This window comes from Pogona vitticeps, chromosome 1 (assembly GCF_051106095.1).
Source record: "Pogona vitticeps strain Pit_001003342236 chromosome 1, PviZW2.1, whole genome shotgun sequence".
NCBI classification, from domain to species: Eukaryota; Metazoa; Chordata; class Lepidosauria; order Squamata; family Agamidae; genus Pogona; species Pogona vitticeps.
Window position 1 is genome coordinate 2390213 of NC_135783.1, and position 117986 is coordinate 2508198.

The 117986-nt window shown below is 48.3% G+C and overlaps 3 protein-coding genes across 10 annotated transcripts in view; 2 read left to right on the forward strand and 1 right to left on the reverse strand.

Annotated features, from left to right (window-relative positions):
- Positions 1-2833, forward strand: part of CHRNA2 (cholinergic receptor nicotinic alpha 2 subunit) — an 11194-nt gene extending 8361 nt beyond the window's left edge. The window contains exon 5 of the mRNA XM_072986121.2: positions 2582-2833. Within this exon, the coding sequence (XP_072842222.2) occupies positions 2582-2707 (126 nt within the window). The 3' untranslated portion in view covers positions 2708-2833. The remainder of the gene's footprint in view (positions 1-2581) is intronic.
- Positions 2834-6688: 3855 nt separating this feature from the next.
- PTK2B (protein tyrosine kinase 2 beta) lies at positions 6689-93918 on the reverse strand. 8 transcript variants are annotated; one of them, XM_078381410.1, is made up of 31 exons: positions 93814-93918; positions 54163-54424; positions 47202-47380; positions 46057-46144; positions 43417-43496; positions 42523-42585; positions 41784-41838; positions 39003-39143; positions 38794-38868; positions 37024-37125; positions 36069-36183; positions 35411-35450; positions 35161-35207; positions 34160-34213; positions 32226-32320; positions 30759-30843; positions 29737-29837; positions 29436-29551; positions 22359-22459; positions 21321-21410; positions 20849-21053; positions 20088-20196; positions 17098-17163; positions 15944-16069; positions 13349-13495; positions 12774-12812; positions 12027-12054; positions 10944-10999; positions 10225-10371; positions 8334-8414; positions 6689-7041 (listed from the first exon to the last, which is right to left on the reverse strand). In XM_078381410.1, the coding sequence occupies exons 2-31, from the start codon at positions 54379-54381 to the stop codon at positions 6826-6828; spliced, it is 3066 nt and encodes a 1021-aa protein (XP_078237536.1). In that variant the 5' UTR covers positions 54382-54424; positions 93814-93918; the 3' UTR covers positions 6689-6825. The 8 variants fall into 8 exon arrangements, with proteins under 8 accessions (XP_078237536.1, XP_072842251.2, XP_072842231.2 ...); XM_072986150.2 differs by lacking the exon at positions 93814-93918 and adding an exon at positions 90758-90999 and having other exon boundaries at positions 10944-10990; XM_072986130.2 differs by lacking the exon at positions 93814-93918 and adding an exon at positions 90758-90999.
- A 15111-nt stretch (positions 93919-109029) lies between these two features.
- Positions 109030-114973, forward strand: LOC144586156 (E3 ubiquitin-protein ligase TRIM7-like). Its single transcript, XM_078384031.1, has 4 exons — positions 109030-109153; positions 110601-110668; positions 111007-111218; positions 111754-114973. Exons 1-4 carry the CDS (start codon positions 109030-109032, stop codon positions 112670-112672), a joined length of 1323 nt encoding a protein of 440 aa, XP_078240157.1. The 3' UTR covers positions 112673-114973.
- Positions 114974-117986: the final 3013 nt, after the last annotated feature.

Here is a 117986-nt window from a genome sequence, read left to right on the forward strand (position 1 = left end):
CAAGGCCACTTTGGGCAGTTTACAATATAATAAAACAAAATCATAAAACAATAACAGCAACATTTTTTAAAAAAAAAAGTCAGACAGAGTTATAAAAATACCCTAATCAAGATCAAAATTGCAATATACCATCATAATAACCAAACCAACAGGAACACAAACACAAAGGCAAATAAAAACCAGCAAAAAAGTTAATTTAACAGGGCAAGATGGCAGACCAAAAATAAACCACTGCGTGGTCACCCTGTCATCTCTGGGAAAGCCTAAATCAGAACCCTGCGCGTCCGAGCCCATTCAACCCCATCCCTAGGGCGCGAGGTGCCTTTCCAGCTCCCGAGGAGCCTTCCTTCATGAAGTGTCTTGGAGTTTTCCCCAAGATAGAGCAACCGTTTCTTCTGTGAGTGAAACGGTCCCTAATTTAATGTGAGAAGATGATGGTTGCTCTTTTTGAGTCCGCCTGGGAGGCTGTTCGGGAGCTAAGGGGTCAGTCAGAAAGGGGGAAAAAAACCATCACCAGTCCACCTGCCTTGCTTTCCAGTGACATGCGATGTTCGCTGGAAGCCGAGCCCGAGGCCATTATTCTAAACAGGCTTTCCAGAAAGGGCCGTGTTCAAATTCCACGAGACTCTCAGCTCCCTGTTTCGAAATAGCCCTCGCTCACGGGCTAAAAGGTGTCCAGTCGCCTTAGCATAAGCTTTTCCGCCTCTCGTGGAGTTTGAAGGTTCCCTGGACAGGGTGGTGGGCCTTTCTTCCTGGAGGAACATGGGGCGGGGTGGGAGCTGTTCCTAGAAGGTGGTCCATTCTCTGCTTCTTCCCACCTATGAGAAAGTTTTGCATCTACCCAAGGAACCCAAAGGGACTCGGCTAGCTCTCGCTCAGTCGCTCTGAAGAAAGACAGATCAGACACTCGTCCACTGAAGCTGAAGGGTAGGCGTTTTAGACAGGCAAAAAAAGAGGACGTCTCCCCCGGTTCAGTTTTGAACAAGAGAAAATGATGTCCTGTTTTTAAAAGTGTTCTTTAACCTGACTTCTGATCCACTCAGTGGTCTTCAGTGTGGAAGGGATTGTGTCCCTCTCGAATTGGCCTCCTCAGCCACACTGGACGCTGTTCCAAGTCCTCCATTCAGAGCCCGTGACCGTCGTCCCTCGAGACGGAAGGATGCTTAATCTAATCTAAGATCCACTCAGCACCTCTTTGAATATTATTTGAAGGCAGGCTGAGAAGAAATAAATCTGCTTCTGTGTGACGAGACCAGAGTAGACTTCGGTCTAGATGGGCAGGGTAGAAACCTAATCAATCAATCAATCAATCTTAGAACTGCAGAGCTGGAAGGGACCCTGTGGATCATGGGCTCCAGTCCCTGTGAAGGAGCCCCCATGGGGGAATCAAACTCCCAACCACTGTCTTTGCCACCAGAGACCTCAAACACTAATTTCATTAGTGATGGTTAATGGAGGTTAACCGCCCCTTTCTGTGCTGGTGCAGAAAGTCATGAATTTTTCTCAGCTGATCGCGCCCTCTGTCTGTCTGAAGACAAAAGCTTCGGTGTAGGGGCCACGTAGCAGATTTTATTTAAGCGATCTTTTTTAATGTCCCCGAATCAGCCGGAACAGAGAAACAAAACAGCGGAAAGATTCCGCAGCTACAAGGCGTGTGTTGAGGGAAGGGGCCTGTTAGGGACTCTGATGGATTGCGCTGCCTCTTGAAACGTGGGGGGCAGAGTGGAAAAATTCAGCCCAGCCTCGTGCTTGTACGGGGCTGTCTTGCACGGTCCTCTTCGAGACTAGCCAAAGAGCAAGGAGGTCACTCTTTCAGGGACCTGACCAGCGATGATGTGGCTTCTCTATATATCCCTTCAGGCCCATTTCTGTTGCAGCTGTAATCCACACCAAAGGGGCTGGGATAAATTCATAGGAAATGGGGCCATTTATGGCTAAGTGGTGTTGGGACGTGGTGGCGCTGCGGGTTAAACCACAGAAGCCTCTGTGCTGCAAGGTCAGAAGACCAGCCGTCGTAAGATCGAATCCACGCATCAGAGGGAGCACCCGTCACTTATCCCAGCTCCTGCCAACCTAGCCGTTTGAAAGCATGTAAAGATGCGAATAGATAAATAGGTACCATCTCAGTGGGAAGGTCATGGCGTTCTTTGTCTAGTTGCACTGGCCTCGTGACTACGGAGGATTGTCTTCGGACAAAATGCTAGCTCTACGGCTTGGAGATGGGGATGAGCCCTGCGCCCTAGAGTCGGACACGACTGGACTAAATTCAAGGAGAACCTCTAGCTTTAACTATGGCTAAGTAGTCAGGGTGGTGATAACGCCACCTCTCGTAGCAGGGTCAAGCTGTCTCCAGACCTCAGTTGCTGGGAAGACAGAGGCAGATGGTTTGGTGGCTCTTCACTGCTCAGCCCGTTTGGGTGCGTGCTGCCTCAGCCATCTGCTAAAGAGCTGTCCAAAACGGGTCTAATCAAGTTTCTTCCAAAATCCTGTTCCGTTTTTGCTTTCCAGTCCTGGAAAGATTTCAAGGAAGGGTTTCCCTCGATTCTCCAGTTCATGAATTGATTTCTCGTTACCTTTCCAGGTGAAAGAAGACTGGAAGTACGTTGCCATGGTGATCGACCGCATCTTCCTCTGGATGTTTGTCATCGTCTGCCTACTGGGGACAATTGGTCTTTTCCTCCCTCCTTTTCTGGCGGGCATGATCTAGCATTGGACCGGTGGTGCCCAGGACGGAGAGCTGCGCCTCCTTACCGAGGGCAACCCCTCGTGGGAGAGGGCACGCAAAGTCTGATTCACCCACCCAACGGCTCCAGCGAGGGAATTATCCGGTAGATCCAGGGCAAGCCAAGTTCGGAAGCCTCTCCAGGCCTTGGGACTGAAAACGTCCATCCTTTGTCCATTAATGGAACTAGATTTTACAACGGATGGGATGTAACAGGGAACTTTCCTCTGGAAGACCCTCTCCTCTCATTATTCAGAGAGGTCAAGGATGGGTGTACAAGAGGACCACCGAGGCAGAAGGCGGCGGTATGGAAACATTGGCAGACCAGCTTCTTGAGAATTTTCTTGAAAGCTGCTGGTAGCGCTCACCTCTGGTTAGCTCCGTGGAGCAAAATACCTGCCCTTAGGACAGCATGCTTTTGTGTGGGAAACAAGAGAGGAAAGGGGGAATGAGAGGGAGAATAGACAACGAGGCTTAGTCAGTTGTAAGGATCCCTGAAGGGCACATGGGGCAAAAGAATTAACTGGGATGAGTTGGCGATGCTTCTTAGGAGAGCAGCGAAACCTTCTCCTCAACCCAGTGACCGCGGCCAACAAAACTGAAGCCTGCATCTACCTGCTTCGCTCCGTCCCTTCATCCCCATCCCCTTACCAAGGCAGACAGAGTATCGGACACCGGCTTTTGCAACAGAAAGAGCTCCCCAAACGCTCATCCACGGTCCTTCTAATGTAGACAAAGGCTCCCGTTCAGGAGAACAAAACCATGCCCGTCAAACTGCAGGGTCTTGGCGTGGTGCTCTGCCAGGCAGGCTCCGATGGGCATCTGGCTCTCCACTGTTTCCTGCCGGGTTCTGGCCCCATAGTTAGCATCAAGGGGTCAAGACACAGAAGGACCAGGTTGAGATCCCCACCGAAGGCCCCAGAGGCTGCTTTTATTCTTTTTCCAGGACAGGGGAAATGATCTGGCTGCAGGCCAAAAAGGTTTTTATTTTTCCCTCCTACCTTTGAGGGTCTTAGCTCCGCCCTGACTAGCCCACCTTTGGCTTTTCTCTGTCGCCCCTTGGAACCGCCTTGCGTTTGAGGCCCTTTCTCCCTCAAAGTGGTCCATCCAGGTGTGTCGGATGACCAACAACTCCCATCACCCCCCAACCAGCATGGCCAACCAGCTGAAGTTGCTTCCCTGTGGGATCAGCTGCGCTTTAGGTAGCAGACGGCAGTGTTTCTTTATAAAACGTGTTCCCCACCATTCAAGATGGGGACAAAATAAAAATTTTAATAACCTGACTTTTCCAAATACTGGGATGGATTTATTTATTTATTTATGGTGTAAAATTTCCAGGTGTCGATTTCCACACTCTTCCAAAATTGTAATTCATCTGATCTCTAGCGGCTTCTGGATTTTGCTTCGTCTTGTCTCCCAGCTTGTGCCATGTGAAAGAGTTTCCAAGGTGCTGGCAGAACCTGGAAGCTCATGGTGTATCCAAAGAGTTATTCTCAAATCGAAAGCTGTACGCTGCTTTGGGGCTAATAGGGGATCTGGCAGGAGTGTAACTCTGAACGAACCATTCAGCAAGGAGACAAAGCCCTGATTTTTGGGGGAAGCTCTCAGACGAAGTTCAGTTGAGACCCTGGTCAATATCGTACTTGTTTTGGGTGGCTCCTTTCAGGATGGAGAATCCCAGCTCAAAGAGCATGCAGCTCTTGAAACAAGACTCTTTCCTCTATCAGATTCAAGGAATCAGGTAAAAAAAAGAAAACCAGGGCCTCCCACCCTTGTTTTATCTACCCACAGTTCCCAAAACTTCAGCCCCAATGGTTTCTAATTTGATACATGCTTTTTTAATTTTTTAGTTTTCACTTTCAGGGCTAGGGCACAAAAGTGACATGAAAGACATTTAAAAAGCAGAACGAAGGAGTGGCAGGATTAGATTAGGCATCCTTCAGTCACGAGAGACGATGTTCATGTGCTGTGAATGGAGGACTTGGAGCAGTGTCTAGTGTGGCTGAGGAGGCCAATTCGAGAGTGACAATAATCCCTTCCACACCGAAAACAAACACAATCTGTCCCCTGTCCAGCTCCCCGATTTTGCTCCTTTTGGGACTGCCTCTCTGCCTAGGCCTGCTGGACAAGGGTCTCTTCAAATTGGGAGAGGCCATTATTCCACCGCCTGCCTTCAGGCTGAACGCTCAGACGTCAAGGTTTCCCATATGAGGAGGTCCATTCCTAAAGCCTTCAGATCCCGCTTGCAGATCTCCTTGTATCACAGCTGTGGTCTACCTCTGGCGCAATTTCCCTGCACTAATTCTCCATCCAGGAGATCTTTTGGAATCCGACCATCAGCCATTCTCAATGAGTCCATAAGGAGATGCCGTCGAATCACCCACCACCCACAATGGGCAACAGATCAGCAAGCATCAGGGTGCTGCACAGAAACCTAGTGGAACAATTGAGAAGCAGTGGCCACCTCCACCCTGAAGTTTTTTCACCCAGAAACCCCAGAGAGGAAGCTTAGAGCCTCCCTTCAGAAAAATGACGGTGTTTTCCACCATTGAAGGAAACTGCCAGCCCAGATCATGGGATAAGACGCTCCTCGTGGGTTGCCACTCCTCGACGCTTGTGGAATAAAATGACAAGACAACAAGAGAACGGTGTACCTCATTTATCTCAGGCAAAAATAACAGCGTCGTTCTGAGGCATGGCAACAGCCGTAAAACCGTACAGTTTCTCCGCTCAAAAGCTGCACACCGAACAGAGAGATTTCTAATGTTGCTGCCTGATGAAACACACACACATCGTGTTACAGAGAAGCTTCGATCTGCCGTCCTAACCATGCCGGTTTATTAGGCACAAGAGAAAGAGAGAGAGACGCACACATGAAAAAGGATTTGATAACTTGGGAAGTGAGGGAAGACCTGTGTTCGAGTCACTGGGATTCAAATGGCTTCTGATCCTTCAAAACCTGGATGTTTGGCACGTTTTGTTTCGAATCCTGACAAGGAACACAAAATTTTAAATTCAAAAATAGCCGCAGAGGATCCTCTTTCATGGCCTTGATCTGATCTGTAATGGAGGAAGGATATATTCCCCCCCCTCCATCGCTCTGTCCTGAATCATTGTCACCAGAAATGGCCATTTTAATTTTTAATTTTATTTTAAAGACTGTTCAAAAAGATTTGGGGGGGCACCTTTCAGACCAACAGATTCATTACCATAAATAATTCCAGTCCACGAAAACGGATGCTTTTATGAATCTGTTCATCGTCACGGTCCCAATCAAACTCTTCCGTGTTTTTTTTGCTGCGAGAGGCAGCCCCGACTCTTGCATCCTTGAGAAACTTTTATCTCTCTCCAGCTGGGACCTCCTTTATCCACGAAGGAGACCCGTTCCCCAGACCCGAGGAACCAATCCTCAACTTGGAGAAATTCAGGCAGCGAAAGTCAGGGGAAGGAAAGATTCACCGTAGAACAGTTCCAAGCACACTGTGCGGGCACCGTCCTTAAATAAAGGGTTCTGCACAAAGTACAAAGACACACACACAGAGTCTCTTCGAAGGAGGCCGCGGCCGTTGTGATGTCCCCAATCCGAAGGACACCAAATCTGTTCCCCGGATCCCAGGCCTTGAGCATCTGTGGAGCCACGAAAGGGTCCCTTCCTCCACCATTTCCTTGAGAACAATGTGGGGAACCTCACCCGTCCTGCCACCGGCGATCTCCTTCACCAAGAAGACCGACCACACCTCAGAGGAAGCAAAATGTAGACACAGGAAGGGAGGCTGCGTTTTCTGAAGGGGCCACAGGGCGGACCAAAGTCTCCGATGGGCCTGAAATATTTCCACCGTAGGACCGCGGCGTGCACGGTCGTGCGCCTTGCCCGCGTTTGTCCGCAGAACCCGCAAAGAGAGACGTCCATTCCCTGCCCTGAGCACGGCTCCTCCTGGGAGTCTCTTCTCTCTCTTTTTTGCTTGCAGAAGACAGACGCGACGAAATCAAAGACGTGAGCATCTTGCGGCTGGGGGAGGCAGGGAAACAGACGACGGAAGCTGGAAGGGGTTTGTTCAAGACCAACGTACCGACTAACCTGTCCACCTGCCCCGCACGCTCGGTCACTCAAAAGAGACCTTGACCAGGTTGCCGCGCATCTTGGCTTGGTCGACGGCGTCCAGGAGGTTCTTGGCGTCCACGGCCAGGGTGTGCGAAGCGGTCAGCATCTGGCGCTTGCACTCTTCGCTCAGCGAGGTCATGGCGTTCTGCTGGGCCAGGCGCATCTTGTTGATCAGCTCTGCGAGGTCCTTGTTCAGCAGCTTCTGGGTGCCCTCAATCTGCCGACAGGGAAGGAACACACAGAGAGCGACAGACAGACAGGTGAGCTTCAGTCGTAGACCTCTTTTTAAGCTAAACGCGAAGGGACGTTTAAAGCGAGGCCTTTTGCATCAGGAATTGCCTTGGAATTAGTGCTTCTCAGGGGTGGGGAGGGCAATGGGGGCCATTGACATCATCCTCTTAGAACTGCACAGCTGGAAGGGACCCTATGGTCCAGCCTGTGTCAAGGAGGCCCCGTTGGGGAATTGAACTCCCAACCTCTAGCTCCATAGCCAGAGACCTCAACCCCTGGACTATCTAGCAATGCCACAAGGAAGTTCTAAATCCTTATAGATTTGCGTTTCACCGCACAACAGCAGTTGCTCCCAGATGTACGTAAGACATTGACTTATACTGAATCAGAACAATGGTCCAAAATTAGTACCTACTCTTAAGTAGTAGCCGTGTCCCAAACCTTGGGGGTTTGGGGCACCTTTCTCAACTCTTTAACCCAAGAGCCTTTCATGGAGATGTCCAGGATGGAGGGAAGGGTGTCCTGGATGTGAGGCCACCCCCTGCCTGGAGACCCTTCCTTCTCTCTAGCACTCTATGTGGATTATCACAGAGATGTGTTGTTGTTGTTTAGTCTTTAAGTCATGTCCGACTCTTCGTGACCCCATGGACCAGAGCACACCAGGCCCTCCTGTCTTCCACCGCCTCCCGGAGTTGGGTCACATTCATGCTGGTCTCTTCGATGACCCTGTCTGTCCATCTCGTCCTTGGTCGTCCCCTTCTCCTCTTGCCTTCACACTTTCCCAACATCAGGGTCTTTTCCAAGGAGTCTTCTCTTCTCATGAGATGGCCAAAGTACTGGAGCCTCAGCTTCAGGATCTGTCCTTCCAGTGAGCACTCAGGGTTGAGAAGATGTGTTACAGAATTATAAAATAGAATAATTGAGCTGAAGCCTATAAGGCTATCAAGTCCAACCCCCTACTCAGAGTGCAGAGATCCAAACCAAAGCAGATCTGACAGATGGTTCTTCTCTTGAATGCCTTTGGCGTTGAAGCCCTCACCACCTCCTGAGGTCATGGGTTCCATCATTATACTGCTCTAACAGTTAGGAAGTTTTTCCCAGATATTCAACCTGGCTTCCTGCAGCTTGAGCCCACTGTTACGCGCCCTGAACTCTGGGAGGATCCAGAACAGATCCTGCCCCTCCTCCTCTGGAGGACAGCTGTTCAAGGAGTATTTTTTTTTCCGAAGGGTGTCACCCAAGAACCAGAAAAAGGAGTGACCCCTGAGCGGAACCTACCTCGGTGCGTGAAGATGAAGGCAGAGCCGGGAGAATGTCGTCAACGCTCCCAATGAGTTTCCGAAGGGAAAGACCCACATCCTGTCAAAGGGGGGGGGGGGAGAAGCAAAGTTAATATAAACACCCCTTGGCCTGTTCTAAGCCCGAACAGGATCTGTGTCCCCTCTGGCGGTCTCAAGCACAGGAAGTGCATTCTGGGAAACAGGCGCTAATTGATCCCCTTCAAGGGATTTACCTAATCTACATAATCAGTGATTAGCAGTTTGGAACGTTAGGGGTTTTGTGTGTGTGTGTGTGTGTGTGTGTGACAATTCCCGGAACACCTCAGGCAGCAGGCCCAGTGGCCCTGTTGCCTGGAGGGATTCATAGAATCATAAGAGTCTGAAGGGCACCCCGAAGGTCATCCAGTCCAGCCTCCTTCCTGGATCCACAGAAAAAGCAGCTGAGAGGTGGCCTCCCAACCTCTGTTCGAAAAGCTTCAGGGAAAGCGAGTCCAGCCCTGTCTCGGCCACTGCTGAGCAGCCTTTCCTGCCAGAAAGTTCCTCTTCATGTTTAGTCAAAATCTCCTTTCTGGAATCTTCCATCCATTGGTTCAGGTCACCAGGACCAGCAGGGAACAAACTCAGACCATGCCTCAGATCTCCAGAGATGGCTTCTTCCACGTGGCCTCTTCATCTTTGCTTCCCCAGGCTAAACCTCAACTTTTCCTCACAGGGCTTGGCTTCCAAGACCTTATGCCAGGCGGGCTGCCCTCCCTCGGATCAGCTCCAACAGGCCCATATCTTTTTTCAATGGCCACTTCTAAAATCCCAACTGAGGACTGACCAAAGCAAAACAGAGCAATGGGATTACTTCCTGGGCTCTGTACTCCATATTTTTGTTCATGTCACCTGAAAGTGCTAAATTAGCTTTATTTTTCTCCAGAGATGTGACTCATCTTTAACTTGTGATTTCTGCCCCCAATGAGTTCCCATGTATTTTAGTCAGGAAAAAGAAAGAGGTAACTTTTTCCAAGTTCCATACTCAGCCATGTTTTGACCAATCATCAAGGAACCTTCGCTGGACATCAGTAGAGGGAGGATTTCTGTGACATGTCGTATTTCTTTCCTGCAGCCTTGTGTTTGAACCTATAGGTGGGTTTGGATATATTAATGAGTAATCTGGTGAGAAAAGCCAGATTACTCATAAACACGTTTAAACTTGCTCGTGGGTTCAAGTATTTTGTTGTTTAGTCGTTAAGTCGTGTCCGACTCTTTGTGACCTCATGGACCAGAGCACGCCAGGCCCTCCTGCCTTCCACTGCCTCCCGGAGTTGGGTCAAATTCATGTTGGTCACTTCGATGACCGTGTCCAACCATCTTGTCCTCTGTCATCCCCTTCTCCTCTAGCCTTCACACTTTTCTAACACCAGGGTTCTAGTATAGGTTGCAGAGAAAATGTGACATGTCATAGAAATCCCCCCCCCCAGATAACAATAACAGGTCAAAATATTAAAACAGTAGCATAGCGTCTCTTGCTTGGCCTTGTGGCTTCATTCCTTCTTTTCTTTTTGGCCTCTGCTTCTTTCCCCATTTCCCCCCTTCCTGTTCTGAATAGAGATGGGCAAGAACTCCTGGTTCGGCAGTTTGTTTAATAGCCAAACAGGTGTTCAGTGTTTCCAAGCCCCGCCTCCTCCAGCAGGCACCCACTCAGGGGCTGCAGCCTAGCTTCCCTGCCCCGCCTCCTGCTTCTGAGTGGGCGCCGCCAGCAGAGGTGGGGCTGGGAAGGACCAAACACCTGTCCAGCCACTATACGCATGAACACGAACTACCGAACCGGCGATTCGGGCCCATCTCTGATTCTGAACCGAACCAGCTTTTCATCTTGATGGTGCCACTAACAGCTCCAGGACCTTAACAGCCAGGATGTAGCGCTCTGGAGGGTGGTTGCTGACTTCATTCTTCAACTTCAGAACGGCTTTCACCAGGTCCATGACGTTGCTGTAGACAGCATCATCCGTCCGGTCCAGGTTCGCCGTGGGTGATGGCTGAAGAGACATCTGGGGGAAGAGGATGGAGTGATGTCAACATAGGACGGTGCTACTCAAATGTCAGATGCTAAAGAGTTTAGGGTGCAGCTCTTTGAAAGAGATGGTCTATTTTTAACCCTACAGGGCAATTCACTGAACCTCGTTCCAGCTCAGATCTCAAGGAGTAACACAGATCCTGGCTCTAACTGGGGAGGCTTGTCAAGAGCGTAAGACATGAGGGCCAGCTACACTGGTAAAGGTAAAGGTTCCCCTTGACATTTAGTCCAGTCGTGTCCAACTGTAGGGTGCGGTGCTCATCCCCATCTCCAAACCATACAGCCAGTGTTTGTCTGAAGACAGTTTCCATGGTCACATGGCCAGCACAACTAGACACAGAATGCCATGACCTTCCCACTGTGGTGGTACATATTTATCTACTTGCATTTACATGCTTTCGAACTGCTAGGTTGGCAGGAGCTGGGACAAGCGACGGGCGCTCACTCCATCGCGTCGATTCGATCTTATGACGCTGAGTCTTCTGACCTTGCAGCACAGAGGCTTCTGCAGTTTAACCCGCAGTGTCAACACATCCCTGTACATACCTGAGGTGTAAATCTGGGGGGCTTCTTTGGAGGTCCTGTAAATTCCGCTAAGCCGTCAATAAAAGGAAATATAAAACTGTCATCATCATCACCATCGTTGACAATAACTTGAAAAAAAACCCACACAGTAATTCTATAAGAGCTCTCTTTCAACTGATTGCTAAGCTCTTTTATAATAACATAAAAACAGAACAAAGATCAAACAAGTACCTGGTTATAACCAATAAGATTACTATACTGTATATAGGCTTTTATAGATTTTATTTATACACTGTGAAGGTGGATAAACATCCTCCACTTCATGTATGTCAAGCTCTACGTGGAAGGAAGGAATGACAGAGAAAGGACCAAAAGCACCTTTTGCAGGTAAAGGTGGTTCAAGATAAGACATTGGTACAACCTTGGTCAATCTCCATTCTATTACTTGGTACCAGACCTTTAGAGGGTCTGCATCCAAATCATTGTGTCCTGGACTGGAGGTGATATAGCGCTAAGGTGCAACCCAATAAGCTTTCTGCTGGGAGCTTCCACCCGCTTGGCCTGCGGCTTTCCCTCTCACCGATCCCACGCCAGCATTAGTCAGCTTTCCATATTAAAAGGCAATCAGGAATTGTATACGGTGCTTCTGACTGGACAGTTCACCACCACAAGTGTCAACCGCAAACAGGGAAGACACCATGGCGCTAAACTCTGCTCCATGGAACAAAGTGGTACAAAAAATAAACCACCGTTTTTGGGAAGGGTTCAAAAAGTTCTGGGAACCTATTTAAAACATGGTGTATAAAATGAGATGAGGGGAACGGCACCTGGACGGTGGATGGATTTCTGTTAATGGTTGTTGTGGGTTTTTAGGGCTTCTTGGCCGTGTTCTGAAGGTTGTTCTTCCTAACGTTTCGCCAGTCTCTGTGGCCGGCATCTTCAGAGGACAGCAAAAACCCACAACAACCATTAGATCCCGGCCATGAAAGCCTTCACGAATACATGATTTCTGTTAAGTTCGGTGATTAACCATGAACTTGAAGGGGTACAAAATACTGCATTTGGAAGCGCCCCAAAGTGAAGAGTCAAGAGGGAGATACTCACTGTAGCCGATCTCTTTCCCAGGGAGTTTCTGAAAAAGAAGAGACACCAGTGAATTCCAAGACTTTGGCTCATGCTGTGCCATCCCATGTATATTTACTCAGAAGCAAGACTCCCTAGTAAACATACAGACTGGGTTACAACTGTGATGCAGAAAGGAGAGAGATCAGCCGGAAGGGAAAAGCACAGGCGAGGGGGCAGAACACCATCCTCTCCAAACGAAGAAGAAACAGAAAGAGAAAAAGCCACAAAGCCTTGAACAAGATCCGCCAAAACCAGGCTGGGTGATACCTTTTTCAGACCACTAAAATATTAAAAATAGCCAAGCTCTTGAGTCCAGCAGGAGCTGGAAGCAGTGCAAGGAGAGAAGACCCCCCCATAATTACAGGGTCAAGCTCTGGGTTAAAGAAACGCCCCAAGATAAGAGACTTCAAGCAGGTTGCATTGCACCTTGCCTCCTTTTCTATGGGGTGCCGCTTGTTTGCATGGGATGCAGCCAAAAACGAGGGTTGTCTTTTCCTAGAAAGGGGGAGCGAGGGCATCGGGGGGGGGTAGAGAGGTTGGGGTTGCAGAGAGGCAATGGCAGGGCTGACGGTTCAGGAGGGATCCTCCTCAAACTTCTAATTCTGTTAATCACGACATTATTTTTGGAGTCGGAAGGCAAGAAAGAAACAAGAGCTTAGAAAGGGAACAGAGCATAGTCTTGAAGGGCCGTGAAGCACGAGAGGGGGGCCCTTTGGAGAGACTTACTGGGGGGGAGAAGTTGCTGTTCATTGACACCATGGGGTCCTGCGGTTTAAAAGAGGGTCAACATGTCAGCAGCCGTAATAAATCAGGGGTAATCGAGCCACACCCCGAACGGCAAATGAGACTTTCAATCCAGGGTTGGGCACAGCCTGGTGGGCCTCTGAATTTCTAAAATTCACTCCCTGATTCATACGAGGAGCTTAAAAATGACTCTCTTCTCTATGGAATGTTTTTTGGGGAAGTTCCTTTTTCTGGAGTACATCATACAGAATCTGCAAGTTCTTGGGCATCCTGGCTCGGTGACTGCAAAGGTGGCTTCCCCAAGTTCTGAATGCCGCGTGAACCCACTCCATCAAAATCCATTGAGGTGAAGATGCTGGCACTCGCTTAGAAGGAAACAAGACCTGAGGTTTCTCCGGACCCCAGGAAAGCGACTTCCTTGGACCGCAGCTCTCAGAATCCAGCGGCCCCACTGGTCGGAGGAGGATTCCGAGAACTGCATTCTCAACTAGTAACTGTTCTGGCCTCTGGCTTGACCCTTGGGGTGGCCCGCCCGGTTTCGCCTTTGGCTCACTCACCAGAGATTTCTCCTCCTGCCGCAGCCACTGGTAATCCTCCACCATTTGCTTCTGTTGCTTTTCCAGAAGCTGCCTCATCTTGGCCCGCTCCATTTCCCACAGCTTCTGAGCCTCTTCCCGGCTGCTCGGCCGAAGGAAGTCCTCCTCCTTGGCAGGTAAAAACAACAACAACAACAACACAGAAAGTGATAGGTGTGTGTGTGTGTGTGTTTAAACTTGAGATGTTCGCACATGTGGTTCCCCTAAGGTGAAGCTGTCTTCATCTCCTTCCCGTCGCCAATTCCTCATCAAGCTCATGAACTTGTTCAATTTCTGAAGGGACCAGAGATGTGGTTCCCAACCTGGGGTCTCCAGAGGTTCTTGGACCCCCCAGAAATCTTGGCGAGCACAACCACGTGGTGAAACCTCTGGGAGTTCTAGTCCAGGAACCTCAGGTTGGGAACCATTGGACCAGAAGGAGCGGAATCCCTCTATTTATAGACAACAACGTGCCTCTGATTCACCAATTCTGGAGACAACCGACGGAGGCTGCGCTCGTCCACCATGCTCCTCTTACAGGTCTCCAAGGGGCTATGGTTGACGTCCCACTACGTGTGCTATGGGTCTGCCCCAGTGAGACCATTCCTAGGCTCTCAAAGAAAGTGGATCACCCTTCTAAATTCCGGCTTTTCATCCCCTATAAACAACAGGGGGGAATATGAAGAGGGGTGTGTCTCTGTGTGGGCACCACCGCTACACAAGGGTCTGGGCATCATCATGCCATCATGCCTTGCACCTGCATGAATAGATGGGGTCGGACTCTTCCCGACCTGGTGAGGGCTGCAGGTGAAGGAAAGGTGAAGAGGACAGATGTCAAGTCCACACAGGGGCTGAAATCCCATCGTTTAGTGTCGCAGGTCACAACCAGAGTAGACCCCAATGGAGTCAGCGGCAACTTGGTGAATCAACTCCACAGGCCTTCCCACGGGTCTACTCTAGCTGTAACGGACCACATGAAGCAACAGGATTTCACCCCCTTGTGTTGAAACATTTCTTTTCATGCATGGTTTATTTCACCCCCACCTTTCTCCTTGAAAGGACTCAATGGCACTCACCCCCCCATCAGTCTCAACCAACGTCCGCATAAGGGGAGTTAAGTGCTGCTCTCCCTCTTTGCACAAGACATTACTGGGAAGAGCGGGGAGACAGAAATGGGGCTGGGCCATCAGCCTAACTCAGGTAAGGCAGAGGGGTCTGCCATGACTAAGGAAACCGTTGGGCAAGGCAGGGGTCTTGGGGCTTGGAGGCCTCCCCGGTATATTTCTCTTCTTCCTCTTCCTCCTCCTCCTCCTCCTCTTGGGGGGGCTAGTTGAGGTAGTGAAGGAGAAGCCCCCAGGCTGCTGAACAGTCTTGTGTAGTTGCAAAGCCCACATAACGTGGGCCAGGACTTCACAAGAGGCCCAGCGACTGCTGAAGAGGTCCAAAGAAAGAGAGGAGCTCGAAGGTAAGGCTGTTGGATGAGTTCAAATCTTGCCCAGTCCTGAATCCAGAGGGACAGTGGAGTCATATGGAGGGGAAAACACAAGAGCCGTGTCCCCCCCAGTGTTCTGTATCTCTCTTTGGCCAAACGAACAGGCCCGTCCCGTCAGCTCCATGTGCACCTTTTAATAAGTAATGAAATGTTACTTATGAAAGGGCTCAGAATGCATTTTTCATGCAGAAATGACTCCGATAGGACTTTGAGCGCTGTTCTATGACATCCTGCCCCACAACGCTCTTGCGCCACTGGAGGAAAGCCCCAACTCACTGAGTCGGGTCACACAGGGAACTTTCCAGAGGGGTTTATAACATATAAGCCTGCAGTTGGAGAGAAGGCTAAGCACCATGAAGCACAGGGCAGACGCGAGAGAAGCAGCGGGCTCAGTGGCGGTCGCGAACCACAGAAACAAATTCAGGAAGGGAGGCAGCAGAAGGCGGCTACATAAACGCATTTCAGTACATCTCTAAGGACTTATGTAAAGATCACAACTTCTTAAAGCACTCCATAAACAGACCACCCAGGTTTCCTTTAATATTGGACTGTGTTTTATTCTGACATACTCTGACCTCTGCTTGGAAACCACTTTTTGCATTCCTGCGGTAACCAAAGCTACCGAGCAGGCAACGGATCCCCTAAGCTCCGATCCGCAGTTTTAGGGAACTAGCATCCGGGGAGTCCCATTCTTGTATTGACAAGGCTTTGCAGCTTGCCTACTGCCTGTATCCTTATCTGGTCAGGATCCCACCACCGCGACCACCCTCACAGGGACATGTGTCCAATACCAAGGGCATCATATGAGCGCCCTTCTGCATCCTTTTAAATTTAAGCCATGAAAGATGACATAGAAGGAACTCGTTCAGGCTGTCAAATGGCACAATATTTTGCCCTCTGCCCCTCTGCCTGCTTCCTTGCCAAAACATAAGCACACAGGACTTCTCCCTACCTCCAATGACAAGAATCGGTCAAACCTCATCTGTGCCCCCCCCGGCCACATGGACACTGATTCCCCTCATCTGCACCCGCCCCCCCCCTTGAGCGGTGAGGTCAGTGGTCCGGCCGGCCCGCCCGGTTCTTACCCTCATGCTGTGGCGTTTGAAGACGTTGTGCCTGTTGAGCGGCGGAGTGTGGAGGGAGTTGGCCGGCGAAGGGTAATCGATGGGGCTGGTGAGCGTTGGCGAGCTGGCACACAGACCCTCGGGCACCTGGGGAGGCGGAAGCAAAAGGCAGCGGACGCCCAACGAGAGAGACACAGCGACACATTGGCAGGAGAGGCGTAAACAGGGTGGAAAGCGCACTTTGGAAGGTGAGGTTGACATGGAAGGATGGCACTTTGTTTGGGGGGGGGTTGAAATGCCCTGTCCAACTGTTACCAGAGGCATCACCTCCTGGCAAATCGAAGGGGAAGATATGGAGGCAGTGACAGATTTTACTTTCTTGGCCTCCATGATCACTGCAGAGGGTGACAGCAGCTACGAAATTAAAAAACGCCTGCTTCTTGGGAGGAAAGCAATGACAAACCTTGACAGCATCTCAAAAAGCAGAGACATCACCTTGCTGACAAAAGTACACATAGTCAAAGGTGTGGTTTTTCCTGTAGTGTTGTATGGAAGTGAGAGCTGGACCATAAAGAAAGCAGACCGCCGAAGAATTGATGTCTTTGAATTGTGGTGCTGGAGGAGGCTCTTGAGAGTCCCCTGGACTGCAAGGAGAACAAACCTATACATTCTGAAGGAAATCAACCCTGAATGCTCACTGGAAGGACAGATTCTGAAGCTGAGGCTCCAATACTTTGGCCATCTCATGAGAAGAGAAGACTCCCTGGAAAAGACCCTGATGTTGGGAAAGTGTGATGGCAAGAGGAGAAGGGGACGAGGGAGTTGTCATGGACACGGCTGTCAAGCATGATAGAATCGGCGATTCATGGAGTTGGACGGGGCCTTGAAGGCCATCCAGTCTGACACACACACACCCCCGCGCTCAGGGCAGGAACCCAAATCAAAGGATATCACAGAGCGGCTACAAACATGGCAGGAAAAACACGGATCGCTCCATAGCTCAGAGGGAACAAAACACACACATATAGGCACACAGCGGCACAACTTTGGCAGAGGTGGGAAAAAACGGCAACGGCGCACCTACGACACAGACTTTTCAAAAGGGTGTGTGGATGGAAAGAGGGAGTGGCCCAGACACTGACGTTTGGGGGTTACCGGAACCACAGAAGGCTTACCTGGAACTGCAGCTTGGGGGCCAGCAGGTTTGTCTGCGGCGGGGGCTTGTACTTCGGTCGGCTCGGCTGAAAGAGTAAGAGAGGCGGGTACGTAAGGGGACCACGGAAGAAGGAGGGGTTAAATTTTCAGAAAGGTTTCCCACCACTGACTATGTTTCACAGTTGCCAGCTGGCCTTCTCCCCCCCCCCCAAATATTTTAATTATAAAGATATAATATAATATAACATAATATACCATATTTTTCTGTATATAAAATGCCCCCATGTATAAGACACCCCCCCCACTTTTCTAACCCAAAATTAAGAAACCTAAGTGGGGCTTAGCAAGTGTAGGGGGAAAGGGATCAAAGCGCTGCAGGATCGCTTTGATCCCTGCTTTCCCCTCCACTTCTTTTTGTTCTCTCCTCAGCTTACTTCTGTGTATAAGACGACCCACAATTTTTAGTCTAAAGATTTTAGACAAAAGTATAGCCTTAAACATGGAAAAATACAGTAATCTAATCTAATCTAATCTAATCAATAGCTCAGTGGTGAAGTCATCTGGATGTGGAGCGAGAGGTTAGGAGTTCCATACCCTCCACCCCCCACCCCCCGAAGAAGGGGACGGTCAACCCCTTCTGAGGATTCTCTATCTAGAAAACCCTCGAAAGGATTAGTGTATGTCAGAATGGACTTGATGACACATGATATTAACGGAGCACCAGATAGCTCAGGGGAGTCAGAGGCTGGGAGTTCGACCAGCTTCAGGTGCTCTTGGACGAAAACAATGCTCTGGACCCATTTCAGTCGGGCTTCAGGCCGCGCTATGGTACAGGGACGGCACTGGTTGCCCTGTGTGATGACGTACTGAGGGAAGCCGACAGGGGAAAAGTGTTCCTGCTGGTCCTCCTCGACATCTCAGCGGCCTTTGATACCGTCGACCACGGTATCCTCCTGGGGAGGCTCGCCGAGCTGGGAATTGGTGGCCTGGCACTTGCCTGGCTCCGTTCCTTCTTGGGGGACCGTCCCCAGAGAGTTCAGCTTGGGGAGAGCGTCTTGGCCCCGTGAAGCCTCAATTGTGGGGTCCCACAGGGGTCGATCATCTCCCCAATGCTGTTTAACATCTTCATGAGGCCGCTGGGGGGGTCATCCAGGGATGTGGGGCTTCATGTCATCAATATGCCGATGACACCCAGCTCTACATCTCCTTTTCACCTACTTCAGTGGATGCCGTTCTGTCCCTTCAGCGCTGCCTGGAGACTGGACTGGAATGGATGCAGCTGAATGGGTTGAGGCTGAACCCGGACAAGACGGAGGTCTTGATGGTGGGCGGTCCCTCCACAGCGGTTTGGGTGACTCCCTTTCTTTTGGGGGGACGGCCCTCACCGCAAAGAGTGGGGTTTGCAGCTTGGGGATACATATGGACCCGGCGCTTACCATGGAAACCCAGGTGGCGTCCGTGGCCCGCTCTGCCTATTTTCATCTATGGCGGATTGCTCAGCTGTGACCATATCTTGATGGGGGACCCCCACGACTCTAGTCCACACGCTCGTATTCTCGAGATTAGACCACTGTAATGCACTCTACGTGGGGCTGCTTTTGAGATTGTTGTGGAAACTTCAGATGGTCCAGAATGCAGCAGCCAGGCTTCTTAGTGGGGTGAGGAAACACCAGCATATCTTCCCCACCCTGGCTGCTTTGCATTGGCTGCCCATTCGTTTCCGTGTCAACTTCAAAGTGCTAAGGATGACGTACAAAGCCCTAAACGGTTTGGGACCTCCATACTTGGCAGATCGTCTTCTCCCACCCAGGTCTACCCGAATCACTCAACAAAACCAGCAGGGACGGCTGAGGGGACTGACGCCGAGAGAGGCCCAGAAGGAAAGAACAAGAAACCGGGCCTTCTCGGCGGTGGCCCCTCGGCTGTGGAATAGCCTCCCAACTGAAATCCGCCTGGCTCTCTCGCTGGGAGTTTTTAAAAGCCATTTTAAAACCTGGCTCTTTAGGCAGGCCTTCCCTCCAGTCAATTAACCCATTTTCTGTTTCTTTGATCAGAAATAAGTTTTGTAGGATTTTATCACGTATGTTATGTTATATGCTATATTGCTGTGTTTTTATCACTCATGTAAGCCGCCCCGAGTAGACTTTGTCTGGGGGGTGTGTGTAAAAATCCAATAAAAGTAAAGTAAAAAGAATCCCACCACCACCACCACCGGGCCTCCTTGACAGGGGCTGGACTAGATGATCCTTTAGGGTCCCTTGCAGCTTGGTGCTGGTAAGATTTGTTAAATATTCATATAATAGGTTCATATACCAATGCAAGCATTTAGAAATAGGCAGCACTCAAACACACCTCTCTTGCCCTGCAAAAATGCATTCAGCATCTACAAACAACGTGTAAAACTTTCCATCAAATCTATGGATCAAATACGTGTGCTCTAAAAATTTAAGCTTTTCCCCCCCTTGGATCATTGTGGTAGGGGGGCAAAATTTTCTAATGGCACATTTTGATTAAAAAGAGCACCCCAAGAGATCAAAGAAGGGAAAAAAAGAAGAAGAAAATACATTGTACAACTCGTAGAAAGCTTCGGAGTGTAGATTATTTTCTCTGCCCTCTCTAGAAACATTCCTACGACTGCGTGCCAATGATTAACGAAAATCAATGGATCCAGTATTGGACTGGGACCTAGGAGAACTGAGTTCAAATCCCTGCTCAGCCAGGAACATTCACTGGGGTAGGTGGCGCTGATAAAACCACTCCTCAAACGTCCCACATGCCTTGAAAACTCGATCCGGGGGACCCTAAATTGGAAGCAAGTTGGAAGCAAGCAACAAATCAACGCAAATAAGCTGTAGGTTTGAGCATAAGTCATGTAGCCTGTATTGGCTCCACTCAAAGGGCCCGTCCAGAATGGGACGCCCTGCTCGCTCTCCTTTTCTGCAGCCAGAGTGGCCGGGAGGTCCCTCCGAGCACCAATCCTGAACCCGAGAGGGGTTCGAATCCCTCTCACCTTTGGAGGGGGCTCCTGCAAAGACGTTGGCTCCATGATTTTGGGGGGTCGGTGGCGATTGTTCCTCTCTTGTTCCCGCACGATGTCCTTCTCCATCTGATAAATGTCACTATTTTTTAAAAAAAGAAAAGAAGTGGGGAATTGGGAAAAAAAAGGATCCAGTCATATAACTGTCACGGCACAAAGTACATCCACGGAAGGGGTATTTTTTTTTACCCCTGTCCTTACCAAAGCCTGAAGGTCCATAAATGGATTTTAGAAGCTTTATTGGGAAGGCTTGAAACCTTGAGTCTCTCCCCCCCCCCCCAAGATGCGTCTCACACCCTCCAGATGACACTCATTTTTGGAGAGAAACTGGGAATAAAGGCCAAGATTCCCCGGCTCTTATACCATGAGATTTCTCTGTATGAGATTTCCCTTGCCCCATTTTTTAAAAAATCACAACGGATCCTCTTGCAGAATTTCTCAAACCTTCCGTCATCCCAAATCCCTAGAATAAATTATGCACCCCCATACCCGGGGTGGTGGTGTGTGCACTGTGTGTTAGATTGTATTCGTAAGTATTTTGTATTCTTGTATTTGTTTTGGCAATTTTAAAAAATAAAATAAAATAGAATAAATGATGCAAAACAGGAAGGATTCCGCAAGCCAGCCAGCGGCAGAATTGATTCAGGTTGCAGAATGCCGCCTCCTCGGTTGGTTGCAGAGCCTGGATGTGAAGGCTCGGGGCCAAGGCGGGGAAGGCCGGGCCTCCCACTTACCTGAGGCTACAGACCAGCTCCTTGAACTTGGGTCGGTCGCTGGGGTCGTAATCCCAGCAGCGGGTCATCAGGGCGTAGAGGAGGGGCGGGCAAGCGTCTGGCTTGGGCAGGCGGTCCCCTTTCTCCAGCACGGCGATCACGTCTTTGTTCTCCAGCCAGAAAAAAGGCTGCTTGCCATAGCTGAGGATCTCCCACATGCAAACCGCTGAGAGGGGAAACGGGGAGCCAGAGAGGAGGAGCATGGGTTGCGGAGTCTGGCCAAGCCTCCCCCACCCCTGCCAAAAGCTGAACACTTTTCACCCAACCTGGGTTAGCTTCTTAAGCCAGCCTCTTTAAGCTAGCCCCTGGTTTTGAACTTTTTTTTGGGGGGGGAACAGCCCTGCCGTCTCTCCAGCTGTTGGGACCTTGCGGTGCTGAAGGACACCGCTGCCAGACGAAGAGAACCGGCTGGGACGACCGCTCTCCAACTCACCAAACATCCAGACGTCGCTGGCGGAGGTGAAGCGCCGGAAGTTGATTGACTCGGGAGCCATCCACTTGATGGGCAGGCGGGTCACCGAGGCTGCACAGGTGGGGGAAGAAGAGACCCCAGTGGCACTCCCGGAGGCAAAAGGTTTCACGGGGGTGCTCTTGCTTCCACCCCATGCTCTACCACCCTGGCGTTTTTGTGGGTTGAACCCTGAAGTCTCCCATGACGCTCTAAGCAACAGGCCTGAATTGACAGATGGGTGGAAGGCGTGGGGAGATGTGGGCCGCTCAGTATTGGTGGGGGACGGTGGAGGGAGCTAAGCCCATCTGCTCTGGGGAAAAGAAGACTGGGAGGTGACTCCACAGCCATCTCCCAACATCTGAAGGCCTGTCGCGTGCAAGGCGGAGAGAGCTGGTTTTCTGCAGCTTTCAGAAGGTAGAGCCCGGAGCAAGAGATTCAAAAGAGTTTTTTGTTTTTTTACTTTAGAATCCAACCCCCTGCAGGAATCCAAACCAAAGCAGATCGGGCAGATGGTTCTCCAGCCTTCTCTGGAATGTCTCCAGCGTTGGACCACCCATCCCCTCTCAAGGTCACTGGTTCCCGTCGTTGTACTGCTCTAACAGTTGGGAAGTTTTTCCTGATCTTCAGCCTAAATCTGGCTTCCTATCACTTGAGCCCATGGTTGCGTGTCCTACACATGAGGAAGATGGAGAACAGATCCTGCCCTTCTTGTGTAGGACTACCTTTCACGTTTTTTGACGAGTGCTGTCCTATCTCCCCTCAGTCTGTAGGAGCTGTTCAAGAATGGAACGGCCTGCCTCACAGGCTAGGGGGTTCTCCAGCAACGGGGGTGTTGAAACAGAAGTTGGAGATCCACTTTTCAGGGATGCTTTAAGTAAGGGTTTCCTTCTTTAGTGACGGGTTGGACCAGATTCCCCTGGTGGTCCCTTCCAGCCTATGTCTTCTAGGACTCTATGTGTGTGTGTAACATGTAGTTCAGCCTGGAGCTATGTATGGGTCCTCCTTGGGGCCTTTCCTTACCTTTGTAGTATTCATCATCCTCAATGTACCTGGAGAGGCCAAAATCGCCCAGCTTGACACAATCGGGGGAAGCCACCAGGACATTCCGAACGGCAATATCCCTGTGGGTAACAAAGTAAGCCGGTCACCCACCTTTCAGGAAGTTGTGCCCAGCTAGACACACGGCGACAAGACTTCTCTGTGCGAATTCTCTCCTCGCTCCACGCCAAGAAATTTAGTGGAATTTCTCAGAGGTTTCATTGTCATTTTTCTTTTATGGAAGACATAGTAAATCCTGCACAGGATGGCATCTCTCCTATACAGGATCTACCCAGCATGGGCAGAAGAAGTACTAGACTGCAGGATTGTTACAACTCCTGCACAGTATGGTATCTATCCTGGGTACAAGGTACTGGAAAGGGGATCAAGCTGTGCCGGATTTCACAACTTCCTGCACAAAACAACTAGTGAAAAACTGTGGGTGGGGAGAGGAGGAAAAGTCTTGTTGTGGAGTCTCAGCATGGCAAGAGTGAAAGATGTCTGTTTCTAATAGCATGTGGCTGCTTCCTCTTGCATTTAGCATGCTTTGTCTTATGAATAGGCTCTTAGAAGGAAAACATAGGTTTTACCTTTTTGTCAGGAAGCCCTATGGTGGAGGCGAAACGGGTTAATAGGAGCAGGACTACACATGGACCTCAACAGATGGGGAACCCTGACCTCTGAGCGTTCAGCATGGAGGCAGGCGGTGCATCACGGCCTCTCCCAATTTGAAGAGACCCTTGTCCAGCAGGCCGGGACAAAGAGGCAGTCCCGAAATCAGCCAAACCAGGGAGCTGGACAGGGGACCGATTGGATTTGTCTTCAGTGTGGAAGGGATGGCCACTCTCGAATCGGCCTCCTCAGCCACACTAGACGGTGTTGCAAGACCTCCATTCTGAGCACGTGACCATCGTCTTTCCAGACTGAAGGAGGCCTAATCGAACACATTCCATTTTGCATCTATTTTTTATTTATTTTATTTTATTTATACCCCGCCCATCTGGTCTTGTGACCACTCTAGGCGGCTGAGCAGTCTAGTTTGACTGCTGCTAGTTTGGCACGTCAAAAATCATTCATCCGTCCATCTCCTGAATAGGTCCAAGTTCCCTCCAAACCCAAAAAAGCACCCTAGTGCGCACCCATTTGGCGGCAAGGATGAGGAAGAGAGACCACCAAAGAAGGATGTTTTAGCACCAGATTAAGCCTCACCTCTATTGCCTACAGTTGCCTCCCTAGGAGCCTCCTGGCGCAGTGGTTAAACTTGCTCACAACCAGGATTCAATCCCAGGTCGCCAGCTCAAGGTTCATTCAGCCTTCCATCCTTCCAAAGTTGGTAAACTGAGTACCTAACTCCCTGGGGGGGGAACAGGGGGAGGCAGTGGCACTGTGTTGCCTGCATCCTTAAACTGTAAGCTCCCCCCCCAGAGAGTGCTTCAAGTATTATGGGGTGGTACAGAAGTCACCCAGATGACTTTGCCTTTGCATCCAGGGTGGGTGGGTGTGCTTGTGGATTTCTGAGGGAGCCCTTCGGTGGGTGCTTGCTGTCACATACACCACTGATGGTACCTGTCTGTCATGGGTTTGGAGGGAAAGTTCCATCCTATGGGGAGTGGAAGGCGGGACATCAGGGGGGAGGAGCTGTACTGTATATATATTTGGAGCTTGTGTGGAGAAGTGGAGTTGGAGTCTGTGTGTCAGACTGGGTACAACTGTGTGTCAGTTAGTACATACCTGATAGGTTCAGGTTTCTATTTAGGTAGCCAGAACTGATAGGTTCAGGGTCTGTGCGTTACCTTAAAGGGTTCAGTGGGAACCAATCTGTTATATGTGTATGTTTGGGGCTATGCCACGTTACAGTATCCTATTTACCTGATCCTTTTATTTACCCTGTTTGTTGTTTGAATAAACCTTGTTCTTTTATTTATTAAAATCCATTCCTGGTCTGTGTGACTCCTTGTAGGGAATGGTTGGTGGCAGCATAATTACATGGTGGCATACTCCAGTAGGTCTGGGGTTGCCACATTGATTGGTGTCCAGCGTGTGGGATACGACTGGTCCAGTTGTCCAGTGGTCCAGCAAAGCCTTGGCAAGTGTGCCCAGAGCAAGGGGGGTCTAGTCAGGGAAAATCTGAGGGCGCGTAGGTAATCTTCTAGGCTTACCTCACGGGGAGGTAGGCTAGTGGAAGAACGTGCAAACTCAGATTGGGGGACTAGATTAGGGAGCTCTGAGGCAACCTGTTTTGGCGGGAAAGGGCTGAGGCAAAGCTGTGTGAAGTAACAGTGATCTAGCCTGTCTGCTGAGAGGCCTAGCAGAGGGGGTGGATTCTACCTGGCAACAGTTGCAAGTTGGTGCTGAAGGAACAGCAGCAGTCTATAGAAGGCTGTTTCTGAGGCAAAAGGGAAAAAGTCGTCGTTTTATTTTGAGGCGTGACTTTTGAAGGCAGCCTGTTCTGGGGGGATTATGCCCTTGACTAGAAGCCAAATGGCAGAAATGGGGGAAGTGAGAGAACCACAGGGAGACCAAGGTTCTGAGGAGGAATTTGGCTCAGTGCAGGATGAGAGCACGGGGGAACTGACCTCAGAACTCAGAAAAATGCTCCTAGCCCAACAGCATGAATTTAGGATGAAACAATTAGTAATGGAAAAAGAAGAAAGATTGGAGAGAGAGAGAATGGCGTTTGAGTTAAGAAAATTGGAACTGATGAATCAGAACAATAATAACAATAGAGACTCTGAGGTGGGCCAATTGTCTAAAACTGACCTGAAGAAATTCCCTGTGTACCACAAGGGAGATTGCCCTGAGGTGTTCTTTTCCCTCGTGGAAAGAGCGTTTGTGGACTTCTCCGTAAGGGAAACTGAGAAGATGACCATTATGCGATCTTTAATCAGTGGCAGCCTGGCAGAAGTCTATGCAGAGATGCCAGTGGAACTGCTGAAAGACTTCGCTGAGTTTAAAAAACTGGTGTTTGCCCGACATGGGATAAATGCGGAACAGCTGAGGCAAAGATTCAGGTCACTCACAAAAAAACCAGAGCAGACTTTTACCCAAGTGGGGGCCCAACTGGTGAGGTTGCTAGAGAAATGGCTGTCTCAGGAGGGGACAGAGACCTTCCAGCAGCTCAAAGACCTGATAGCGCTGGAACAATTTTATTCAGTCCTGCATGGGGAACTAAAGTTCCATGTGAGGGAGAGGAAACCTAAATCGGTGACAGAAGCGGCAGAGATCGCAGATTTTATTTACCAAATAAGGAAGCCCTTAGGTGCTGAGGGGAAAACTGTGGGTAAGCCCAAAGAAACCTACAGCAGGTACTCTCAGGGACCAGGGAAAAACCAGCAAGGGGGAGGGGCCCATGTTGAAGGGAAGCCCTCAGACATGAAACCACCAAGACCTCAGATTTTGGAGGGAAAACCAAAACCAGATGAGAAAGACTCCAAGTACAGCAGAAAATGTTATTTCTGTCAAGGAAAGGGCCATCTAATCTCAGAGTGTGAGAAATTAAAGCAGTTAAAGGGAAATTTGCCTCATGATTTGAGTGGAACCAAGCCAAAAGCTGTGTTCTGTGTCCAGACAGAGCAAAGCTCCTTGCCACTGAGGGAGCCTGTTGCCATGGCTACTCAGTCTGGACCAGTTACATCTGCTGATCAGGCTGGGGAAAATGGTCCTCTTGTGGAGGTCAAGCGCTGCTTATTAGTGAGGACAGATTCGCAATTGTTTGAGACCGCAGGGGTGGACGTAGGAATACTTGACCATCAGTATAGGGGGCTAAGGGATACTTGTTCCCAGGTGACCCTGTGCCATCCAGACATTATTCCTAGGAAGTATATAATCCCAAATGAGAGCCTGAAGGTGGCAGGGATTGAGGGACAGGTGATCTCACTGCCAGTAGCTGAGGTACCTGTGAGCTTTCAAGGCTGGAGGGGAGTTTGGTGGCTAGCGATTTCATCGACTCTGCCAGCAGCCGTGCTCGTGGGAAATGACCTGGCTGAACATGTGAAACGGGTGCTAGTGATTACACGCTCACAAGCTACCACGGGGACAGTTCAGGGGGGTACTGAAGAGCCCGAGGTTGAAGCCGATGAGGGTAGTCCCGAAGCCGTGGCAGAAACCTTAGCCACGGACAGCAAATTTGGCCAAGAGCAAAAGGCAGACGCCACTCTCCGAAAGTGTTTTGAAAAGGTGACAGACACCCAGCTAACACCTGAAACCCCAGCGAGATTTCGCGAGAAAAAGGGAATTTTATATAGAGAGACCCTGATGAATATCTCAAAAGGGGGAGATGGGATCAGAAGTCAGCTAGTTGTACCTGAAAAGTATCGCCCCATGATCTTACAAAGGGGGCACTCTGACATGTTTGCTGCGCACTTAGGGGTGAACAAAACACAGCAGAGAATCACACAAAATTTTTACTGGCCTGAAATAGGGAAGCAGATCAAGGAGTTCTGTAAACAATGTGATGTGTGTCAGAGGCAGGGGAATAACCGTGACAGGACCAAAGCGAAGTTGTGCCCTTTGCCTGTGATTGACACCCCGTTCAAATGTATAGGAGTGGATATTGTGGGACCTTTGCCCAAGGCCACAAAGAGGGGGAACAGGTTCATTCTCACCATTGTGGACCATGCCACGAGGTACCCCGAAGCCATACCCTTGACTAATATCGAAACTAACACAGTGGCAGATGCCTTGGTGGGGTATATGTCCAGGATGGGATTTGCCTCAGAAATAATCACAGATTTGGGCACATCGTTTACATCAAAGCTCATGAAACGGTTATGGCAAATCTGTGGAATTAAACACAAGGAAACCACTGCCTATCACCCCGAAAGTAATGGGTTAACGGAGAAGTTCAATGGGACTCTGATGCGCATGATTAGGGCTTACTTGGCAGAGAATCCAAACAATTGGGACCAGAAGCTGCAATCCCTTTTGTTTGCTTACCGATCAGTGCCCCAAGCCAGTACCGGGTTCAGTCCGTTTGAACTTTTGTTTGGGAGAAAAGTAAGAGGTCCACTTGATTTAATCAAACAAAATTGGGAGCAGATCACCCAGGATGACCCACAAGATGTTGTGACGTATATAGACACTTTAATGAATGACCTGAAGAGAAACCTAGAGATAGCAGCAGAAAACCTGCAAGCTCAGAAGGTCAGACAGAAAACCTGGTATGACCAGAAAGCCAGGGAGAGGCACTTTAACCCAGGGGAGGAAGTGCTTTGGCTTAGGCCCTGCAAAGAGAACAAACTGCAGCTCAAATGGGCAGGACCATACAGGGTCATTTCCAAGATGTCAGATCTGAACTACCTTATAGAACAGGAGGAACACCAAGCACGGAGGGTGGTACATGTGAATGCCCTGAAACCCTACTACAGAGGGGAACAGAGGGTTTTATTTGCCATAAAAGCAGCTGAGAGTGAGGAAGCTGAATTACCTTTCTGGGAGGGTAGAGGGGAAGTGAAATACAACCCAGATGAGGTGAAGATCAGTCCTGCACTCACCCAAGACCAGCAGCAAGAACTAAAAGTGCTGCTCACTAAATATCATAAGGGTTTTTCAATTAAGCCGGGGATAGTGAAAGGAGTGATCAAACCCCTAGAGGCCAAGATAGAAGCCGTTCGTGATTGGCCCAGACCCAACACCAAGAAAAAAGTCAAATCATTTCTTGGGTTGGTGGGCTACTACAGAAAGTTCATCCCGAGGTTTAGCGAGATAGCGACTCCGCTGACCGATCTGACGCGGAAGAAGACTGATGACCGCATCCCGTGGACCAGCGACTGTGAGGAGGCGTTCCAGAGGTTGAAGGAGGCGCTCGTCCATTATCCAGTGCTGCGTGCTCCTGACTTCGACCGGGAGTTCATCATCTACACCGATGCGTCTAACAGCGGGGTAGGAGCAGTTCTTTGCCAGGAGGATGAAAATGGTGACCAGCATCCAGTGTCCTACCTGAGTAGGAAACTCCAGAAAGGTGAGAGACATTTGGCAACCGTGGAAAAGGAGTGCCTGGCCATAGTATACGCGATTCAGAAGGCCAAACCTTACATCTGGGGAAGACATTTTGTTCTGTGCACTGACCACTCACCACTGCAGTGGTTAAAGACAATGAAAACCCATAATAGTAAACTTATGAGGTGGGCTTTAAACCTGCAAGATTTTGACTTTGAAGTGAAGGTGGTCAGAGGGTCAATGAACTGTGTTGCTGACGCCTTGTCAAGAAGACCCGACGAGTGAAGACGGCGAAGAAACCATGGACTATGTATATTTTGGTGACCAAAAGTTAAATGTACCTGTTTATTGAACAGGCTTGGTTTGTATTAATAAAGGTAACTTAATGTATTGCAAATATTAATGTTTAAATGCATAATTGATATGTTTGACCTAGAGTGAGTAAGTATGGGATTGTGTTATAATGTATAACTGTTTTGTGTTTTGATCCTGGTTGTTTTTTTGGAGAAAAGCACTTTAGCTTTTCCCCCGCAAAACAACTTATAAAGAGGGGAGGTGTCACATACAGCACTGATGGTACCTGTCTGTCATGGGTTTGGAGGGAAAGTTCCATCCTATGGGGAGTGGAAGGCGGGACATCAGGGGGGAGGAGCTGTACTGTATATATATTTGGAGCTTGTGTGGAGAAGTGGAGTTGGAGTCTGTGTGTCAGACTGGGTACAACTGTGTGTCAGTTAGTACATACCTGATAGGTTCAGGTTTCTATTTAGGTAGCCAGAACTGATAGGTTCAGGGTCTGTGCGTTACCTTAAAGGGTTCAGTGGGAACCAATCTGTTATATGTGTATGTTTGGGGCTATGCCACGTTACAGTATCCTATTTACCTGATTCTTTTATTTACCCTGTTTGTTGTTTCAATAAACCTTGTTCTTTTATTTATTAAAATCCATTCCTGGTCTGTGTGACTCCTTACAGGGAATGGTTGGTGGCAGCATAATTACATGGTGGCATACTCCAGTAGGTCTGGGGTTGCCACACTTGCAATTCTAGAAACGGATCTTTTGGAGCCTGTCCTTTAAAAAAAAATCAAACAAATGGGAAGCCGAGGCAGCCTTTCGGGTACCTGTGCACGCAGTTGATGGCCTCCAGGTAAGCCATGGCTTTCCCGATCTGCAACGTATACAGGATCAGCGTGAGGACCTTCAGCGCCGCTTTGTTCTGCTCCAGGTAGTGTCCCAGCTGGAGTGGGGGGGAAGACGAAAGAGCGAGACGGGGTGGGTGGGTGGGAGGCCGTGCGAGGAAGCTCACCAGCTCCGGACCTCTCCCCCCCCACCTCTCCAACCTCCTCCTGTTCCCTCCGTCCTTTCCCGGGAGAGCCACCTTCCCCCCTCGCCTTTCGGCTGTGGCCCGCAGGTGACCCTCACCTCCCCGTAAGGATAGAGCTCCATCACAATCCAGGTGGGGTCTTCCTCGGTGATCCCGATCAGCGTCACAATGTGAGGATGGTCCATCTTCTTCATCAGCACTGTGGATACACAGGGCAGGGGGAGCAGGATGCCGTTAATGGTAGAACGCGCCCGGCGGCCTTACCTTTCCTGGGGTCCCATAGAACACATCCTTCATACAGGTGTGCTCATTTATTTATTTTATTAAGACTATTTTTACCCTGACATTCCAAGGACCCAAGGCTGCTTACCTCATTAAAAACACCCTATCGAAAGCTAAGAACAGCAAATCACCCTAATATTAATGGACTTAAGGACATTATACTAAAAATAATACGTAGAGGCATTACGAAAAACAGACTGAGAAGCAACAACATTTCAGCCCTTCCATTTATCCTAGACAGCCAGTCACTAAAGGAAAAGCCTATCTGAAGAGTCTTTGCCTGCTTGTGGAAGGATAGCAAAGATGGGGGTCAGCCTGGCCTCCAGTGGGAGGGAGTTCCAGAGTCTAAAGGAGCTGCTGCAGAGAAGGTTCTCTCTTGGGTCCCCACCCAATGCACCTGTGAAGGTGGTGAGGCCAAGAGAAAGGTCTCTCCTGATCTTACCACCCAAACAGGCTCAAAGACACAATTTCTGTAAGAAGGGATTCAGGTGCACAGAAGAACAGGGTGCATGGCAACCGGGGCAAAGTGTCAGGGGGTGAAGAGGGGTAAAGATGGAAACTCAGTGATCCTGGTCTCTGTCTCCCAGATGCTTCTCTTGTCTCCGTCACCTGGCTCAGACATTTTCTGATCATTCTCTTCATGAGGACTAGAATCTCTTCTGGAAACCTGTCTAGATTTGGTAGCAGAGAGGACACTTTCCACGGTTTCCAAGGAGCGAGTCTTCTCTTCATGAGAGTCATCCCTTCAACTGCCACCACCATTACCATCAACGGCACCGCCACCATGGCCCTGAAGGACGCGGAGGAGCCAGGTGGCTTCAAGCGGGCACCTACGTACATGCTTCGCTCATGAACTTCTCCTTGTTCTCCGGGGTGCAGTCCTTCTTGCAGGTCTTCACAGCCACGCTGATCTGCTCTCCACTCTGGAACGAAAAAACAGAACACGGTCATCAGGGTCTAAAAAGCCAACCACCATCATATCCGGCTGGTCTAGTCCAATCTCAGCTCCTTCCTGCTTCTCCCCCACGCTCCCAAGTCTGAGTCTTTGGTCCCAAGTCCCCAGTCTGAGTGCCTATTAAAAATAAACTTTCCCCTCTTCAGAATAAAGGGTGGGTTCCGACTCGTGAGTTGAATTCTAATCCTTGGGAAAGAGTCTGCATTGAGTCGTCGGCATGACTTAAGTCCGACACGACAGTGAGTCCCGTGACTTGAGCCCCCTTCCCTGCTGCATAGCTACACAACGGGATTTTGCCCGTCGTGTTTTTTGTCTAACATGTTGTGAGTTTCCTTGTGTCCCTCTCACCAGCTGGCAGATGGCACAGAAATAAAACCAAACCAAAAACAACAACAACAAGAAAACCAACCCAGACCAGACCAAACCAAACTCATACACAACCTAAATATATATACAACGCTTCCCCAGATCTACTGATTTTTGGCATGAGGTGCTTTTTTTTTGGTGTACGGCCAACCAACATTTTTGCTGATGGAGTGAAAACCCCAAAGTGGGCTGCTTGTATACCACCCCCATCACGCTTAACACACTCTCTCGGCCGTTTGCAAGTGAATTAGGCAGGCTCCCCTCTGACCTATGGCATGGTGTGTCCGTCTCTTCCCCTGAAAACTTAGAGAACCGGCCTTTTTTGATCACTCCCAACACCTGTGAGTTTTTGGATGTTTTACTACTTCATGTTACCCTGGAACTTAGGACGTAACTAGAAGAGGGGATCTTGAGCGATCCAGATTGGGTTGGAAAGGATCACTCAAGTGCAGGATAAAATAGATTCTATCTTCAGTGCGATCTATTTTATCTCATGCTTGAGTGATCCTTCCAATCACACAGGAGACCTTTATTCTCCTATGAGAAAGATCCAGAAAGCAGGTTGCTTCAATTTCAATTACTGACACACACACACCCTTATCGGCCCCTCTCCCCATGGCTGTGGCTGTCATTCTATGGGCCACGGCATTTGCCCCTTTTTTTGGATTTAATTTAGTAAGTGGCATAGCGCTACAGCAATCCATCAATTCGCCTTCGCGAATATATAGCTCAGATACTCCTTATATCTGAAATAGTGCTATTGTCCTTCTGTTGTTGTTTAGTTGTTTAGTCGTGTCCGACTCTTTGTCTAAACAACAACAAAAGGACCACAGCACTATTTCACATATAAGGAGTACCTGAGCTACGTTGATGGATTGCTATAGCGCTATGCCACTTACTAAATTAAATCCAAAAAAAGTTTGGAGTCTGAAAAAGCGAACCAGTCTGTCCAGTGCGTGGCAGGGTGACTGGCCTTAAACTTACTCCATTAGTGTAAACTCCCTCGTAGACCTCGCCAAAGAAGCCTTCTCCCAAGATCCGGCCGAGGACAACGTCCTCCCGAGAGATCACGTACTGAGCTGTGTAAAACAGAGGTGTCAAGACATCAAAAATGCCGCACCGTCTTCCAAACATAGCACAAGGAGCCACAATGATGGAACAGAAGCTCTCAGCTGAATCTTCTTCCAGCCTCTTCCTTTCCATCTACTTGTGAGACTGTCCACCCTTGTTCCGGCAGCGAAATTTCAGATGCGTCTTTTCACATTTCCCCTGAAGTATGCCTTAATTTACAGGTTTCGCCTCATCTATAGATTTATTCACACACTTTGCTAAATTTGCAATTTTCCTCCGGTGACCAAAGAAGGTTTGTGAGCACATTTCCCATGACATGCATTTGGCCTGTTCGTTTTTTTTTTTTAAGTCGCCACATCGTTTCCTGTGCAGTTTAATGTCTCTGCAACAGCCCATAATGATTCCATAATGGGCAAATTGTCAGGGCTGCCAGGGAAGAAGCCGGCTGGATTGCTCTGCGGTTTAGGTACCTGGATGTGAGGCCAAAGGTTGGGAGTTGGATTCCCCCCCCCCCCCTGCATCCCAGAAAAGCCAGCCCGGGTGGCCTTAGGCAAGCTGCACAGTCCCAGGACACCCCCCTCCAGAAGAAGGGAATGGGAAACCCCTTATTATTATTATTATTAATGGGCAAGGTCTCGGGAGAAGGCAAGTTCCATCTTGCAAAGAATCTCAAAAGGTGCAAAACCTTCTAAATGTTTACAGTATCGAACACTGTCAGATACAGCAAACATTTGGTTCTACACCCGATGAGTAGTATTAGGGGTTTCTCTCTCAATTCACGTTCACATTACAGTACTTTCCTGTTGTCCTCCTTGCCCACAAATCCCATTTTAGATGCAGAATTAATCAATCTAATTTTTTTTCCCTATTTGAGTAATAAACTAGATTCTGTGTTGCTCTGTTCTATGCTAGTCAGTTAAAATATATAAAACAGGAGAAAACAGAGATCTGCCTATGGGTTAAATAGCAGATCATTCCCAGACAGATGGACGGACGGACGGACGGACGGACGGACGGACGGAAGGAAGGAAGGAAGGAAGGAAGGAAGGGAGGGAGGAAGGAAGGAAGGAAGGAAGGAGATTATGGTGGGTGGAAGGAAGGAAGGAAGGAAGGAAGGAAGGAAGGAAGGAAGGAAGGAAGGAAGGAAGGAAGGAAGGAAGGAAGGAAGGAAGGAAGGAAGGGAGGGAGGGAGGGAGGGAGGGAGGGAGGAAGGAAGGAAGGAAGGAAGGAAGGAAGGAAGGAAGGAAGGAAGGAAGGAAGGAAGGAAGGAAGGAAGGAAGGAAGGAAGGAGATTATGGTGGGTGGAAGGAAGGAAGGAAGGAAGGAAGGAAGGAAGGAAGGAAGGAAGGAAGGAAGGAAGGAAGGAAGGAAGGAAGGAAGGAAGGAGATTATGGTGGGTGGAAGGAAGGAAGGAAGGAAGGAAGGAAGGAAGGAAGGAAGGAAGGAAGGAAGGAAGGGAGGGAGGGAGGGAGGGAGGGAGGAAGGAAGGAAGGAAGGAAGGAAGGAAGGAAGGAAGGAAGGAAGGAAGGAAGGAAGGAAGGAAGGAAGGAAGGAAGGAAGGAAGGAAGGAAGGAAGGAAGGAAGGAAGGAAGGAAGAGTGGATCTCAGACAGACGAGTCTCTCTCGGTGAAGAGAAATCTCCGTGATGAGAAAAAGAGGAGGATGTTGAAAAGCTCACATCCTTCCGTGGTGTCGTGGCGCCTTCTTGTGCTTCACGCAGGGATAACTACAAGCCCCAAAGCATTCAACAATCCCTCCTCTACAGCATCCATTTAATATCATACTTAAAAGTGGAAAGGACGACAGCAAAGGATTATTTTAGAAGGGAGACCAAGGTTTGCATTTACCTCCAGATTTTGGTCTGGACGCTTCGTCTGGGATCTCAGCGTAAATGTCGGAATCTGGAACCAAACAATCCGTTTCAGTTAGAGAGGGAAAAGGCCCCAGTCCTTCTGTTTAACCACAAACAGCAGCCAGTGGATCTTAGGAGTATCTTATTTATTTATTTAAAATATTTCTATCCCGCCTTTCTCTTCAAGGTGGGTCTCCCCATTTAAGCATGACATACCCTGTCTTTTGGTCCACTGTCACCCTCCGGGATAGGACATTTCCCTGAATATTTGTGCCTGTTTTGTGGCTGGGTCCCTTCCTACTAATATGGAGGAGTTGGGTGGGAAGTAGAAATAAGGCACAGGGGCCTGAGGCTTGAATCACTCAACAGATGTGAAAACATTAAAACTACGAGCGAGAAGGGTCTTGGAGTTGTTGTAGATCACAAGTTGAACATGAGCCAACCGTGTGATGTGGCTGCGAAAAAGGCCAATGTGATTTTAGGCTGCATTAACAGGCTTCAAATCCTACAAGGTATTCCTCCCCTCAGGCACTGGTTAGGCTTCATCTTGAGTCCTGTGCCCAGTTCTGGACACCACACTTTAAGAAGGATGCTGACAAACTGGAACCAGTTCAGAGGAGGGTGACAAGGATGATCAGGCGGCTGGAAGCCAAGCCTTAGGAGGAAAGGCTGAAAGAATTGGGCAGGTTTCGCCTTGAGAAAAGAAGACTGAGGGGAGATAGGAGAGCACTCTTCAAAAGGCTGTCCTGCAAAGGAGGAGGGGGCAGGATCTGTTCTCGATCATCCCAGAGTGCAGGACAGGCAACGATGGGCTCAAGTTACAGGAAGCCAGATTTCAGTTGAATATCAGGAAAAACTTCCTAACTGTTAGAGCAGTATGATAATGGAAACAATTACCTTGAGAGGTGGTGAGTGCTCCAGTACTGGAGGCATTCAAGAGAAAAACAACCACCAGGCAGATCTCCTTTGAGACCTCAGTGGCCCGATGAAACTCACCTCCGCTGAAGCTCTCTGCCAAGGTAGACCTCCTCTCCTCTATGTGCCTAAGGGCAGAAAGAGATTTAGGGGTCTATCTAAGGATTCGCCCAGCTATACATTATAGACAGCACGTCGTTAGAAAAGGGAATTCCCTGTATGCTGAAACACATCAGAGCATGCGTGTTTCGTACCTCCCTTCATTTGCAAATTAGCTGGCTTTCTTTTGTAACCGGTCAGCCCTGTGGTTCAGATCCGCTGTCTTACTTACTGTACGGGGACCTGGGGCAAGCTGATCCTCTTCTCATTCTCTGCAAAGGACAAAAGCATGTCAAAAATACTACAACTTGCCCCTTAGTTCCCCCCCCCCGTGCTGCTGCAGGTAAAACAATTTACCTTCCCCCCCCCCGAAACACATACTTTGAACTTGCCTCCGAAAAGCCTGTGGCAAGAAGCTTTGTTTCCCCTTCTGTCAAATGAACATGGGTGAATTCCCCAAAGGAATTTGAGAATCAGGAGGTGAATCCTGGAGCACAGCATCCCGGCTCTTATTTTATTTATTTAATTATTTAATTAGATTTTTATACCCCGCCCATCTAGACCAAAGGTTTACTCTTATGTTTATCTCCCCACTGGACGCAGGACCAATCATAAACATATCCTGAACCCAGAACTTGAAAAGTGATGTCTTTGGATTCCAGCAGCCAGGATCCTGGTGGCCACGATTCTCACTTTGTGAGTGTCTCGCTTTGTGAGTTTCTCACACTTTCTTCCCTATCTTAGGGTCAAAGGCTGACTTGTAGGATTCTGGGAACTATAATCCAAAGATGTCGCTTTTCCAAGCTCTGGGTGAAAGGCATTCCTGCGCTCCCCGAAAGACAGGCGCTCGCACCAGAACCCAGAGGTTCCTTTAGCCGCCACTTGCTCACCCCGGGGATGAACGATGAGCGAGGCATCCAGATCTCCCTGTAACCTGCAGTAGCCGTCTATCAAGTCCGCCATGTTCTCCGCTTCAGCCAGAGAGGACGTTTTGATCGTCAAAGACTGAAAAGCAAAAGAGAGAGAGAGGGGGGAACGTAATGTGTGGACATCCGCCTGGGAGAGACGGAGGGCCATGTGCCTGGAAAGAGTTCTTCGACAACAAACGCTAAAAATTATCCTGCTCAGAAAAATGAAATATCCCGTTTGTGAATATTCTGCCCTCCTTTCCCTCAAGTTATCAGTGAGAGAAAACACATTGTTACGTGCCTATATAAGCTTGTTTATTTCTCTCCTGCAAGATGGTGCCTAAGGAAAAAGAGAGGCTGGGTACTCTGATATGCAAATGAAGCCCGTGTTTACCTCCCATCAACCAATCACAAAACAGAGCCGGATGGGATGCAAGATACAGGGCTCAATGGAAAGCCTGTGTTTTCACTAGCAGGTCTTCTGGCATGCTAGGAAGATGTGCTCGCTCAAGCATCTACTCCAAACCTCAGAGAGACTCCTAGGGTGAGATTTTGCTAGCAGGCTGCAGGAGATCCAGTCCAAAAGATTTCACCCCCACTAACCCCTGAAGCTGGACTTTTCCAGCCCTGCTTTCCAGAAGATCCTTCAACCAGAGATGTGGGGATAAAATCTAGGACATGCAGATGCATGCAGAGGGCCTGCTTCCCCAGTGAGCGACTTCTCTTCTGTTTAACTCAGAGGTCTGAAACGTGAACGGGTACAGAGGTCGGATTTCTGCTCCGAGATACGCAGGACCCCGTGCAGAAGGCTTGAGACTCCGACTTGAGGCTTGGGACTCGGGATTTGAACCCAAAGCCTTGAACTCGGGACTCGGACAGGCAACATTCCTGGAAGGAGGCCGAGGAAGGGGGCTGGCCGGGGGCTTCCTTTTCTCACCTGGGGATTGCCGATCAGTCCGAGCTGCAGCAGCGCTTTGCCTTCCTCCACGGCCGTACATTTGATGGATCGGATCTGCTTGAACTCGGTCAGCGAGGTGGGCTGTGGGGGGTGGGGTGGGGTGGCGAGAACAAGACAGGCAGGCTTGTGATTCGGAGTCCGAGTCAGGCAAAATCCTGCCTCTTGCTGACCTCTGGATGGGGATGCTGGGCAAGACCCTTGAGTTCGGGAAGATCAGCGTCCTGCATTCCTGGAGGATTCTGTGAGCTTTGGACTGAAATAAGTACTGTAACTTTGCCAAGCTCTGTTAGAGACCTGTTTGTGGCAGAAGGCCAGCATCCTGAGAAGACTTGCCTTTTAGGTTCCGAAGAGAAAGAGTCCCTGAAGCTCAGTGGGGTTTCCTCTTAAGTCAGTGGGAACAAGATTTCAGCTTTAGACTCAAGTTTCCCCTCCTGCGTGTTCAAAACCTCCACGATCAATTCCCCACATTCGTACTTAGCAAAGCTGGGTTTCTCTGTATCAACCGCGCGGGCTTATCAGCCGCTGGTGATGGCAGAACCTGAGCCGCAGGTTCAAAACAACAAATCATTGCTAGACCTGAGCTGCCAGCATATAAATAAGTTCTACCCTTCTACCTTGGAGCTGCTCAGCCTAGGCAGGTGGTGTTTGTTTGGAGGGCCCTTAAACCAAAACCACAGAGTCAGGCCATGGAAAGATGATGGAGAGACGTCCGTGGAGCTTCTGTGCTTCCCACTGGCTGAGGAGGACGTAAATCTCGCCCCTTCTCATCACATAGCACATCTGGTGAGTTCTAGGTTAGCAAAAGGCTTTCCGCTCTATTTAAAAGACTTGGAATCTTGATCTGAGGTACCCGGTGGGAGGGTGGGCACTCCTGTGGGTGCTGCCGGGCCGGTTCCTAGAACCCTAAGGCCCCTGACATTGATATAAAACATGTATTTAAACTGTTTTTACCCCGCGTATCTCCTTGAAAGGACCCAAGGCGACATTGAGCTAGTCTTATGGTCCGATTCACTATACAGTAGGATTCCCCCCCCCCCAGCCCTGGGATCAGCATCCACTGATTCACTTATCCATGATCTGAAAATCTTTTAAAAAATTAAAAGAAAAACCCTAGAAATAGAGATTTCTTAAGTTGAAGTTGTCAGAACTGGCCACTAGAGGGAGCCAGAGGCTATGTGATGTACAGCATTCGCTATTTTAAAAAGCATTACCTATAATCTGTGTTCTTTATTTTATTTATTTATTTATTTATTTATTTATTTATTTATTTATTTATTTAACTTGTATGCCGCCCACACTACCCAAAGGTCTCTGGGTGGCTTACAACAATTAAAATACAATTTAACATCAGCGGGGTTGGGTGGGTTTTCAACCGATTCTGCATAGATATGGGGGTCCTAATAGACCTATTGGTTTTCTGCTCACTTGGAAGGGCAGGAAAACTCTGGGAACATGGACTAACCCTACCTATCTCGGAAACCTCCTGTAGAAGACCTGTAGATTTGTATTTCTGCATCGAGCAGGGGGTTGGGCTTGATGTCACAGAGCAAAGCCCTACATTGACGAGGGAGCACCTCTGCTTTCTCTGGACCCACGAAACCGCTTGGCTCCCCCTCAAGAGTCAATGGAAAGGGGGGAAGGAATGCCAAGGCCCATCCCAACACGGGGGTATGAAGCGAACACCTTGATCGGATGTACTTAAGGGTTCTCCTACCACACTTTCTTGGGATATGTGGTTCCACCGCCTACCTTTGCCTCTTTCGTCGTCATCTGCCGGATGCCTTTAGGCCCAATCACCAGGTCCATGGTGATGTTCCAACCTTGCTGAAAACGGAAGGGAGAGAAAGCCATCTGGCAGGGGTCATGGGAAGCCGGGGTGGGGGGTGGGGGGAAGAGACAAGGATCTCCGCTGGAGCCGAAACCCACCGAGTCCTCCTCGGCTCTCCTGCCGTACTCACAATCAGCTCGCAGCGGTAGCTCTCCTCGTCGATGTTGGCGACCGTGGAGAGGGTGCTGAGGAACTTCATGATGCATTCTTCCTCCCGCAGGTTGGCGTACTGCTGGAAGGTCTGCTGGATCATTTTGCGGAACTGCTTGGGCTGCGCGTGGACGAAGAGCAGGGAAAAGAAAGGGGGAGAGAAAGAAAGCCACACCACGTTGCATTATGGCAGGTCCCCACCTGTCCTGGTGAATGCTCTCTGTCCTTTTGCCAACAGGGCCCTGCAGCACTCTACCTAGGACAAACGGGGCAATGGCTATGCCAAAGAATGAAGGGACCCAAATCAGACATCAGGAATCTCAGTACACAGAAACCTCTCTCAGATTGCTTCAACCAACCGGGACACTTTTCACAAGATAGGAAAATTGTTATTCTAGAGAAGAAACACTACAGAACAAGACTCCAGAGGGAAACAGCTGAGATCATATGTATACATATGATGGACACCTGTATCCATGGATTAAATATCAGCCAAGGTTTCTTAAGTCATTATGAAGTGTAAGAATTATACTACTGTTATTTTCCTTCACAACTACCATTCATCTTTTCAGAGAAAAACTGAAAGATAAAGTCTGCTATTCTGTATGTCTATCTAACTCATCTGTCTGAAGAAGGGGACCATGGTCCACGAAAGCTTACATGGAAATATGGCAGCTAGTCTTTAAAGTGACGCAACATTGTGGGTTTTCAATGTGTTCTCAAAGGCTTTGACGGCCGGGATTTGATTGTTGTTCTGGGTTTTTCAGGGTCTTTGGCCGTGTTCTGAAGGTTGTTCTTCCTGACGTTTCGCCAGTCTCTCTGGCAGGCATCTTCAGAGGACTGGAGTAGGAATTCCAGCAATAGAGCATGGACAGAGTTCCTACTCCAGTCCTCTGAAGATGGCGAAACGTCAGGAAGAACAACCTTCAGAACATGGCCATAGAACCCGAAAAACCTACAACAACCATTGTGGGTTTTGGGGGGGGGGGCGGTTGTTTGTTTTTCTTTGGTTTTGTGTTTCGTGTTGCAGATTTGGGAGAGGGAATTCCTGCAAGTCAATTCAACAAACTAGTCCATCAAGAGATTTTCCGGTGCTGGTTTTCTCCTTATAAGGAGGACTTGTTTTTTTAAAAAATGCACACAAACATTAAAAAATAAAGCCCTCTATCACGTCCTGTCTGTAGGAGTGGTGCAATCCCATATTTTAATTCAAAATTTCATTCGTAAATCATGGCACATTTTTAGAAGCCTAGAACACAGACTTTCAAACTCTGAATGTCTAGCTGGGAAGTTTTGCTTTGTAAGCACGATGCACATTTCTCTGGCTGTAAGACAGCGTGTGGGAGAAATCATAGCAGTTCCCAAGACAAGTCACCATTAAAAAAAAAAAACATCCATAATGCTAAAGAAATTGGGGGGGGCATGTTATGGTTCTTATGGACAAGGGATATTTTTAAAGCTTTGCCCCAAAGTGAGCATGAGGTAGAAGAAAGTTAATGCCCCAGGCAGCAGATGCTGAGACAAGAGGAAAAAGGTAAGAATCACAGACTCCTAGAACAATGAAGTTATTCATTATTCTAGGTAAAGGTAAAGGTTCCCCTTGACATTTAGACCAGTTGTGTCTGACTCTAGGGCGTGGTGCTCATCCCCGTTTCCAAGCCGTAGATCTGGCGTTTGTCCGAAGACAGTTTCCATGGTCACGTGGCCAGCGCGACTAGACACGGAACGCCGTTTACTGTCCCACTGTGGTGGTCCCTATTTATCTACTCGCATTTTTACATGCTTTTGAACTCCTAGTTTGGCAGGAGCTGGGATGCGCGACAGGAGCTCCCTCCGTCGGGTGGATTCGAATTGCCGGTCTTACGACCTTGCAGCCCAGAGATGTTTGTGCCTTACCCACAGTGCCACCACGTCCCTATTCATCCTTCTAGGGGCCTCCTATAAGGCCATCAACTCCAACCCCTTGCTGAGTGCAGGAATTCAAAAGAAAAGCAGATTGGACAGAGGGTGGTCCAATTTTCCCTTGAATGCCTCCAGCGTTGGAGCGCTCACCACCACCTCCGGAGGTCATGGGTTCCATTGTCGTGCTGCTCTAACAGTTAGGAAGTTTTTCCTGTTACTCAGTCAAAACGTGCCTTCCTGTAGTTTGAGCCCATGGTTGCCTGTCCTGCACTCTGGGATGACAGAGAACAGATCCTGCCCCTCCTCTGTATTGTGGCCTTTCAAGTCTTTGAAAAGTGCTCTCCTATCACCCCTCAGCCTTGTTTTCTCAAGGCTAAACGTGTCCTAAAACTTTCTGTCTTTCCTCCTTATAGGGCTTGGTTTCCAGCCCCCTGATCATCCTTATCGCCCTCCTCTGAACTTGCTCCAATTGGTCACAGCATCCTTCTTGAAGTGTGGTGTCCAGAACAGGACACAAGACTCAAGGTGAGGCCTCTCCAGTGCTGAATGAATAGAGGAGGGCTATCCAGATGCCGGGAGAAAGCCACTGCCGGATGTGGCTCATGACTTCTCTTACTGCCCGGGCCCCACAACCTTTGGCCTCTTGGCCTCAGAGGCACAGAGGATGCGATCCTGCCCACAGTGCTGAGCTAAGATTCAGCAACCAGTCAGAGTCCGTTTCTGTACGGGGGGGGGGGGGGGCAGAAAGATGGTCTTAATTTGCCTTGGCCTCAGGCAGCCAATGGAGCAGGGACGGCTCCCTCTGGGCCTTTGCTGAAAACAGCTCCCTAGGAAGAGGAGATGAGCCGCCACCCCTTACCTTCAAATTCTCTTGCATCTGTCTGGGGAAAAAAAGGTCGAGACCCACCTCCTTCCTGAAAGACAAAGCAAAAGCAAAAGAACAGACCAAAGAAAATATTTATGGGCCCGGTGGGTTGTTAGGTCTGTGGAACTCCTTGCCACAAGGTGTGGGGATGGCATCAAAGGGGACCGGACAGATTCCAGGAGGAAAAGTCCATCACAGGTGACCAGCCACAATGGGGATGTATCATCGCTGGGCTTAGAAGGAAGGGACCTCCAAAGGTCAGATGCAGGGGGAGAGAGACAGGGATCTTATGGTCTCGTGTGCTCCCCGAGGCATCTGGTGGGGGCCACGGTGAGATACAGGGAGCTGGACTAAGAGGGGCCCTTGGCCTGATCCAGCACAGGGCTCTCCTGAGGTTCTTATATAAATGCCAGCCCAGACATGAGTTTACAGGTCCTCGTGCGAACTCTTTATGAGGGGCGGAGGAATGGATTTCCTTTCACTGCCTGGAAAAGTTCCTTTGTGGATGAGATCCCCCCTCCAGATTTCCCCGGCCCGTCTGGGTCAAAGAGGACTCAAAGCCGACCTCATTAAACAGGGGCTGGTGGGGAGGCGGCAGAGCTGGGATGCCCCCCCCATGAACATAAGTGCGTGCATGTGTGTAAGTGTGCCTGCATGCCCCCTCCCACACGAGACAAAAGGGACCCAAAGATGGGACACGACATCATGCCCAAGAATTTTAGAATTTACGTACTCAAGGAATTCAAAGTTGGACTTCTTGTCCAGGGCGTTGTGCGGCATGTCTTTATAGAACCTCCTGCGAGGGGGGGGGGAAGAAAAGGCGTGAAGGCAGAATATATTGGAGACATCGCAAGGTGACAGGAGAGATGAGACGGTACCAGGAGGTATGGGGATTTTGGGCTGCAGGAACAGAAGCCTGCGCCATGCGCCGCCTGAAGCCGGGATCCTCCCAGTCCAGGGTGCAAGCGATTCAGCAGAATTCCCCAAAAGGGCCAAACTCGTATTTGACACTCGTCCGATCATCTCTCCTCTCTCCCCACCACCCAACCCACCGAGACATTTCTCAGCTTCTCTTGCGAACGCAAGGCACAGTAGCCCAGGTACAGTATGTGAAATGGAATAAAACAAAATGTGTGGATTTAATGATCATCATCGTCTCGGAAGGAACCCTCTAGATGACGGAGTCCAGACCCTGTCCAGAAGGCCCCATGGGGGAATCGAGCTCCCAGACTCTGGTCCTGCAGCAAGAGACCTAAACCACTCCAGCCGTTCCTTTGTATATCAACACTATCAAAACACACATTTCAAAAATTCCTGGATAAATTGCATTGATGTTTGTCTGGGTGTGCAATCTGGTTTATTAGCACCCTCAAACAACTCATGTGAGATAGTTAAGAAGTGCCCCCCCAATCCTCCTGCATGTTCGGATGACTGAGCCTGGATTTGAACCCATGCCTCCTGGGCCCTCGTCTGACCCTCTATCAACTCCACCACACTGGCTCTCGAAAGCTCACATCCCAGTCCACTTTTTCACTGGAACAAATGTTTCGAATACAATCCGACAGGTCGCGATCCTGCCTTCATGTTCTCCTGTGGCCTTTCCCACATTGGCTTCGTGTCCACCTACCTGAGTTCCAGGCAGCCAAGCTGGAGCGCCATTCCCTCGCTCACTTTGCTGGCGTAATTCTGCATGTACTCTGTCCGGAGCTGAAAAGAGAGAAGCAGAGAGGAGGTAGGAGGGGAGAAGACAAAGGAGAAGGCAGGAGAAGGGCTAAGGAGGCAGGAGATCTTAACCACAGAATCACAGAATGATGGGAAAGGGGCCTCTAAGGTCATCAAGTCCAACCCCTTGCTCAAGGTAGGAATCCAAATGAAAGCAGAGCTGAGAGAAGGTCATCCAGTTTTCTCTTGAAGGCCTCCAGTGTTGGAGCCCTCACCACCTCTCAAGGTCATGGGCTCCCTTGTCGTACTGCTCTAACAGTTGAGAAGTTTTTCCTGGTACTCAGCCTAAATCTGGATTCCTGTAACTTGGGCTCATTAGGACATGCCCTGCACTCTGGGATGGCTTGAGAACAGATCCTGCTCTTCCTCTATAGCCTAGGTTCTTAACCTTTGTTACTCGGATGTTTTTGAACTGCAACTCCCAGAAACCCCAGCCAGCACAGTTGGTGGTGAAGGCTTCTGGGAGTTGCAGTCCAAAACTCCTGAGTAACCCAAGGTTAAGAACCAGTGCTCTATAGGACTACCTTCCTGCTTTTGTTCAATACGCACCCAACACTATAGTCATAGAGTCACAGAGTTGGAAGGGACCCCTGAGGCCATCCAGTCCACCCTCCCTGCCACGCGGGAACATCCATCCAAGCACTCCCGACCGATGGCCATCCAGCCTCTGCTAGAAAACCCCCAAAGAAGGAGACTCCACCATCCTTCGAGGCAGCCTGTTCCACTGCCGGACATCTCTGACCGTCGGGAGGTTCTTCCTAATGTTGAGATGGAATCTTTTTTCCTGGAGTTTGGAAACCATTGCTCCTTGTCCTAGTGTCTGGAGCCCTGGAAAACAAACCTGTCCATTCCTCAACATGACATCCCTTCAAATATTTAAAAACAGCTATCATGTCCCCTCTGGACCTTCTTTTTGTAAGGCTAACCATTCCCAGCTCCCTCAGCCGCTCCTCGTAGGACACGGCTTCCAGACCTTTGACCATTTTGGTCACCCTCCTCCGGACACATTCCAGGTTGCCAACCTCCTTCTTGAATTGAGGTGCCCAGAACTGGACACAAGACTTCAGGTGAGATCTGACCAAAGCAGAATAGAGTGGAACTATCCCTGCCCTTGATCTGCACACTAGACTCCTATTGACGTAACCAATAACCGCATTGGGTTTCTTGGCAGCCGCATCACACCGCTGACTCATGTTCAGCTCATGGTCTAACAAGACAACCCATCCCATCGGTCAAGGTATGAAGAAGATAATGCTTTTCTGAAGCCCAAGACAAAGCTAGAAACAATAATTCCTTTTTTGAGTACAACTGCCGTAAGGTAAAGGTTCCCCTTGACAATTTGTCCAGTTCTGTCCAATTCTAGGGCACGATGCTCATCCCTGTTTCCAAGTCATAGAGCCAGCGTTTGTCCGAAGACAGTTTCCATGGTCACGTGGCCAGCGCGACTAGACACGGAATGCCGTGACCTTCCCACCAAGGTGGTCCCTATTTATCTACTTGCATTTTTACGTGCTTTCGAATGGCTAGGTTGGCAAGGAGCTGGGAGAAGCGACGGGAGCTCCCTCCGTCTCGTGGATTCGATTTTAAGATGGCTGGTCTTCCGACCTTGCAGCACAGAGGCTTCTGAGGTTTAACCCACAGTGCCACCGCGTCCCTACAACTGCCATAAACCCCTAGCTAAAAAGCATAAGCTGCTCTCCTCTGAGGCATCAAGAGTTGGGTGGTTTGGATTAGTAGCTTTGAGTGAGAAAGAGAAGCTCAGCCTACAGCCTACAGCCTACAGCAGGAGGGCTGTATCCATGAGAGAGGGGTTCCAAGTCCCGCCACCCCACCCCTCGAGATGTTAGAAAATGCAGAAGTATTCAAAGCTGTACATAGCATAGTCTCTGGCTCCCTCTAGTAGTCATTTCTGGTGAAGACATCCTGGAAATACATCTAAATACATATTTCTGTGTTGTTGTTTTATTGCTTGTTTTTATTGCTTGTTTTTTTAAGGATTTCCAGGCAGTGGATAAATGAATCAGCAGATACAGAGAGCAGGATCCTACTCTACTTTAATAGGATTTACCAGGACGTGTGTCCCGGAAGGAGCGAGGGCATAAGTATATTCAGCTCAAGGGGAAGAATTCTGCACTCCTTTGATGCATTTGCATTTTCCGTGTCAATGTATTGGACAGAGATGGGAAACAAACATCTGTTCTCAACAGCTGCATCTTCCAAGACAGTATTGGGTGCCTGCACAATCCTAGGAGCTGTCGTTCAAGACAATACATGTTCCCCATCTCTGGTCTTGGCACATCAGACTGGCCCTCACATGTTGGCCAGAGGAGAACGTTCTTTTAAGGAAGGGAAGTTATGCCCGATACTCTCGGAAGGAAGTTATGCCCGATGCACCTCGTTGAGAGGTGGCGTGACGGGATACAAGCCAAGGGGGGCTCATGTGCCATGAGAAGGAAACAAAACCAACCAGCCCACCCACTCATGGAGGGAGTAAATGGCTAAGCAGGGCCATAGGGCAGCGTGGAGAATCAGAAGGGGCCCCAACCTGCTGGTAGAAGTAGAGGAGCGTCGTCCGGTCTTCTTGGAAACGCTCCATGTAGTCCTCGGGGAGGTACCGGATCTGGAGGTCATACCTAAAAGAACACAGCATTGAGTCCTTGAGTTAGAGCAACCCGGGACTCGTAGGAACCGAGGGATGCACTTTCTCCTGAGTTGGGTTTTGGTTCCATCTAGATCCGTGGGCTCCCGACCTTGGGTCACCCAGATGTTCTTGGACGGCAAATCGCAGAAAGCCTGGCCAGCACAGGTAGGGGATGAAGGCTTCTGGGCTTTGTCAACCAGGAACATCTGGGGACCCCAAGTTGGGAACCACGGATCGAGACGACCGTCGATGTGGCTCGGGCACAGATGGCAGAGTCCCACCCAGCTGGAAGGGAGGCTGATGAAACAAGGATCCTTGGGGGTTCCTATTAGAGAAGGCAGAAATTCTTGCCAAGGTCCCGTGGCAGTTTGAGCTGGACTTGCTTCCCCTTCGAGGAGGCCTTCCTTGAGCCCCTGGAGCTGTTTTCTCTACTTGGGGAACTAATTTTAAAAGTGTGCTGCTTGTATACTGCCTCATAGTGCTTAAAGCACTCTCTGGGCAGTTTGCAATTTAAATTTTGCAGGCTGCATGTTGCTCCCCCACTCCCAGCGAAAGGGGTACTCGATTTACCATATTTTTTCGTGTATAAGATGCCCCCACTTTTCTAATCCAAAATTAAGAAATCTAAGTGGGGCTTAGCAAATGTAGAGGGAAAGGGATCAAAGCGCTGCAGGACCACTTTGATCCCTGCTTTCCTCTCCACTTGTTTTTGTTCTCTCCTCAGCTTACTTCCATGTATAAGACAACCCTCAATTTTTAGTCTAAAGATTTTAGACAAAAGTATAGTCTTATACACAGAAAAATACAGTACCAACCTCGGAAGGATGGAAGATTGAGTCAACCTACAGCCACCTGGCCTGAGCCTGTCAGGATCAAACTCAGACCTGGTGAGCAGAGTCTTGACTGCAAGACTGCCATTGAACCCCTGTACCAGGAGATACCATTTAGACTGACAGCTGAACCTAATGCCAGGGGTCAGGAAACCACCTTGCTCCACCCCACAAGTCAGGCCAGGGCGGTATGGCCGGCAAGGTCTTAAGACACCGTACCTCCACTCGGCTTCAATGTGCAAAGATTCGTATTTCTCCTGGACTTCGCCAACTGTCAGGTCCGGGTGGAGCCAGTGGATTTCATCAGATTTCACGTGCTTCAGGCGCAAAGCATAGCACTCGGTAAGCTGGATGTCCGGCCCGATTCTTCCGCTCTGCAGGATGGATTTGATGACCTCCTGAAAAGCAAAAATGTCCACGGAGGACAGACAAGCAGGTGAGGGTGGGAGATACTTGCAGGAGAGACTTTAACAAGAGAGCAAACCTGTGAAATCTAGAAGATGCTGGATTCTGGAGATAACAAGAACGACGCCAACAAAGTAGAGCAAGTCCAGAGGAGGGCGATGAGGAGGATCGGGGGGGGGGGGGCTAGAAAGCCCTGGAAGGAAAGACCGAAAGAACTAGGGATGTTTAGCCTGGAGAAAAGAAGACGGAGGGGTGATAGGAGAGCACTTTTCAAATATTTGAAAGGCTGTCCTTCAGAGGAGGGGCAGGATCTGTTCTCGATCATCCCTGAGTGCAGGACATGCAAAAATGGGCTCAAGTTACAGGAAGCTAGATTTCGGTTGAATATCAGGAAAAACTTCTTAACTGTTAGAGCAGTACGACAGTGGAATCAATGACTTTGGGAAGCCCTAAGTGCTCCAGCACTGGAGGCCTTCAAGAGACTATTGGACTACCCTCAGTCAGATGTACTTTGACTTGTGCAGGAGGTTGGACTCGATGACCTTACGGGTCCCTCCCAACTCCATGATTCTATGATATGACATTGAACCTTAAATACAATTTAGTTCTGGCAGACAGTTTAATTCTGGAATTCACTGCTGCAGGATGTTGTGACGGCCAATGTGAATGGCTCTAAAAAGTGATCGGGTACAATAACAGGGCTTGGGGCATTTCACGGCTAATAGACCGGAGGGCTCTGTTTCACCTCCAGGGGCTCAGGCAATGAGGCTGTGGATTGTGAATAATACTTGCTGATTCCTTTCTTTCTTTCAATTTAGGCTGTCACTACACGACGAGACACCTTGGACATGATTTTCCAAACCTGTTCAGATCTCTGGCCTTCCGGGTGAGAGTAATGCACTTTCTTTCCCATCTGATGTTTCTGGGATTTCCACCCAGTGCTTCTGTGGCAACTGGCACAAACCAAATGTCCTTTGGCTTAGAAAAGCACATAAACACAGAGAAAACAAATACAGAAGAATTAGCTGATGTGTGTTTTTTTAAAAAGATGCAAGCAACCCATCCAGTGCTTCTCCTTGCTTGCCGTAAGTCATGCAATTTTTGCAAAAAAGCTCTTTATGGCTGATGCGAGTGCCCTCCTGGAGAGCATGAACCAAAAATATCTTACCCTCTCGTAGGACATTTTTGTGATGCTCTGACCTTGCCCACGGGGATGAAACCACCAAGGATTTACATCCATGGTCTAGCAATCCGTTATTGGGAAATGCTGTGGTTGGGTTCACACCCTGCATGTGGACTTAATCCTGTGCTGGCAACTGCTTCACCACTGTGGGAGTCGCATGCTCAAGGCTTCTGGGCTGATTCCAGCTCTTCTTGTTCTGCAATTATGTTTTCCTCCTCCTCCTCCTCACTTCCCGTGAAAGGAGATGGAGGATGAGGCCAGAGAGGTGCCTTTAAGACACCTAATTTGCCTTTTAAAAATAAGGGATTTGGAACAAAGTCAATGCCTATTTGCGTGGTAAGGAGGAAAAAAAGGGGGCCTCCCTATTACATATGTTCTGGGAATGTTCTGTCATGTACTCCTTAATGACAAGCTGTTTTCAGAGGCTCTAATGAGGCTCTGAATGCCATCTGCGAAGTCGCATTTGTGCAAAATGGCTTTGAAAACGAAGTGCAGTCACTGACTCTGACTCTGTGCGTGCATGCGTGTGTGCGTGCATACGAGAGAGAGATTTTGGAGACCCAGAACTTTTCCAGACAGGATTGCAGAGTGAATTAGCACAGCCGTTTCTAAACTCTCATTCTCTACATTTACTGAACGGCAACCTCACTAACCCACAGCAAGCAAGCAGGGTCAGCTATGGTTGGGGATGGTGGGTGTTGTAGTCCAACAGGTGTGGCAAGTGACAGTTGAAAGAACATGGCTTCAGTAGTTGTGTGTATATGTGTGGGGGGGCTATTTCCAACAAGCCCAAGCACTCAGCTCAATCTGGGGAGGAAAACAGGCCTGCTAATGCTGGCTTTCACATCACGCTTTGTGTTCGTCGCTCTACCTCTGGACTCCAGAAACCATCAGCCTGGCTCAGCACACAGACCTATGATGGATCTTTCTTCAGCCCTGTCGAATTCCTGGACAGGTTGCCCCCCAAGTAGAGGAAAGAAACAATATGAGGGAGAAGAGGAGGGCTAAACCTGTCTGCCCTTGTTGTGTGCTGCCTAGATACTGCCTCGTTAGCATTGAAACACTCTCTGGGGGGTTTAAGATTATTAATTATGCAGGCTACACATTGCCCCCCCCCACCGTCACCCAACGAGCTGGGTCCTCAATTGACCATCCTCAGAAGGATGGAAGGCTGAGCGAACTCTGAGCCGATTTCCTGAGCCCGTCGGTAGGGTTACTCATCATTGGACAGGGTTTTGGTGTGGACGGTCCTTAAGCCAGAGGACGCCTCCATAGTGAGGGCTTGCCTTCTGGCACATCTTCCAATAACATTTATTTTATTCATTGATCTGTTTCCTTGGCGGGCCACCTTTCTAGCGACGAGGCTCGCAATGTTAAAAACGTGTCGCGATAGAAACACAGCAAACTACGAGGTTAAAAAAACAATTAAACATACAATAGTAATTCCAAATACATTGAAGAAGACTTGAAGAAATGTTGAAAAACATTTAGAAACACAACTTACAACAACAACAAGAAAAACAGCCTCCAGGGAGTTAGTGGTAGTTCTTTAAAGCTTGCCTGAAGAGGCAGGTCTTTAACTCTTGGCATGAAAAGAGGACCGTTCTCCCTAGAAGAGGACATGTGGACACCCAAAGCCACATTACATTATTACAGGTCTCACTTGTCCTGGTGAATGCTCTCCATTGCCAACAGGGCCCATCTACCTAGGACAAAAGGGGCGAACTCTAGGCCAAAGAATGAAGGGACCCAAATCAAACATCAGGAATCACAAGTCACAGAAACCTGTCTCAGATCACTTCAACCAACCGGGACACTCTTCAGAAGATAGAAAAATTGCTATTCTGGAGAAGAAGAACTACAGAACAAGGTTCCAGAGGGAAACAGCTGAGATCATATGTATACATAGGATGGACACCTATATCCATGGATTAAATATCAGCCAAGGTTTCGTAAGTCATTACAAAGTGTAATCATTAGGCTGTTTTCAGCTGTTGTTTTCCTTCACAACTAGCAGACCCATCTTGTCAGAGAAAAGCTGAAAGATAAAGTCTGTCATTCTCTAAGTCACCAGATGTTGTTCCTCTGTTGTTTCCTTTCATCACTGCTGATTTTTATGGGGCCAGGAACAGAATACCAGGAACAGGGGTGACAAATCCTTCTGAGGTGTGAGATGCCACCAAAAACCACGGATTCTTAGGGAATGTTTTACCCTGCTGTCTCTGTCTTCTAACTCATCTGTCTGAAGACAGGAACCATGTTCCACGAAAGCTTACACGGAAATATAGCAGCTAAAGTGATTTTTCCCCCTTATTTTTCGTTTTGTTTTGTGTTTCTGGTCAAAGAACTCTCCCTTGTGAATTTAACCGAGCATCTTTACACACCAACTGAACGAAGAAGAAGCGTCTTCACCACATTGGGAAGCAACAGACACACAGGAGCCCACAAAGGTGTATTTTCCTTCCTTCCTTCCTTCCTTCCTTCCTTCCTTCCTTCCTTCCTTCCTTCCTTCCTTCCTTCCTTCCTTCCTTCCTTCCTTCCTTCCTTCCTTCCTTCCTTCCCCCTCCAATCCATCATTGGCTTCTTCCTTCCTTCCTTCCTTCCTTCCTTCCTTCCTTCCTTCCTTCCTTCCTTCCTTCCTTCCTTCCTTCCTTCCTTCCTTCCTTCCCCCTCCAATCCATCATTGGCTTCTTCCTTCCTTCCTTCCTTCCTTCCTTCCTTCCTTCCTTCCTTCCTTCCTTCCTTCCTTCCTTCCTTCCTTCCTTCCTTCCTTTTTTTGGTCACTCCTGATGTGGTTTGGAAACAAAAAGTTTCTCCTGCTCCGTTTTGAGCACAGAGGCTGCCTCTGAGTCATCCTGTCCCCGGAGGTCCACCTTCCCACGCCTTTGCCGTCTTCTTTTGTTCTAAAATTAAACACCTTACAAATGCCTTTATCTCCCCTGGTGTGGGAAGTCGCTGCTCCGCCTCTTGGTCATCACTACCTCTTTCTACAAAAGCCCATTTCTCAATATTTGAATCCCACTCTCCAGGGTCCCAGAATAAGAATGTGGGTGGGGCTATGCAGATGAAGGGGAGGGGCTATGCAGGTGGAGGGGAGGGGCTAATTCTTCCTGGCCAGAACCACATGGAGAGGGAGACAAGATTTGCCAGGTGATAAGATAAGTGCACCCATTTGATGCCACCTAAGCAAGGCAACAACTGGCCGGCGTGCCTGGAGAAGGGGATGCAGCCGAGTGCCAGCCTCACTTTCAGAAGAGTTTGGAAAAGTTACTTTTTTCGGCCTTTGAGCTCCAGAATCTATAAACGGTGAGATTGTGGGCGCTGGAATGTCCCAATGTCGCTTTTCCAAACACTGGTGAAAATTTCTCACTCCTCATTTATCTCGTTATTCATTTTTCATGGAATAACTAGTTACTAGTTACCACCACTGAATAACACCTTACCACAGTCTCTTGAGACTGAAGGACGCCTACGCATTTTTCATTTAAATGTTCATTCACAGCCCGATCCTCAAGGCTCTCAGATGGTTTACAAATCTCAAAGCAAGGTCACTAAAATCACAAACGTTAGAATCACAGGACGTAAAACTGTCAAAATGGCATCAATAGGTTGATGGATCTTCTGATTTGGTTTAGAGACCGAGGTAGGCTTTGGACGGTACCTCAAGTCAACGCAGAGTGAGTTTTGACCCAGCCAGTTGGATTTCTGTCCTGAATCGGAACGGTTTCTAAAAATGGCCTCGCTTTGCCCTGGAGCTGAATCTAGGCATTTTGCTTTAATCCAGATAGTGTACAGAATCAGAGAATCATGGAGTTGGAGGGGGCCTGTAAGGTCATCCAGTCCAACCCGCTGCTCAAGGCAGGAATCCAAATCAACTCAGACCTGACAGAGGGTGGCCCAAGTTTCTCTTGAACGTCTCCAGCGCTGGAGCGCTCACCACCTCTAGAGCAAATCAATTCCATTGTCGTACTGCTCTAACACTTAAGACATTTTCCTGATATTTAGCCTAAATCTGGCTTCTTGTAACTTGAGCCCATCGTTACGTGTCCTGCCCTCTGGGATGACGGAGAACAGATCCTGCCCCTCCTCTGGAGGACAGCCTTTAAAATATTTGAAAAGTGTTCTCCTCTCTCCCCTCAGCCTTGTTTTCTCAAGGCTAAACACGTCCAATTCTTTCAGCCTTTCTTCCTAGGGCTTGGTTTCCAGTCCCCTCATCATCCTTGTCACCCTCCTCCAAACTTGTTCCATTTGGTCAGCATCCTTCTTGAGGTGTGATGTCCAGACCTGGACAGAATACTCAAGGTGAGGCCTAATAAGTGCTGAATAGAGGCGAATTTCTTCTACCTCGCGGGATTTGGAAACTATACTTTTATTAATGCAGCCTAAAATCGCACTGGCCTTTTTTTGCAGCCACATGGCACTGATGGCTCATATTCAGCTTCTGATCTACGACAATTCCAAGATCCTTCTCACTCGTAGTATTGCTGTGCCAGGCCTCCCCCCCACCTTGTAACTGTGGTTTCTTTTTTCCTGTGTGCACTTATCCATGTTAAATCTTATTATGTTGTTTTCAGCCCCGTACTTGAGCCTATCAAGATCTGTTTACATTTTGTTCCTGTCTCCCAAGCTATTAGCCACTCTACCCAATTTTGTGTCATCCCCAGATTTCATAAGCATTCCCTGGACTCTCTCATCCAAGTCATTACTAAAAGGGTTGAAGAGCAAAGGGCCCCAGGACTGAGCCTTGGCGTCTGCCACTTCTTACCTCCCATCTTCCAGGACTGTGATTAGTAGTGTTTGGAGAAGTGTGAGGATGATTTTAGTAAGACTTCCAGGAGCAGCAAATTATTATTAATTTTTTTTTTGAAATTTCCCCTCCGCAAGGACACTCAAATATCACAAAAGTGCCCTTATTACCGCCAAAGCTGCCTCTGCTGAATTTCAAGGCCACAGGTGTTCCGTGCGCACCGCATGCTTCCCTCCGGCCTCCTCTGGGTGATTGCCCACTCACTGGCAGGAGCGTGGGCTTCTCTACTCTGCCTCCTCTAGCAGCTGCCCACTCCAAGGCAGCACTGCAGGCTTCCCTGCCCCACCTCCTCATCTGAGTGGGCAATTGCCTGAGGAGGCAGAGCAGAGAAGCCCTGGTTGATCACCCAAGGAGCTGGAAGAAGGAAGCCCATGCTCCTGTTGTGAATGAGTGATTGCCTGAGGAGGTGGAGAAGGGAAGCATGCTCCTGCCAGTGAGAGGGCAATGGCCCAGATAAAGTGTGGGAGGGAAGCGCTTGGAACCCACAGAACACCTGTGTGGTCATCATCCAATCGCGACCTGTTCCCATCTCTAGTGGCAAATTTTGCTACTCAATTAAACTGTTCTCAAAACTGCAGGTTGCTACATCTGGTATCACTTTCCCTCCCCATATCTCAGTGGTTTATGCATCCGGTTGCAAAGCCCGAGGTTGGAAGTTCAATTCCCCACTGGGTCTCCTTGACAGGGGCTGAACTGGATGGTCCACAGGACCCCTTCCCCGCTCTGCCATTCTAAGATTCTGAATCCCGAGGACCCTGCTATAGCCGCCCAGCCGCCAAACTCACCCGGATCTCCGTCATGACGGTGCACTTGACGAGCTTGAAGTTCTTGCCCATGTTGAAGCTGTTGCTGTAAAAGCAAACTTTGAGGATCCGGACCTCATCCTTGTCGATGTCGATGGGCACGCCCACCATGGTGGACTCGGAGGGCCCCGCCAGGCTGAAGCAGCTGCGCAGAGAGTTGGCCCTCATCCGGCTCAGGGCCTCTGGCAGACCGGACAGCATCTTGACTGATCAACGAGGGACGCTACAGTCGGAGCATCACTTCCTGGAGGAGAGGAGGAAAAAGAAGAAGAAGAGGAGCCAGTGAGAAATTACTCCATCGCCTTAAATTGGGGATGAAAATACAGCAAGCTTCTGGAATCTATTCAAAGGCCAGAATCCTGTTCAGGATTTTTGTATATCTGCGTAGGCAGATGGTGTACATCACAGTAGCCAATCGCCCACTAATTAGGAAATTGACGCTTGCATTCTTGGACACGTACCAGTCGTGTGACTTGGCACGTGACCGGGAATGAGAGCAGCTCCTGGTTCATTAGTGGCTGTTTGCCTCCACGTTTTATGCTGTTAATCCTTATGCCGACATAGATGTCCGACAGGAACCTGGTCAGTCTGAAAAGTTCCATTTCAGGCAGCAGTTCCCAGAATTCCTCAGTCAGCGTGCTCGCTGGAAACTGAACTCGGGAGAAATGAGTTCCACCAAGTTTCTGGATCTGTTTCTTGTAAGAACCCAGAGAGACTCACCTACTCCATCTTGGGGCAAAGGGGAAGGGACTACGAAGAAAGAGTGGAGAACCGAGGCATTTGTTTTGAATATCAGAAGTGACCTGGATGATGATGCTCTTCCTTTCAGCCGACAGTTCCACCCCTGGTTATCCCAAACGTTTCTTTCTTTCCACAATACGGGGGGATTTATTTTGCTGCAGCAATTGTGAGCTGGAATTTCTAGCATGCATACATTGCTGAAACAGCGACGTCTACGTGTTGGCATGGGGCCAAAACTCTGGCGTCTTAACGAGGCTCTGGCCTCCAGAAAACTTCTCAGAGTCCGGTTGAATGTGAAGCTTAACAAGAGCACTCTGGAAGACAAGCCTTTAAACTAAGGACACTAGTTATACAGAGCCTCTTATCAGACAGCTTCCATTTTTCCCACTTAAATAGCAAAGTAAGAGACTTAGACGTGGGGAAAAAACGACATAAGAGAGTTCTTAGTAGTTATAATATAGTAGTATTCAGATTCTGAATGGCCATTTTTACTGTGTTTCCCCGAAAATATATATATATACAGAGAGAGAGAGAGAGAGAGAGACAATTGAGATAAAATACATACACATGCTAGACACCCATTTCAATGGACTCAACGTAAACCAAGTCTTTTTAGACCACTACAAAATATGAACACTACAATAATTGTAATGTATCTCCTAGGTATATTTTCCTCCTACAGATCCACCTAACAAACGTCAAAGGTAAACCAGAGAGCCTTAACTCATTGCCATGTGGTTCTTGTGGTTTTATCCATTGCCTGCAATCATGCACACATAATTTTGATATGTGAATTACCCCCAGAGTAACCCCTTTTCTCTAAAAAGGAAGGGTCATTAGCCACTGTAAAAGGTTAGTCTCCTCAGTATAATGAACATTCATGTTCTTCTACCATCGTTATTCAAAGCAGGTTCTTACATCCTTTTAGAGCACAGGCTTCAAAGCAATTTACTGTACCTGTATATCAAAGAGGCTATCACCCCACTGTTAAATACCCATGGATTTTCTTACCAACCAACCAGGTTGAGTTATTGAGAGGGTGCCAGTGTTCCCCCTGCCCTCAAGGAGACACCCATTAAGCCCATAAGAAAGAAACCTAATTTGGCGGCAGATGAAACTGGGAATTATAGGCCTGTCACCAAGGTTTCTTTCATTAGCAAAGTGGTGGAGAGGGTGGCGGCTGATCAGCTCCAGGCTCTTTTGGATGAAACCAGTGCCCTGGATCCGTTCCAGTTGGGTTTCAGGCCGCGCCACGGTACGGAAACGGCATTGGCCGCCCTGTTGGATGACCTCTTGCGGGAGGCCGACAGGGGCAATATGTCCTTGTTGGTCCTCCTTGATATCTCAGCGGCCTTTGATACCATTCACCATGGTATCCTCCTGGGGAGGCTCTCCGAGTTCGGAATCGGTGGCCTTGCTTTGGCGTGGCTCCGTTCCTTCTTCGGGGACCATCCCCAGAGAGTTCAGCTTGGCGAGAGGACTTCCACCTTGTGGAGCCTCAGTTATGGAGTTCTGCACATTGATCTCCCCAATGCTGTTTAATATCTATATGAAGCCACTGGTCATCCAGGATGTGGGGTTTCATGTCATTCATACGCTGATGACACCCACCTCCACCTCTCCTTTTTTCTACTGCAGGGGATGCTGTTCCGACCCTTGAGCGCTGCTTGGGGACCGTTCTGGGGTGGATGAGGGCAAGCGGACTGAGGTTGACTCCAGACAAGATGGAAATCTTGCGCATGGGCGGCCCCGGCGTCTGTGGGGTTGGGAAACTCCCTGTCCTTTGGGGGAGTGACTCTTCCCACGAAGAGTGAGGTTCGCAGCTTGGGCGTCTGGCTGGACCCGGATCTCTCCATGGAAACCCACGTGGCCTCTGTGGTCTGGGCAGCCCATCTCCATCTCTGGAGGACAGCCCAGCTGCATCCCTATCTAGACGCGGGGGCACTCACTACACTGATTTGTGCCCTCGTGATCTCAAGAATAGACTACTGCAGTGCTCTCTCCATGGGGCTACCCTTGAGGCTGATGCGGAGACTTGAACTGGTCCAGAATTCGGCAGCCAGATTAATAACTGGGGTGAAGAAATTTCAGCACATCTCCCCCACTCTGGCAGCCCTTCATTGGTTACCGGTTTGTTTCTGCATCGACTTCACGGTTATGATGATAACATTCAAAGCCCTAAACGGTTTGGGATCTCGGGACCGATCAGAACGCCTGCTCCCAGCCAGCACTGTTCATATTACCCGTTCCTCACTGGCAGGGCAGTTGAGGGCCTTGACCCCAAAGGAGGGCCAGAGGGAAAGAACAAGAAACTGGGCCTTCTCGGCGGTCCCCCCCCCCCGCCTATGCAACAACCTGCTCATGGAGATCCCCACCGGGCACCCTCGCTGGATGGGTTCAATAGAGCACTGAAAACTTGGCTCTTCTGCCAGAATTTCCCAGAACACTAGGATCTCGCCCTCCCTTTTACCATCGTTTTTTTCATCCTCTCCATCACCCTTTTAACCATCTTATTTATTTATTTATTTATTGGATTTCTATCCCGCCCATCTAGACCAAAGGTTTAATCTTTATTGCTATCTGTTTTAATTTCCTTAATTATGTATTAATTTACTTTTATCTTATTTTTAATATAATTTCTTATATCGTTGCTAGCTGCCCAGAGTGGTCTAGTTGCAGAGGTCTGGTAAACAGGGAATATAAATTCAACCAACCAACCAACCAACCAACCAACCAACCAACCAACCAACCAACCAACCAACCAACCAACCAACCAACCAACCAACCAACCAACCAACCAACCAACCAACCACGATCTCTGTATTTTGATGCCATGTATAAATATTTGCCATCTTATCTCTCTCTCTTAGTAAGTTTGAAGAAGTGGACTTTTCTTGAAAGCTTACATTTAAATATAACAGTTAGTTTTTATGCTGCCACCATGTTTTTCTCTTTTTTATTTGTTCCATTTTTTAAAAAAAATATCATTATTTTGTTTTTACCTATAATGATTATGTAAACATTTCAACATCTCGTTATCCCACTTAAACTGTGGTGCCCATAACTGGACAGAGGATTCCAGGTGAGGTCAGACCAAGGCTGAGCCAAGTGGTTCTGTCATTTCCTTTGATCTGGACACTACACACTGTACTATAGGATTCGCTTGTTTTGCTGCTGCACCACCCTGTTGGCTCACGTTATGCTCATGTTGATCCACTAAGACCCCTGAGCTCCTTTTCACAGGCACTGCGGCCAAGGCAGCTGTTATTTACCCAGTTATCTCTGCCCTTAGGAGCAAGATTTTTACAGAGATCCCCACTAATGGACCCCAAACTGTCCTCCATTCCCACCCTCACTTGATTCGTCGCCACCATCGTTGCTTCAACCGTGCGCGAAGGAGACCCAAATCCTGCAACCGGATACCAAAAAGCAACGACTGAAATGTTTGGGACCGGGATTTCGAGGGTCCTGGCAGAACATCTCATAAAACCACGAGAACGCCTGGACGACCTTGAGCCCGTCAGTGGCCGTCAGCCTGATCTACCTTACAGGATCGTTGTGAGAGAAATCAGGGAGGGGAAGTGCTAAGTACCTTTTCTTGTGCCCACGGGATAATAGGCGGGAGGTCAATGTTGTGAATCAACGAACAGCAATACATTCAATCGTCTTGGCCCCCCCTTGCCTGAAAAAACTTAACCACAAAGCATTAGAGAGTCCGTCTGGATTTTTTTTTTTTCAGTGAAAAGGGCTCCACCGTGAGCAGGAAGGCAGAAACCGCCACATTCATGCTGCGGTAAAGCATCGGCTGCCCTGGTCCCTGAAAGAGACAACGTGCTACGAAACAGCAGCCTAGGCATGATGATGAAAAGTTCCAGCCACAGCTCCTGCCCCCCCCCCGCCACCGTCTCCACTGTGAGAATGAAAAGATGCAGGGCTAGCACACTGTTTATGTCACGGACCCATCTCTCAAAGTTTGAGAAGGCCTTCTTGGCCAAGAGAAAAGAACCGCAGCCTGCCTGTCCATGTAGCTAAAAAGGCTCCTAAAGCCAGACCAGGTAGGACACGGGTGGCCTCCTCTGGCAGAAGATCAGGGAGGAGCTCGGGGTGCGAAGATGTCCCAACCAATGTTTTCTAGCTGAACAACCAAAAAAAAATTGTCAAAACTGTTGCAGTTTTGAAGGTTGGGTTAAATTTCTCTAGCTGCACAGCAGAATTCTGCACAAGGCTGAATCAGCTTCAAGTCCTCCCCAGATTAGTCCACCCCTTTTTCACATCAACCGGCACTTACCACCTCAATAACTCACTCTGAGACATGGGTGGGAGAAAGAATAAAAAGGTTTCATTGTTCACAATGGAACCAATCCAATAGCAAACTGGAAAACATGACTTTTCAGCAACAAGACTAGAGAGGAGGGAAAAAGGCACTGAGCAGAGAGGCGGGGCTCTCTATAGAATTCAGAGGCAAGGATTGGTTAGGGGCAGGATAGACTGACAGTCCCCCCAGCCCAGAAAAAGACCCTCCCAGCCACAGCTTCCCTGTTCTACCAATGCTGGAGGAACTTGCACCATCCACCACTGATGCCACTCTGTACGTGAACAAAGGAACCCTCGGCCCATAACTTTTCTCCAGGAACATCCAGCATTTTGGGTGGACCCTGACCAAGAAGACTTGGAGGGTTGATGGGGGAAGAAGTCCAGAAATGAGCCCTTCAGATCAAAATAAAAGTGTCCACAAAAGGAACTGAAGAATATTTCAATTTGTTCCAAAAAAAAAAAAAACATCTGTACAGACTAGGTTCGGATGATGGAAGAGAGAGCATTGGCGGAAGAAACCTCAGTGGTTTAAGATAGTGGCTCCTAAGCCTGGGTCCCCAGATTTGGACTACAACACCCAGAAGCCTTCACCACTGGCTGTGCTGGCCAGGATTTATGGGAGTTGTAGTCCAAGAACATCTGGGGACTTGAGGTTGGGGACATCTGCTTTAAGATAGGCAGGTGATACCCGAACACTGGCAGAAAGATGAATGTGAAGGTCCTAGAACATCAGAAGCAAGGATTCTCTGGAAAAGGCCATAATGCTGGGAAGGGTGGAACACAGCAGGAGAAGAGGAGGACCCAATATGAGATGGTTTGACTCCCTAAAGGAAGTCACAAGCTTGCGTTTACAGGAGACGAGCAGGGCTGTTGAGGAGGACAACAGAAATCAAGGAGTTTTTTAAAAAATGTTTCAACGCTTGAGTTTCTGTTCCATTGCTCTTTGCTGCAAAGTGTTCCTGGCGTTTCTGAGATGCAGAAAAACCGGGGACACCTTGGAGGTTGCTCTTGCCGGCGTGGGTCACTAGGGGGAGAGTAGTAGGCATCCTTCAGTCTCGAAAGACTATGGTATCGTGCTCTGTATGGAGGACTTGGAACAGCGTCTAGTGTGGCTGAGGAGGCCAATTCGAGAGTGACAATCCCTTCCACACTGGAGACAAATCCAATCTGTCCCCTGTCCAGCTCCCTGGTTTTGCTTCCTTTGTGACTTCCTCTTTGCCTCAGCCTGCTGGACAAGGGTCTCTTCAAATTGGGAGAGGCCGTGATGTACTGCCTGCCTCCAGGCTGAACGATCAGATGTCAGAGTTTCCCATCTGTTGAGGTCTATTCCTAAGGCCTTCAGATCCCGCTTGCAGATATCCTTGTATCGCAGCTGTGGTCTCCCTCTGGGGCGATTTCCCTGCACTAATTCTCCATATAGGAGATCCTTTGGGATCCGACCATCAGCCATTCTCACAACGTGCCCAAGCCAGCGTAGACGTCGCTGTTTCAGTAATGTATGCATGCTGAAAATTCCAGCTCGTTCTAGGACTACTCTATTTGGAACTCTGTCCTGCCAGGTGATACCAAAAATCCGTCGTAGGCAACGCATATGGAAGGTGTTCAGCTTCCTCTCCTGCCGGGCACAAAGGGTCCAGGACTCGCTGCAGTACAGGAGTGTGCTCAGGACACAGGCTCTATAGACCTGGATCTTGGTATGTGTTGTCAGTTTCTTATTGAGCCATACTCTCTTTGTGAGTCTAGAGAACATGGTGGCTGCTTTCCCAATGCGTTTATCCAGCTCGGCATCTAGAGAGAGGGTGTCAGAGATGGTTGAGCCGAGGTACACAAAGTCATGAACAACCTCCAATTCTTGTGTGGAGATGGTAATAGAGGGAGGTGAGTCCACACCCTGGCCCATGACTTGTGTTTTCTTCAGGCTGATTGTTAGTCCAAAGTCTTGGCAGGCCTTGCTGAAACGGTTCATGAGTTGTTGGAGGTCTTCAGCAGAGTGGGCAACAATGGCTGCATCGTCTGCAAAGAGGAAGTCCCGCATGCATTTCAGTTGGACTTTGGTCTTCGCTCTCAATCTAGAGAGATTAAAGAGCTTTCCATCTGATCTAGTCCGGAGATAGACACCTTCTGTTGCAGTTCCAAAGGCATGCTTCAGCATGACAGCAAAAAAGATCCCAAAAAGTGTTGGTGCGAGGACACAGCCCTGTTTCACTCCGCTTCGGATGTCAAAGGGATCTGATGTTGAGCCGTCAAAAACTACAGTGCCTTTCATTCCATCGTGGAAGGACCTGATGATGTTAAGGAGACGAGGTGGACATCCAATCTTGGGAAGTATTTTGAAAAGGCCATCCCTGCTAACCAAGTCAAATGCTTTTGTAAGGTCTATGAAGGCCACTAAGAGTGGCTGTTGTTGTTCCCTGCATTTCTCCTGCAACTGTCGGAGGGAGAATACCATGTCAGTGGTGGATCTATTTGCTCGAAATCCACACTGTGATTCCGGATAGACTCTGTCTGCAAGCACCTGGAGCCTCTTCAGCACAACACGGGCAAGCAGCTTCCCTACAACGCTAAGAAGAGAGATACCACGGTAGTTATTGCAGTCACCCCTGTCACCTTTGTTCTTGTACAACGTGACAATGTTTGCATCCTTCATGTCTTGTGGTACTCCACCTTCCCTCCAGCAGAGGCAAAAGATTTCATACAGTTCGGTGATGATGATCTCCTTACCGCATTTCAGCACTTCAACAGGGATGTTGTCCCTTCCAGGTGCCTTGCCAGAGGTGAGGGAATCCAAGGCCGCATTTATTTCTGCTAGGGTTGGTTCGCTGTCCAGCTCTTCCAAGACAGGCAGGCACTCAATGTTATTTAATGCTTCTTCGGGGGAGAGACAGCCCCACAAATCTCATCTCTTCCTCCCCACCCTCCACGGTGGGATCAGCGTGATGCTCCCAAGGACAGGCGTTTCCTGGGAGAAACGGGTCGGGTTGGCTCTCCCCGCCGGCTGACGCCTTCAGCTCCCTGCCGGTTCCAGCTCTCCATCTGGTCCCGCAACCGAGGCCCTCTTGTTCCCTGTTTACCAGACCTCTGCGTTCGAGATGGGAGACAGCGACCCCACTCCTTCGGCTTCTTGGCTCTAAACGCCATCCTTCCCTCTGATTTTCCATGCCCCACTTCTCCCTCTTCCCTCCTGCCGTGGTGGAGTGTAAGCTCCTTGGGGCAGAGATCCCCCCCCTTATGTTTTCAGAACACAACACCCGCTTTTCACAAGGACAGTTCTGGATGAAAAACCAGAGTAATCATACAATGAAAGTCTCATCTATGACTCCTTCTAGGACACGGGGTGTGGTGTACTGGACAGAGTGATGGACTAGGAGCCAGGAGGCCTGGGTTTGAATCCTCACTCAGCCATGGAAACTCACTGCAAGAGTATAACCACTAAATAAAAAAATAGTCACGTGCTGTCAAGTCAATTCTGACGTATGATTTCAGGGTTTTCCAGGTAGAGAGCCTCCTGGGTCCTACTCCATCACTCTGTCCAGAAAATTTAGAAGTGGTTTCCCCTTCTCTTCCTCTAGTGACGCTCTAATACTCTGCAGCTTGCCCAAGGCTACCCAGGCTGGCTGTATTCACAGGAAGCATAGTGGGGGAATCAAACTCCCAGCTTCTGGCTCTGCAGCCAAATAGCTAAATCACTAAACTGTTTTTGTTGTTGTTTACTCTTTAAGTCGTGTCCGACTCTTCGTGACCCCTTGGACCAGAGCACGCTAGGCCCTCCTGTCTTCCACTGCCTCCCAGAGTTGGGTCAGATTCATGTTGGTCACTTCGATGACACTGTCCAACCATTTCGTCCTCTTGTCGTCCCCTTTTCCTCTTGTCTTCACACTTTGCCAACATCAGGGTCTTTTCCAGGGAGTCTTCTCTTCTCATGAGATGGCCAAAGTATTGCAGCCTCAGCTTCAGGATCTGTCCTTCCAGTGAGCACTCAGGGTTGATTTCCTTTAGAATTGATAGATTTGTCCTCTTTGCAGTCCAGGGGACTCTCAAGAGCCTCCTCCAGCACCACAATTCAAAAGCATCCATTCTTCGGCGGTCAGCCTTCTTTATGGTCCAGCTCTCACTTCCGTACATCGCTACTGGAAAAACCATAGCTTTGACTATGCGGACCTTTGTCGGCAAGGTGATGTCTCTGTTTTTGAAGATGCTGTCGAAGTTTGTCATCACTTTCCTCCCAAGAAGCAGCCATCTTTGAATTTCGTGGCTGCTGTCACCATCTGCAGTGATCAGGGAGCCCAGGAAAGTAAAATCTGTCACTGCCTCCATATCTTCCCCTTCTGTTTGCCTGGAGGTGATGGGACCAGTGGCCATGATCTTAGCTAAGCTGTACCTCACCTTGAAAGCCGTATTGCAGTCGCTATAAGTGACTTATATCTTAGAACTGCAGGTCTGGAAGGGGGCCTATGGATCATCACGTCCAGCCTCTGTCAAGGATGCCCAGCGGGGGAATCAAACTCCCAACCTCTGGCTCTGCAGCCAGGTGCCTGAACCCAGAAGCTCATTTGATGGCACATAACAAGAGTAACAGTCTCAGCTCTCCTGTGCCAGCAAGGCTGATAAGAATATCCGCCCCGCAGCAGAGACAAGAAAGGGTTTTGAGAACCAGAGAAGTACCCAAGAGAAGTAGGAGGAAACAGACACACATGTTTAAAAAGAGACAAAAAATACCTTCTGAAGAGGGACAACCTTAACCCAACTTTTACTTGAAAAAGAATACTCTCTTCTAATGCATCTCTTTGGAATATTGGCAGAAAAGCATACCATTTCCCACCACTGGGAAATAAATAAATAAATATAAATAATTGGAGAAGTGACCTCCTAGAAGAAACTTGGAAGTGAGAAAAGGAGGAAACTGCTGTGAGAGAGTTGTCCAAACGTTTGTGGGAGAATTTGAAAAGGTCAGGCACGATGGAACTTGCTTCTGGGCATCTGGAGTCTCTCCACCTCTCAACTGTTCAGCGTTTTTTCTCCTTTCACTTGCACCAGAATGGTGGCGGTTGCACCACTTCTTGGTACAGCCTGGCCTGAGAAATTTTTCATCATGCTTTCAGTAGGAAAACGGGGCTTATCAACATTTATTGTTGTTTAGTCATTAAGTCATGTCTGACTCTTCATGACCCCATGGACCAGAGCATGCCAGGCCTTCCTGTCTTTCACTGCCTCCCGCAGTTTGGTCAGATTCATGTTGGTTGCTTTGCAGACACTGTCCAGCCATCTCATCTTCGGTCGTCCCCTTCTCCTCTTGCCTTCACAATTTTCCAACATCAGGGGCATTTCCAGGGAGTCTTCTCTTCTCATGAGATGGCCAAAGTATTGGAGCCTCAGCTTCAGGATCTGTCCTTCCAGGGAGCACTCAGGGTTGATTTCCTTCCTTCAGAATGGATAGGTTTGTTCTCTTTGCAGTCCAGGTAACTCCCAAGAGTCTCCTCCAGCACCACAATTTGGAAAGCATCAATTCTTTAGCGGTCAGCCTTCTTTATGGTCTAGCTCTCACTTCCATACATGACTACAGGAAAAACCACAGCTTTGACTATGCAGACCTTTGTTGGCAAGGTGATGCCTCTGCTTTTAAGATGCTGCCGAGGTTTGTCATGGCTTTCCTCCCAAGAAGCAGGTGTCTTTTAATTTCGTGGCTGCTGTCACCATCTGCAGTGATCATGGAGCCCAAGAAAGTAAAATCTGTCACTGCCTCCATATCTTCCCCTTCTATTTCCCAGGAGGTGATGGGACCAGTGGCCATGATCTTAGGTGTTTTTTTGATGTTGAGCTTCAGACTGTTTTTTGCACTCTCCTCTTTCACCCTCATTACAAGGTTCTTTAATTCCTCCTCACTTTCTGCCATCAGAGTGGTATCATCTGCATATCAGAGGTTGTTGATATTTCTTCCGGCAATCTTAATTCCGGCTTGGGATTCTTCCAGTCCAGCCTTCCGCATGATGTATTCTGCATATAAGATAAATAAGCAGGGCAATAATATACAGCCTTGCCGTACTCCTTTCCCAATTTTGAACCACTCAGTTGTTCCATGACCAGTTCTAACTGTTGCTTCCTGTCCCACATATAGGTTTCTCAGGAGACAGATAAAGTGGTCAGGCACTCCCATTTCTTTAAGAACTTGCCATAGTTTGCTGTGGTCCACACAGTCAAAGGCTTTTGCATAGTCAATGAAGCAGAAGTAGATATTTTTCTGGAACTCTCTGGCTTTCTCCGTAATCTAATACATTGAGACTATAGGTGTCAGTTAATGAGAAAAGGGGTGGACTGTCTGGGAACTAGTAGCTATTTATACTCTGCAAGTCACTGCACTTCCTCTGGACAGCTGAGGAAAAGAAGACCACAAATATATCAAAAACCCTGCACAACATTTCTTTTTGAGGGGGGGATTTGTTTACAATTCCCAAAAAATCTGCTGTGTGGTGGCGGCATGCTGATTTTACTCTCCTCTTGAGGAAACCTTGGTAGAGTTTCTTCCCTCAACCCTATCAGAAGAACCGAAGGAGACCTGGCGGGGGAAAAGGTTCTAAAATGTTGGGATGCCGAGGCAGTCCAAAGACAGTCCATGATGGAAAGGGTATTGTGACATCTGAGAAAAAGTTGGCAGGAAAAATAAAATTGCTTGTTTCTGGCATTTGCAAGGACCCCTGACATCAGAACCTTTGGGGCTCCCTAATGCATAGGGTTCATAGGCAGCAGGAAAAGAGGAAGACCCCGATACGAGATGGACTGACTCCCGAAGGAAGCCACAGGATTGAATTTGCAAGAGCTGAGCAGGGCAGAGAGCATTTCGGAGAGCCCTCGTTCATGGGGCTGCTGTGAGTCAGGGGTAACTTGATGGCGCATAACGACAACCACCATTCATAGGGTTGCCGTGCGTCCGAAGTGATTCAGCAGCACAAAACCACAACAGCAACAACCAGAAGAAAATAGGATGAGCCACCCGGAAACATATTAATTGTCATTTTCAAAAAAAATTCCTCTTCCATCCTAACTAATACCAAAATCTATTTTGGGAGACACTGATGCCTTGATCAGGCTAACCCTGTACCAGGCTGGGCTTGTTCGTTTGTGGCCAAAACGGCTAGGTCTGCCCACCCACCCTGGTCATTTTCTCCCCGGGGATCATTCGTATTCCTTGACAGGTCTGGAGAAGGCCAAAGGCTTGCGTGCCCATGCACTGCAGAAAGATCTCAACGTATAAAGGGTTAGAAATCTGGGAAGTGGCCTTATCCTGAGTCCAGAAATCCATACAGTATTGCCAGCACCAGGCAGAATTTTTCCCCAAGCCTTTTATGGAGGTCCCTTGGATTTTCCGGGGGTGGTGGTGGTGGTGGTATGTGGTTAGCCTGTCCAGACCTGATTCTACCCTGCTTCACAAAATCACAGGAGATCAGGGGCACTCAGGCTGATAGGATCACGTGAGTTTTAGCAACATAAGCGCACAGAAAGCCGCCAGTGGAAAACGTTTAAATGCATTGGCTCTGCATCTTATTTGGAGTTTCAGCACAACGGCAGAAGCGATTCCCGGATTCATGCAGGTGTAACCGGTCCTGCAGCCATTGGCAGGACAATTCTCACAGGCCAGGCAATAAAGTATGTCCAAATTTCTTCCCTACAAATCTGAAGGTTCTTTCGCGTTTTCCATAAAAAACAAACAAAACCTTGTTTTCCCCCTTAAAATATTGTTTGTTTTTTATTTATGTATTTCTTTGATTTAAAACATTTTACCCCACCTTTCTCCTTAAAAAGAGCCCAAGGTTTACTACCTCATTAAAAGACCCAGTTGAAAGCTTTTTAAAAAGAACTATCCAAAGGCAGCTTACATCATTAAAGACAAGACTGCAAGCTAAAATCAGTAAGTGTACAAATGCTAAAAAAGGATCAAACAGATACCACTCTAAGAAACGGCAAAGAAAAGCAATCTATTCAAAGCAGTAAGGCACAACCATCCGCTGGACTTGGGGAGCCAGTCAATTAAGGGAAAGTTCACCTGAAGAGAAAGGTCTTGGCCTGCTTGCGGAAGGACAGTAAAGACGGGGACCAGCTGGGCCTCCAGTGGCAGGGAGTTCCAGAGTCTGGAAGCAGCCACAGAGAAGGCCCTCTCCCAGGTCCCCACCAAGTGTACCTGCGAAGGTGGTGGGGCCAAAAGACAAGAGAAAAGGCCTCCCCAAAGGATATCAACACCTCATAAGAGGAGACACGGTCCTTAAGATAGCTTGGATCCAAGCCATTTAGGGCTTCATAGGTCAAACCCAGCGCTTTGAATTGTGTCCAGAAATCTAAATCAAGTGGATTTTATTTTAGCTCTGACGAAACCAAACGGATAACCACCACCATCCTGGCTTTCGGTTTGTTCTCTCTCCCCCCCCCCCCCCCCCCCGGTCCAGGATTTTTGCAAACATCACCTCTTACATTAGCAATAGGGAAAAGAAAAAAAAATGTCTTCCTGGCGGATGGATTTGGCCATTCCTCCCTTCCCTGCTATAACCGATGGCTTACATTTGCCAAAAAATTTAAAAGAGGTGGGGAGGGGAGGGAGGTGGGCATAACCTCTGATTTGACAGCAAGCCACATCGTGCTTGGTATGGCTCCTAACAGACGCGCGGTGTGAACAGTCCTGCTCTGGATTTGGCTAAACCTCATCCACACTGCGTCTTCTCCCTCCTCCGGACGGAGCGCTTGAAGAACAAGGAGTGACGCAGGAGAAGACAAGAATTCCCACTGCTTCCTTCCGTGGAGACCGAGACTGGGGCGGCCGTCCAGCTGGCTGTGTGACCTTTGAGGAAACGGGCACGGCCTTCGTGAATTTCAACAGATCCCATGAAGTCTTGCCGAGGGACGGCACCCTAGGGATGCCAGACTCCAGAGGGGATGCAAGAAAAAGTTAATGGATTGAGTGATGCTTTAAAAAGAGAAACCCCCATCATGTTTTCAAGGTAATGGCCTGATCCCTACCACCGACAGACAAAGTTTGATACCAGCCTTGGATATGTATTCCTGCACTGAGCAAGGGTTGGACTAGATGGCCTTAAAGGCCCCTTCCAACTTCATAATTCTAGGATTTTGGGTAGACACAAGACTGCAGAAAGAGCTAAAGAGCATGCACCGTTATGTACGAGTGTGATCCCTTATCAGGCAACTTCCTGTGGTGAAGAAATCTTCCATAGTCGCAGAGGGAGATCGCCAGATTAAACAGGTCTCTGGCAACAAAAAGGCTGCTGGAAAGGAAGGCAAAGCTCTCCGCATCGACGGCTTGACCTGGTTTAGAGGCGGCGCCATAGACCTCCATCAAAGGGACACCTGGAGCTTGCTGAACGGCGCACCAGAGATTGCGAAACGCACCCTCCCGTACATTCCTGGCCTCGGTTGCCGAAGAAGGGCACCGTGTCGCCGCTTCCATCCCACACAAAGTCGGGGCGGCTCAGAGTGTGGAGGGAAGCAATCGGTTCCCCTGGAGACACAGCAAATGGCATTAAGGAAGGCAACGGCGAGCGTGGGAGACAGAGCCGAGCAGCGCTTACACCGCCGACACGCACAGCATTCATATGAACACCATATGTGTCGGCGGCTGAAGTATAACCAAATTTATGTATATATTTGCACAGCCCTTGCCGCACAAGAATAACACCTGCCCCATCGACACAACACCTGGCCAGCATCTCCCGTCCACCCCAGATGTTGTTCATACCTGGGCATTAAATTCCTCACCCTTTCCAGGATGGCACTGCTACCAAGTAAAGGAGCTTACGCGTGAGCAAGTTTGCCAATAATAAATCCTTATTATTGGCTGACTGGATAGCGCAGGGATTTTGGTCTCTGGCTGTGGAGCCAGAGGTTGGGAGTTCGAATTCCCCCCACCCACTGGGTGTCCTGGGAGAAGAGCCGCCCCAGGGTGCCCCCTAGAGGACGGAAAGGGTAAAGCGCTTCTGTGTCTTCTCTATCTAGAAAACCCTGGAAAGGATTGGCACGAATCAGAATTGATTTGACAGCATGGGGATGATGATGATCTTGCTACCACTGATGGGGAACAAGGCAAAACACATTGATAGGATCCTGCGTTAGAAAATGAGGGACAGGAGATCTCACCTGATTTTTTAGAACCTTTTTTTTTGGGGGGGGGCTGGCTTTCCTTCCCTAGATTTCACACCATCTGCAGTTCTGGCAAACGCAAAAGTTCACCTCGTTTGCAAGTTTTTAGCTGTCCAATAAAGAGGATGATTACTCAGCTCAGAATTCCGTCAGAACGACTGTGCCCACAGTTGCTCCCTCCAAGGAGGTGACTCTTAAATTAGTTTGATAGCTCAAACAGATGACACAACAGGAAATTGGTAATTAATTCCTCTCTCTCTCTCTCTCTCTCTCTCTCTCTCTCTCTCTGTGTGTGTGTATGTGTCTTTTTGTTTTTAAAGAAAAACATATGAACCAAAATTCCAAACTCTCCATCCCAGATAATTTCCTAGTTGAAACTGCATCCCCTGGCAGAACTTGGGAAATATCTTTAGGGGATTCGGGAGTTTTTCACCAGTGTTTCAAGTCTGAGAGATCAGGCTTTAAGGGAATCCCTGGCCTGTGGCTCTGGAGACCAATTACAAAGCAAACCAACTAAAGTTGCAGATCACAGGCAAATGGAAAAGCTCCATTTGAGTGCTGTGCACTCAGATGCTATCACCATTTGAGGATTTCTCTCTTCTAATGACAGGTGATCTATGGCATCCATTTCTGCACCCAGAATGGGCCGTGCTGGCTGTCGGAATGTGGGATTTGTAGCAGAAAATGAAAACAAGGTTTTAAAACTCTGCCACCGCCACTCCAGGTTACTTGCCCCAAAAAGATGCATATAAACTTCATACGATTTCCAATGTTATGGGCCATCAAGTCGCTTCCAATATCTGGCCATCCTAAGTGGGCTTTTGAGGTCTGTGAGATGTTTGACCCTTGCCACCCACACCACGAAGTTTCACAATCAAGTGGGGATTTGAACCCAGGCCTCCTGAATCTTAGTCTCACACTCTACTCACTCCAGATCTCTGGTTAAATATTTTGTACCAAGAGCATCAAAAACGTGGCAGGGGGAAATTCTAATAATAGGAAATGACATATGGGTGGGTGGGTGGAATTAAGTATTGCTCTCCCTCTCTTGCATGCCAGAACTGAATCAGACACTCCCGTTGCAGCATCTGCCTTTTACAGGAACATGAGAGATCCTTGATTCCCGACGGTTCGGTAGGGTTGCGCCTGCTGTAATGTTGACCTCCCAGCCAAACGAAGGGAGAAGACGGGACCCTTACGCAGGACCTCAGCCGGACCCGGTGGGCAGAGGAGACAGGGGACCAGAGAAACTTTCTCCCTTCTCATCCCGTTTCACAGATCAGTTTATTTTCGGATCCCACCGGCTGCCTTCTCCCAATTAAGCCTTCGCGTCTGGAGCACGGCTTCTTAATGGAGAGCCCCAGATTCGAATGTTCCTGGAGGACGGAGGCATGAGGCCTCCCCACCACCACCTCCCCAGGATCACTCCCTCTGTAAATGGAAAAGCTTGCTCTATTCGATTAAAATTAAGTCTAGAGAGCACCGGTCGCTGCACAAGTTTGGAAAACTCTAGTGACATAACCTTGGAAGCAATCGCCTAGGTAAGAGTTCCTCTGAGCACGAACAGATTGCTTTTCCTCACCATGTAGGGATGGAGAAACATTTTTCCGCACAACCGCTTCTGTCAAAGGAGCATTTCTGGCACATTTGTGATGAGGGTTGTCTTTCAATTTTAAATGAATGAATGAATGAATGAATGAATGAATGAATGAATGAATAAATAAATAAATAAATAAATAAATAAATAAATATTCCAAAGAGCATCCACAGCGTTGCCAGGCTTCTAGAGTCGGTCCAAAACACAGCAGTCAGATGGCTGACTGGGGTTAGTTCCAGGGATCACATAGCCGCCCCCCCCCATATTCCAGCAGCTCCACAGGCAGCCGATCCGTGACCAAGTGCAATTCAAGGTGTGCTGGTTCTAAACTACAAAGCCCCCAAATGGCTTGGGTCGAAGTTGTCCCGAGGACTGCATCTCCCTTTGTGAGGCTGCTTGGTGGGGACGCAGGAGAGGGCCTTCTCTGTGGCTGCTCCCAGACTCTCTGGCCTCTGGAACTCCCTGCCACTGGAGGCGAGGCTGGTCCTCATCTTTACTGTCCTTCCTCTAGGGTTGAGTTCGCAAGAGCTGAGGACAGGACATTTTGGAGACGGCTCACTCATAGAGCATAAGTCGGAGGCAACTTGACAGCACAGAAGAACATCATCAGCAACAATCGCTATTAACATATACAAAAGCAGTAATGGGTTTGGCAATCTTAATAGAATGATAATGCCCCCCACCTCTCGCTCGCTCTCATTCAAGCGGAGTGGACAGTGACCACGTGACTCGGATGGTTTTTGCTCCGGGTCTGCAGTCCAGGGGCTGCTCCGGGTGGGCCGTGAGCAACTTCAAGCTCCCTGATTTGCCCCTTTCGTACAGTTATCTCTCTTCAAGATTTTCCGACTACACAGCCCTTCAAGGGAAGGCCCATAAAGGAAGGGGGCCTACCCTGCAGGTCTTGGGTAGAGAGCTGCTGCCGCCTGACAGCAGGATAAAGGGAGAGGGCCCGCCAGGCAAGCTTCCCCGTCCAAGCAGACAAGAGGAGAAAGCAAAGCAGAAACGAAGCCAAGGGCGACGCTCACAGATTGCCCCTCAAAGGCTTAAAGCACTCCCTGGGTAGCTTGCAGTTTGATGACGCAGGATACAGATCTCCTCCTCCCCAACAACAACGTGGGTACTCGCTCTCTTGACCTTGGAAGGATGGAAGGCTGCATCAACCTCCAGCCCGCTAGCTACCTGGGCCTGTCCGGATCAAACTCAGGTCCTTGAGCAGAGTCTTGACCGCAATAGTGCCCTTGAACCACCACCCCACGAGATTCCTCAGGCCACCGTTTCGAAAAGAGCATTCAGATTTTGGGGTGGAAAGTGGGTGGGAGAGTACCCTGTTTCCCCGAAAATAAGACAGTTTCTTTTATTGATTTTTTTGCTCCAAATAACGCATTAGGATATGTTTTATTTTACAGTCTTGTCCTTGTCTTCTGGTTGCTGCCCAAGGGTGGAGAGCGGGCTTTCACTTCACTGGGGCTTATTTTTGGGGTAGGGCTTCTATGACGAGCATCCTGAAAAATCCTACTAGGGCTTATTTTCAGGTTAGGTCTTATTTTCAGGGAAAACAGGGTAAGAAGGCAATTTTTTTAAAAAAAAAAGTGGGGAAATTATCTCACTGGACTACACTATTGAGAGTTCTGTTCGCTTCCCTGCTAGAGATTTGTTGTATTTGTTTTATTTATTCTATTTGTACCCCGCCTATCTGGTCAAACGACCACTCTAGGCAGCTAAGATTCTTGGTGGTGGAATCCCCCAGGGCCCCCTCCAGTCCCAAAAAGGACCGTTTTCCTTCTTGATAATAAGGGCCGGCACCTTTGTGACCCTGGCTGAGGAGTCCTTGTTTGTTCTTATTCACACCTTCTGTCTTGCATATTCTCCAAAAGTCACGTAGGCGTGCATCTAAACAGACCACGCATGAACCAGAAGCGCTTTTATTTTTCCTTTTGACTCTCCCCCCCCCAGCTTCCCCATAGATCCCACGATTAGCTCACAAGGCCCTCCCAGGTCTCGCCCCAAACACTGATAAGACCTTGTTCCGATTCAGGCCAACTCGGCGGTTAGCGGGTGCACCATGGGCCAACTTCCTCCCTGGTTTTCTGTTCATTCTTGGCTGTTTTTAGACAAACCCAGAACGACTCCACACCTCCCCACCCCCCCTCAACAACCAGATCCTGGTGCGCGCCCATGCACACAGCCGACCCTTTTCAAAAAGGAGGGCGAAAAAACCACAGTTCTCCCTTCTAAATGGAGCATCAACACATGGAACTTCAGCAAAAAGAGGCCTGTTGCTTAGCGACCGTTGTGCCTAGCGACCAAAGTGCCTAGCGACGGATGATGGACCTGTGATCCTTCCTTTGCTCCCCCTCCGTGATGCCAAATCCTTCCCCCTTCTGCTAAAACACATTTCCCTTCCAGCAGGGTTGCATTCTTCTGGCTGATAAAGGTTACCGGGAAACACGCCCACACCTGGCTTCTCGGGAGAAAACACAGAGACATGGGTGCACATGCACACACACACACATACATACACAACACTTTGTGGGGGAGGCGGTTTGCCACTTATTTTTAATGCCACATGGAACTGGGCGTTGAAGGCTTTTGTGCCGCTCGGGAAAGGAGAGCAAGGGGAGGCGGCGGGAGGACGGATTCGGGGTGGGTGGCTGAATCTGGGGTGGATTTTCAGAGCACCCTCAAAAAGGGACAGGGAAGTGGCCTTCCAGCGAGTCAGTGTCAATCTCTGTTCTTGTTTAGTCGTTTAGTCGTGTCCGACTCTTCGTGACCTCATGGACCAGAGCACGCAAAGCCCTCCTGTCTTCCACTGCCTCCCAGAGTTGGGTCAAACTCTAGAAGCCCATAAATGTCTGCTCTGCCTGGCAGGGACTTTCCAAAGGATGAAAAAGAAAGCACTTATCCACCTGTGATTACCTTTAAGTAGAGATGCCGGTAGGATGGGACCAAATAATCATAATCCTAGAACTGCAAAACTGGAAGGGACCCTATGAATCATCAAGACGAGGCACCATGGGAATCGAACTCCCAACTTCTCGCCCTGCAGCCCAAGACCTGTAAGGTGTGCATAAACTAGGTATACCTCCCAGAAGGGGGAATGATGGGGTCTGTTGTCCAAGGAAATCCCATACCTAGCAGGTGAGCGTTCACATAGTCACATGCGTGCGGGTCAGCAAGGAAAGGATTCACTCAGACACAACCGGACGGAAAAATGAACCTTGCCCGCATTTCTCAGCAATCTTTTGATCTGGTTCTACTTCCTTTTTCTCCCCACAGAGGCCCCGCCACTCACGTGGAATTATGAGGCCGCATGAGTAGAGAATAGAGCATAGGTTATGGATTTTAGTATTGCCATGGAGCCAAGACTAGACTATATACTGCATTATTGTAACCACTTCCCTGTATCTGTATTCCTCTGAGTATTGTTTGTTATATGATGAAAATAAATAAATAAAATTATTAAAAAGAATTAAATGAGGCTGGGAAGTCAGCAGGAGGGGAATGCAGCGCTGGCCCTCTGCTCCTGGAAAAGAAGCCGGCAGGAGTGTGATGGCTAGGGAGAAGCCTGAGCCTCCGATGGGGCTCGTATCGAGTCTCACTGGCAACTAGAGATGGGTCTGAACCAGCAAAATGGCAATTTGTTGTGATTTGTGATTCCTCGAGATTGACGAATCACGAATAATGAATTTACAATATATTTGTTTCTGGCGAATCGACAAATCAATATTTCAGTTTCTTTTTTTATTTATTTCAAAACACACAAGACACAAGACACAAAAATGGCAGGGAAGCTTCCTTTGACTCCTCGCCATAAGCCCTGGAAGTTTGGTGAAGTTTGTTTGGGTTTCAGATGCACGAGTTATATATCCACAATTTCCCCATGGCACTTAGAGGCACCTATATGGGAGGAAAACTTCTCCTGCCTCTCCTCTACAATCCCATGGATGTCTGAAACCAAGATTGGGTTTCAGGCATCCACGTTATGCACCCACGAAGTGGGTCTCCCCCCCCCAAGGCAAGTGCCCTTGAGCAGCTGGCTTGGGGAAACCCAGTCTTCACCAAACTTGGAAGGATTTTTGAACGAATTTTGTGATTTTTTTTAAAAAAGTCATGCCCATCTCTACTGGCAACTCTTGGTTGGTGCAGCTGTGGAGGGACTCATCCCACCAGCCCTTCGAATTTGCTGCCTGCCACAAACCTCTGAGTGAGGGAGTGCCAAAAAAAAAAATCCATGTGGATTTTGAAGTGTAGGCAAAGTAGGAAAAAAAAACAGGAAGGAGGGCTTTGCTGGGCAGGCAGAGAAGGCAAGGACCAGGAATGTGGGCCAAACCAGGTGTCCTATCCTCAGATATAACATCCTGGTTTTGAATTTTCCTTTTCCAGAAATTTTTATTTTTATGAAGGATTGCGGGATAGAGAGAAGAGATTAGACACAACCCTGCAGTGCTTGGAAAATGAACGCACACCCAGCAAAATACAGGAGAATCCTTCCATATTCACAGGATCAGTTCCCACAGTTTCACCAGCTGAAAATATTATTTATTTATTTATTTATTTTAATTTATTTATACCCTGCCTATCTGTTCAAAATGACCACTCTTTTAAAAATATTAAAAGATAAACAAAAAGATTAAAAGATAAACAAATCCAGAAAATAATATTTTCACATGTATTACCAGAACTGGCCACTGACTGTGCTGTGAATTCTCATTGGAAAAGGTTTCTGGCACCCTCTCATGGCCAGTTCTGGTAATGCATGTGAAAATATTTTTTTCTGGATTATTCTTTTCTTTTACCATGCTATGTACAGCGTTCACTATTAGCTGCGTTTTTCAGCATCTGTTGGGGGGGGGGCTTGGAACCAATCCCTCATGAATATGGTGGTCTTACTGTAGTCACAAGTATCACCTCCAAGAATGGCACAAAGCCCAGATAAGTTCTCCTGCTCATCTCTCACGTATATCACAATTGGCCTCATACAACAAGAGAGCTCTCTGGTTCTTCCACATGCTGCCACATAAATTCACAAAGCTTGAGTCATCGTTGGCATTTAAACAATTCTGGATCATCTGCGGCACTCCCGGCCTCTCCAGCCAATGTCAATGCTTTGTAAGTGATGCCGAATGGTGGAACACTTGGAGCGGGGCTGTCCCCTCAAACCAGGATCTGGCCGCCACGTCTCCAGAAAAATATCTCTCTGAAGAAAGATGCCTTTCCTACTCAGCTGGAGATGTGTAGCTGCACATCCCTAGAACCAGGGAGAGAGGCTCTCTAAGCCTGCCTTGTGGGCAGCCAGCCTTGACATGTTTGGAAGGAGAGCAAGCCGGAGTTATAATTACAGGTATGGTGGAAAAGAAAAAGCTCAGAATTCAGCTCAAAGTACACATGCCTAGAGATCTTTTCAGAAAGCCTCTCTGGATTCCCAGGTTCTTGCCTCCTCCCTCGTTTCTAGGTAGCGCACCGCTGCCAACCCACTAACTGGCTTGAAAGGCATGGGCGCATGGCTCCTGAATGGCTGGTGGTGAGTCACCGCCGCCTCCTGCTCCATAACCCCTGATGATGCTTTGTGTTGGAGCCTAAGAAGGAACATTGGAAGAGGGGGGAAGGACCCTCCTCCCACCTCTGGCAGGAGGAAGCTTCTTTGACAAATTCTTCTGCAGTCCGTTATGGCTGCAGGTGTGGGAGGTGAGAAGCAGGATAAGAGAGGATGGGGGTGTACATGTGTGTGCGCTGGCAAGTGTGTGGTGAGTTGCGGCTGCTACTTAGAAATGAATTTAGCCAGCTGGATTTAAACTGAAAACTAAGCCCTATATAAGGAGGAAAGATGGAAAGAACTGGGCCTGCTTAGCCTTGAGAAAAAAAGACAGAGGGGAGAGAGGAGAGCAGTCTCCAAAGAGGGATGAGGGGTGACAGGATAGCACTTTTCAAATATTTGAAAGGCTGTCCTCCAGAGGAGGGGCAGGATCTGTTCTCAATCATCCCTGAGTGCAGGACAGGCAACAATGGGCTCAAGTTACAGGAAGCCAGATTTCGGATGAATATCAGGAAAAACTTCCTAACTGTTAGAGGAGTATGACAACGGAACCCATGACCTTGAGAGGTGGTGAGAGCAAATGGGACCACTGTGGTTCAGATCTGCTTTGATCTGGATTCCTGCCTTACACAGGGGATTCGACTCAATGGCCTTAGAGGCGCCTTCCAACTCCATGGTTCTATGATTCTGTGTTTCCACTGCAGAAGAAACTTAAGTGACAGAAGAAGAAGAAGAAGAAGAAGAAGAAGAAGAAGAAGAAGAAGAAGAAGAGGAAGAAGAAGAAGAAGAAGAAGAAAACCAAACACATACACACCAGCAAAATATAGGGGGTCTTCTGATCCAATAGGTTTGTTTTATTTTGCTCAGTTTTCAGATTAAAAATTGCTAGGTCAACTTGGATAATTCAGGAATTGAAGTCTCTGTCTCTGGAGCCAGAGGTTGGGAGTTTGATTCCCCCACTGGGCCTCCTTGGCAGGGGCTGGACTCGATGATCTCTCGGGCCCCTACTTATTAAGTAGCACCCTTTTCTTTATTATATATTAAAATTGCCCCATGTTTATTGCCTGAACTTAAACAAACACACGTATGGTAGCTTTGCTTTATTGGAAGTTAATAAAAGAAACGTGAAAAGGGTCGACATCGAATTAAAAAGAGATGGAATTCACTGTTAGAAGGGTTGCCGCTATGGAAGGTGGGGGCGTATTCGTGCATCAGACCACTGATCCATCTGAAACACCCCAGTAATCTTGTGCCAACTAGCGATGAAACTTTCAGGAAGGATCCTTTCACAGGTCGAATCGGAGTTGCTAGGGATTTAAATCTGCAGTCTTTTGCTGCAAAACCTGCATTGTACCAGACAGCTACAAGTCTTCCGATGCTATTTTAAGCAGCATGAACAGATGTATTGTTTCCAAATCCTGTGAGGTGCTAGTCTGGTTAGTCCTCCTCTAGAGTGGCGTGTCCAGTACTGAAGGATGCTGACCAGTTGGGACAAGTTCAGAAGATTATAAGGTGACAAGAAGGATCAGGGGGCTGGAAACCAAGCCCTTTGAAGAGGAAAGGCTGGAAGAATTGGGCCTGTTTAGCCTTGAGAAAAGAGGGCTGAGGGGTGACAGGATAGCACTTTTCATATATTGGAAAGGCTGTCCTACATAGGAGGGGCAGGATCTGTTCTCCATCATCCCAGAGTGCAGGATATGCAGCAATGAGCTAAAGTTACAGGAAGCCAGATTACAGTTGAATATCAGGAAAAACATCTTAACTGTTAGAGCAGCACGACAATGGAACTAATGACCTCGGGAGATGGTGAGCGCTCCAACATTGGAGGCATTCAAGAGAAAATGGGACCATCCTCTGTCAGATCTGCTTTGATTTGGATTCCTGCACTGAGCAAGGGGTTGGACTCAATGGCCTTATGGGGCCCCTTCTAACTCAATGATTATGTAATTCTATGATTCCCAGATAAGAAAACTTTCATATTTCATTTGGAATTGCCCATAATAGTAACCCTTAGGTGTTACAAGCAAGGGCACCTTGATTCTTGGCTCTTCAAAAAATCAGAAGGGTGGGTGGGTGGTAAATCCACCCTCCAATCACTTGGAACAAAGTAAGCTTTAGGGCACAATCCACCGAAGGATTCTGGTACACAGGCCTACTTTAAACAAATCCATGGCTCCTACGTTGCTCTCACCCATTCCAGCGGGGACCACGGCGGAGAATCTCCCTGGAAATTCTGCCCTGGGTCGATCAATCAGCCGACCGAAATCAGTTCTTCTGACTCGCAGCCCCTGTTGGTTTATTGCAACTTCGAGCCAGCTCAAGTCCGAGAAACAAATCAATACATTAAAAGATACACACGGTAGACGAGCACAGGAAAGGAGGTGTCAGAAGTATCGGTGGTCAACCTCAGAGGGCATCTTTCCGGAAGTGTTAAGCAATAGAGACAGGTGGAATTAAGGGGGCTGCCAGCCCAGCTTCCTGGACAGGACCAGTGAGCAGATCACTCCTACCACCTTAAATGGGGTTTTATGGGAAGTGGAGACTCTGGCTGTGACTATGTGTCCAAATGCAACAGGATCTGCTCTGCCTATGAACCAGGGGAATTCAAATTATTTTGTTTACTGAACACATGATGCAAAGACTGATTCAAATCACTCTGGTCCTTTTTGCTTTCAAACTAGCTTCCCCCCCCTTCTGCTCCTGGGGGCTGCTACTTTTTCAAGCCAAAATTATTTGAATGGACTTTTTCCATGTGCTTAGTTGATATCCTCTTGTAAAGACGAAGTGTGTGTGTGGGGGGGGACCTACGTCACTGTTTCAGTGACACCGTTGAGGCATGGTGTTCATGCACCCCCCCTGCATTCTTTCCTCTCCCCTGATCATCTTTAAATTTTCAAATGTATTTTAAAATTCATTCCATAGGTAAGTTTAGAGCTAGATCACCCTATCACTTTATTGTTGGGTCCTTGTTATTATTACTTCCCATATTTATACTCCTGATAGTTTTCCATCAGATTGGCAGAGGTGGGACCAGAGGAAGGGAAAAGGATCGGCAAAGGCAGGACCAGAGGAAGGAAGGAAGGAAGGAAGGAAGGAAGGAAGGAAGGAAGGAAGGAAGGAAGGAAGGAAGGAAGGAAGGAAGGAAGGAAGGAAGGAAGGAAGGAAGGAAGGAAGGAAGGAAGGAAGGAAGGAAGGAAGGAAGGAAGGAAGGAGACTGTGGACTGGAATGTGACTTGCACCACATCCACTATGTACAGTGAACTCTTGGATCAAGCCACTGCCCCTAAGTGAGCACTGACTGCAATTTGAAATGTAATACAGACTGAAATCATTATTTTAAAAAAGCCGAATTGCTCACACCCTGAGTTATCGATGAACACCATGCCACCAAACAGAACCCTCTCGGATGCAAGTCTACCTCTTAAATTTAGCAACTGGGGACTGGCAGCGGAGAATGAGGTTGCCCATGCGGTGCTTGGGGCCTTCCTAAAGCCATCAAGCTGGCTGCCGTGCTGCTGGAAACCGGGCCCTAGGCTAGGGGAGTGAGTCTTTCTCCTCTTGACCCCACGGGGCCCTTGTCTGGACGTTGCCTTCCCCTTGGCTTCTGCTGTGTGCAGCCCCAGCCTTTCCTTGCCGTGATTCACCGTGGCACAGATGGTCCCTGATTTTGTGTTTCACCGCCTCCAAATAAGAAAAAGGGACTTTTTCCCCTCCCCTGCCTCCGGTACAAGACGTTCTGCTTCTCTTATTTCTGCACTTCTTCACTCAACCGCCCCCCCGCCCTACTTTCACTTTCTTTTTTTAGTTACTTCCACTCCTGATGTTAAACAGCAAACTGAAACACAGAGAGAGCAGTTCTAACGGTTCTGACGGGAGGTGGGTTCAAAGGAAGGGCCACATCATCCTCCCAACAATTCTCCCCCCCCCCCTCCCAATTTGCCCATCAGCTCCATCAGCTCGGAGCAAGTTGGGTTTTGCATTTCCTGTCTGCTTGGAGCCAAAGGACTCTAGAGGTGAACAGGAGAAAGCAATGTACAGTTGGGCACCATGCCAGGAAACGACCAGGGTTGCATGCCAGAAATTCCATCTTTTCGAAACACGCAGGGAAAGGGGTGTGATCTCAAACCTGGCACAATCGTAATCAGAGTGAGGGCAACAAATATTTGGCGGCGGTATTGTTTTTTCCCCCTGTTCAGAGCTAGGGTCTAGGCTTTGAAACCTTCCCTTATAATCATCATCTTAGAACTGCAGAGCTGGAAGGGACCCCGTGGGTCATCAAGTCCAGCCCCTCTCAAGGAGGCCCCATGGGGGAAAATCCAACTCCCAACCTCTGGCTCCACCACCAGCTGTCCAAACCACCGAGCTATCCAGCAATTCAATAATAATAATTTTGAAAGGGCAGATCTGGAAGGAACCCTATGGACCATCGAGTCCCTTTAGCTCCACATCCAGATGCCTAAACCTCTAAGCTATCCAGCAGTTCATGTGTCAAGACTGCAAACCCGTGCTGTTTTAAACATCACAGATAATTATGGAAACTTTTGTGGATTCTGTTCCGACCGTGGCCAAGAGGTTAGCCTGAAAGCTGCCCCCATCACATTTCCTCCAGCGACTGATCTATCAAGAGGCAACCTGCCTCTGATACGGGAAGTGTTACAAGGCCACCCTGACTCGTCGACAATGGAATTTATCCCTTAACGCTGTCCAAACTGGCAGCCACCTGTACCCACGGTGGTACCAAGTTCTACAGTTCAACCTAAGGCGGTGGGAGTCGATGGCTGAAATCCAGCAGTAAATCACAAGTTGAGTAGACCTGCTGAATCCACAGGTGGAAGAGTTGATTCATCCAGTCCCCATGGATTCAAAACCACACCAGGTAGTTTAGCCACACTTTAAAGCCAAGCCGGGCACACAAAAGCAGGCGAGACCATTTAAAAACAACAACAGGCACCCAAATACACATGAGGAATTCAGGACAGGTTCTTCACCACCCGAAGGAAACCCATCTCTCTTCCAACAGCTAAAGAAGACCTAGAGGCCTTTTGGCCACTTAACTGAGAAAGAACCAAGAAGACGGAGTGAACGTGATCACGGTGTGACGCGATGGAGTTAAAAGCAGGAACTCAACGTGGATTCTTTCCTGCTGCTGGTCCTCATCCCATTTTCGACGGACAGGGAAACTGGCTTGCTTTTAGAGACAGAGCAAACTTTTAAACCAGTTGTTCCCAACCTTGGGCCACCCCGGTGTTCTTGGACTGCAACTCCCAGAAACACTGGGTCAGTACAGCTGGTCGCAAAGGCTTCTGGGAGTTGCAGTCCAAGAACATCTGGGGGACCCAAGGTGGGGAACGTGTAGAAAGTTCCCCATGCCATTTGAGTCAAAACATACCAAGATCATACCTTCCCAGAGCTTGGAAAAGTTAACTTCAAAAAAAAAACATTAAAAACTTTTCAGAAGTTACTATCTGCCCTAGAATTCCCTCCAACAACAGTGCCCGTGGGAAAGCTGGGCGGTCTTAATCCAAAAAAGGAACTTTCTCAAGGTCTGTCTGCCTCTAGGAGATTGTGAAAAGTCGTCTTATACAAGAAGAAGCCAAAAACTTTGGCCTAAGGTTTTCCGTTTCGGCTTGAACACCTGTTGCTTTTATTATTCTAGAAATATTTTTAATATATATTATTTGATGTCTTTAAAAAAAAAAAAAAAAAAGCCTCCCAGAGACCTTTGGGTAGAGTGGGCGGCATATAAGTTAAATAAATAAATAAGTTAAATGAATAAATTATTTTTAAAAAGAAAAGCTTTGTGAGAAGTCAAAAGTCTGTTTGAACCCTTGATTTGTTCTCATGTCATCATTCATATGGACCCGTGGCCTGGATTCACGCTAGCCTCCAAGGATGGGCCCCAGGCAATCAAGCCACTTTCTGTTTGAAGTTTGTTCCATGGCCTGACCAAGTGCTACTTCACACATGATGCTTTGCCAGAGGGAGATTTCTCTCTTAATTATACAGGGAAGAACAAAGTAATCTCGGTTTCCTTCCGGAAGAGGGTAATTGGGAATCACGCAGCTTTGCTGCATGCATTCTTGCTGGAAAGGGAAATTCCCAAAATCCATTTTAGGGCCCTGCCTTCTTCTGGACTGGCCAAGACATCCCAAAATAGTAACCAGGCTTTTGAGATCCCTGGAATTCTTCCTCGGGTTAGATCAGGACTGGACACCTGTACCTCCACACGCAGGTTCTGTTTAATTTTGAAGGGGAAAATTGTACCAGGATCCCGCCCTTTAAAAAGCACATGGGAGACCCGTTAACGTTCTTTTAGGTGCCCCGGCTGGTTTCAGATGGGAGCTGGTGCTGTTGAGAGGAAAAGAGACATGATTTTTCATCCTCCAGTTTTGAAAATGTAAAATCCAAGTGTTACCAGGATCATTCTTCATCCTACCCGTGTCATGGCTCCAAGGAAAGACCCCTTTCCTTTGGGTTTGCCCCCAGCTTTAAGCTTGTCTCTGGTCCATGTGCCTTGCACGTTAAGCTACATGTTCACCTGGCCAACATTTGCATTATCCTCAAGCTACTTTGAAAGCACGGGAAGTGCAAGAGTAACAGGAAGGCAAGATTCCTTGTTCGCTATCAGGGCTGGCCCTGCCCTTTGGCAAAGGGGGTCTTTTGCCTCTGGCAGCTAATTCTAGAAGACGGCAGAAGCCGCCTCCCAGCCATTCCTCTCGAAAGCCATGGAAGGACCAAATGGCGTTGAGTCACGAAAGCCGGTCTCTTGGTTCTGTGGTCTTCTCATCTGTGATGAAATTCGACTAAAGCTTTCAGTCGCAGGAAGGCGTACCTGCATTGGTTCCCCTCCTGTTTCGGGAGAAAGTAACGGAAGAAGTTTCCAGATGGGTCAAAGCATCGTGACACCCTCCAGCATCTTTCCCTCGGAAACTTTTGCTTGGAGCACTATAAGGGCCAAAATACGAACCGGGACAAATAAAAAAATCCTTAACTGCCAGCGGCTGGGTTGCGGGAGAAGCTGATCAGGCTCCTTGTGGAAAGGAGTTCCGCAGTCTGGGACTAGTGACCGAGAAGTCTCCCGTTGTGTCCTCAGCGGCTTTTTAATGCCCGCAAGAGCAACAGGACCAAAAAGGAGGTCTCCCCAGAAGATCGAGGCAGAAGGGAGAACACAATTTGGAGGCTGCTCAAAATGTCCCCACAGCAGCTCTATATATACAACCAAAAAAGTCCATGCTAATAGCATTCCTATAACTAACAACATATTTAATTTGGACCTAAGCGTGGCCCTTCGGAAAGGTATTCAAGAATGCATTTGGATCCGTGAGCCTGCTTCTGCGCGCTTCCATGCTTTGTCTCCTCTCTTCCCGCCTCTGATGTCTCCCTGTTTATCTTCTTAGAAACAGGAGATGCTGTCATGACAATTCAGACTTATGAACACGTCTTTATCCTGGGTACGAAGGGTACATTCATTCATTCATTCATTTAAAATATGTTTACCCCACCTTTCTCCTTAAAAAGGACCCAAAGCGGCTTCCATAACTGAAATACAATATTTAAAGCTGAAAACAATGAGTATAAAGAGGCAGCTTACATGGTTAAAAGTCAATATTAAAGCTAAAGCAATAACTATACAAATATAAAAAAGAACAAACAAATACCACTCTCAGGCGGTAAACACAGGTAAAACTAAAGATTAGTCAGAGCAGAAACACATAGCAATCCATTAAAAAAACCCCACTCAGACAAGCAGTTCCTGAAGGCTCGCCTGAAGAGGAAATTCTTGGCCTGCTTGTGGAAGGCCAGCCAAAATGCAGCCAGCCTGGCCTCCAGTGGCAGGGAGTTCCAGTGGCAGGGGGTTCCACAGCTTGGGAGCCTTCTCTCGTGTCTCCACCAAATGCACCCGTGAAGGTAGAGATAAAGGCCTCCCCTGATGATATGAACACCCAAGCTGGCTTTAGTCTGTATAAATTGAAACTAACGCCTGGCATTGTGCCCGTGGGGCAGCGCTTTTGCTGGGACACCTTGAGACCACCTGGCCGCTTGCCCAAGGCTACCCAGGCTGGCTCTTCTCCCCGGATTGCCCAGCGGGAAACGGAATGCCCAAAATCTAGCTTCTCTCCAGTTGTTCCAAAGCACTCTGCTCTCCAGCTGGCCCATTTTTCACCTTTCAGATTTCTTATCACCTGCGGTCCTGCCTTTCTAGAAAATGCCCAAGGTGATTTGATGCAAGCAGAGAAAGCTCTCTCTATTTCCCCCCCACTTCCGAAAACACCTTCTCTACATAGGCACAAAGTGACGGACTCACAAACAACTGGACGGCAGCTAAATCAAACCCAACACCCTTCGCTGAAAGCAGACGGTCAAAGATCCGGGCTCCCGTTTCCGAAGGCCGCGGCAAGAGCGGAACAGGGTGTCCGAGGACGGGACATTTTGGAGATCACCCATTCACACCAGGGTCACCCGAAATCAGGGGTGACTCAACAGCACATAACCACAAACCGTTCCCCTTCCTGGGTGTCACCAGAGCAGAAAGCCCCCTCTGGGCAGCCACACACTGGATGATCTTTAAACAGGTACAACATGTGCCTAGAGGACCAATAACAACTCCTAGAATCCCCCCCAGCCAGCAAGCCCGACGGCCTGGCTCCCTGGAAAAGTCTGGGAAATGTAGCTGGTGCACACATGCCTCGGTTTGGGTGCCAGCTTTGAGCGCAGGGGCTGTTGCAGAAAAGTCATGGGATAGAAGAGGTGGGACTCGAACCCGTGGCCCCACCTCTGACCGGCGTGGCTCTTCTGAAGACGGCCGGCGAGGGTACGCACGTCAGCTCAGCCGGTGAGCTGAAACGATGGGTATGACGCTGGTGGCTTATTTATTCCCTAAACGCTGGCTTATTGGGCCAAGGGTTTTGGAACCCAAGTCTCCTTTCTTCTCCGGAGACCTTCAACTCTGGTACCCGCCACGGAAAGAGAAGAACGATAAAGAGATTTCTCAACCCAGCCCAGATCTGCAGACTTTGAGAAGGTGCCCAAACGTCACGGTCCTCGGAGCAGAGCCGGGATGTGGTTACGGGGTTTCTCAAGGGCACGCAGGAGGACGGCTCGGGACGCTTGCGGCCTCTCTTGTGGGTTGTGTCACAAGCCAGGCCTGGGGATTTGCAGGTTGTGTCACCAAATGGGCCACCGAGTGGGTGCACCGCAGACTGAAGTCTGGGTAGGTGGAAGGTATCAAGTCCCATGTTCTCATCATGAGCATGAACAGCAACAACAACAAAAAAACACCATGCCATCCATTTGGACTCCAGCTTCCAGAATCCCCAACCAGTGTGGCTCGGAGCTCCCTGAAATCTGTGAACTTGCGGACTGGATGTTGACCCGCAAACAGCTCACGAGAAGGGCTTCCACCGAGCAGCCCCCCCCCCCGACACAGAACCGGCCGTCCCCTTTTCTCTCCCCTGTTTCTTCCCTCTTGCGGATTTTTTTTTGTTCACGGACAGCTAAAACACACCCAGTGGGAAAGGAAGAGGAGGTAGGAGTTTTCTCCCAAGAAAAAGCCAAGAGGGAACACAACGTTCCCCCGGCAGCAGCTGTTGTGTCGGAACATTCGAGGGAAAGGAAGGCTTGGGGAACAGAAATGATGCCACCCAAGGCAGAGCGAGAAAACGGTCTTACACCACCGGATCAGGCCTTGGCCCCATCGCACCCAGGATGGTGTCGCCGGAGCAGGACTCTTTTTGACCCCGGCCCCTTGCCCTCCTCGACGCCCTGATCCTTTTTCAGAGGCATCAAATGACTAAACACGAGAACTCTGTTCAAATAACATCCCTGCAGGGTGAGCACCAGGATCTGGGCCAGCCCGACCATCAGGAGGCTGCAGATTGAGAGTCCCCTGAAAGACACCAGCCCGCAGTCGAGGGTGTATTTGGTTATTTTTTCCTGCTACAAAGGAAGAGGAAGAGGAGGAGGAGGCACTGGCTAGCTTTGGGAACGATGCACCTTAATTCAAGGTTATTTATTTGTTAATAGACCACCTTTCCCCCAAGATAGATCCTAAGATGGCTGGCAGTATGAAAAGAAACAAGATTAGAAGCTGAAATAGCTTCAAGTATAACTGGATAAAAACAGTAATAAAAAGACGTTAAAAACAACAATAAAAACATAACAGTCCCATTTAAAAAAAAAAAAAAAAAAACACGTCTTAGAAAGACAGTCAATGAAACAAAGCTTGCCTGAAGAGAAAGGTCTTTTGCCAGTTTGCGGAAGGACAGTAAAGATGAGGACCAGCTTGGCTTCCAGTGGGAGGGAGTTCCAAAGTCTAGGTACAGCCACAGAGAAGGCCCTCATGGTCAGCTGGGCCAGGGTCCCGATCCCCCTCAGCCTTCTTCTGCACAGACCTATTGATTGAACAGGGCTTCAGCCGACAGGGGCCATGGGGCCATGTGAGCCGCTGCAGGGTATGGGGGCCAAGGGCTTCATCCAGGATAAATTAGCTTTGCATACTTGTACAGCCACCACAGGGGCAGGGTGTGCATTACAGGTAGTAGGGCCAACTCCCCATCACAACCAAGGACTGGCTGTGTTAGCTGGGGAGATTCTGGGAAACAGTGCCTGCCAAAAAGTGAATCAGCCCTGGTGGTTTAGTGAAACCTCCATATTCAGAGGCAGTATACCCCTGAAGTGCCGGTTTATGCTGGAGAGAAGAAGGCATCACATACTGACCTCCTAGACCAGGGGTCTCCAGATGTTCTTGGACTGTAACTCCCAGAAACCCTGGCCAGCACAGCCCGGGGGTGAAGGCTTGTGGGAGTTTTAATCGAAGAACATCTGGAGACCCAAGGTTGGAAACCATTGCTCTAGACGCCCCCCCCCGCCCCCCATGGATGGACGCTCACCTCTCCGTCTTAAAGGCTTATTGGCTGATCTCGCAGGACAAGACAAGTGTCTCAGGTTTTGGAGCCTCTTAGCCACCAGTTCTCACAAACCGGCAAGCGAAGCAGCCCGACTTCACTCTGGAAGTGTCCCAATCCGGCCGCGGGGTGGGACGCTTCCTCAGCCACGTAAAAACTTTTCTTCCTATCGTAAGCCAGAGGGTGGAAAGAAGGGTTCTCCCCCGTGGCCTCTTGCCTGACCCACTCATTTCCTTTGTGACCGTTCTCCTTCGGCCCATAGGGCACGGTTATGTCCAGAAACAGCTGGACGGACGGCCTCGTCCCCTGTTCCTTTCTGGGTTTTGGAGGACGAGTCATGGTGGAGCCAGCGCCGGCTCGAAGGGGGAGCCGAAGGGAAGTCGCATCTCGAGAAGAACATACGGGCGCTTTGCGGGTTCCGGAACCCCTGCCCCTCCAAAAAATAAAAATAAAAACCCACTTTTGCACGGTGTGCATTTCTGGCCCAATTATGAAGAAAAACAGGGTCAGGCAACCCCTAGGAGGTGAAGTGTCCAAGCCGCACTCGAGAACCACGACCTGGAGCAGCCACAACGCACGCACGGAGGCATGCTGGAACACATGCACAGCGATGGAAAATTTGCAAAGAGCACAACCCGATTATTTTTTGGTTGGAGATAGTTTGAGAAAGAGCAAAACGTCCACTTTTCTGAAAACTGTTTTTGACACGTGTGTGTGTGTGTGTGTGTGTGTGTGTGTTTTCAATACAACCTTTTCATATGAAGCTTAAGTTGAACTGCCTTTTGACAGTTCCAGTTTATTTACCTTTCTCTCTCACTCACACACTCTTTCAGTAAACTGCCAGGGGGGGGGGGGGCTTGACTTCAGGGAAAGTGAAACAGGGGTTTCAAAGCCTCGCACAACCCACCTTGTGATGGAGCCAGTGTGCTTTTATTTATTTATTTATTTTTGCTCCACACTAGACCACCTGAGCGAGCCCTGATCCCCGGACAAGAAGGAGAGCAGGTTGCTCAGGAAAAGAATCACCGCACCCTGAAGTCTTCAGCTCTGGCGCTTCTCTTTCATAAATTAACAACATGTACTTGCAATTTTTTGCTACTCAGTTTTCTCCATTAACCCCCCCCCCCAATGCATTATGATGTCTCGCTTTCCTTTTCTCCCTTGTAGGAACAAAACACAGCTGGCTGGATAGCTCAGTTGGTTAAGTATTTGGCTGCAGAGCTGGAGGTTGGGAGTTCAATTCCCCACTGGGCCTCCAAGTGAGGAGAGCCCCCCCCCCATGTAGCCTTGGGCCAACTGCAGAACAGTTGCAGGACACCTCCAGAAGAAGGGGATGGGAAGCCACATCTGTGCATTCTCTAGTGAGAAAACCCTGGAAAAGGGTTATCATAAGTCATAGAGTCAGAAGAGAGACCACTGAGGCCATCCAGCCCAACCCCCTGGAATTGGCTTGCAGGCACACAATTATTATAACACACAAAAGCAAATGGAACTCCTGTTCCAAATCTTGCGAATCTTGGAAAGAAAAAATATGCTGGAACATACAAACAGATTGGGCACCCTCTGTGCTTTGAACTGCAGGGCTAAAATCTGGGATTTTAAATCTCTCTCTCTCTCTCTCTCTCTCTCTCTCTCTCTCTCTCTCTCTCTCTCTCTCTCTCTCTCTCTGTGTGTGTGTGTGTGTGTGTGTGTGTGTGTGTGTGTGTGTGTGTGTGTGTGTGTGTGTGTGTGTGTGTCTGTGTGTAAAACAAAGATCAGCTCCAAAAACAGATAATAGAGAACAATTACAGTACATATTGGTGATGATTATTTCTCGTTGGCTGGCTCTGCTCACCTCCTCTCCCAGCAAAAAGACAAAAGAAACAGTGCCAGGCAACTTTAAAGGATAAATAAACACTAAAAGAAAATTATTCTTGCTTTCGTACGTCTCAGATCACCTCCCAGACAGGACTGCCAAAAGCCGATTCCACAAGAAAACATCTCCAGGTCTTTCAAAAATCAACATTTCCACAACACTTCTGCTTTGAGTTAATGATTTATTCCCACATGAGAACCTGTCTACTCCGAAGGCATTCAATAGGATTTATTCCCAGGCAGTCCTATCCATGCTTATCTGGGAGTAAACCCTACTGAGCAAAGATTTATAGGATTCTTACACCATTACAACTCGACTAAGTGGATAATTCTCTCCCCACATTATGCTCAGGAAGAAAGTGGAGCCTTATCAAAGTTGAGAAAAACAAACACCAGAGCCGTGAAGCCACCACGCGCCTGTTTACTCTTCCAGGCAAAGAAATGTGCTCCTCAGCTGAACATTTATTTATTTTGGCTAGAAAAAATGAGCCAAACAGCGACTGCCGAACCACCGGGTGCCAAATCTGGGAGATCTTAGCCAGAAGGGTGGGAAGGGGGTGAGGAAAGCCATTTGTCGGAAATGTGAAACCGTGCGCACCCACACACCACAACCTGGCTTTTCTCAGAGACGCACCTGGCCCGCCGTCATGCCACCGAAACCAAAAGGAAAGCCATCAGCCTCCTCTTCTGTGTTAATATTGACTTTGGGGCAGAGAATGCGCGTGGCCGATCATGGCCGCAGTTACCTCGCCTTGCCCTGAAGGCGATACACGCCTATGGAAAGAAGCAAGGAAAGATTCTGGACTTGCACACCAGCCTGTGCTGCAAGCTAAACCAAACTGAGGCACCGGAACTGGGAGGGGGGACTCCAATTATATGTGCCCCGAGGGGATCCACCTAGGCTCTATGCAGGCCAACGGTCTCGCTCTCTGGAAGCTGACCTGTGTGTGGCGTCCATCTCCAGAACCAAGCTGGGGTCCAGCAACCCCAATGCACCTTTCCATGGGAAACGAAGCGCATGACACTCCCCCTCCCCGCGCACAAAACAATCGCTCTGTTGACCTTGAGTGACCTGCCCCCTCCCTTTTGGCTCACCTCTGGCGCCAAGGGCTGTCCGGGGGACCCAGGTGCCAGAGTCCGGTGCGAGGGTGCTTCCTGCGCACTAGACACCCAGCTGTGGAAGCCGGGGGTCCCAAATGCACTCCCAGAGAAGCCACCCGTCTCTTGCTTGGCCTTGTTTCCGTCTCTTGGGTCTCTCTCTCTCTCTCTGCCCGCAGGCCCCGTCGATGACAGGACTCCTCTACCTACTTCCTGGTTGCGCCTTCCCTTCTCCCCGCCTGCAGCCAGATGTGTCAGGGTTCGGCATCTCTGCAGAAACAATTTCATGCCTCCAGCCCCACAGGAAGAAAAAAAACCTGCCCGGACAGGAAACTCTCAATCTCTCTCTCTCTCTCTTTTTCTGCTGCCTCCCTCTTGTCTGACAAGGTGAGGAGGACTTACCTGAGATGGATCCAGGGCGTCCTTCTGCAAAGTCTCTTTCTGAGCTCCCAGCCAGGGCGATGCTCTCCACTTCCAACGCAGAGCAGGTGAAACAGAACTTTGAGAGTGGGTGTTAGAGAGAGAGAGAGACGATGCACTTGAGTGCTCGGTGTGTATGTCTATTTTCCAGCCTCCGACACACACATACACACAGAGATATGATTTTTTAGAAACTTATTATGGCCACTCCCCTCTTTCTAGCTGCCCACTTCCTTAAAGAGCCCAGAGAGGAGGAGCGACAGGGCAAAACCAGGCACATTCTGCAAGACTGGGGACTTCCGTAGCAACTGCCAGCTGAGGAAGTAGAAGCCAGAGAGAAAGAGAGAGAGAAAGAGAGAGAGAGAGAGAGAGAGAAATACCCAACCACCTCTTTGGTGCACCAGCTCACCACAGAGAAGTGTGCAAAAGAAGCATCTGCGGCCGATGGAGCTTTTGAGTCACACAGAAACCGGTGTCAGCTGCAAGCCGCACAATCCTTGCAGGTTCTTCTCACCCCAAAAGGCGACATCGCCTGCCATCATCTTCCGCTATCATGTCCCGACTAGTAGGAAAGGGGTGTACAAAACCCTTTGTGGACGAGAGAGGGAGGATCAGTTCTGTGAGAACAACCCCCACCACCACCGCCTTCAAAACAGGCAGAGAACAAATGCTTGGAAAATAAGTATATCTCGCTGGCCCCATGATTGATCGTGCTAGATATAGAACTCACGGCATGCAGCTTCAGTGGAAAAAAAAGAGAAGATAACAAAGTGTTCAAAAGTGAGTCAGAGATGAAGAGAAACCTGTTCTTTCTTGGGTAATACAAAAATGTATAGGAATGATTCCCAGAAAAATACATCCGTTGCCTGTTCACATCTCCCTGCGTGTTGTATGACAGCCACTTACTGGAAACACACACAGCAAATGTTTTTAAGTGCAATATTAGTTTCATTTTAATTCTCACTTAATGTTTGCGTTATTCGTTGTTGCTATCACTGTTGTAAACGGGCTGGAGGGACCATTAGTTAGATGGGCGTAATAGAAATTGAAATACTGTAAAAATGGAACAGCATCAAGAAATTTCACACATTATTATAAGCAGTTGCAGATTCCAGAAATAACATAATCAGAGCTACAAAAAACAGCAATATTAGGAACAGCACACATACTGCATTGATATTTAAGAAGGTGTATCTGTTATATAAAGCACGACAAAGCTGTATATTGTATCCCTGCTTATTTAACTTATATGCAGAATAAATCATGTGAAAGGCAGGACTGGATGAATCCCAAACCGGAATTAAGATTGCCAGAAGAAATATCAACAACTACAGATATGCAGATGATACCACGCTAATAGCAGAAGGTGAGGAGGAATTAAGACATAGACATAGACATAAGAAATTTATTTGTCATTGCACTCACAAGTGGGTGCAATGAAATGAGGTGCTCTTCCCCAAGGTAAAACTGGACAACACCACTACAAAAAAAAAAGTTAAAATATCACAACACTCACCATACAAATATAGATACCCTGTTTCTCCCAGCAATTAAAATTCCACCAAAAACTTAATGAGAGTGAAAGAGGAGAGCACCAAAAATGGTCTGAAGCTCAACATCAAACAAAACAAAACAAAACATAACATAACAAAAACAAAAAAAAGATGATGGCCACTGGTCCCATCACCTTCTGGCAAATAGAAGGGGAAGATATGGAGGCAGTGACAGATTTTACTTTCTTGGGCTCCCTGATCACTGCAGATGGTGACAGCAGCCACGAAATTAAAAGATGCTTATTTCTTGGGAGGAAAGCGATGACAAACCTCAACAGCATCTTAAAAAGCAGAGACATCACCTTGCCGACAAAGGTCCGCATCGTCAAAGCTATGGTTTTTCCAATAGCGATGTATGGAAGTGAAAGCTGGATCATAAAGAAGGCTGACCTCCAAAGAATGGATGCTTTTGAATTGTGGTGCTGGAGGAGGCTCTTGAGAGTCCCCTGGACCGCAAGGAGAACAAACCTATCCTTTCTGAAGGAAATCAACCCTGAGTGCTCACTGGAAGGACAGATTCTGAAGCTGAGGCTCCAATACATGGCCATCTCATGAGAAGAGAAGACTCCCTGGAAAAGACCCTGATGTTGGGAAAGTGTGAAGACAAGAGGAGAAGGGGACCACAGAGGACGATATGGCTGGACAGGGTCACCGAAGCGACCAACGTGAATTTGACCCAACACCGGGAGGCAGTGGAAGATAGGAGGGCCTGGAGTGCTCTGGTCCGTGTGGTCACAAAGAGTCGGACATAACAACAAAACAGCAACAAAATCTGTTATTTAAAACCAGTCAGTGTTTATATATCTTTGATGGACAAGAGTATCTTTTAACAACAGCAAGAGAGCAACCACTGGCATCCATCAATTCTTCTCAAATTGCCATTCGGAATGCTTTATTTTAGTGGTTGACAACCTGCTTCTGGGGAACACAGCTCTCTACCTGTTGGATGCTCAAATCTGGAAGCCACAAGGCCATGTGCACCTAGAGGTCAGGGGAAGGGTCTCCAAGGGGCTTGAGGGTTGTCCATTTTTTCTCTTAGATGCCTCCAATGTTGGAGCATTCATCACGTCCTGAGGTCATGGGTTCCCTTGTCATACTGCTCTAACAGTTAAGAGGTTTTTCCTGATATGCAACCGAAATCTGGCTTCCTGTAACCCACGGTTGCCTGTCCTGCACTCTGGGATGAACAAGAACAGATCCTTCCCCTCCTCTGGATGATGACATTTCAAGCCACACCTGGCAAGAGATTTTCCCCTTTTCTCTTTGGGGCAGGTAATGTAGCTAAAATTGCAGCTGCTGCAAAGAACAGGCTCCGTTTCCCTACTAAAGCCCTCTGCAGACAAAATAGCTGATTCACAGCATTTTTTCCTTAAAGCTGTCAATAGGGTTGTTTTCCTTCCCTGGGAAATGAAAAAATTAGGAAGTGAAGAACGCCACACAAGAAGGGGGGAAAAAGTTCTCACGATTAGAGAAGCGTCCACTTACGTTTGCAAGGTGGTCTGTCCCTCCGTCAGGCAAAGCCAGAGGCCAAATAAAGACATGCCCGTGGAACGAGAGAAAGACGTAAGGTAAATGCCGAAGGCAATGATGGAACCCTTGCAAATATTTTAGGATTCAAAATAAGGAACCCCACCAGTAACATCTCTCCTCACAAAGAGAGGAGTTCTCATGTTGCTACTGACACCAAGTGGCCACAGTCGGCAGGTACAGAGAAAGAGAGAGTTTAACAACATGCTTATTTTTTTGAAGAGGACTTCTTGAACCACAGGGCAGGAATGGACATTACAGAGAACATGGGTTCTTAAAGGTGAAAGCCCTTTAGTGTTGGAGAGAAATGATTCCGGCAGCTTCTCCTGTTAGAAGAGCCAGACTTTGCAGGCCTCTGGGGCTTTAAGTCCTGGACAGTACCCACAAAACTAGCTTGCAAATTGTGTAAGGCGAGCAATGCTCCTCCTGTGCACTCAAAGGCTTTTTGGCAGTTATGGAATAAAATGGCAGGCTGTCTATAATGTCTGTTTCTCTCCCAAGTGGGACACGAAGCTAGCTCTCATGTAGTTTGCCAGCTTGTGTCTGAGCTGTTAAGCGTCCACCTGCAGGGTTTAACATGCCTGAATATGCATCTCTTCAAAGCAACAACTGTGACTGGTAACCTGTCCTTGCCATTAGAAAAGCAGCTTCTCAGGGAGGTGGCATCTAGGTTAGCTAGTTTCCTGGTGTACTAATATTCTAGGTATAGAAAACGGCTTGCTTGCTAATACATCCTATGAGCCTCCACCAGGAATCTGATTTGGTGCAATCTATAAGTATTCCCAGCAGCTGCCAGACTTTGTACACTTTGTAGATGGTGAGGCTGGTTCTCTGTGCAAAACGTGATGGAAAATATCATGCCTAATCTAGTTTTGTCAGCATCAAAGTGCCGTGCTCTTTCTGACCCCGTGTTCTCTCCATAAAGGTATTGTGAAAATTCTTTCCACGGTTTCCTCAACTCGGAAAAGTTCTGGCTTGGCAAGAGACTCCTGGCCCCGTTTTTGTTCACTTCAAAATGTGGTCAGTGTCTGATTTGCCCTCCTGCGGGTTTATCTTGCATCGGAGGAATGAACACAGCAACCGGTGCCAATTTCGCAACAGCTCCATAGAACCCAAATGAATCAGAATTCCTGATACTGTGAATATTATAAAGGATGGGTTCGTACATCAATGGGGGGAACAAGCTGTGAGACATTTAGAGAGTCAATCATCATCATTATCATGTGCTGTCCAGTCAATTCTGTCTTAGGTTGACCCTTTCCAGGGTCCTGAATGCACACAGAGAATTCTGTTCATTCTTGGATTTTCTCTCCGCCTATCTGTTTTTCAGACACCTGGCTCGGCCTCCCCTGCTTCAAGCCTCTGGTTTAAGCTACCTGTGGCTACAAAACAGGTGTGTTCCATTGTTCTGCCAGCAGCAGACAGTGGAAGCCACACGTCAGAAATACGTGACTGCTTCTTTTTCAGGATACAGATTTGGGAGGGACATGGGACCATAGACTTTCTTCTACACCTCTGTTCTTTCTTCTATGATAACTTCTTCAGCTGTATTGTTGGTATATACACTCACGTCCCTTACACAAAGGCAAGTGATGAGCAAATGGTCCGTTCTTTTCTTCAGATGTGTAGATCTTGTCCCAAAATCATAGAATCATGGAGTTGGACGTGGCCCATAAGGCCATCCAGTCCAACCCCCTGTTCACGGCAGGAATACAAATCAAAGGAGATCTGCCAGGGGGTTGCCCAAGTTTCTCTTGAATGCCTCCAGCATTGGAGCCATCACCACCTCCCATTGATGTCATCTGTTCCGTTGTCGTACTGCTCTAACAGTTGGGAAGTTTTTCCTGAGAGTCAACCGAAACCTTCCTCTGGACTGCAAGGAGAACAAACCTATCCTTTCTGAAGGAAATCATTGTTGCATATCCTGCACTCTGGGAGGATCGAGGACAGATCCTGCCCTTCCTCTGGAGAACAGCCTTTCAAGTCTTTGGAAAGTGCCCTCCTGTCCCTGCTCAGTCTTCTTTCTTCAAGCCTTCATTCTATTCTCCTAGGCTTTGGTTTCCTAATCCGGTCTATCCATTTTGCTACAATGGATAGATCTATCCAGATCACTACAATATGGGTATATTGTAGCGATCTGGGGTGCTGAATCAGGGACTACAGTATAAGGATCTCAGGCAAAGATTTCTCACTATCCTGATGAAATTACAGTCCCCAGCATTTTCGTTTGTTTGTTTCTTTTTTGAGGAAAAATAAGGGCAGTGACCCCTTTTCATGGATTGCTGCCTTGTCGTGGCGAAGGGGCTTGAGTCACTCAGAGAAGCTATGGGCTATGCCGTGCAGGGACACCCAAGACGGACAGGACATAGTGGAGAGTTCCGACTAAACGCAATCCACCTGAGTAGGAATTGGCAATGCCACTCCAGTATCTTTGCCAAGAAAACCCCATGGACAGAAACAAAAGGCTGAAAGATATGACGCTGGAAGATGGGACCCTCACGTTGAAAGGCGTCCAACAGGCTACTGAGGAACAGCAGAGGACAGGTAGCTCCAGAGCTCATGAAGTGGTTGTGCCAAAGCCGAAAGGACGCTCAGCTGTGGACGTGCCTGGAAGTGAAAGGAAAGTCCGATGCCACAAAGAACAATATCTTGATCTCAGTTGTGGGGAACTTTAGAAAACACGACCACCACCCCTCCCAACGTTCTGCAGGGACCCAGTTCAGAATTCGTCCTCCGGTGCCCACCCGAGGCAGACCCGTCCCCAGGGAGGTTGGCAAATCTTTCGGTCCGAGTCACAAGTCTGAGTCTTTGGTACCACGTCCCGAGTCCCTATTAAAAATAATCTTTTTTTTCCTCTGAAAAAAAAGGGTGGGTGGGCGGTTGGGTTCTGAGTTAGGATCTGAGTCCAAGCCATTGGGGAGAAAAAATGAGTCGAGTTCGAGTGATGGGGGAAAAAACCAACCAACCAACCGAGTCGAGTTCGAGTCAAGTCACCAGGATGACGGAGGTCTGACTTGACAGCGAGTCTCTGCCTGTTTCTAATCCCTTCTCAGCCTCTTTGGTTATTATAACCATGGAATGATGCTAGAACTCATCATTTTATTGTGATAGAATCAAGACGCAATCTATGTCCCCGGAGGGGCTTTTGGTATCTTTTCGAATGGCCGCCCAGCGGTTATGGATTTTGCATATTTTTTCAGTCTATGGGACAAGGAGCGGGGGGGGGGGGTTCATTGCCTGCCTCCCTCCACCACCACCCCCGCCATGATGGATGACAACTCATAAAGTAGATCCATGGTTGGGAAAAAAAGAAAGAAAAGCCATGTAGTTTGGTTGATGATCTATTTCTGTTTAATTGTTGAATGTTTAAAAAAACCACACACCTAAAGGGGGAAATGAGACAGATAGCCTGTTATTCTTAATTGTTTCCAACACAAAGCTTTCTCCATTAAACTTGTACATAGCAAAAAGAAAGAAAAGAGAAAAGATGAATAAATTAGTTTTTTATTTCTGCTGTCGCATTGTGATCGGCACACGACTGTCGGTAGCGATGACGTTGCTGGGAAATCTTCGGACACCTCTGTCACCAACCCTTTATTCTACTCCGAGAGCTCTGCCCGAGAGCAGGAGAAAGTTCGCATTGGACTACAATATCCAGAATCTCTTAGCCTGCACGGCCACCAGTGCAGGGCTGGGAGTTGTAGTTCCCTAAGACTTAGGACTTAAACAGAAGAAGTTCAGAAGAAGTTCAAAGGAAGACAGAGAAGCGGGCGAGCCTTTTGGTTCACATTGGCTTCACCTCATCTTTAACAAGGACAGGGCTGGCCGATACACCACGATCCTCTCTAAGCTTGGGAATCCCTGCACATTTTGGGTCTGGCTCGTGTAAATACTGGAGAATTTGATGGACTGAGTGAGTGCGTGAGTGTGGGAGTGTGGGTGTGCACGAGTGAGTATATTTTTGCCCCATCTTTCTTCTCAAAGTGACTCCAGGGGGTTTATATCATTAAAAGATGATATTTAAAAACTTTGTTAAGTGTGCAAAGATTTTAAAAGAAACGAACACTGCACCCAAAGTGGGCAACAATCACTAAAGGAAAGCCTGCCTGGAGAGAAAAAGGTCCTTTGTCTGCTTTATAAATAAATAAAATAAATAAATAATGCAAGCCACCTCTACTTCCTCTTTAAAATGGAAAGAACTTGTTTTTAAAATCTTTGAACTCAGGGGCATAAAGGGAACTCTACTCTTGAGTTTGGGAGACCTCAGCAGGGCTGTGAATGACTGGCCCTTAGGGGTTGGGGTGAGGGTTAGAACAAATGAAGAAACAAATGGTGTAAAAGGGATAAAGATCAGAACCAGGAGCACACACTCTACCTGCGAGTTTTATCCATCCTTCCGCTCAAGTTCTCATGTACTGGCTGGATAGCTCAGAGGTTTAGGGATCTGGATTCTGGAGCCAGTGGTTGGGAGTTCAATTCCCCGCTGTGCCTCCTGGGAGAAGAGCCAGCCTGGGTAGCCTTGGGTGAGCTGCACGATGTAAAAAAGGGATGCGGAGAGAGGAAATACCATCCCCAACCTGTCAATTCTGCCCCACAAAGTTTGCAAACCATCCCCTCTTGCCTCCCCCCCCCAAACGCCCAAGGTGTTTGGAAATTCACATCCTGACAACTATGGTGCTTTAAATGGAACTCTCACCAGAAGCTAAAATGGCTAACCCGGAGACTATGATGCTTCAGGTATGTCACGAGTGGAGACGAACACACAGGAAAGGACTGTAAGGCTAAGAAGCATTGAAGCCGGTCGGAGGAGGAGAAGAACGAACAGGAGGGTGAATCGATTCGGGAAAGGAAACCTTGACCTTACAGATTCATCTGGGACCCACGCAGGGCTTTGGAGGATGGGACGTTCTGGAAGCCAAGGATCCCTACGACTGCCCTCCAGGTGGGAACACCTTGAAAGAATGTAAGATAGCCCATGGTGATGCCCAGGGATGGGGGGGGCAGGTCTTTCAGTCTGAGTCCCAAGTCCAGGTTTTTGGTCCCAAATCCCTATTAGAAACAAGCTCACTCCATCGTGTGGATTCGATGTCATGACGGTGGGTCTTCTGACCTTGCAGCCCACAGGCTTCTGCGGTTCAACCTGCAGCACCACCACATCCCACTAATACTTAGAGTTAGTGAAACCAAGGGATTGATCATGCCCCATATTATGGATAGGAACTCACACCTGCAAGATCACAGGCAGAAGTCATGATTCATCTGCTGTCGGCATTGAGCAATATATATCTTCTCCACCATCATCATCTTAGAACTACAGAGCTGGAAGGGACCTTCTGGATCATCGAGTCCGCCCTGTGTCAAGGAGGCATCGGGGGGGACTCAAACTCCCAACCTCTGGCTCTACAGCCAGAGACCTCGAACCCTCAGCTCTCCAGCACTTCTGTATATGAATGGCAAAGGGTTTATAATGTTCACCTGGAATGGAGAAATTAGGTTCCTCCCCTGGGACTACATCTCCCCAGTCTGCAGCCACCGTGGCCGCTGGCTGTGTTGGTTTGGGGATTCTGGGAGATGTAGTCCAAAAACGTAACTTTCCCACTTTCAGCGGAAACCGATAATACCGATTTCACAGGACACACCCTCTAATATCTTCGGCCAGGGCAAAACTACCTTGGAATGTCTAAGGCCCATTCTTGCTCTGTATCCAGACCTCCCCAGGTTTCACAAATGGATACTGTATTGTGTGTATTACAATAAATACATGTCAAATGTACAGAAAGGGGTGGCTCTTTCGCAAACATATCTCTTTGTCTGTCTGAATTTTATATGTGTGTGGGGGCTGAGACCGAGAGGAAGGCCTCCTCCCCTGATGAGCTTCACACCCACGATGGCTCGTAAAGGGAGATGCAGCCCTTGAGATAGCTTGGACCCTTGGGTTTTTGCTCAGCCGAAGTTGCTTCGTTAGGTTCTCCTTCCCGGTATCCACATGCTGGACAATGCCAGTCAAGTTTGGAGAAAAGCCAGAGCAGTTTCGTGGCACTCAGTGCTTACTCCAGAGGATAACTGATTGACAGATGTGACAAACCCAGACCTACTGAGATATGTCACACAGTTACACTAAGCTGCCACCAACCATTCCCTATAAGAAGTCACACAGACCAGGGATGGATTTTCAAACAATAAAAAGAATAAGGTTTATTTTAAATACACACAGGGAAAAATAAACAATCAGGTGAATAGGATAAAGTAACGTGGCTTCTTCTCACTCATACAAGCATACAGTTTGGTTCACCCAGAACCCTTAACTTGAAGCACAGACCCTGAACCTATCAGTTCTGGCTAACCAACAGACACCTGAACCTATCAGGTTGGTACTCTGACACACAGTAGTACCCTGTCTGACACACAGACTCCCACAACAGCTTCTTCTTCCCAGCTGCTGCTTCGTCACAACCCAGTGTCTCACAGTGTCTGTCTCAGCATCCCAGCATCTCTCTCTCACCACACAGGCATCACATATTTATACAGTACAGCCCCTCCTCCTGATGTCCCGCCTTCCACTCCCCATAGGATGGAACTTTCCCTCCAAACCCATGACAGACAGGTAACATCAGTGCTGTATGTAACACCTCCCCTCTTTATAAGTTGGTTTGTAGGGGGAAAGCTAAGGTGCTTTTCACCAAAAAACAACCTGTATAAAATACACAACAACAGTTATACATACCATATTATACTTACTTAACCTTACACTCTAAGTTAACCATAGCAAATAGGCATTTAAACATTTACCATATACATTACATCAATTTACCTTTATTCATACAAACCAATTCAAAACAGGTACATTTTAATTTTTGTCATCATTATATACACATAGTCCATGTTCTTTCGCCGTCTTCATTCTTCAGGTCTTCTTGATAAGGCGTCAGCAACACAGTTCACTGACCCTCTGACCACCTTCACTTCAAAGTCATAGTCCTGTAGGTTTAAAGCCCACCTCATAAGTTTGCTATTGTGGGTTTTCATTGTCTTTAACCATTGCAATGGTGAATGGTCAGTACACAGAACAAAATGTCTTCCCCAGATGTAAGGCTTGGCCTTCTGGATCGCGTAGACTATGGCCAAACACTCCTTCTCCACGGTTGCCAAATGTCTCTCACCTTTTTGAAGTTTCCTACTCAGGTAGGACACTGGATGCTGGTCACCATTCTCATCCTCCTGGCACAGAACTGCTCCTACCCCGCTGTTAGACGCATCGGTGTAGATGATGAACTCCCGGTCGAAGTCTGGAGCACGCAGGACAGGATAGTTGATTAACGCCTCCTTCAACCTCTGGAACGCCGCCTCACAGTCGCTGGTCCACGGGATGCGGTCATCAGCCTTCTTCCTCGTCAGATCGGTCAGCGGAGCCGCAATCTCGCTAAACCTCGGGATGAACTTTCTGTAGTAGCCCACCAACCCAAGAAATGATTTGACTTTTTTCTTGGTGTTGGGTCTAGGCCAATCACGAACAGCTTCTATTTTGGCCTCCAGGGGTTTTATCACTCCTCCCCCTACCATGTGACCCAAGTATTTTATTTCTGGGCTACCCAGCTGACACTTGCTGGCCTTTACTGTTAGCCCTGCTGCACTTAACCTCTGCAGCACTACCTCCAGGTGTATCAGGTGATCTTCCCAGGTATTACTGAAGATCCCTATGTCGTCAATGTAGGCCACTGTAAAGTCACTGAGCCCTGCCAAGGTCTGGTCCATCAGCCTTTGGAATGTGGCTGGTGCATTTCTGAGACCAAAGCTCAGGACTCGAAACTCATAGAGACCAAAAGGGCTGCAAAAGGCAGTCTTTTCTTGATCCCTGGGATCAATTCTTAATTGCCAATATCCCTTTACCAGGTCCAATGATGAGATGAACCGACAACCCCCTATGGTTTCAATCAGGTTGTCTAGCCTGGGCATTGGGTAGGCATCAGGAGTGGTTACACGGTTTAATTTCCTGTAATCGACACAAAACCTAATGCTCCCATCAGGCTTGTCCACAAGGACTATCGGAGAGGACCAAGGACTAGAAGAGGGGACGATTATGTTCTCCCTCAGCATCTCGTCCAGCTCCTTCCGCACCTTGTCCCTATAGGGTCCCGTTACTCGGTATGGGGATACTGCCTGCGGGGGTGCATCCCCTGTGTGGATCCGATGCATCACTCCCTTCACTATCCCCGGCTTGTTGGAAAACACCTGCTGATATTTACTAAGCAGCATTTTTAGTTCTTGCTGCTGGTCTTGGGTGAGTGCAGGACTGATCTTTACCTCCTCTGGGTTGTATTTTACTTCCCCTCTACCCTCCCAGAAGGGTAATTCCGCTTCCTCACTCTCAGCTGCTTTTATCGCGAATAAAACCCTCTGTTCCCCTCTGTAGTAGGGTTTTAGGGCATTCACATGAACCACCCTCCTTGCTTGGTTCTCCTCCTGCTCTATTAGGTAGTTCAGGTCTGACATCTTGGAAATGACCCTATATGGTCCTGCCCATTTGAGCTGCAGTTTATTCTCTCTGCAGGGCCTAAGCCAAAGCACTTCCTCCCCTGGGTCAAAGTGCCTCTCTCTAGCTTTGTGGTCATACCATGTTTTCTGTCTGACCTTCTGAGCTTGCAGGTTTTCTGCTGCCAGCTCTAGATTTCGCTTTAGGTCATTCATCAAGGTGTCTATGTAAGTCACAACGTCTTGTGGGTCATCCTGGGTGATCTGCTCCCAATTTTGTTTGATCAAATCAAGGGGCCCTTTCACCCCTAAGTGTGCAGCAAACATGTCAGAGTGCCCCCTTTGTAAGATCACGGGGCGATACTTTTCAGGTACCACCAGCTGACTTCTGATCCCATCTCCCCCTTTTGAGATATTCCTCAGGGTTTCTCTATATAAAATCCCCTTTTTCTCCAGAAATCTCACTGGGGTTTCAGGTGTTAGCTGGGCGTCAGTCACCTGTTCAAAACACTTTTTGAGAGTGGCGTCTGCCTTCTGCTCCTGTCCAAATCTGCTGTCTGTGGTTAAGGCCTCCACCACAGCTTCTGAACTCCCCTCTGCTTCCGTCTCTGGCTCATCATTACCCCCCTGAACTGTCCCTGTGGTGGCTTGTGAGCGTGTAATCACTAGCACCCGTTTCACATGTTCAGCCAGGTCATTTCCCACGAGCACGGCTGCTGGCAGAGTCGATGAAATCGCTATCCGCCAATCTCCCCTCCAGCCTTGAAAGTTGACAGGTACCTCTGCTACTGGCAGAGAGATTACCTGCCCCTCAATCCCTGCCACCTTTATGCTCTCATTTGGGATTATAAATTCCCTAGGAATAATATCTGGATGGCACAGGGTTACCTGGGAACAAGTGTCCCGCAGCCCCCTATACTGACGGTCAAGTATTCCTACGTCCACCCCAGCTGTCTCAAACAATTGAGAATCTGTTTTCACCAGCAAGCAGCGTTTTACCTCTATAAGAGGACCATTTTCCTCAGCCTGATCAGCAGAGGCAGCTGTCCCAGACTGAGTAGCCATGGCAACAGGCTCCCTCTGTGACACTGAGCCTTGCTCTTTCTGGACACAGAACACAGCTTTTGGCTTGGTTCCACTAGACTCCTGAGGCACCATTCCTTTTAGCTGCTTTAATTTCTGACACTCTGAGATTAGATGACCCTTTCCCTGACAGAAATAGCATTTTCTGGTGTATTTTGATTCTCTCTCATCTTGTTTTGGTTTTCCCTCCAAAATCTGAGGTCTTAGTTTCATGTCTGAGGGCTTCCCTTCACCATGGGCCCCTCCCCCTTGCTGGCTTTTCCCTGGTCCCTGAGAGTACTTGCTGTAGGTTTCTTTGGGTTTACCTACAGATTTCCCCTCACCCAAGGGCTTTCTTATTTGGGAAATAAAATCTGCAATCTCTGCGGCTGCTGCCACAGATTTCGGTTTCCTTTCCCTCACCTGGAATTTCAATTCCCCCTGCAGGATTGAATAGAACTGTTCCAGTGCTATCAAGTCTTTAAGCTGCTCATAGGTCTCTGTCCCTTCCTGCGATAGCCATTTCTCAAGCAGCCTCACCAATTGGGCCCCCACTTGGGTAAAAGTCTGTTCTGGTTTTTTAGTGAGGGACCTGAATCTTTGTCTCAGCTGCTCTGCATTTATCCCATGTCTGGCAAACACCAGTTTCTTAAACTCTGCAAAATCTTTCATCAGTTCCTCAGGCATCTCGGCATAAACCTCAGCCAGGCTACCACTGATTAAAGATCGCATGATGGTCATCTTCTCAGTTTCCCTCACTGAGAAGTCCACAAACGCTCTTTCCACTAAGGAAAAGAACACCTCAGGACAATCTCCCTTGTGGTACACAGGGAATTTCTTCAGGTCAGCCTTAGACAATTGGCCTCCCTCAGAATCCCTATTATTATTATTGTTCTGGTTCATCAGTTCCAGTTTTCTTAATTCAAACGCCATTTTCTCTCTCTCCATTCTTTCTTCCCTCTCCATTCTCTCTCTCTCTAATCTTTCTTCTTTTTCCCATTGCCTTTGTTTCTCTTCCCTTTCTATTTCCCTCATCCTCAGTTCATGCTGTTGGGCTATGAGCATTTTTCTAAGTTCTGGGTTCTGCTCTCCTGTGCTGTCACCCTGCACTGAGCCAAATTCATCCTCAGAACCTTGGTCAATCTGGGGGTCTTTCACTTCACTCATGTCTGCTATCTGGCTTCGAGTCAAGGGCATAATCCCCCCTCAGAACAGGCTGCTTTAAAAGTCAAGCCTCAAAATAAAACGACCACTTTTTTTCTTTTTGCCTCAGAACCAGCTCTCCCTAGAGATTGCTGCTGTTCTTCAGCACTTAAATTGCAACAGTATCGAGTCAGAGCCTACCCCCCTCTGCTGGGCCTCTCAGCTGGCAAGCTAGCTCACTGTTACTAAGCAGTTTTGCCTCAGCTTTTTCCCGCCAAAACTAGGCTGCCTCAGAGCACCTTAATCTAAGTCTCCCCAGTTGGCACGTTCTTCTACTAGCGCACCTCCCCGTGAGGTACACCTAGAAGATTACCTACGCGCCTCAGACTGTCTCTGACTAGACCCCCCTTGCTCTGGGCACACTTGCCAAGGCTTTGCTGGACCACTGGACAACTGGACCAGTCGTATCCCACACGCTGGACACCAATCAATGTGACAAACCCAGACCTACTGAGATATGTCACACAGTTACACTAAGCTGCCACCAACCATTCCCTATAAGAAGTCACACAGACCAGGGATGGATTTTCAAACAATAAAAAGAATAAGGTTTATTTTAAATACACACAGGGAAAAATAAACAATCAGGTGAATAGGATAAAGTAACGTGGCTTCTTCTCACTCATACAAGCATACAGTTTGGTTCACCCAGAACCCTTAACTTGAAGCACAGACCCTGAACCTATCAGTTCTGGCTAACCAACAGACACCTGAACCTATCAGGTTGGTACTCTGACACACAGTAGTACCCTGTCTGACACACAGACTCCCACAACAGCTTCTTCTTCCCAGCTGCTGCTTCGTCACAACCCAGTGTCTCACAGTGTCTGTCTCAGCATCCCAGCATCTCTCTCTCACCACACAGGCATCACATATTTATACAGTACAGCCCCTCCTCCTGATGTCCCGCCTTCCACTCCCCATAGGATGGAACTTTCCCTCCAAACCCATGACAGACAGGTAACATCAGTGCTGTATGTAACAACAGATCCCCCAGGTATTTGGCATCACACAGCGGTGGTGATGAAAGACTCTGAAAACAGGGCTGGGGCTGGGGTGGGGAGGATAAGAATCAGGTGCAGCATTTTGGAAGAAAGCACAGAAATGGGGAGCCAGGATGCTCAAGTGGCGAGAGCAGCTCCCGTGTGAAGGTGGAGGTAATCCTTTAGGACTTTTGTGGGTGACAGGACTGGGCAGCATAAAGGCAGGGGTGCCACAAGATGCCACGATTCCTAATCACTCAGGAAGGGGTGGGGTGGGGTTTGGAATCACACAATTTCACCCTTTGGAGAAGTCCTCACTTGAGAAATGGTCACGGAGCTTAGAAAGTTTATTCTCTCGTAATCTGGACAGTTACTATTACGTGGTCTTAAAAAGGAAAGGGATGACCTCTGCTTGTAGAATGGGCATCTTCTGGATCCCTGGATGTTCTTGGACTGCAAGTCCCATCAGCCCTGCCCCGTACAGCCCGTGGTCAGGGGTGATGGGGATGGCTGCCCGTCAGCCTCTGGAGGAGCAGAAAGCATCTCCCCATCTCTTGGTGCTGCTAAGATGGACAAAAGCTGCTTCTTACAGTCACTCAGAGAAGCTTCTCCTTTCTGTCACCAAAGGTGCTACCTTTTCCGTTAACCAGAATCAGCCCCTTTACCATCATCCAGAAGCCCAATGCATTTACAAAGGTGCAGCTGGTGCTTTCGCTTTGACGAATCTAGGCCATCAAAAGAAAAGAAAAATAAAAGTGCTCTAATGGAATCTAGCAGAAGGTGATGCACTTTGGAGTGACAGACAGACAGACAGACAGACAGACAGACAGACAGATGTGTTTCTTCTGTGCCTCCAAGTCAGAACCAACCTATAGCAACCCTAACAGGGCTTTCAAGATCAGTGAGAGATTTAAGGAGTGACTCCAGCAGTTTCACTCCTCCAGTGGCTTCCATGGCTGAGCAAGGATTCAAACCCTGTTCTCCAGAGGCCTAGAGAACCCACTTTCACATGTATACTGCTGGGATCTGAGCTGGAAAGTCTTAGGACTCTAGCGGGGGGGGGGGGAACCCTGACCCAATGAAAGTTGTCATTTAAAGCAAAAGTAGGGGAGAAGAGTGAATTTCACAGTCAGCACAATTATAAAATGAAGGAAATGGGACTCCCCATATCCTCTTGCTTTTTTATCTGAAGCTCTTTTCTCAACAGGAGAAAGAAAGGCAGCGAACCCTGAGCCGGGGCCTGAAGTAAGGCAAGAGTAAACCCGAGGGACTTTTTGCTTGGGAAAAGAAGGTGAGTTCTTGGGGGCAACGAGGCGGTGGAAGGAAGAGGTGTAAAAGGGTACGGCAGCTGCCCAAATGCCAAGTGCATCCATAAAAGTAGAATCTGAGGCAAGGGTGCACCACCGGGCAGATCTCAGGAAGGGGCGGCCGATGGATTTCAAATTGCAGCTTTTTTAGAGGGTGGAGGGCAGCTCCTTTCGACTCTCTGGAGAAGCAGCCTCTCTTTATGGCTGGAAAAACAGGGAGGGCTTGGAGGAGGGCCGGAGGGGGCCTGCTGGGTGAGTGGGGACGTGCTCTTTGGCCATTCCTGGCCAAGGCTCCCCAAAAGACCCGGAATGGCAGCAGATTTTTGGACAGGACGTTTTGCCCAGTTTGTTTCTGGAACTCACTTCCACAGGATGTAGGGCCAGCAGCCAAACAGGAGAGATTTGTAGAGGGAGCAGACAATTTCTTATTTTTCTTTTTTAAATATATATATTTTATTTTTCAAAACAAAAACAAATACAAACGTGCAAAAAAAAACCCCTTACTACACAATCTAAACTATCTCATGGAACTCGCCCAGGGCACCGTGGGGCAAGCCCAGAGTACAGCGGGCAACCCACATGGCCCCGTGTGCCAAGCTGCCTTTGTGCTTCTCAACCCATTACGGATCATGGCAGGATCGCCCGCTGTTCATCCGTCACCTCAATCAACTCGATGATCGCCCAGCCCGGTTCAGCCCTGTCCTCAATATGTTCTTCCCCAGAGCCTCTCCGTCCATCCCGTCAGAGGAGTCCAGGACTCCAGATGCCTTGCCCAGGACCCTGCCTGTCAAGCCCAGGGCCCCGCCATGCCTGCCTCCCACGTGCCTTCCCCTGCAGAGGTGCTCCCTATCTCTCCTTCCCATCGGCCCCTCCAAATGTTCTTCAAAAAGGCCGTTCCCTTCAGCCAATTGAAGCCCTTCCTGAATCCACCTTGGTTGGAAACAAGATGCAGGAATAGCATCATCGCCATCATCTCAGAACCAGAAGGGACCCTATGGATCATCCAGTCCACCCCCCCACTCTGTTCTAGGAGAGCTCCTTCTCCCGCCTCATTCGACCCTCCTCAGTGATGTGCTTGGTGTCCACTCTCTTCCCAGGTCTCAAGGAGTGGCGGGCCTGTCTTCTTCCATAATCAGTGGAGTGAGGCCATCATAGGCAGACAACATGAAGCTGCCGTTGCCTAACATGTTCATCGCCCCTCCTGTGGTCAAGCAGCTCTCCCGGGGACCCCCAGAGGAGGAACCAGTCCATCCTCCTCCTCCATCTGGAGTTTCGTCTTCACTGTTGTGCTCAGTGTAGGCTTGGATTTATTCTTTTCTGAATATTCATCATCTAGATGAGAATGAGAGAGGCCTTAACTCGTTTCATTTGCCACTCCCCCCACCATGGACCTCCTCCCCAGTTTCGGTATATATATGTATATGTATATGTATATGCTATAAACCATAGCATTGTTCAAGGCTCTGGACATCTGCTTGCGGGTCGTCCCGCCTTCCACAGCCCTCAACCCCACCCTGACTCCCCCCTTCTTCAGCTCAAGCTCCTGGGTGTACTAGAACATTGCTATTTGGAAGCCTCCATCCGTGCTGCATTTCTCAATTGGCTTCCGTTTTGTTGTTTCCATGACAAGAGAAGGACCTGACACCTTCTTTCTGCCCTGGAGCCATGCGGGAGGGTTATCGGACTCCACCAAAACCTGCAAAAACTCCCGTGTGCCCACAAATCGTTTCTATAACTCACTGCATTGTATGTTTTAGGGTATCAAGGTGTGCCACCAAATCAATACGGATAAGGAGCGAGGGATCCAACAATCAAAGTGACAACGATGATGGAGGCGATACTTGGTTTTTTTATATTTTGTTGGCGTTTTACTTATTTGTTTATTTATTTATTTCCCTAACATCAAAGGCCGCTGGAGTCAGCAACATCATCACAGCCACAACCAGCGCTGGACTCATTATTTTTACCGTCACCACCATCACTATGAGCACCACCACAGCCGCCATCAGGAAACATCAGCCAGCGGCTCAGAGGGCACCTCCAGTTAAAGTCTATCCACCAATGGTTAAGAATCAGCATGCGCCAATGGGGGGGGAGGTCATAGGGCAGTAATAAAAGTGGTGAAGGCGCAGACCCTGGTGTGCTCCATCATGCGTGCCGAGAAGGACGTGACACCTTCTTTCTGCCCTGGAGCCATGCGGGAGGGTTGGGCTCCACCGAAGCCTGCCAAAACTCCCGTGTGCCTTATGCGAACCACAGGGCCCATCATGAGAAGTAAGAAAGAAGCCGTGTTTGGATGGTTTTCTGGTGAAAAGGAAGATGATCGTGCCTGCTAGGGCAGCTTGTGAGCTCAGAATGCACAGTTTATTTGCAAGAGAGAAATTGCTTCCTAGACCCACTCCCGACCATCGTTCATTTGTGTTGCAGGAGACGACGAGGAAATTATAACCTTAACGCTTTACCTCCTAGAGGAAGATTTATGGAACTTCCTTGAGGCAATAAGAAACGAAGAAATCTGAAGAATGGGACAGCGACTGGAACTCAGGTTGGACTGCAGGGTCTTGCCTTCTCTCTTGCTCTTGGACTTCCCAGAGGTATCCCTGAGGGTTCCCGGTGGGCAGAGCTTGGCAGTAATTAGTTACAAGTAACGTGGTTACTCGTGAGAAGTTGCCCTTTCTGTTAATGTGGAGGCAGTAAGGTTACACTCCAAAAGCAACACAAGTGGAAATGAAGCAACGGTGTTCCTTACTGGCTGATGTAATGAGTAACATTTTCTAGAGAATTTTCAAAGTTACTTTTAAAAGGATACTTCAAGAATTTTTAGTAATTCTTTTTTCAGTTTTATGCCATTTCAGCTATATGGCATATAGTTCAGCTTTTAAGGGATTCTTTAATTAAGAGAAGAGGGAAACAAAAAGGGCTCGGGCTCGTTGCTTCTTAGAAAACAAAGATGCCTTGTGCGAAGGGAACCGGAGTAAGGAGAGAAGAGGCAGCATCACAAAGTACGCTTGCCGGTCGGTACCAAGCATAAGATAGACCATGGAAATCACCCTAATCATAGTGAGGATCCCCCATAGCCACCATTACGCACATCTATTCCCACAGAACAACTGGCTTCTCTTTTCCCAACTTTTAATGCTCCCCATTGCCTTACCTGCTGCCTCTCAGAGGAAAGGCAGAAACAAGTGTGGGGATCGTGCTTAATTCCTTACCTCGGTCTCAAAGCAAAGCCAAAAAGCAAAGTGTGCGGCTTATATCCTGCCCCATAGCCCTTCTGCCCCTCCACCCAGCATGCTGGGTACTCAGTTTACCAACCTCGGAAGGATGGAAGCCTGAGTCAACCTTGAGGATTGAACCTCAGATTAAACTCAGGTTGTGAGCGGAGCCTTGGCTGTGGCGCTGCAGTTGAACCACTGCACCACCAGGCTTTTTGCACAAGTATGTGCTCCCAAAAAGGCACATGGTCTGCTTGAACATTTGGGAAAGCTCAGGGAAGCTAGGGGTCAATTCTCTCAAAAATTGCCCAAGCTTGTCTGCTTTTCCACTCCCCTCCCTGAACTTTGCTTTGAGTTCAGAGTTGCACTGCAGGTCCATGAGCACAGTGGAGCACAGGAGGGGGCATCTTGCACATCAAAGGAGAAGGGGTCTGCTGCACGGTTTATTTGCAAGAGAGAAATTACTCCCTAGACCCACTCCCGACCATCTTTCATTTGTGTTGCAGGAGACGATGAGGAAATTATCAACCTGACAATTTACCTCTTAGAGGATGACTTACGGAACATCATTGAGGTGATAAGGAACGAAGAAATCTGAAGAATGGGACAGCGACTGGAACACAGGTTATTTGCAAGAGAGAAATTACTTCCTAGACCCACTCCCGACCATCTTTCATTTGTGTTGCAGGAGATGAGAGCACAGAAGAAATCAAAATCACTGTCTTCGTGCTCATGGAAGATGTCTTCAAAAAAAATAATTGACACAATTGAACAGGGCAAACGTTTAAAATTAAACAAGTAAGTGATATTAGCACCATGGAAACCCCAGGTATATAAAAACAACAAGAAAAACAAAATAGGAGCCCTAAATTGCTTTCTTTGTGCTTCTGAATCCATTCCCTATCACTGCAGGATGACCTGCTCTTCATCCATGGATTCCATCATCGCCCAGCGCGGTTCAGCCCTGTCCTCGACATGTTCTTCCTCAGAGCGTGCCATCAGAGCCACAAGGAGTGCTGGTCTCGTCATTACCACCATCACCACCACAACCACCACGAGTCACTATGGAGCCAGTCAGACAGTGACTCCACCTGCTCAGAGTCTGAGACTCTGAGTAGCACCCAGTAAGGAAGGGTGGACATGGGAATCGGCACGAGGGACAGGGCCATTTGGGGGGCGTAGGGTGGGATTAAATAGCATTCAAGCATAGAGACTGGTGTGCTCCATCATGCATGCCGAGAGGGCAAGTGACCACGGGGGCTGGGGCATTCAGGCAGTTGCAGTAGAAAGAATTGAAATGATTCTTTTAAAAATATGCCTTTAATTTAACACTTTCGTTAAAACCAAAGTCTGGGCATACTATAACATTGCTATAGAGTGGCCGACCAGACCAGATGGGCGGGATATAAATCAAATCAAATCAAATCAAATCAAATCAATCAATAAATATAGTTATTTTGGATGACAAGGAGTTAAAGAAAAGAATATCACTTGTGATTGCATTTTGGAATCCTCCATCTGTGTCGCTTTTCTCAATTGGCTGAAGGGAACAGCCTTTTTGAAGAACATTTGGAGGGACCGATGGGATGGAGGGATAGGGAGCATCTCTGCAGGGGAAGGCACAGGGCAGCAGGCATGGTGGGGCCTTGTTAAAAACAGAGCTGCAAAAGCCTGGTGCAATGGTTTGCCCCAATGCAGAACAAAAGTCCAAACGAACCTGATCCCCAATCGGCAGCTGGACAACTTAGTGGAACAACTCAGTTGCTTGGAAGAGGAGAAGGCAAAAGAATCAAAAAGGCTCTGTGAGGAACACCAGGAGCCCCTGAAACTCTTCTGCCAGGACGACAAAACCCTCATTTGTGTGATTTGTGACAAACGCAAAGAGCACCGAGATCACCAGGTGGTTCCTCTGGAGGAGGCTGCGCAGCAGCACAAGGAACTGATCACCAGTCACTTGGAGCTTCTGAAGAAAGACAGGGCAGAAATTATGACATATAAAGAGGAAAGAGTAAATGAAAGCAAACACCTGCTTACGCAAACAAAAGCCAAGATGGAAAAGATGAAAGCAGAATTCAGAAAACTCCGCCAGTTTTTGGAAGAACACGAGAAGCTTTTAATGGTCCAGATGGAAGAGGTGGAGAAAGAAATAGCAAGGAAAAGGGACGAACACCTGGCCAGGCTCTCTGAGGAGCTCTCCTCCCTTGGAGGTCTCATCCAGGAGATGGAGCAGAAGTGCCAGCAACCCCCGGGTGAACTCCTGCAGGATGTTGGAAGAATCCTGCAGAGGAGCGACGAGAAAGTCACGTTTGAGAATCCAGTCGTCTTTCTTCCGGAACTGAAGTGGAGGATTTGGGATTTTTGTGATATAAATCCTCTTCTAGCAGGCGTCATGAACCAGTTCAAAGATGCTCTGGTACATGGACTTCAGCTGCAGAAAGCAGTGCAACGATCCCGTCTCCCTAAAGAGACAATGATCGTGGTCAGGGAGTCCCTCTGGGCACAAAACTACCACCTTTATTTCCTGAGTAAACGTAACCCTGGATCCAGACACAGCTCATCTGCAGCTTATTCTTTCTGATCATAAAAGTGTCACATGTGGATCCAAATTGCAAGATCTGCCTGACAACCCTAAGAGATTTGGCCAGTGCTGCTAATGTGCTGGGACAGGAGAGATTCACAGCAGGCAGAAATTTCTGGGAAGTTGTTGTGGGAAGTGAGGAACAATGGCTGGCAGGTGTCACCCAAGAGTCAGTGGAGAGAAAGGACAATGTTTTTTCCCCCAAAATTTTTATTTTTATTTTTAACATAAGGGGTGACAGAAAGGGAAAGGGGACTTGGAATTTATGAGGAAGAGGAGAGACAATAACATACTAACAACCATTCTATACTTATTGCTATATGAAAATTTTAAGTTATACTGTTTACTCTTTTCTGCATTCTAGATTTAGTTCTCATTTCAATGTATGCTATTTGCACGTTGCCTGATAATTTAGTCCATTTGTTGAATAGGTCCCATCTTTCTGTTGCCTTTTGTAGAGGATAGTCCTTCATGACTTCTGATAAAATGTCCATTTCTGCTATTTCCTGTATTTTTTCAATAAGATCTTCTTGTTTTGGTATCGTCAAACTTTTCCAATTTTTAGCATATAGAATTCTAGCTGCCGTAACAATATGCACAACTATATAATCCTTTGACTTATCCATATTATCAGGTATCATACTCAATAAGAAGAAGCAATGAAGTGGAAAGGTGAATACAGGTCTACCAGCCATCCTATAATTCCCTGCTTGTCTCCAAGTGATGACCTCAAGAGAATCCGAGTCACGGCACCAGATGTTACCACTCAATTATTTCAACCGAGTGAATTCTGCTTCCATCCAAGAGACATAATTGACATCTATTTGTTTTTTAATCGATGCCTAACTTAATTATTGCCCCTTTTTGCCCAGTCATTTCAAATTTAATTTTTAAAAACTTTTCTGAACACTTCCGGTCCTTTTAGTGGATGTGTGTTTGTGCACCTCCACAGAAAGACGAGTCCAGCAGATTTCTGAGGCACACTCGTCTCATCCTCCCCTGCCTTTCAGCACTCTGAACGCCCCTTCCAGTTCAATTACTGTGTTTCCCCGAAAATTAATTTTTGCTCCAAAAATGCATTAGGGCTTATTTTCAGGGGATGTTATTTTTTTTTCATATACAACCATCTACATTAATTTAAATGCATTCACTCTCTGGCTTCGGCCTCAGCTTTTGCTCTTTCTTGTTCCATGGCCATCTCCTTTTCTCTGACCCCTGCCTCAACTGTGATCTGTAATTCTCTTAAGTGAAACTCCTTCTCCAATCTCCATTTCACAAAATCCTGGGAATTTTCTCTCCCTGAGCCACCCTCCTGTTCCCTTGAGCCCTCATATTCCTGGCCCTCTTGGTCTGACATTTTCCCTTTCTGAGGTAATGTGTGACTCTCTGCTAGCTCCATAACTCACCTTTTCCCTCTCTTAGAAGGCATGTTTAACCGTTTATATTTTTGTTAATTTGGCAGGTTGCTTTCTCACAGATTCAAATAGACAAGCCTCGTTTTAAAAGGGACCTATTTTTTTTTCTTCTGTGTTAGAGAGATTGATAGTTTGTAGTTTCCCCCCAAGAGCCATGGGTTGCTACTTAGGCACCTAGCCTGGCTGTTCCCTGTGTCTCAGACACTGTTTCTTCTAGCCTCCAGACACCCAGGTTTTTTTTTTCTTTTCAGAAAGATTTCTTTTCTTGTAAACCCCTGTTGTATTCACCTCAGCTGTTCCTTTAGACCTTGGCTTCCACTTTTGGCCCCCTCAGCGCTCCCTTTCTCAGGGCTTTGGGATCTAAAGCTAGCCCTCTTGGCCCTTACACTCTCAGCTTGAGGTAAACTTTTAACTACAGAAATCTCCTCAGAGTCTTTTTTCCTGCCTTTGTCTTTCCACAATCCGGAGTCCCTACCAAGCTATTCCCACAGAGCTTTAGGGTTCCCTACTTCTTCCTTGGACTATTGACAACAAGGTCTCTTAGACTCAGAGAATTTCTTTCCCTTTTGGCTTACTGGCATTCATTCGCTTTGAATCCCAGAACCAGAAAATGTTTTCTTTATTTTGGCTTACTGGATTTCTTTCTCTCCGAATCCCAACCTCTGCTCACTATTTTATGTCTCTCTCTCTCTCTCTCTCTCTCTCTCTCTCTCTCTCTCTCTCTCTCTCTCTCTCTCTCTCTCTCTCTCTCACACACACACACACACACACACACACACACACACACACACACACACACACACACACACACACACACACACACACACACACACACACACACACACACACACACACACACACACACACACACACACACACACACACACACCCCCAGGTTCCCTTTCGGGCATGACAAGTAGTTTTTCACCATTTTTCACTGCCACCAGAGGATCTGTTCCTCTCTATACCAAATATGACTATTAGACCAGTGTTGTCCAATATAACAATGTTTATTTATGTGTTTGTATGCAAATCATATACAGAAAATCATGGTCTTTTATTCTTCATTCAATAAATGTTGCTTTGATTAAATCTAAGGTTGCTTGTGTAGATTCACTTTAATCAAGGTTCTTACACTACCACTCCCAGAAGCCTTCACCACCACCTCTGCTGGCCAGGATTTCTGGGAGTTGAAGTCCAAGAACATCTGGAGGCCCAAGGTTGGAGACCACTGCACTAGGGTATAAGTGACTCTTTTCTTCACACCAACCCTGTGAGGTTAACCAGGCTAAGAAAGAATGATTCGCCCAACACTCAACCCCAGTGGTTCCCAGTCTTGGGTCACCCAGGTGTTCTTGGACTATAACTCCCCCCAAAAAACTGGCCATCACAGCTGGCGGTGAAGGCTTCTGGGAAGCACAGTTCAAGAACAACTGGGTTGACTCAAGGCTGGGAACCACTGCTTCTAGATCAGTTGTTCCCAATTTTGGGTCCCTAGATGTTCTTGGACTACGACTCCCATAAGCCTTCACCACTTGCTCTGCTGGTCAGGATTTCTGGGAGTGGTAGTCCAAGAACATCTGGGGACCCAAGATTGGGTGTCACTGATAGTTCTGTAGCTCATCAGAGTCTAGGAGATGAATCTTCAAAATCCCTGTGGCCCAGATCCTCTAACCATTTACATCATGGAGGCTCTCAGATCTAGACGGTTGATGTGCGGTGCTATTTTTCACTTACCTCCCAAGTCATTTCCCACATATGAAATGGTATCTTGTTTTATAGTTACAAGGATAGAGATTAGATTAGATTAGGAGACGCTGGGCTCTTTGCTTTCCTGCCGCCTGGCTGGATAGCTCAGCGGTTTAGGTCTCTGGCTGCGAAGCCTGACGTCAGCAGTTCGATTCCCCACCGGGCGTCCCAGGGGGAAAAAAAGCCAGCCTGTGTAACCCTGGGCCAAGCAGCACAGTCCCAGGGCGCCCCCAGTGGAAGGGAATGGTAAAACCACTTCTGGGGACTTTCTCCCTGGAAAAGGAGGCATCCTAAGCCAGAATGGACTTGACCGCCCATGATGATGATGGTTTTGCAGCCCCATGGGGCATTTACAGAGTGCAAAGCAAGAAATATACGCAGCGCGGACTGCTCCCTTCCTGGTTCCCATCCGCAGCATGACCCTTTTGCCTTTCACCCTGTCTCCCCCGCTTGAGTCCAATAAGGCAGTGGTCTGCCAGAAGCCTTCACCACCACCTCTGCTGGCTAGGATTTCTGGGAGTTGTAGTCCAAGAACATCTGGAGGCCCAAGGATGGGGACCCCCTGCTCGAAGGCATTGTAAGATCTGGCCATTTACTAACATGTTGGCAGGACTGGTCCTCCCGTTCTCCAGCTTTGGAGCCTCTTGTCTTGGGAACTTAGATTTTATGCCAGTGCCTGCTGCTTCCATATTCGCCCAGTGCAATTTTGGAGATTTCCGTTTTTCCTGCCACCCACCCCATGTCCCCAAGGGCCCTGCTCAGCTAAGATGCCCCAGGTACTCGAAAGCGGCTGGGGACCCTTTCCGTGGACCTCATCCTTCGCATGAACCACTTCTGTCCGGAGAGTTAATACGTGGGCCACACAGCGGCGCCTCTTTTCAAGGAATCCCCCAAAGCAGACTTGGAACCATCCAGGGTGCCTCACTCCACTCAAGGAAATACGTAGCTGTGTTCTTTGGTCTCCATGTGGCCGCAAAAATGAAAGGAAGAAAAAGAAGGAAACCTAAGTCGTGTAACAGCGTTTTATTTCAGTGTGAGCTTTGGAGGGTCAAAGTGCTCAAACACCAGAATAAAAATAAGTCACTGCTATGCTTACTTGTCTGTTACCAGTGTCCTTCTCCATCATGGAAATATGCATAAATAGAACTAATAAAGTGAGTTACAGCTTGATAGTCCCATTATGGTGTTTTTGAGCCATGGTCACTATATTTTTGATTTGTATCTTCATGTGGACAAGGGAATATCTGTAAATACACAGGCATGTCTTTTCACTTATGCCTGCTTCTTTCCATCTGAGGAAGCAGACATTGATCCAGGAATCATAAAAATACAAGGGGCCTCTAAGGCCATCAAGACCAACCCCTTGCTCAAGGCAGGAATCCAAGTCAAAGCACAGCCAACAGAGGGTGGTCCCATTTTCTCTGGATCGCTCCATTGTCGTACTGCTCTAACCGTTAAGCAGTTCATATTCAGCCTAAATCCAGCAACCTTTCACTTGAGCCCATGGTTGCCTGTCCTGCACTCTGGGACGATGGAAAACAGATCCTCCCCTCCTCTGTAGGACAGCCTTTTAAATCTTTGAAAAGTGTGATCCTGTCTCCCCTTTCTTCTTTTCTCAAGGCTAAACGTGCCCTAAAACTTTCTGTCTTTCCTCCTTATAGGGCTTGGTTTCCAGCCCCCTGATCCTCCTTCTTGCCCTCCTCTGAACTTGGCTCCAGTTTGTTGGCAACTTGGCATACTTCTCGAAATGTGGTGTCCAGAACTGGACACAGGACTGAGGAGGAGGCCTAACCAGTGCCAGAGCTGAACTAGTACATTGCAGGATTTGGCTACTATACTGCAAATACATCCTGAAATCACATTGGCCTTTTTCGCAGCCACATCACACGGTTGGCTCATATTCAGCTCGTGATCTACAACAATTCCAAGGTCTTTGTAACTCCTAGTATGACCATTTTGTAACTGGTATAAACCAAATGCACCATTACAAGACTGGAGGGAAACTTATTTGGAAATCATAGAATCATGAAGTTGGAAGGGGCCTCTAAGGCCATCAAGACCAACCCCCTGCTCAAGGCAGCAATTCAAATCATAGCAAATCTGACAGATAGGTGTGCAATTTTCTCTGGAATGCCACCAGCATCGGCATG

Excerpts from the sequence above, each read along its gene's own strand:
- PTK2B (XM_078381410.1), bottom strand. The coding sequence starts at position 54,381 with ATGCTGTCCGGTCTGCCAGAGGCCCTGAGCCGGATGAGGGCCAACTCT. Across the intron at positions 13,496-15,943 it reads TCAAACGCCACAGCATGAGG|GAGGAGGACTTCCTTCGGCC; the intron begins GTAAGAACCGGG and ends TTACCTGCCAAG. Across the intron at positions 12,813-13,348 it reads GGCAGGAGGAGAAATCTCTG|GACCCCATGGTGTCAATGAA; the intron begins GTGAGTGAGCCA and ends TTTAAACCGCAG.
- LOC144586156 (XM_078384031.1), top strand. The coding sequence starts at position 109,030 with ATGCGTGCCGAGAAGGACGTGACACCTTCTTTCTGCCCTGGAGCCATG. Across the intron at positions 109,154-110,600 it reads CACAGGGCCCATCATGAGAA|GAGACGATGAGGAAATTATC; the intron begins GTAAGAAAGAAG and ends TTTGTGTTGCAG. Across the intron at positions 111,219-111,753 it reads GAGACTCTGAGTAGCACCCA|AGCTGCAAAAGCCTGGTGCA; the intron begins GTAAGGAAGGGT and ends TGTTAAAAACAG.